The 137914-nt window shown below is 38.6% G+C and overlaps 5 protein-coding genes across 5 annotated transcripts in view; all 5 read left to right on the top strand.

The window, feature by feature from the left end:
* Nucleotides 1–6554: 6554 nt before the first annotated feature.
* LOC134496741 (vomeronasal type-2 receptor 26-like) lies at nucleotides 6555–28016 on the top strand. Its single transcript, XM_063302450.1, has 5 exons — nucleotides 6555–6647; nucleotides 14151–15014; nucleotides 15584–15805; nucleotides 18116–18242; nucleotides 27115–28016. The coding sequence occupies exons 1-5, from the start codon at nucleotides 6555–6557 to the stop codon at nucleotides 28014–28016; spliced, it is 2208 nt and encodes a 735-aa protein (XP_063158520.1).
* Nucleotides 28017–31939: 3923 nt separating this feature from the next.
* On the top strand, nucleotides 31940–44129 carry LOC134496740 (vomeronasal type-2 receptor 26-like). Its single transcript, XM_063302449.1, has 6 exons — nucleotides 31940–32115; nucleotides 32463–32754; nucleotides 34774–35631; nucleotides 39888–40109; nucleotides 41241–41367; nucleotides 43231–44129. Exons 1-6 carry the CDS (start codon nucleotides 31940–31942, stop codon nucleotides 44127–44129), a joined length of 2574 nt encoding a protein of 857 aa, XP_063158519.1.
* A 14174-nt stretch (nucleotides 44130–58303) lies between these two features.
* On the top strand, nucleotides 58304–66963 carry LOC134496739 (vomeronasal type-2 receptor 26-like). The gene is made up of 5 exons (XM_063302448.1): nucleotides 58304–58594; nucleotides 60105–60956; nucleotides 61761–61988; nucleotides 62914–63040; nucleotides 66062–66963. Exons 1-5 carry the CDS (start codon nucleotides 58304–58306, stop codon nucleotides 66961–66963), a joined length of 2400 nt encoding a protein of 799 aa, XP_063158518.1.
* Nucleotides 66964–73384: 6421 nt separating this feature from the next.
* Nucleotides 73385–93982, top strand: LOC134496738 (vomeronasal type-2 receptor 26-like). Its single transcript, XM_063302447.1, has 9 exons — nucleotides 73385–73639; nucleotides 75380–76225; nucleotides 77252–77479; nucleotides 87356–87522; nucleotides 88080–88371; nucleotides 89690–90310; nucleotides 90863–91090; nucleotides 92067–92193; nucleotides 93081–93982. Exons 1-9 carry the CDS (start codon nucleotides 73385–73387, stop codon nucleotides 93980–93982), a joined length of 3666 nt encoding a protein of 1221 aa, XP_063158517.1.
* A 28349-nt stretch (nucleotides 93983–122331) lies between these two features.
* The window catches only part of LOC134496737 (vomeronasal type-2 receptor 26-like), a 15894-nt gene continuing 311 nt past the window's right edge, over nucleotides 122332–137914 (top strand). The window contains exons 1-4 of the mRNA XM_063302445.1: nucleotides 122332–122844; nucleotides 129287–129514; nucleotides 132993–133119; nucleotides 137324–137914. The exon at nucleotides 137324–137914 is cut by the window's right edge and continues 311 nt beyond it. Of these exons, the coding sequence (XP_063158515.1) occupies nucleotides 122332–122844; nucleotides 129287–129514; nucleotides 132993–133119; nucleotides 137324–137914 (1459 nt within the window). The remainder of the gene's footprint in view (nucleotides 122845–129286; nucleotides 129515–132992; nucleotides 133120–137323) is intronic.

The raw sequence follows: 137914 nt of genomic DNA, 5'->3' as shown, positions 1-137914 counted from the left end.
TCAAGCTGCTTAGCTTTCCTCACTAGGTGAGTTTCCATCAAAGTTTTTCGGCAATCTTGTTGATAAGTTTGGTGAGTCTGCTTCCATTTAGGGTCATCCATGCTCAGCTTATCTCAACATATCTCTCAGGGTCAATATCAAGGGATCTGAGAGAACTTAGGTGAAAGCTGGTAGGCTGAAAAATGGCCAGATTCATTTAATTAACCAAGCCCTCTTTCCCCCAGAAAAGAAAAAAGAGAAGAAGAAAAATTAACAAAAAATATAAGGGTTGCTTGAAGAGGACAATAGCAGGTTCCTGGCCTGGGGTCTTGGGGGCCTTTTATGTGTGGGTGGGATTGCTGCTGGTGGTGTGGAGGCAGGCCATGATATAATGGTGATGACAGGCATGGGGACATATGGTGGGAGACTGGGAGTGGACCTTCTTAGGGAAGCTGGGACTGGTGTCTTATACTGGTTCTGCATTTCAGTGCCTTGATCTTAGCCCCAGTACCCTGTCACCAGACCTTCAGTGGCCCTGGCTTCCAGCTGCTTCTTCTAAATGCCAGGACAGTCTGTGATAAGGCCTCCCTCATTAGTGATTTAATCACTGATGATAGTGCCAGCCTGGCATGTTTACCAAGACCTGGCTGGGTCCAGAGTGGTGTTTCCCCTCTTGGAAATGTGGCCAGCTGTGTTTCAGGTGTGGCATCAACCAAGACTCTGGGGGAGGGGTGGGAGTGTGGTGATGGTCATCTGAGAATACCTTATGGCTTTCAGAGGTGCTGCACCACAGGTCACTGGATATGAAACCCTGTTCATGAGTTTGGGTTCTGAGAGTGAGTTGGGATTGTTCTGTTGTACCAGCCTCCCTGCTGCACAGCAACCTCCCTGCCTGAGCTCCTTGACTCCATTTCTGGGTTGGCAGTGGAGTTCCCCAGATTGATGGTTCTGGCTGCCTTCAATCTGCCTTCTTGAGGAGTGGGGTCTGAGGAACCTCAGGAGTTCATAGCCACCATAATGGCCATGGGACTATCCAAAATCATCCAGAGTCCACCAGGGGACAGTGGTCACAGACCAGATCTGGTGTTCCTGTCAAAGCAGTGGCTATGTAATCTGAAATTGGGGGAGCTTTCAGTGTCTCCTGTGTCATGGTCAGATCACACCTTGATTTCCATAGAATTCTCTAAGGCTACTATCTACTGCAGAGAGGCTGGACCCATTTGCTTGGTCTTTCCCCAGCAACTGATAGACCCAAATGGGTTTCAGAGGGAGCTGGGGGCTTGTCCTGCTGGTCTAGTGCACTGTCCATCAGAAGCCTTGGCTCTACTTGCAGTAAGAGGTCAGTTGAGGCTTTGGATCAGATTGCGCCCATGCAACCTCTCCCCTCTTAGGGATCCTGTCACTCCCTATGTTTCATGGAGGAGTGGAGAGTGAGGAAATGAGAGAAGAGAGATCTGGAGAATTGTTGACACTCAACAAATGACAAACTCAACCGAACATGGGTTAGAGCTGCTATTAAAGCCAACATTATTTATTTCTTTATTTATTTGATTTCTATAGCCACATATCTCAACAAGTGACAAGTGATTATGGTGGTAAGGGTGGCAAAGCATCAGTACTTTGCCCATATTATGTCCCAAGATAGCTGCCCCAAAGCCCTGTTTCAGGTGACACGAGCTCTCTTGGGTAACTCTGAGGTTGTTGATGTTTCTCCCAGCAATTTAATTGTACTTTCTATTTATTTTGTTCCAGTATTTAGCATTATAGGGTATGCATATAAATTAACTAAGTTAACTAAATAAGGTGATGAATACCTTAGTGCATTCATTTCCTGATTTAGGAACTACAGTATGTAGTTATTCCATATGTTCTACTGTTTCTTCATGAAGCAAATTTTTCAATAGGCAGATGAGGTTTTAATTGCTACCCCCAATTTGTTGTAGTCTACATAGTAAAAACAAACTTTGCATAATCAGGAAAGGAAAAAATAACTATCTTTGGAGGTTTCTTGCCTATTCCTTTAACCAAAAGATGCTAGCACTGTGGTCTCAAGTACCCACGCCTACACTGAATCCAGCTTGTACATCTGGCAGAGCCTCATTCCATGTATTGTGGAAGGGGGTTCCATAATTTACCGCCAGAAACATGGAAGATTTCAAGGATTTTTCAGAGTCATGTTATGAGCCTGAGCAGACCTTCAAAGAGATTTTTTTAGAGAGTTGTCAACCTATTCTGCAGACTATTTGGGACTTTGGGGAAGGAATTATTTCCAAGCTACAGTATGTCATCTGGCTGAAGATGTTGTGGAGAAAGATGAAGATTTTGACAAGGAGTGAGATTTTTTTACTGACAGCAAGACTGAAGTAGTGCCAAAGACTACATTTTGATACTGAAGTGGTTAAACAGACAGTCTGGCCTGCAGATTACATGGAGAACTGTTTTTCTGTGGGATTGTTATGGGAGAGACCCTGAGTTCTGGTCCCACCTTAGGCACAATGTGAGCTGGGTGACTTGGGCCAGTCACTCTCTCTCAACCCTAGGAAGGAGGCAATGGCAAACCACCAAATCCTTGCCAAGAAAACTGCTAGGACTTGTCCAGGTAGTCTCTGAGAATCAGTGCGGTAGATTTCAGTAATGGTGCTGGTTCTCAGGAAAGAGGGAGCACATTCCAATGAGGAGGACAAAATAAGAGGAGACACAGTCCAGGAAGTGAATGTCAGAAAACTAAGAGAATAGCCCTGCACTAGAGCCTTCCCAGGTTTATTTTCCCATAGGCTAGTTAGAGTTGCTTTAGTCTGGCAAGATTCTGTCTATATGGTGTAAGGAAATAAAGAACTGAAGTTTGGCTGAACTGATTTCTCTGAAGTTCTTGGGCTGGGCCTGACAATCGGTCATGATTGAACAGATTAAACAAACAAATGAACAAATAATAGTTAGAAGATCATAAAAACTTTATTTTTGATATTTGTTCACAACATGCTAGTTGTGCTGATACCTGTCATGTTCGCCATTGCAATGTTTGATTTACATTGTAATGTTTTGCATGCCATGGTGCTGACACGCGTTCCAGTTGGGAGGGAGCTGCTGGGAGACCTTGTACCAGGCTGTCTATCTGTTTTCATGGGGATGGAATGTGTTTGGGTTATCATTTGTGTTCAAGGTCTTTTTACCCGTTGATTAGCAGAACTCGTTAGGGGCACCTGGGATGGGGAATTTGAAACGGTTGTATGGGGGGAGGGCTTACGTTCGCACCGAGGGTTTTTAGTTTGTATTTGGCACACTTCTGCTCATTCTCAGCTTTCTTTGTACTTGCACACTATTCTTAAATAAACCAGATTTGATTCAAGCCCTGCTTGTGAGTCTGAGTGTGTTTTAGGATAGGCAATCATTACAATACCATGGAAAACTTTGGGCTATGCTGGAAAATACCCACAGCACTGGAAGAGGTGATAAACCATCCTTGCTCTCAGTTTATACACTGTGGCTTGCCCTGCTTGTCTTGGTAGGGGTGTTGTTCTGTCTTTGGGAGTTCTTTGATTGGGCTGTTGTTTGCTGCTTGGTTGATTGCCTGAGTTAATAGTTCCTTGATTAGGGTGTATTGTGCTGTTTGATGGTTCATCTGGTGTTAGGATAACACTGCCATACATCAGAAACATCTCAGAAACCATCAACAGACTGTTACAACCACATGGCATCACCATAGCACATAAACAAGCTAAAACTCTTCAAAATATATTAAGCAACCCAAAAGACCCAATAGCCCAAGAAATAAAAAACAGGAGTTATTTACAACATATAATGCAAAGACTGTAACAGCCACTATGTAGGACAGACAGGCAGAAGACATAGTTTCAACTGGGAAACTGTGAGCATCCTAAACCAAGCCAAATCCAAAAAACGCCAGAGAATTCCTGGAAGCCTGGCACTCAAAGCAGCCATCAACAGACACATAGAGGTAAACAACATTTACATACCATTCAAAAGAGACAATAGAAAAGCCAAAAGACCAGTACACTCAGGTGCCAGCAATCAATACCCAGATATGCAAAAATCAACACTAGGATTAACACCAGATGAACCATCAAACAGCACAATACACCCTAATCAAGGAACTATTAACTCAGGCAATCAACCAAGCAGAGAACAACAGCCCAATCAAAGAACAATGAGTGTGATCATCAAAGTGGGTCTACCCACTCTTCTTCTATAATGACAATTCTGTTGCCTCTTTTGGCATGGCTTCCCTCTCACACACTTTTTGTCATAATAAGAGATGAATCATAAACTCATTATTGGAAGCGAATGGTATGAGCAATTGACTGTGGAATTTGACAAGCTTGAAAATTGCCCTCTTTAGGAAATTTTGTGAAAGTTTTCCCAGGGCCGTGCTACAGCATGGGGGCAAACATTCTTGTGGCCATGATCAACACTTCATTATTTCTGTTTCTCAGGGGTTTCAGAGCAAATGGATACTGCTAGAATGGCAGGGACCAAATTTCAGCCAGAAGGTACCACTTGAGGATCACAATTAAAAAATGTTCCAGACTTTAGTTCTAGAATTAAATGGGCTACCACTATATTGGGATAGAGAGGAAGGGGCAAGTGCTGCATACTGAGAAATGTCTGAAAAATGTTCACTACCATGAGAACATTGTATACATGTCTAGAAGAGTTTCCAAGAGCTTAACCCAAGATAATCCAAATCTCACTCCTTTGATCTCCTACAAATATGTTTGAAATCAGAGAATTTGATAAAATGCATTAACTTTAGCTGTAAACCCAAATCTTAATATTGCTGGTTACCTTTCTTTGGCTTGGACCATTCCTAGCACAAAACTGGCTTCTTTCTCAAGAGGATACAATAGAAAAGATTCATTCAGACATGACAAACATGTTTTCTTTAGCAATTATGTAAGGAATTCTAGCTTTGAGGTGGTAACAATTCTATTTTCATATAATTAGCGTGCAATTAGCTGATGTGGAATTGCAGGTTGTCCCCACTTATGAACTCGGTAACAGTCAGTGGATTATGTCACCTGTGAATTACGGCACAATATAACATCTACTGTAGTATCTGAAGGAGGGAGAGGGATAAGAAACAGGCATGTATGTATTAATATGATCCCTACTATTTAGTATTTAGAGATTTAGATTGGTCAGAGGACTGTCTAATCTTCTAAAATGATACTTAAAGGATTGTAATTACCATAGCTAGATAGAGAAAGGAAAATATGCAGAAAGGGATTATTCCTACTTTAGATTTAGGATGCTGGTAATAGTGGTACTGCTGTTAACCCTGTTATCATATATGCCATACCAAGCTCTCACTGTGAAATGCAGTGTCCAGTATCCAGAGCATCCACTTCACAAATATTATCAGGCTGGGGACTTCATCATTGGTGCCATAGCCTCTCATGGGGTTTTCATTTCTTTTGCCAAAGATTTCAGAGAAAAACCTCCACCCACAATGCCTGAAGAGTTTCTGTAAGGAATTCATGCTTGTTTGTTTGTTATCCCAATTATGTTGGTCTTGCAGTGAAGGCTGGTGTTCTGCCTTATGCTATACAAACAATAGTAGTGTAATAATGAAATTAAAGGGACTTTATGCAGGGCTGTAGGCTTGTAGAGGTATACATAGCCTTGATTGCAGAGTTTGCACACTGCAAACACAGTGCTTAATCTTTTCTAAATGTAATTTTAAGAAATATTAGTTTTCAAGCATTTCTTGTCACAAGGCAAAGGAGTCTGCAATCATCTTGGGGCCTCAACTACATGGCTTTGAAAACATATTAAAATAATATTTTACAAACAGTGCTAGTTTTACCAAAGAGAGGATTGGCCAGGATAGATCAGATTTGTGATTTTCTTTCCTACCAACTTTTGTCTAACAGGAACTTCCTTTATGATTCTTCTGCCACTTCTTCTCTTATTCATTTTACTATCAATGTAAGTTACTCTTCCTTCAGGCAGATCTGTTGTTTGCCTACATAGACAAGAGAAAATATTAGATTCAGCCAGTTTACTTTATAATGCAGCCCAGCTCAAAAAAACAATAACTGCAACCAAGAGTTTTTCTTAAAATGAAGAGGGCTTTTTTCCTTCTCTCATTTTTTTCAGCTTAATCCTTATTAAAATGAGTCTTCTGGAAAGCTAATTATCAATGACCATAATCTTCAATAACAGTATAGGTATATGATACTTTGTTAAGCATTATATCTAAGAAAAGTGATGTAGTAAATACTCTAAAGTAAATACTTTACTATGTGACATAGTAAATCATAATCTATATTAAATATTAATCAGTATGATGTGAAATGCATTAAAATGTCCTAAGTGTGAATTATTCCCATGATACACAATACAATATTCATTTCAGGATGATTCCAAAGAATTATCAACACATCCTGGCCTTGGACTTTGCAGTAAAGAAGGTTAATGATAATCCTCAGATACTACCCAATATCACTTTGGGATTCCAAATTTTTGACAATTACTACAGTGCAAAATGGACATACCATTCCACGATGTTGCTTATATATACTTTGGAAAAATTTATTCCAAACTATAGTTGCAGCATGGAGAAGAAGCTGATTGCAGTGATTGGTGGATTGGATTCCCTTACTTCTCTTGATATGAGGATTCTCCTGGATATCTACAAGATTCCCCAGGTAGGAAATGCCACTCAGGATTCCCATTTTTCACTTGTTTTTTTTTTTTTTTTTTCTGTTTTGCTGGATACAACTCTGGAGTCTGAGTAACTGTCCATCAAATTAGGTGAATGTGACATCCAAAATAAGGAAAAGTTCTTTAGCTTCTTACTTGCAGTATATCAACAAATGATTGAGTTACTAAATGCTTTCCTTGCATTTTCATGATCTTAAAATTTATACATTCTTTCTGATAAAAGTTTTCCTATAATTTTTCTCATATATTGTACATATGTTTAGTTCAATCAAAAAGCCACCAAAGAATTTGTGATTGGTGTTCTCATACCTCTTTATTAGTACAGATATTATAAACTTCCAGGGAGGTAAAAAGTAGGGATATATGTTGTGGACACAAGTCTTATAGTTTAGAATCAGCCTGAAGTTAGAGATGACACCCTCACCAAATCTGCAGACTTTGAAAATTGGAATGTGTTGCAGATAAGAAGATTATATTTAGCCTCCTCAAAAGCGGTGAAAGCTTCCCTTTTCTAAAAACTTCAGGGCTATCTATCACTTTGACATAGGCTTGGGAAAAATTAGCCAGGAAATAAAGAGAAATACAGAGAAATATGATATTTTATATTAACTGTTATTCTTTTAATTATGACACGTAACTAATAATTAAGTATGTCCATGAAAAATATCCAAGATCCACATTTGGAAATACTTTTAAGGGATCAGCAAAAATGGCCCAAATTACTGTTTATTTTTTTATATTTTTCAAAGCATTTAATTATTGTTGGTTTTCGAATTTGGTCACTTTATCAATAATTGAAAGCCAGTTTGGTGTAGTGATTAAGGCACCAGGCTAGAAACCAGGTGACTGAGTTCTAGTCCCACCTTAGGCATGAAGCCAGCTGGGTGACCTCAGGCCAGTCACTCTCTCTCAGCCCTAGGAAGGAGGAAGTGGCAAACCACTTCTGAAAAACCTTGTCAAGAAAACTGCAGGGACTTGTCCAGGCAGTCACCAGGAATTAACACTGATTCATATACAATACACACAATCAATAATTTACCAGGAAGTTTTAGTTGCTCATTTTGTAAGTTGCACTATATTTGCTTCTTTTTTGATTTGCACAGATGCCTCATGGACTATATGCACATATATTCATTCATATTTGAGGCAGACGTCTCATAAAAACATAGCATTGAAAGGGATACATGTTATGTATGTATATGTTTTCTTTTCTCTTTATTTTTGTTATTTCTGTTGTTTTACTTCATTATTTTGAAAATGTTGGGGTTGTGGGGAGAAAATCATTCTTGGCCATCATCCCTGCAGCTTCTCTCTGTGTATCTGAACATAGCTATCATGTCTCCCCAACTCTTCTTTTCTCCAGACTGAACATCCCCTTCCCCATAGGACATTTCCTCAAGTCCCTATATCAACTTGGTTGTCATCCGCTGAACCGTCTCTAACCTATCAATATCCTTCTGAAAATGTGGTGCCCAGAATTCTAAGTAGACCTCTGAGTGTGTTCTCACCAAGGCAGAGGGAAAGGAAGTTGGGACATGCATTTGATGTAAAATAATGTAAGGCAGCCCACAACTGCATCAGCCCATCTAGCAGCTGTCTCACACCCCTGGCTGACGTTCACCTTGTTCATAACTGCACTCAAGTCTTCGTAGATGTGGTATTCCCAAACTGCATCTCACATCTGATATGAGTGGCTTGTATTTTTCTCCCTAAATATAATACTTTACACTTCTTTCTGTTAAAGGATATCCTCTTCCATTCAGCCCATTCTTCCAAACTGTCCAAATCAGACTGTAGTAATGTTTTGTTAACCTGGGTGTTAGCCACATCTGTCAATCTGATATGCAGCATCAGTCCCTTTATCCAGGCCATTTATAACAAACATTGAATAATACAGGCACCAAGACAGATTGCCACAGCACTCTTCAATTCAATATAGAGCCTTTAACATTGACTCTCTGCGGGTGGTCAATCAGCTATTTATGGACGTAGCTTGCTATAGTGGCATTCAAACCACAATGTAACTGCTTGTCAATGAGAATGCCATATGGAACCTTGTCAAAATCTTTGCTGTAATCAAGGTAGACCCTATCCACAGCATTCCCCTTATCCATGAGTGACCCTGTCAAAGATGATCAGATTTTTGTCATATGCTTTATTTTAGCAATCACAGCCCTGTGGCCAACAGGCTTACAAATGGCCTGGCATGGCAGGCAGATGTACCTGCGACATGGTCTGGGGGTGTGATCTGGGATGAGTTTGAGCTGGCTACACCCAAGGAAGTGGACTGGGTTCTTTGTGCTGTCAGCTTGGCCCCCTGTTTCCTGGATGTGAGCCCCTTCTAGGTCATAAAACTGACCAGGGAGGTAACCTGCAGTTGGGACCAAGACATGGTGTCAGCCTTGGTAAAGGAGGCAGTGGTGTGCCACATCCTCAAGAGTCCATTCTTGGACCCAATGAATTCCAACCACTACCGACCAGTCTCCAACCTTCCTTTTTTGGATGTTGAGAAGGCCGTTAGTCTACAGCTGATGAGATACCTGGAAGAAATGGATGATCTAGACCTATTTCAGTCAGGTTTCAGGCCAGCATTTAGTACTAAGAGAGTAACTAAGATTTACAACTCCTGCTTCAAGAGCTCATGGCAGCTATGGCCAAGAAGACCTTTGCACAACTTTTGTGCACCAATTGTGCGGTTTCCTAATCAGGGGACCCTTCAGAAAGTCACTCATGTCCTGGTCATCTTGTGGCTTGACAACTACAAACCAATTGTGCACTGAAAAATTGTGCTGATGAAAATTATAACAGACATTTTTCCTGATCTTCCATATAATCGTAATGTAGAAAGAAACAGAAGAATTAGATGAAAAAGTAGAAAAATGGACATAGTGATTAATACTATGGCTATTTTTATATATATATATATATTAGAATTTTTCAAAACAGTGAAAGTATGCAAAACAAAACAAATGACAGAAAGTAAGAAAACGAAAAAAGAAACATTAGAAAAAAAGAAAGAAAAGAAACATTAAAACATAACAGTTATGCCTTTTGCCCTTTTTCTATTGTGTAATTACCATCTTTTTCTTTTCCCCATGCTCATTGGCCCTTTTTAATCTCCAAATCCAGAAATCAATTTGATCGATTCTTCTTTCAACAAAAAGTCCGTATGAGGTTTCCTGTCTTTTGAAAAGTCTTTGTTGTTGTTTTCTCTCACCAGACTGGTCAGCTTTGCCATTTCTGCAAGTTCAGTTAATTTTATAATTTAATATTCCAGTATAAAGATTTCATTGGTTTTCCAACTTTTTGCATACAATAATCTTGCTGCAGTTATTATATAGATATTTAGTTCCCACATTTCTTTTCTAATTCCTTGTCCATAAAACCCACCTTGAATAATTCTGGTTTCATCATGATGGTGGTTTGCAATATCTTTTGCATCATTGTATGGATTGCATCCTTCAGCAAAGGATTGTTACCTTGTCATGGTGCTGGAGCTTGAGCACCTCAATGATGCCATGAGCTAAACCGTGAAGGGCCACCCAAGACAGGAAGGTCATGACAGAGAGGTCAGACTAAATGCGATCCCTGGGGAAGGTAATGGCAACCCACCCCAGTATTCTTGCCGTGAAAACTAAATGGATCAGTACAACCAGAGATATGTCACTATACCATCGGAAGATGAGATCCCCAGGTCGGAGATTGGTCAAAATGCTACTGGGGAGGAACAGAGGATGAGTTCAACTAGCCCCAGACATGATGACGCAGCTAGCTCAAAGCTGAAAGGAAGGCTAGCAGCTGACGGTGCTGGTGGTGAACGGGGAATCCAATGTTCTAAGGATCAACACACCATTGGAACCTGGAATGTAAGATCTATGAGCCAGGGCAAATTGGATGTGGTTATTGGTGAGATGTCCAGATTAAAGATAGACATTTTGGGCATCAGTGAACTGAAATGGATTGGAATGGGCCACTTCACATCAAATGACCACCACATCTACTACTGTGGACAAGAGGATCACAGAAGAAATGGAGTAGCCTTCATAACTAATAGTAAAGTGGCTAAAGCAGTGCTTGGACACAATCCAAAAAATGATAGGATGATCTCAATTCGAATTCAGGGCAAGCCATCTAACATCAAAGTGATCCAAATATATGCCCCAACCACAGATGCTGAAGAAGCTGAAGTATAGCTGTTCTATGAGGATCTGCAGCACCTACTGGACAACACACCTAAAAGAGACTGGAATGCTAAGGTGGGCAATCAAATGACACCTGGAATTACAGGTAAGCATGGGCTGGGAGAACAAAACGAAGCAGGACATAGGCTGATAGAATTTTGCCAAGACAACTCACTCTGCATAACAAACACTCTCTTCCAACAACCTAAGAGATGGCTTTATACATGGACTTCCCCAGATGGACAACACCGAAACCAGATTGACTACATCCTTTGCAGCCAAAGGTGGCGGACATCTATACAGTCGGTAAAAACAAGACCTGCAGCTGACTGTAGTTCAGATCATGAACTTCTTATTGCACAATTTAGGATCAGACTCAAGAGATTAGGGAAGACCCACAAATCAGCTAGATATGAGCTCACTAATATTCCTAAGGAATATGCAGTGGAGGTGAAGAATAGATTTAACGGACTGGACTTAGTAGATAGGGTCCCAGAAGAACTCTGGACAGAAGTTCGCAACATTGTTCAGGAGGCAGCAACAAAATACATCCCAAAGAAAGAGAAAACCAAGAAGGCAAAATGGCTGTCTGCTGAGACACTAGAAGTAGCCCAAGAAAGAAGGAAAGCAAAAGGCAACAGCAATAGGGGGAGATATGTCCAATTAAATGCACAATTCCAGAGGTTAGATAGAAGAGATAAGGAATTATTTTTAAACAAGCAATGTGTGGAAGTGGAAGAAGACAATAGTATAGGAAGGACAAGAGACCTCTTCCAGAAAATTAGAAACATTGGAGGTAAATTCCAGGCCAAAATGGGTATGATCAAAAACAAAGATGGCAAGGACCTAACAGAAGAAGAAGAGATCAAGAAAAGGTGGCAAGAATATACAGAAGACCTGTAGAGGAAGGATAACAATATCGGGGATAGATTTGACGGTGTGGTCAGTGAGCTAGAGCCAGACATCCTGAAGAGTGAGGTTGAATAGGCCTTAAGAAGCATTGCTAATAACAAGGCAGCAGGAGATGATGGCATCCCAGCTGAACTGTTCAAAATCTTGCAAGATGATGCTGTCAAGGTAATGCATGCTATATGCCAGCAAATTTGGAAAACACAGGAATGGCCATCAGATTGGAAAAAATCAACTTATATCCCCATACCAAAAAAGGGGAACACTAAAGAATGTTCAAAATATCAAACAGTGGCACTCATTTCACATGCCAGTAAGGTAATGCTCAAGATCCTGCAAGGTAGACTTCAGCAACTCATGGAGCGAGAATTGCCAGATGTACAAGCTGGGTTTAGAAAAGGCAGAGGAACTAGGGACCAAATTGCCAATATCCGCTGGCTAATGGAAAAAGCCAGGGAGTGTCAGAAAAACATCTATTTCTGTTTTATTGACTATTCTAAAGCCTTTGACTGTGTGGACCATAACAAATTGTGGCAAGTTCTTAGCGGTATGGGGATACCAAGTCATCTTGTATGCCTCCTGAAGAAACATTAACAATCTCAGATATGCAGATGATACCACTTTGATGGCTGAAAGGGAAGAGGAACTGAGGAGCCTTATGATGAAGGTGAAAGAAGAAAATGCAAAAGCTGGCTTGCAGCTAAACCTCAAAAAAACCAAGATGATGGCAACCAGCTTGATCGATAACTGGCAAATAGAGGGAGAAAATGTAGAAGCAGTGAAAGACTTTGTATTTCTAGGTGCAAAGATTACTGCAGATGCTGACTGCAGTCAGGAAATCAGAAGACGCTTAATCCTTGGGAGAAGAGCAATGACAAATCTCGATAAAATAGTTAAGAGCAGAGACATCACACTGACAACAAAGGTCTGCATAGTTAAAGCAATGGTGTTCCCCGTAGTAACATATGGCTGCGAGAGCTGGACCATAAGGAAGGCTGAGAGTAGGAAGAATGATGCTTTTGAACTGTGGTGTTGGAGGAAAATTCTGAGAGTGCCTTGGACTGCAAGAAGATCAAGCCAGTCCATCCTCCAGGAAATAAAGCCAGACTGCTCACTTGAGGGAACGATATTAAAGGCAAAACTGAAATACTTTTGCCACATAATGAGAAGACTGGACACCCTGGAGAAGATGCTGATGCTAGGGAGAGTGGAAGGCAAAAGGAAGAGGGGCCGACCAAGGGCAAGATGGATGGATGATATTCTAGAGGTGACGGACTTGTCCTTGGGGGAGCTGGGGGTGTTGACGACCGTCAGGAAGCTCTGGCGTGGGCTGGTCCATGAAGTCAGAAGAGTTGGAAGCAATTAAACGAATAAACAATGGATTGCATCAAAATTTTATTTCCCTTTTGACTAGTCCACCATGAGTGAAAAGAAGTCCCCTCTTCCTTTTCATAATTCCAACACTGATTTGATGTTCCTTTGTACATTTTAAACAATTTAGCCAGTGTCATATGCCATCAGTACCTCATTTTATAAAAGTTATCTTTTAAATTATGACCCAATGTGAATTTAATACAAGTTGGCCACATTTTTTCTCATATCCCCATATTTATATTTTAACCAAACTTGCAGCCAGTTTTACCATATAGTCTTTAACCTGTTCATCCTCTGTTTCAAACCTTAGTAACAATTTGTACATTTTTAGCTCTTATGTGATCTTCATTTGTACATAACTCTATTTCAAATTCAATTTTCTTCTTTTCATTTCCAATTGTCCTTTTGTCCATATCAAACCCTTCTTTCATCTGATGATAAGAAAACTATTGAAAAGAATGTCTATTTGCTCATTGTTCTTTTGTCTTCATCTTAACTTCTTCCTTATCTTGTATTAACAAGTCCGTCTATGGGAACCATTGTTCTTTTTCTGCTGTTTCTCTTCTATAAAAAGCTTCTTGTGAGGATGTCAGTAATGATATCTTTGGAAACAGTCTGGGTTTATAGTTATTCCATATTCTTAATAACATGTTTCTCATGTAATGATTCTTAAAACCTACATTTATTTTCACCTTGTCATATCATAAGAAACAAGGCCCCCCAAACTTCAGATCGTGATCTTCCAGCTCTGCCATTCTCTTATTTCTTCACAATATCCATTACTTCATCCATACAAAACATGCAGCAAACTACAATTTCAGATTATGTGCCCCTAATCTTCCTCTTTCTTTTGCATCCTGTAAAATCTTTATTTCACTCTTGTTTATTTTGCCCTGCCATGTAAACCTTGATAAAACTTTGTACCATTGTTGAAAACATATCTCATTTTTCAATATTAGTATAGTCTGGAATAAAAATAAGGGGTTATTCTCTAATGTATCTCTTCTTCCTGGATCTCTTTAGCTCACCTATAGTCCCACTCCAGTGATGAAGGACAGATCTCCCAGTCTTCCCTTCTACCAGATGGTTCCTAAGGAAGAGCTTCAATATGAAGGGATTCTGTCTCTACTTCTGCACTTCAGATGGATATGGATTGGGTTGTTGGTTATGGATAATGACAGTGGAGAACGATTTGTGCAAACCGTGTTTCCCATGATTTCTCAGAAGGGCGTCTGTCTTGCATTCATACAAAAAATCCCCATCATTACTTTTATTACTGATGTGTTTGAGATGCTACATAAAGGGGAGAAGATTTATGATGCTTTGATCAGCAGTAAGGTTACAGTGATACTTGCCTATGGTGAATCTTATTCCATGGGAGTGTTTAGATTTGTATCTTATCTATCAGATGAAGATGTAGGCAGTAAGCCTAGGAAACCCACAGGAAATTTGTGGATCATCACAGCCCAAGTGGAGATTGCTTCATTTGGATTTCAAAGGTATTGGGATTTAGAAATTCTCTGTGGAGCTTTAGGCTTCACATTTCATTCCAACGATGTGTCTGGATTTCAGCAGTTTATTACGAGTCGAAACCCTTCCACTACAAAAGGAGATGGTTTTTTCAAAGGCTTTTGGGAGGAGGCCTTCAATTGCCGATTTTTAGGTACATTTCTAAATGAAGGAGAGGAGAACATTTGCACCGGGCAGGAGAAACTGGAGACACTCCCTGCCACCTTTTTTGAAATGTCCATGTCTGGCCACAGCTACAGTATCTACAATGCTGTCTATGCCATAGCCCATGCTTTACATGCCATGGTTACATCTGGCCTCAAACACAGAGCAATGATGGATGGTGGGCTGCAGCTTCATAATCAGCCATTTTGGCAGGTAATGTACTAAATATGCCCTTGAGTCTTAACAGTATAACATGAAAAAGTTTTCCTTTTCTTTTCGGTCTCATGAAATAATTTCAATTTACTGCAGGCTTGCAATTTCCACTCTGGTCTCTGTGTTTCCTCTTTGTTCCTAATCCAGAACTGGTAGCTTTTGGTGTTAGTGACCCTTTAACAATTAAGGACTATTACGTTTTGATTTACAAAAGGAGCCCATCACTGCATCATTCTGCTTCAGTCTGACAATATGACATTGCCAACAGAGTTGATTATTTTCTTTAATCATTCCTGTATCCCTTGAATAGTGTTTCTCCTGCATGATGACAGAACTCAGTGCAATATCAGGATATCCTTTAAAATTAAATGGTAGTTGTTGCTTGGACAATAATAATTGTATGAAAAAATTGGGAAACTATGAAATTAATTCAAGTAATAAATATGCCATGAATGAATGATTAAGGGCATGTAATTTAGATGAAATGAAAATAGCCCTTGAACATTTGATTTGCAGAAGCCTTTTCATCTGCAGCTTTTAATTATATTTTCCTTTTCATTACAATTAAGCTTCCCAATTTCTTGAGGCACGTCATATTTAATAACAGTATTGGGGACAAGATGGCCTTTGACCAAGATGGGAATTTGGTAGCTGGATTTGATGTCATCAATTTTATTTTTTCTGAAAACCAGACAGTAGTGAAAATAGGAAGGATAGATCCACAGTCTCCTCCAGACAAAATGTTAGTCATCAAAGAAGATGCGATAACATGGAATAGCTGGTTTAACCAGGTAGGTTGCAGGAACTGGAGATTTGGGAAGTCTCTGTTCCTTCTGTGACCACTGAATCTTAGCCCTTATTTAATAATCCTCTAGAATTGTGAATGTGATACTAGTTGACTGGATCTTTTGTCTTATCCATATGATAGCATTTCTAGGAACTGTTCTCTAGTAGATGTATTAAATTCAATATTAAGTAGAGTGATATACTGTAGTTAAAAATCACAATTAGCTAAAAGTCACATTTAGCTAAACACTTAGCTAAAACTGCAGATATGGGCAAACTAGGTATTACTCAAAATGATAGCCAACAATATATAATTCTTTTCTTCACACTGTCTGATTGAATGTACTCCTACATACAACCAGGAATGATGATTAATAATGCCAGGGATGAGTGATATCAAAAATATGGAAAGACTCACTATGATTTGTTAAGAATCTAGAGCAGTTTAGTCACTCCAATTTATCCTAAAAAACAAGCAAGCAAACTAAAACTAAAACTTTATTTTAATCATTAGTTTCAAAATGTACATAGAAATCAGTACAGATAATAAACTGTATTATTATTATGAATCCAGTATTGGACCTGAGGAAGTGGACAGGATCCTCCTGATTGTGAATGCCACCACCTGTCATTTAGATCCATGTCCCTCCTGGCTGGTGAAGGCAGCCAGGGATGTGACATGTGGTTGGGTCCAAGCGATGGTTAATACATCTTTGGGAGACAGGGTGTTTCTGGCTGCCTTTAAGGAGGCGCTGGTGCATCCTCTCCTCAAGAAGCCATCACTGGACCCAACTGTGCTGGACAATTTTTGTCCAGTCTCCCATCTCCCCTTTTTAGGGAAGCTGGTTGAGAAGGTGGTGGTGTTGCAACTCCAGAGGATTCTGGATAAAACGGATTATTTGGACCCCTTTCAGTCAGGTTTCAGGCCCGGTTGGAACACCTTGCCCCCAGAGGTGAGGAAGGCACCTTCACTTCCAACCTTCAGGAGGGCTGGTTCTGCTATCTCACATGGGGAGGGAAGGTGGGCAACCATTCATGGGGTTGGCTCGAACCTTAGAGCCACTCCCACCTCATAAGAATTTTTAACCTCTTCAATTTTATACTTATATTGTATTTTATATTTGTAAATTGTTTTTATAAGATCTTAATTGTTTATTATTATAGTCTTAATTTTATTGTAAACCGCCCAGAATCCTTCTTTTGGGGGAGAGGGGTGGTAGCAAAATTTGAATAATAAATAAATAAATAAACTGTATTAGAAGTGGGAGGAATCTTGAAGATCCCCAGTTTTGCACTCTCTATTCCAGTGTTTCTCAATCTTGGTAAGTTTAAGACATGTGGACTTCATTTCCCAGAACGTTGAAATCCACACATCTTAAAATTGCCAAGGTTGAGAAACATTGCTCTATTCCATGCATGGTTACCCCTAAAGCATTCCCTTAGAGATGGCCATGTTAATATTGGTGACAGTCTACTGCATCAGAAGGCAGCACTTCCTGTTAAGAAATTTTGCCAAAATACAATTCTCAACCCTGGGTTCCAGTTTTTCCCATGTGGCGGGGGACAGACAAGGAAGAAGCAATCCACCATCTTTATAAGAGCCAGCTATTATGGCTCTTTCTGTAGCCTCCTCTCTGGGTGAATCCTTCTTCATAGACTTGCTTTCCAGACTTCTCACCAGTTTGTTTTTTTCATTTTCCTCTGGCCATTTGTTAATGTCCTTCTTAAACTGTCATTATCAGAGATGGTCACAGGATATAGTCAAATCAGAATACAAGAGAAGTATTGTTTTTGTATTATCTGGATGTTGATTGTGTCTTAGTGTAGGTAAGAGAGGATTAGTAACTTCATTCTTTCTTTATGCAGACACAATTGTCCTGCTGACTCAGGTTCCACTTGTGAATACTGTAACAGTTTTCCTATAACATGTCCTTAAAAGGAAATGTTTCTTAAACATATTCACATATATTACTGATATTAGGATACCTTTTTTTTTACCTATTATCATTCCTGAAAATTGAAACTGATCTTGCATCAATCTTATATGAAAGAGTTTGTTGAGGACAGGAAAAAAAAAATACTGCATTATGTAACATTATAAAAAGAGTTGGAAATCTAATCCATGAAATTTAAGAGGCAGTTCAATGTTTCAAGAAGAAGTTGTCATTATTGGTCTATTTAAAGTATGCCCTGAAGCCATGGATGGATGGTAGTCATACTACACAGAATGAAATGCCTCCCAGAAAAGCAATGTTTCTAAGGCATTATTTTTAAGAGTATAACTTACGTTGTTGGTTTGTTTCTTTACAAGCTAGACACGGCCCGTTTCTCTCTGCACCCCAAGCTGTTATCCAGGTTCTACTAAACAAGTCCTAGAGGGGAAGCCATTTTGCTGCTACTCTTGTAACCCATGTCCAGAAGGGAAAATTGCAGAAAAGGAGGGTAAGGATAGAATATTACGATCATTCTGTTGCTTCCAGAAAGTTATATTAATTATATATATTATTTATGTATGAGCATGTATATATAAATCTACATCCCCCTATCTCTCTTTTATCTATTTGTTGATCTGCAAAGCCAGTGTGGTGTAGTGATTAAGGTGCTGGACTAGGAGTTAGTTCTCTCTTAGGCACAAAACTGGCTGGATGATTTGGGGCCAGTCCCTCTCCCTCAGTCGAGATTAGGGTGTGAGAAACATCTGTCTACCATCCTGTCCTGGACAGCATGATAGGTTATAAGCCATAACCTTCAGTGAAGAGGTTATCAGCCTCAGAATGATTTAGGCTGATAACAGCAGCAGCAGCAGCAACAACACAGATAAATAGAAATGTTAAATAGATATGGAAAAAATATATAGGTATGTGAAATATGGCTGCAGGACATTCCTCCTCCTCCTCCTCCCCCCTCCCCCTCCTCCTCCAAACAAATTGTGCACTGATTGTGTGTAGATTAGAGGTACAGTATACCATCTACCTTTCTCTAGTTAAATAGCTGCACCAGAAAAAAAAGTTCCTAAATGTTATGCAGAAATAAAGATAATTGTGGAGTTTCATAAACTTTATTTATTTGTTTATTCATAAGTTTTATAAATAAGAGGCTCCGCCCAGTGTACACGATCAAAATATAATACAGAGTAGAAATACAAAAAAAACAATAACAAACAATAAATGCACAGATATCTCCGATTTCTTTGTCTTCCAAGATCTTCTAGAAAAACTATACCATAACTATTCTCTGGAGTGCTGTAAGAAAGGGAGTTATTCTTGCCTCACAGATGATCAGAAGGATGTAAACAAGATTGAATGCTGCCAAAAGGACAAGAATGGTAACACTCCAATTATCTATGCCTTGCAACTCATTAGTAAGAGCAAACAATGTAACTTCTGTCCTATACTCTGGCATGTCTTCTGACTGCCAAGAATCTAGATTATTCAGTTCTTCCAGAGCCCAAGATAGTTGTTGCCTCTCCACTTTTTTTCACAACATTCTGTAAGAATCCTGCTGGATTTTGGCCCTATGAGAAAATTAAGTTTAAGAAGTCTAGTTTGGGGAGAACTTCTCATGCCTAATGTCAAGGGGCTATAATTGTGTGCAGCAACAATGCGGTCAAAGTGGAAAATAAGTGGAGGAAGGCAAGGTGGGGACAGTATAAAAGAATAATACCTACAGGAGAATGGATGCTGGAAGTGAGGAACAAAATGAGCAGCTTTGTAGGTGAGGCAATCTTCTTCATTACCACTGTGACTATTGCAGGGTTTGTCCAGATCATAAACTCTTCCACATCAACCCATCTATCGCCATCAAATTTTATTACAGATGGAAGCAAACTGACATATATAATCAGTGTAAAAAAAATAATAATAATAAAAGGCATAAACTCAAGTTTCTTAGAACAATTATATAACTAGCTGCTTTATAGAAAGTTCTAAACAAACGATTTGTTTAAATGGGAAGGTATAAAAATAAATAGCAGTAATGTTTTTTGTAGAAATGAAAATGTGTAGAAATGTATTTCATAGTTCAACCTCCAGTTTCTTTTCAATTAAAAAAAAATCACCCCATTGAACGGACATTTGGGAAGGACATTCATCCAGGTGGTATTCCTAGGCTCAGGATTAACTTTCACCGGTATGCTTGGGGTCTCATTCTAAAAAGTAGTTGGTGGTTGAAGAACAGATATGACCTTTTTTACACTGAATTTTTTTCTCAAATTCAGCATACATATATGTGAATATGCATAATCTCTAGTAATATTTTCTGTACTTTACCAGTCGAAGAGACCGGGCCGCAACTAGGGTCTGTGTCACCCGGGGCAAACATGGATTGAGCGTCCAGTTTGGCACCCCCCAGCACTCATTTTGGTGCCCCCCAGTGCTCATTTTGGCACTCCACCAGTGCTCATTTTGGCGCCCCACCAGCACGGCGCCCGGGGCACATATCCCACTTGCCCCCCCTAGTTGTGGCCCTGCAAGGAAAATATTTGTAGCTCAGGGTTGAACTATTAACTGTCAATCAATCAAGCAGCAAACTACAGCCTAATCAAGGAACTACAAAGGAGAGAACAACACCCCCACCAACACAAGCAGGGCAAGCCACTGTATGTAAACAGAGAGCAAACCCCACTCCCTTCTTGTACTGAAGATGTTGCCTAGTCTGGCAATGAAATGTCTGCAAGAAAACAAGAAGGCTCAGAGAGCACCAAGGACTCCACAATTCGGAACTTTCTCCCATCACATTGGAAAATAAGAATTTGATAGCCGTTTTGGGAAATTCCTTGGGATCACATTCAAGTCTGAAGACTATATGTGATGGTAGGGCCATTGGCTGTGTAAGACGCATGGTATTTTTTTGTTATTTGAACACAGCTTTGGAATATATCTGCCTTCCGGGTCACTGTATGCACTGCTGCCAAACAATCTGATTCTCTTGAAGTTAAGCAAATAAGATCATATGTCATTATAATATTACTAATTCTATCTATCCTCTAGTTAGGTTTGTTAAAAAAAAAATGGAACTATCAACACCAGGGACCAAAGATTTGGCATTGGTAATGTTTTGGGGTCAAGGAAGAGGGACCAGTCTAGAGAAAGCCAGTTGATATAAATAAAAATTCTGGGCTTCCAATGTGAGTCATGGCTAACTGAAAACATCTTCACAAACAAGCAGGGACAACAACCTCTGTGAAGTATGAAAGACCAGCAAGTAGACCAGGCCTTTAAATCTCTCCAGAGAAGGAGAGACTGGAAGATTGTTCATGAGTACTCTGAATGGCAGCACCTCATAAGGAGATGGTAAAACAATGGTTTCCCATGGGTTTGAGCACCAGGAGCCTAGGGAGATGACAACTTTGCTCTCAGCAGTGGCGGAGCCTTTCATAAGGACACTAAGCTAGCCAAACTCACTTTCTAATCACATTTGAAATGTTCAGTTTAACCCCTTTATGGATATCAGAGACCTTCAAAACAATGAGCTTAATTTGTCACCTGGTGAGTTTTACCTTCTTTGGATTTAAGAAAATTTTAATCATTTAAAATAATATACAATTGGCAAAAAAGCAGTATGTATGTATTTATGTATGTATATTTAAGAGAGTTTTAAATAGATTGGGAGACGAGAGAAATTAGGAATATTGGTTATTTTTGCTGTAAGATTTGAAAAACAAGTATATAATTAAATAATGTATTCATGGGAAACAACTGAAACAGAACTAAACCCATATTAGGAACTGAGGCTTGATGAAGGCTGCAAATGAACACTAGAGGGAACTAAAGGCAGAAAAGAGTTAATTGGCTAAGCTAGCTATAACTTTTTCTTAAAGCATTTTTTGAAACATGGACTGAGATATTAATAACTAATATCTCAGAAAGGATACAGATTTCAATGAATAAACTTTTAGAAGATGATGAGAAAATTTTTATTTTTTATTTTTTTGTTATGTGACATAGACATTATAGGGTTTGAAGGCAAGGAAGATAACAAAATTGAGATTAAGAAAATGGGAATACAAAAGACAAATCAAGAAAAGGATCTGGACATGAAACAGCTGCAACAAGAAATTCTGGATATTGCCTCTTTATGGGATTTACAAAGTAGTCTGATGAAAGCTTTGAAGACTCTTTTTAAATGCCAAAGAGTGATGAAAGGTCAAATCCTGCAATGCCACAGTAATGATTTAAAGGTTAAGACTGTGCAGAGCAAAAAGAAGGAATATAAAGTTGGACTATTTGACCAGGGACAAACTATTTGATATTTCTGGCCTATTGGATATTTTGCTGAACTAGGACTGAACTTCAGCAAAGGATCGTTACCTTGTTGTGGTGCTGGAGCTTGAGCACCTCAATGATGCCATGAGTTAAACCGTGAAGGGCCACCCAAGACGGGAAAGTCATGACAGAGAGGTCAGACTAAATGCGATCCCTGGGGAAGGTAATGGCAACCCACCCCAGTATTCTTGCCGTGAAAACTAAATGGATCAGTACAACCAGAGATATGTCGGTATACCATCGGAAGATGAGACCCCCAGGTCGGAAGATGGTCAAAATGCTACTGGGGAGGAACAGAGGATGAGTTCAACTAGCCCCAGACGTGATGACGCAGCTAGCTCAAAGCCGAAAGGACGGTTAGCGGCCGATGGTGCTGGTGGTGAACGGCGAATCCAATGTTCTAAGGATCAACACGCCATTGGAACCTGGAATGTAAGATCTATGAGCCAGGGCAAATTGGATGTGGTTATTGGTGAGATGTCAAGATTAAAGATAGACATTTTGGGTGTCAGCGAACTGAAATGGACTAGAATGGGCCACTTCACATCAAATGACCACCAAATCTACTAATGTGGACAAGAGGACCACAGAAGAAATGGAGTAGCCTTCATAACTAATAGTAAAGTGGCTAAAGCAGTGCTTGGATACAATCCAAAAAACGATAGAATGATCTCAATTCGAATTCAGGGCAAGCCATCTAACATCACAGTGATCCAAATATACGCCCCAACCACAGATGCTGAAGAAGCTGAAGTAGAGCAGTTCTATGAGGATCTGCAGCACCTACTGGACAACACGCCTAAAAGAGATGTTATTTTCATCACAGGAGACTGGAATGCTAAGGTGGGCAGTCAAATGACACCTGGAATTACAGGTAAGCATGGCCTGGGAGAACAAAATGGAGCAGGACATAGGCTGATAGAATTTTGCCAAGACAACTCACTCTGCATAACGAACACTCTCTTCCAACAACCTAAGAGATGGCTTTATACATGGACTTCACCAGATGGACAACACCGAAATCAGATTGACTACATCCTTTGCAGCCAAAGGTGGTGGTCATCTATACAGTCGGTAAAAACAAGACCTGGAACTGACTGTAGTTCTGATCACGAACTTCTTCTTGCACAATTTAGGATCAGACTAAAGAGATTAGGGAAGACCCACAGATCAGCTATATATGAGATCGCTAATATCCCTCAGGAATATGCAGTGGAAGTGAAGATTCGATTTCAGGGACTGGACTTAAAAGATAGGGTCCCGGAAGAACTCTGGACAGAAGTTCGCAACAATGTTCAGGAGGCGGCAACAAAATACATCCCAAAGAAAGAGAAAATCAAGAAGGTAAAGTGGCTGTCTGCTGAGACACTAGAAGTAGCCCAAGAAAGAAGGAAAGCAAAAGGCAACAGTGATAGGGGGAGATATGCCCAATTAAATGCAAAATTCCAGAGGTTAGCCAGAAGAGATAAGGAATTATTTTTAAACAAGCAATGGACGGAAGTGGAAGAAGACAATAGAATAGGAAGGACAAGAGACCTCTTCCAGAAAATTAGAAACATTGGAGGTAAATTCCAGGCAAAAATGGGTATGATCAAAAACAAAGATGGCAAGGACCTAACAGAAGAAGAAGAGATCAAGAAAAGGTGGCAAGAATATACGGAAGATCTGTATAGGAAGGATATCAATATCGGGGATAGCTTTGACGGTGTGGTCAGTGAGCTAGAGCCGGACATCCTGAAGAGTGAGGTTGAATGGGCCTTAAGAAGCAGTGCTAATAACAAGGCAGCAGGAGACGATGGCATCCCAGATGAACTGTTCAAAATCTTGCGAGATGATGCTGTCAAGGTAATGCATGCTATATGCCAGCAAATTTGGAAAACACAGGAATGGCCATCAGATTGGAAAAAATCAACTTACATCCCCATACCGAAAAAGGGAAACACTAAACAATGTTCAAACTATCGAACAGTGGCACTCATTTCACATGCCAGTAAGGTAATGCTCAAAGTCCTGCAAGGTAGACTTCAGCAATTCATGGAGCGAGAATTGCCAGATGCACAAGCTGGGTTTAGAAAAGGCAGAGGAACTAGGGACCAAATTGCCAATATCCGATGGATAATGGAAAAAGCCAGGGAGTTTCAGAAAAACATCTATTTCTGTTTTATTGACTATTCTAAAGCCTTTGACTGTGTGGACCATAACAAATTGTGGCAAGTTCTTAGCGGTATGGGGATATCAAGTCATCTTGTCTGCCTCCTGAAGAATCTGTATAATGACCAAGTAGCAACAGTAAGAACAGACCACGGAACAACGGACTGGTTTAAGATTGGGAAAGGAGTATGGCAGGGCTGTATACTCTCACCCTACCTATTCAACTTGTACACAGAACACATCATGCGACATGCTGGGCTTGAGGAATCCAAGGCTGGAGTTAAAATCGCTGGAAGAAACATTAACAATCTCAGATATGCAGATGATACCACTTTGATGGCTGAAAGCGAAGAGGAACTGAGGAGCCTTATGATGAAGGTGAAAGAAGAAAGTGCAAAAGCTGGCTTGCAACTAAACCTCAAAAAAACCAAGATGATGGCAACCAGCTTGATCGATAACTGGCAAATAGAGGGAGAAAATGTAGAAGCAGTGAATGACTTTGTATTTCTAGGTGCGAAGATTACTGCAGATGCTGACTGCAGTCAGGAAATCACAAGACGCTTAATCCTTGGGAGAAGAGCAATGACAAATCTCGATAAAATAGTTAAGAGCAGAGACATCACACTGACAACAAAGGTCCGCATTGTTAAAGCAATGGTGTTCCCTGTAGTAACATATGGCTGCAAGAGCTGGACCATAAGGAAGGCTGAGAGAAGGAAGATCAATGCTTTTGAACTGTGGTGTTGGAGGAAAATTCTGAGAGTGCCTTGGACTGCCAGAAGATCAAACCAGTCCATCCTCCAGGAAATAGAGCCAGACTGCTCACTTGAGGGAATGATATTCAAGGCAAAAGTGAAATACTTTGGCCACACAATGAGAAGACAGGACACCCTGGAGAAGATGCTGATGCTAGGAAGAGTGGAGGGGGAAAGGAAGAGGGGCCGACCAAGGGCAAGGTGGATGGATGATATTCTAGAGGTGACGGACTCGTCCCTGGGGGAGCTGGGGTGTTGACGACCGACAGGAAGCTCTGGCGTGGGCTGGTCCATGAAGTCACAAAGAGTCGGAAGTGACTGAATGAATAAACAACAACAGGAGTGAAAAGATGATGATTAATGACTTGTGTATAAATAGAAGTTAGGCTATAGGGAGAAGACCATTTTTTTTATTTGTAACTTTAAAAGAGAGTGAAAAGTTACTATATTAGCTTCTGCTTGGTGTGACAAAAGTTGGAAGCCACTTCTTTATTATTGATTTTGTTGCCTTTTTCTTTTTTTCTTTTTTCTTTCCTACTTTTTCTTTTTCTTTTGCACCTTTTCTGTTTTACTTTTTTTTGCACCTTCTGAACTTTTCTTTTTATTTTTTCTTCTAGTTTAGTCTGTATAATTTTTACTGAGTTTATTAAAAACGTCAATTAAAAAAATGATCATCTTAAAACTAAAATCTACAAATTATTGTTAACATTGGAAATGGAAGTGCTAGTAAAAGACTGTATGGTAAAATGGGCAAAAAAAAAAAATCAATAAAACAACCAATTTGAACAATGGGAAAATATGTGGTTAAAGGGTCTTAAATTTAAAGTATGTTATAATCTTAAGAAAGTTTCTACTCTATAAGATGCTGTGTAGATGGTATTTGACACCAGATAAACTTTCTAAGTTTTATAAAGGAGTACCAAACATCTGTTGGAAATGTAAAAGACATGAAGGAAACTGTTTCCACCTTTGGTGGTCTGGTAAAAAAGTTAAAGAATACTGTATGGACATATATACAACTATTCGGAGGATTTTAAAAATGGACATTCAACTGAGACCAGAAAGTTTCTTATTGGGGATGATGGACACATGCCTAGAAAAAGCCATGGTACTTTAATTCTCTATATGACAATGGCTGCAAGACTACTTTTGGCCCAACATTGGAAAGACCAGGGACTACCCACAGTAGAGGAGTGGTTAGTTAAGCTTTCAGAATTAGCGGGAATGGCAAAAATGATGGCTATTATAAAAGAAAAAAAAAATGATAAAATTTAAGAAAAATTGGAAGCCTTTCATTGACTTTTTATTTATTTATTTATTTATTTATTTATTTATTTATTTATTTTCAGATTTCTATCACCGCCCATCTCTCCCGAAAAGGAGGCCCTGGGCGGTTATTTTTGCTTGAAACTGAACGTAGTCCAATAGTGACATATGGTTTCAATGACTAGTTATAATTATAGATTATCGGGAAAAGTAGAAGCAATAATATAAAGTTAAATAAGGGTTGTATGAAAGGTTTTTTGTATATATACTTTGCAAAGGAAGTTGGAAGTGACTTTGTTAAATGTCTATATATGTTTGCATTTTCTTTTGTTTCTGTTCTGTACTTTCTATTTCTTACTATTGTTGTAATTTCCCTTTTTATTTTTTAATTTACACATTACAAAATAAAAGAATATCTCAGAACTACACACACACACACACACACACACACACACATACACACACACACACACACACACACATATATATGAATGATTCCAACAAGGACTCCATATCTAGACTGGAAAAAAAAAAAATCTTGAGGCCTGTGCATGACATAGAAAAAGAGTTTTCTGAATGTCTTTGCTACAGCCTAGTTCTCCATATTGTTGCAACCCTTCTATAATAACCCTGATTCTACTCCCCCATGTTAATTATATAAGAAACGATCAACATTTTTGCATGGTGCTTTAAAATAGGGATTTATAGCAGATGTTATTGTTCATATAACATATGAACATGCTGATTTAATAGACCTGGTCATAACTATGACATTTATTTCTTACTTGGAGTAAAGAGTAATGTAAATTTTAAACTTAAAGTTATAAAAGTTACAAAGACTTATGAGTCCATATCAGTTTGACATTCTTTCCATTTCAGATCTGAATGACTGTTATGCTTGCACAGATGAAAATTATCCCAACAAAAACCAGGATTCATGTATTCCCAAGGATATAAGTTTCTTGTCCTATAAAGAACCTTTGGGGATCGGTTTAGCCTGTTTTTCTCTTTTCTGTTCCACAATCACAATTCTGGTACTAAGGACATTCCTGATGCATCACAACACTCCCATCGTCAAAGCCAGCAGCCGGGATCTCACCTACATCCTCCTGGTCACCCTCCTGCTCTGCTTCCTCTGTGCATTACTTTTCATCGGTCAGCCAAATAAGGTGACATGCCTTCTCCGACAAACTGCTTTCAGCATCATCTTCTCTGTGGCTGTTTCCTGTGTGCTGGCCAAGACTGTGACTGTGGTCCTTGCTTTCATGGCAATCAAGCCAGGAAACGCAATGAAGAAGTGGGTGGGGAAAAGACTGGGCTATTCTTTTGTTTTATCTGGCTTCTTAATTCAGGTTGGGATTTGCACGATATGGCTGGCTACCTCTCCTCCTGTCCCAGATGCTGACCTGCATGCAGAGACTGGAAAAATTATTCTTAATTGTAAGGAAGGGTCCATGAATATGTTTTACTCTGCAAGGTGCTATATGGGCTTCTTGGCCATGATCAGTTTCGTGGTTGCTTTCCTTGCCAGGAAGTTACCTGACAGTTTCAATGAAGCCAAGTTCATTGCTTTCAGCATGTTGATCTTCTGCAGTGTTTGGCTCTCCTTTGTTCCAACCTACTTGAGCACCAAGGGGAAATACATGGTGGCTGTGGAGATCTTCTCAATGTTAAGCTCGAGTGCTGGGCTACTGATCTGCATCTTTTTCCCCAAATGTTACGTTATTGTGTTGAGGCCTGAGCTGAACAAGAAGGAACTAAGAATAAAAAGAAATTGCTGAATGTATTCAAGGATTTTGTTGTTATATGTGCAGCAGAAATACCACAGAATATTGGACTAGCATTTATATTGAAAAAGTAGACAGTAAAGCAATCATCTCCATTGTTTATACATTTATTCTTGTTGTTTAGCAAAATTCAAGTGTAGGAGCTATTAATTATTCACATGCCCACTTTTGTAATTTCTTATTGATTCAGTGTTCCAGGGTTTGACACATGGTGTATTTTTTCTTTAGGAAGATACTTCTTGTCTTAAAATTTATTTGACTAATTTTCTCATCTTTTTCCATGGTTCAGGAAGAAAAAAATCCAGGAAGAAGCATGTGGCAACATACATAATTCCAGCTTCCATTCCTGTGTATTTTCAGGATATAAAATTTACGCTGAAACTGACACAAAATAGCTATCACTATATTTTATTTCAGGATTTAAAATAAATTTTAAAAAGAGGTAAAAAAGAGGAAAAAGACATTTATTTCTTTCATTCTTCATCTGTCCTAGGTGAACTTCTCAAGACGTACACTTCAAAAGAGGGAACAAGATTCTTTTTGGGCATGGTATGGCACATGAACCCCCAGATATTCTAATTTTAATAGAATACTGATAGATAAACAAATTAACACATAAATAAAGACTCCCTAAAAAGTGTGATAATTTTAAATAGTTGAATTATTTAAAGGTAAGTTATACTCAACTTTCCAAAATGAAGTATATGATAATGCAAAGATTACTTTAGGATCATTCTGTATTTGTTTGCTGGTTTGTCTTGTTTTTACAGTTTGTATGCTTCTGTTGTCTATTATAAATGAACAATATAATACAAGAATATTATTTTCTGTCTTTGTGGAAAGATGGTGTTAATGGATATAAGGCAGAATACCTATTACATGTATTTAACTGTGAACTCCAGTTAATCCTTGACCTAGACCATTCATTCAGCAACCATTCAAAGGTATAACAGCACTGAACAAATGGTGGTTATGAGTGGTCCTTGTAGCAGCCATCCCAGCAACCCTGCGGTCATGTGATTGTGTTCCGGGCATGTAGAAATAGGTTTGCATTTACAAACATTTTCAGTGCCCTGTGATCATGTGATCATCATCCCCCACCTCATCCCAGGTGATCAACTGTGACCACTTCGCTGGGTGCCGGTTTCTTAGGCTCTTCCCCATCGGCAGATTCCTCTGCATTAGAATTAGAACTCGATTCATCCCTTGACAGGTCTTGGGATTCTGAAGGCTCTGGGGTGAGACTCAGTTATCCGCTCTTGACCATTGACTCAGGCATCACGCTAGCCGTCTCCTCGAGTACCCCGGTCGTGGATTGCAACTCAGCCATCATTAACTATTTTCCCTCACAAGAGACTGATCTTGGTAGGAGCTAATGGTATAATGTTGGGTTTCTCAGCTTTATGTAATGATTGCCTATTCTAAAACAGTATCAGACTCACAGGCAAGATTCAAGGATATCTGATTTATTAAAGAACAGTAAGCAGGATCACAAAGAAAGCTGAGAATGATAAAAGCGCGCCAAATTCAAACTAAAAATCCTCAGTGCAAATGAAATCCCTCCCCCCTTAGAATCTTCTCAAGTTCACAATCACAGGTGCTCCTAACAGTCTCTGATGGTCTGCGAGAAAAGTCCTTGAACAGAGAACATAACCCAAACACATTCCATTGTAATGAACACAGATACAGAGCTTGGTACAAGGTCTCACAGCAGCTCCCTCCTAAAGAGAAACACGCATCAGTGCCAGGGCATGTGAAACGTTACGATGTATAAACTACATTGGATCAGTGAACATGACACATTTTCAGTGCCCTGTGATCATGTGATTGCCATTTGCAACCATCTCTCCAGCTTCCCTAGAAAGTCAAAGGGGAAGTCAGCAGGGAAGGTTGCAAATCACTGGGGTAAGTCTCCCCCACTGGTGCACTCTCTTCCCACCCCTCTGTGCTCATACCACAAGCAGCCACTTGTGCACTCCTGTGTACTCTCCCCCATCCATGCTGCACCCCTGTGCACCTTCCCCAATCCATGCCATGCCTCTTATGCACTTTCCCCAACCTGTGCTGCACCCTTCACACACACCCTCACAACCCACACCCCCTCCCTGACCCATGCCATGATTCTTGCACAACCTTTGCACCCTCACACAACCTTTGTACTCTTTGTCATGGGGGTTCAGAGTCCGAGTTGGAGGACAAGGAAGAACTTTGGAGGGCATGCAGGCAGCGAAGGGGATGATGGACGAAGGTCCATCTGGGCAGGCAGAGGAGGCAGGGCTAGCCAATGAGCAACAGGGTCAGGTGTTGATGCTCAGTGGGGATGAGGATGCAAGGTTGCCACCCCTTCCCAGTCTGGGAAATTTTGACAAATAGCTACAGCACTGGAAGAGTTGATAGACCATCTGATTTCTCCTCATTCACCAGAGATAGGATGTGTATTTGCAATCCTGTGGCCACAATGAGCCGATATTTCAGTGTCCTGACTTTCAGTGCTGAAGTATTTATGAATTTTATACTGCGCCAACTATTTGTCTATGACAGTCAAAATCACAATCTAAGAGTTTTCCTAATTTCTTGAGGTTATAAGAGATAAATTCCTATTTACTTTGTCTACATTGGTTTCATTAGAAAGATCTTCACAGAAAAAATGTCAGTAGATATCTGTAATATAGAATAAAATAATATGTTCTTGTATGTGGAGCACCATTGTAGTGGAATGGCTGAGCCGTTGTAGTGGAATGGCTGAGCCTATGATATGCTTATAGAATATCTACTTTCCCAATAGTCCTCTAGATCTTCATATCCTGACTCCACCACTGGCCTAGAACACACTAACCTTTGACTGCACTATGAAGCATTCCCATTTTGAAGGGAATGACCAGTGATATCAAGACAAAACTGAAGAGGGTAGGAAGAAAATTGCACCAGAAAAATTATTTTGGGCAAAACTTTAATTGTTTTGGCCTTGCAGTAGAAGCAGCATTTACAAAAATGCTTATGGTTGTGGAGGATCTTGGAGAATTTGGGTTGGTGATGGAGAAGATACCAAGGAAAATGTTGCTATTTATATCAATATCTTCATCTGGAAAGAAGATATTCTAAAAATATAGGCTCTTAAGGCACAAGTGTTCACTGGAAATGAGCTAGCACTACACCAGGATACCAGAGGAATGAAAACCTACATAACATAAATCCCTCTGTGCCTGCAGCACAAGAAAATACCTAGTCTCTTTTTAATTAAACTATACAGATATGAATCCCTCTTAGAGTTTCTAAGGACTAACCTATTCCAGGCATTGAAATATCAGTCCTTCGGTCTCTGTAAAGCATGCTGAAAAGTAGGCTAGTCATATGATAACAAGCATCAGTTGTGAACCAAAGTCTTAATATTTGGGGTTACCTCTCCTTCTACTACTCAGTAAAAAACTGAATTTCTTATTGAAGAAGACAGAAAAAACTTCCCTTCAGTTATGATAAATACATTTATTTTAGATATTCTACATGGATTTCCAGTTCTGAATATGAACCAATTCCCATCCCTTCAATTATCGTAACATCTATAATTAAATTAGCTGATGTAAAATTGCAACTTGTTGCCAAAGATCAACCCTTGAACACAGTCAATGAAATATTGGATAAATACAACCTCTAACAATTGAGGTAGGGATAGGGATATGTCTGTGTTAGTATGATCCCCAGTATTTAATATCCGGAGCTTTAGATTGGTCAGGAGACTGTCTACTCATTTAAACTGGGTATCATAATAACAATAATAATTCATTCTACTTGTATACTGCTGAATTAGTAGAGACCCCAATCACCTCTTTGTAGATAGAAGAATCTGCAAAGAGGAGATTTTTCCACTTGACTTCAGGATGTTTGTAGTAGTGGTGCTCCTGTTAGCTCCACTTCCATACATGGCATATCAAGAATGCACAGTCAAATGTAATGTCCGGTATCCAGAACACCCAATTCACAGATATCATCAGTCTGGAGATCCCATCATTGGTGGCATTGCATCTCATGGGATCTTCCTCTCATATGCCAAAGATTTCATAAAAGAACCTCCACCGGCCATGCCTGAGGAACTTACGTAAGGAATTCATTTTTGGTTGTGGGTGCATTTATGTTCATTAGGGTGCCAGATGATGTAGAAAACTGAAGGAACTTTAGATACTAGGCAGTCATTTTCCACTGTGCAGAAGGAAAGTGTTTAATTTTCCTAGACATTATTTTGGTTGATGATTAGAACTATCATGTAAAATAAAAGTATAAGAATTTGAGTGCAAGGAACGCTATATTATGTTAAATATTATGTCCTCCAAAGAAGTATATATATATATATTCTATAATAAACAGTAATAAATATGATAAGAAATGTTGCAAAAAAATTCAGAATTGTAAAATATTACCTGATACAGATTGCAACACTCATTCTAGAATACTTCCGAAGAATTACCAACACATCCTGGCCTTGGCCTATGCAGTACAGCAGATTAATGAAAATCCTTGGATTTTACCAAATATCACCTTGGGATTTCTTATTTATGATAATTATTACAATGCAAAGTGGACATTTCATTCCACAATGCTACTTACATATACACTAGAAAGATTTTTCCCAAATTACAACTGTAACATGAAGAATAAGCTCCTTGCAGTGATTGGTGGACTGGATTCTGTTACTTCTCTTGATATGGCAATTATCCTGGATATCTACAAGATTCCCCAGGTAAGGTGTGCAAATGAAGTTTAACACTTTTTTTACCATTTCTTTGATTTGCTGGATACACTTTTGTACTTTCAGTATCTTGGAATCAACTTACATAATTAAGATAAGGTAAGTGGAAAAATGCTTTCAACCTGGATTATATTCAAGAAAGTTTGGTTCATGAATGATTTGTCTTACATGTGGAAAAAAGTTATATTAAAATTCATATAATTAAGGTAAAAAGACATTTCCCCCGCAAACTATAATTACACAATACATATATTTGGTCTATTGAGAATGGCATCACAGTATTTCACTTCTCAAACCTCTTCATAAGACCAGATATTCACTGGGAATTCATGGAAGTTCTGGGGATCGATTGCTATTACCCTTGATGCGAGTGCAACTGCCCCTGAAGGTCATCTGATGGGAGCCTTTTGGACTTCCTTATGCAGTTGGTTGGCCAGGGTCTTATGTTCTTGTGGGAAGAAAAAGATAATTTCAAAATTTGGGAATATGTTGTAAATGCAACCTTTATAATTTAGGATCACCCTGGCTTCACCTCTAGGAAAGCTGGACACAGAAGGAATGGTTGTTTGTTGCAAGGAGCACATTAAGTTTAACACTGACAGCAATGAATGGCAGCTTCTTATGTCTAAATACACAAAGACCACAATTAATTTTAATTTTAATTTGTGAAAAAGTAACCAATAGAGACAGCAAGTGCAGTGAACCCTGAAATGCTATGTTAAGATATTGAGCCAATGTTTTATAACAGCTCTTGCATAACTTATTCAAGGCTATATCCAGATAGATAGACAGACAGACAGATGGTAGATAGCATGGGTATGTTAAATGTCAAAATCATGAAGCGAGGCAACTGCCCAGAGTCCCCTTTTGGGAGAAATGGGTGGTGATAGAAATTTGAAGAATGAATGAATGAATGAATGAATAAATAAATAAATAAATAAATAAATCTTGAGGTTGTTGGAGCAGAAAGATCAGGACTGAACACTGACATTCTGGAAATCAATAAAATGGATGAGAATGGATCACTTAAGGTCAGAAGTGCATAGAAGAATTGAAGTACTAACCATCAGTAAGAAGAGAAAGTAAAGATCTAATCTCAAAATCAAGTCCAGGGCAAGCCAAGGAATATTACAATGAGTACAATCTAAGCTCCACCACATTGGAGAAAAAGAGGAAGCTGAAAATTCTACAGCACCTCCCAAGAATTTTTCAGCTGAATACCATAATAATAATAATGATGATAATGATAATAATAATAATAATAATAATAGCAGCAGCAGTAATTGAAGTAGCAACTTCAATCAAAGTTGAAAGATTATGGCAAAAACTGGTCATGGTGGTCCCTGTGGTTATTGGTCCACTGGGTGTCATACCAAAAAACTTCGGACAACATTTAGAAAATCTGTGCATCAACAAAATTTCCATCTGTCAATTACAAAAGGCCACACTGCTTGGATCCGCACATATACTACGCTGATACATTACAACATCCTATGTTCTTGGGAAGAACTCAAGGTGAATGAAGGTCAACACCAGCTAAAGAACTGGCAGCTGTGATTTCACACTGTTGTACATATATAACAGTAGTAGCAGTGTCATGAAAATTAAATATTTAGAACAAATGTTCTTCCAACAACTTTAAAAAATATCTGCAGACAATACTGTTTTAAGGATATTCCTCAAATTATTCTGATTAAGCCACAGCTAAGTATCATAATTATTTCATATTTTAATGGCTATTAACCTGATTTTATCTAATTTTAAATTTTATTTATTAAATTTATTTATTAAATTCTATTTACTGTGTTATTGCATATATGATCTGATATGTTATAACTTACCAATTGGAAAAATACATTCAATTTATTCTTACTATACATTATTATAAGCAGCTCCTTCCTAGAAAATATTAATTATTGAAAACAATAATCCTTACGCACCAATGCGTAGCAATGAAACTTAATATTGGATACTGTAATTGTTCTCTTTCTTATTCCTGGATCTCTTTAGCTCACCTATAGTCCCACTCCAGTGATGAAGGACAAATCTCCCGGTCTTCCCTTCTACCAGATGGTTCCTAAGGAAGACCTTCAATATGAGGGCATTCTGTCTCTGCTCCTGCACTTCAGATGGATATGGATTGGGGTGGTGGTCATGGATACTGACAGTGGAGAAAGATTTGTGCGAACAGTGATACCCATGTTTTCCCAGAAGGGTGTCTGTTTTGCATTCATACAGAAAATCCCTGTTATAACTTTTATTACTAATGTGTTTGAGATATTAAATAAAGGAGAGAAGATTTATGATACATTGTCAGGCAGTAAGGCTACAGTGATACTTGCCTATGGTGAATCTAATTCCTTTGGATTTTTTAGATTTCTCTCTTATCAATCAGTTCTAGACAGTAAGGACAGGAAACCCCTAGGGAAACTATGGATCACCACAGCCCAAATGGAGATTGCTTCATTTGTATTTCAAAGGGATTGGGATTTAGACATTTTCCGTGGAGCTGTAGCCTTCATGTTTCACTCCAGGGATGTACCTGGATTTCAGCAGTTTATAGAGAGACGAAACCCTTCCAGTACAAGAGGAGACGGTTTTGTCAAAAACTTCTGGGAGCAGGCTTTTGGCTGTGTATTTCCAGGTACACATGTGGATGAAATGGAGGAAAATCATTGCACTGGAGACGAACAACTAGAGAGCCTCTCTTACCCCAATTTTGAAATGAGCATGTCTGGCCACAGCTACAGTGTCTACAATGCTGTCTTTGCTATAGCCCATGCTTTACATGATATGTCCAGATCCGGATTCAAACATGGGGCAAAGATGGAGGGTGGACTGAAGCTTCATAACCAGCCATTTTGGCAGGTAATGTGCTCATTATATTCTAGAGTCCTGATTCCAGGTTCTCTAGCACAGTAATACAGTTTCCCTTCCACCACACAGTATAATCTGAATTTAATTCAGTTTTGCAAGTTCTGTTCCACAATTTATAGTTCCTGAAGACTAATCATGTCTTCAACAACTTCCAACACACTCCAAAATGATCTATGTCATTTTGTGATATATTTTTAGAACATATTTTAAAGATAACAAGCAATCTATTAACTTTAGCTCATCCTTGTTTTTTAATGTGATAACTGACTGCAGAAGAAATATTGTGGACTCCAAAGTTTCTGTTGGTCTGTGTATAAGATTGCAGGGAGAACTTTGCTGCAGGTCAGAATCAGCTCCTGATCTGTTAAATTGTGCATCAGTGATTTGGAGGGTTCTTTCTAGTTGTGTGCCAATTTATTTGAATTGTGAGCCAAAATCTTTTCCCCCCCCTCTCCAGTGCTGCAGTTCTGCAAAACTGATGGACAATATGTTTTTCTATTTGCAGGACAATTCAACTCCCCTTAGGATCGCTAACCTCACGTCATCCCTTCTCTCTCTCTGCTTTCACTCCCACCAAACCCCTCAGTGTCCTGTTCCTATTGCCTCTTTGGAGATAGTTTTAGAAGGTGCCTCATTTCTCTCCCACTCCAACCATTATAAAACCATCTGAAACCACACTTTCAGTTATCAGTACCTCATTGCAAAATGAATTATAGACCAGAATACTTTTTGGAATGCAGGAAGAATGTAGATACTGCAGTTTAGCTCTAAGCACATATTGGAGTGTTGGTTCCTCCTCTTTAAAGATCTGCTATGCGGCCATACCATTTCAGCTTCAGGTGTATTGAAATGTTTGTCATCTATATTCTATTGTTGTTTATTCATTTAGTCACTTCCGACTCTTCGTGATTTCATGGACCAGCCCACACCAGAGCTTCCTGTCGGTCGTCAACACCCCCGGCTCTCCCAGGGACGAGTCCGTCACCTCTAGAATATCATCCATCCATCTTGCCCTTGGTCGGCCCCTCTTCCTTTTGCCTTCTACTCTCCCTAGCATCAGCATCTTCTCCAGGTATCCTCCCTTCTCATTATGTGGCCAAAGTATTTCAGTTTTGCCTTTAATATCATTCCCTCAAGTGAGCAGTCTGGCTTTATTTCCTGGAGGATGGACTGGTTTGATCTTCTGGCAGTCCAAGGCACTCTCAGAATTTTCCTCCAACACCACAGTTCCAAAGCATCGATCTTCCTTCTCTCAGTCATCCTTATGGTCCAGCTCTCGCAGCCATATGTTACTACTGGGAACACCATTGCTTTAACTATGCGGACCTTTGTTGTCAGTGTGATGTCTCTGCTCTTAACTATTTTATCAAGATTTCTCATTGCTCTTCTGCCAAGGATTAAATGTCTTCTGATTTCCTGCCTGCAGTCAGCATCTGCAGTAATCTTTGCACCTAGAAATACAAAGTCTTTCACTGCCTCTACGTTTTCTCCCTCTATTTGCCAGTTATCAATCAAGCTGGTTGCCATAATCTTGGTTTTTTTGAGGTTTAGCTGCAAGCCAGCTTTTGCACTTTCTCCTTTCACCTTCGTCATAAGGCTCCTCAGTTCCTCTTCGCTTTCAGCCATCAAAGTGGTACCATCTGCATATCTGAGATTGTTAATGTTTCTTCCAGCAATTTTAACTCCAGCCTTGGATTCCTCAAGCCCAGCATGTTGCATGATGTGTTCTGCGTACAAGTTGAAAAGGTAGGGTGAGAGTATACAGCCCTGCCGTACTCCGTTCCCAATCTTAAACAAGTCTGTTGTTGAAGTCTACCTTGCAGGATCTTGAGCATTGCCTTACTGGCATGTGAAATGAGTGCCACTGTTTGATAGTTTGAACAATCTTTAGTGTTTCCCTTTTTTGGTATGGGGATATAAGTTGATTTTTTCCAAATTTGCTGGCATATAGCATGCATTACCTTGACAGCATCATCTTGCAAGATTTTGAACACTTCAGCTGGGATGCCATCGTCTCCTGCTGCCTTGTTATTAGCAATGCTTCTTAAGGCCCATTCAACCTCACTCTTCAGGATGTCTGGCTCTAGCTCACTGACCACACTGTCAAAGCTATCCCCGATATGGTTATCCTTCCTCTACAGGTCTTCTGTATATTCTTGCCACCTTTTCTTGATCTCTTCTTCTTCTGTTAGGTCCTTGCCATCTTTGTTTTTGATCATACCCATTTTTGCCTGGAATTTACCTCCAATGTTTCTAATTTTCTGGAAGAGGTCTCTTGACCTTCTATTTTATTGTCTTCTTCCACTTCCACGCATTGCTTGTTTAAAAATAACTCCTTATCTCTTCTGGCTAACCTCTGGAATTGTGCATTTAATTGGGCATATCTCTGCCTATCACTGTTGCCTTTTGTTTTCCTTCTTTCTTGTGCTACTTCTAGTGTCTCAGCAGACAGCCATTTTGCCTGCTTGGTTTTCTCTTTCTTTGGGATGTATTTTGTTGCCGCCTCCTGAACAATGTTACGAACTTCTGTCCATAGTTCTTCCGGGACCCTATCTTTTAAGTCCAGTCCCTGAAATCGAATCTTCACTTCCACTGCATATTCCTTAGGAATATTAGTGAGCTTATATCTAGCTGATCTGTGGGTCTTCCCTAATCTCTTTAGTCTGATCCTAAATTGTGCAAGAAGAAGTTTGTGAGCTGAACTACAGTCAGCTCCAGGTCTTGTTTTTACCGACTGTATAGATGTCCGCCACCTTTGGCTGCAAAGGATGTAGTCAATCTGGTTTCGGTGTTGTCCATCTGCTGAAGTCCATGTATAAAGCTCTTAGGTTGTTGGAAGAGAGTGTTTGTTATGCAGAGTGAGTTGTCTTGGCAAAATTCTATCAGCCTATGTCCTGCTTCATTTTGTTCTCCCAGGCCATGCTTACCTGTAATTCCAGGTGTCATTTGACTGCCCACCTTAGCATTCCAGTCTCCTGTGATGAAAATAACATCTCTTTTAGTCGTGTTGTCCAGTAGGTGCTGCAGATCCTCATAGAACTGCTCTACTTCAGCTTCTTCAGCATCTGTGGTTGGGGCATATATTTGGATCACTGTGATGTTAGATGGCTTGGCCTGAATTCGAATTTTGATAATTCTATGATAATTCTATCATTTTTTGGATTGTATCCAAGCGCTGCTTTACCACTTTACTATTAATTATGAATGCTACTCCATTTCTTCTGTGGTCCTCTTGTCCACAGTAGTAGATCTGGTGGTCATTTGATGTGAAGTGACCCATTCCAGTCCATTTCAGTTCACTGACACCCAAAATGTCTATCTTTAATCTTGGCATCTCACCAATAACCACATCCAATTTGCCCTGGCTCATAGATCTTACATTCCAGGTTCCAATGGTGTGTTGATCCTTAGAACATCGGATTCGCCATTCACCACCAGCACCATCGGCCTAGTTGAACTTATCCTCTGTTCCTCCCCAGTAGCATTTTGACCATCTTCCGACCTGGTGGTCTCATCTTCCGATGGTATACCGACATATCTCTGGTTGTACTGATCCATTTAGTTTTCATGGCAAGAATACTGGGGTGGGTTGCCATTACCTTCCCCAGGGATTGCATTTAGTCTGACCTCTCTGTCATGACCTTCCCGTCTTGGGTGGCCCTTCACGGTTTAGCTCATGGCATCATTGAGGTGCTCAAGCTCCAGCACCACGACAAGGTAATGATCCTTTGCTGATGTCTATATTCTATAGGTCTAGTATTAAACATTATCGGCTTTTAGTGGTTTTCTATGTAATTAAACCTGAAATGCAAGGAAACCAGGATTAGTTCTCAGTGATCCCAGAAGTTGAGTGGAGTAACAAGAAAAATGAATGAGCATTTCAAGCATACATTTCCCCCTACTGATTTATGAGGAGGGATATTTTTCCTGCCACTAATGATAGTTGATACAATCTGTTTGCTTTTGAAAAGAGCAGAATTATTTTGCAAGATTCTAACAAACTGGTACTGTCAAGTGGGATGAATTAAGACAATTAACAAGCATTAACAGAAAAATTAAAGTGAAGACTGACTGAAAGGAAAGATAAATCCTTCAGTTAATGAAAGGATGAAAATAAATGTAGCATCAATAAATAATTAAAGGTTTAAGTGAATGAAAAGCCCTGGAAGATTTTATTTGCACATGTATTTTGATCCACAGCTTTTTCTACATTAATGGTCCTTTTTTATTTTTCTTTTTAAATTTAGCTCCATCACTTTTTGAGACATGTTACATTTAATAACAGTGTTGGGGACAAGATAACCTTTGACCAAGATGGAAAGTTAGTGGATGGATTTGATATCATCAATTTTATTATTTCTGAAAACCAGTCAAAAGTGAAAATTGGAAGGGTAGACCCTCAGTCTCCTGCATATCCAATGTTCATCATTGAAGAAGATGCCATAACATGGCACAGCTGGTTTAACCAGGTAGGTTGCAGAAACAGACAATCTGGGAAAGTTCTAATCTCTACATGAGGACTGAAACTGATTGTTAAGTGGGAAGATAAAATCACTATTAGCCATGGCATTTTCATACCTTAATTTTTCAACCTGAACATCTTGATTTTCTGTTTTTATTTTTGAACATTGGAAATAATGTTTGGTCTATTATATAATCTATTTTGCTTAGCACACAAGTTACATGGTTACTACAGTATATTTTGGAATAATATAAAGGATTTGGAAGGATAATTAATGACACTGATTAAGCAGCTCATTAGTTGACAAACAAAAGCTTGTTATTTTGGTATAGGCTTTCACAACCAGTATCTGTTGGGCAGTGTTGGGTATCAGTGTTTATTTATCATGGTCTAGAGAACAGATTTCCTGATGTTTCACTGGAAACTGTGGCTGGCATTTGCAAAAGCAAAGTGGTTTTCTACACAGACCACAGGCAACTGAGTAGGGATTGACTGGGCTCTTGGCATTATAGCCAGGTATCCTGACTTCTGATTGGCTTTTAGCCAAGCTGGTTTCCAATTGGGCAGGTTGGTGAGGGCTTGCCACTGATTGGTTCTTTCTTTGTACCTGATTCTGATTGGTTATTTTGGTGGTGTTTGTTCCTGATTGGTCCTTTGTTCAGGCAGGCTCCTGAATCTCCAGTTTTGGAGTGCTGATTCCTAATAGATCCTTGGTTTGTGCTGGGTTAGTCTGAGAAGCTGAGTCCTGATTGGCATCTTGTACAGAGAAGTTTCTGATTTACCCATTTTTGGGAGCTGATTCCTGGTTGGTCTTGCTTTAGGGCTGGATCCTGATGTTGCACAGGACAGGTAACTAGGCTTTATTAACCTTCAGACTTTCTCCTTTCTTGTTGAAGCTGTTGGAAGGCTGTTGACCATTATGCCACAGTTGCTGACAAAACATCAGGAAATCTGTTCTCTAGACTATGGTCACTAAACTCTGAAGCCCAACACTGCCCAAACACTTGTCACTGTGTTCAATCTGAGTATGGCAGCATGCTGGAAAACCATAGATTCATGGTAACCATGCCAAAGAGAACAAACACAGTATTGAAAAATGATTTCTTTCTTTCTTTTTTTATTTTGGTTCATGAATTAGACTGTTCCCATTTCCATATGTACACCAAGCTGTAATCCAGGTTCTTGGAAGCAAGTCATGGAAGGGAAGCCATTTTGTTGTTACTCTTGCATCTCATGTCCAGAAGGGAAGATTGCAGAAAAGGAGGGTAAGGATAGACTGTTGTTCAGTTGTTTAGTTATTTCCATCGCTTCAGAAGCTGATGAACATCATTTTGCAAAAACTGCCTGTATATAACTGGTTCTTTGATTTTTTTTTCAACTTGTGATAATATTTGGTTACATTTTCTTCTGTGGCCCACTTTTGGATTACCATCCATTTTTCCAATCAAGGCCTTCTTCAATGATTCTTGCCTTCCTATTTTGTGTCCATATATTATACCTTTAGCTTCGTTCTGATTGCTTCTAGTGAGCAGTCAGGTTTTACTTTTCTGGTACTGAATATGCTCTTGCAGTTCAAAGTTTTCTCAACATTTTAATCCAGCACTACAATTCAAAGTCAAAGAAGCAGAGCTAACATGGTGACAGAGAAGCAGATTCCCTGCTGAGCTCCTTATGATATTTTATTTGTTCTATCCCTTTTTATAAACAGCATAGTTACATGTCTTACTTTTTATCTAGCTTTATTTCATAAACACATTCTCTGCAAGAGATATTCTAAAACTGAACACCAAGTTCTTAAAACATCATACAGGCTTTGGTTATGATAGATCAATACTGAAGCAATAGAGAAGAACAAGAAATGCAACAGGACAAGCTCAGGCTTTCAGACTATCCAAATCAACAAAGCAGCTAAAATTGATGACTACATGATGGACTATTCAAAACCATACATTTCTGATGGTCCACATTTCAAAGAAGTTTTTGGGGCTCAGGATTATACTTGGTCTTTGAGTAGTCCTCCATTTTTTTAATGTTTTCAATGGAACCAGGATAAAAAATTCATTATATTTACAATAAGCATTCTACTTAAGATTCAGTCACTCATGTATGTTATAATTTCTCCTTCACTTTAAATATATAAGCAAATAAATAAATGAATAAATAAGAATTTTTAGTAATTTTCAAAATTTTTGGAGGCTGCAATCAAGGCTTTTGATGGCCACATGTGGTCCTGATGTTGTAGACTTCTGAGAAAACCCAATGGGGCTGATTTTTGTTTGTTTACAAAACACATATTTGGATTATACCAGCTTCCTGTTCAATATATGCAATGTGTTCAATGTGGCTTAGGGCCAGGAACATACTGTATATAAAGAAGTCAGCAACCCCAAACTGGTTGGTATGGCTTGGCAATCAAATTCTAACCCCTTTTTAAATGTATGCAGTTCATGCCTTAACCAGGCAGTCACAACTGCCGTTTTGATGTTGATCCATCACCCCCCTCACCTTCCTGCATAACTGTGCTTAGGACACTATTCTTAGGAAGTTAAAGAAATTTAAATCAGAAGTCATCCTGGCAACTTCTATCTATTCTGTAGCTGGCTTTTGCAAATTGAGAAGCATCTATCAGCATCAGGGTTCAAGAACTGAATGATTTGGAGTCAAGGTAGATGGACCAATCTAGAGAAATCCAATTGATATCCACCACAACTCATTAGCTAAAGGCTACTATATCTAGAATTCAGGTATCATGAACGTCACTGTATAACAAACAGTAAGAGTTTCTCTTACCCATTGCCACCATCAAGTGGCCATTCACATTTTTTCAACCCAGATATAAAAGCTAAAATTCCATGACTTACTATAAAGTAACTTATATAGGAAATCATCAATATTTTTAATATGTTCCTTAAAGTAGTGATAGACTGTGCACTTTACTGTTCATATGCTAGGACTGCTGCATATTATCTGCATTTATAGATATAGTTTATATGCAATTTATATAGTGTTTACTTCATTGCTGAGTGTGGACGAAAGAGCTATAAGATATTCAGCAATCTAAGAAATTGTAAAGGCTACAAAGATTGATGGATAAATTTCAGGCTCAGACCATATACTTTCCATTTCAGATCTGAGTGACTGTTACGCTTGTACAGATGAAAATTATCCCAACAAAAACCAGGATTCATGTATTCCCAAGGATATAAGTTTCTTGTCCTATAAAGAACCTTTGGGGATTGGTTTAGCCTGTTTTTCTCTTTTCTGTTCCACAGTCACAGTTCTGGTACTAAGGACATTTCTGATGCATCACAACACTCCCATTGTCAAAGCCAGCAACCGGGATCTCACCTACATCCTCCTGGTCACCCTCCTGCTCTGCTTCCTCTGTGCATTACTATTCATCGGTCAGCCAAATAAGGTGACATGCCTTCTCCGACAAACTGCTTTCAGCATCATCTTCTCTGTGGCTGTTTCCTGTGTGCTGGCCAAAACTGTGACTGTGGTCCTGGCTTTCATGGCAACCAAGCCAGGAAGCATGATGAAGAAGTGGGTGGGGAAAAGACTGGGCTATTCTTTTGTTTTATCTGGCTTCTTAATTCAAGTTGGGATTTGCACAATATGGCTGTCCATCTCTCCTCCTGTCCCAGATGCTGACCTGCACTCAGAGACTGGAAAAATTGTCCTACAGTGTAAGGAAGGGTCTATTATTATGTTTTACTTTGCAAGGTGTTACATGGGCTCCTTAGCCATGATCAGTTTTGTAGTTGCTTTCCTTGCCAGGAAGTTACCTGACAGTTTCAATGAAGCCAAGTTCATCACTTTCAGCATGTTGGTGTTCTGCAGTGTTTGGCTCTCCTTTGTTCCAACTTACCTGAGCACCAAGGGGAAATACATGGTGGCTGTGGAGATCTTCTCAATGTTAGCATCAAGTGCTGGGTTGCTGATCTGCATCTTTTTCCACAAATGCTTCATTATTGTTTTCAGACCTGAGCTGAACAACAAGCAACTAAGTAGAAAAGGTTTCTAAATGTCTTTAGTTATTTGGTATAATGTTCAGTGCAGAGTGATTTGTGTGTTTATTTGCATTTGTGAAGCAAAATACTCCATAATATTTTCCCAATAATGCATTTGCCTTAAAATTCTCTTTTCTTGCCTACACATTGCTTAAGAATGTGTTTAGAAGTTATGTTTATAGTTTAACTATCATGTACCTGTATATGCCTACTTTCTTTTTTCTTCTTTCAAGTCACTTAACTCTATTTTTAAAAAAATAATATAAGGTTCAATAATAATAATATTTAGAACTTTAAAAATATTCTGCTATTTCATATAAATTCATTGTTTTATGTGGACTAATTGGTAGCTGTAAGCTTTAGCCTATAAGTTTATATGGAAGTATTTTTCAAAAACATTAAGCAAATTAAAAAAAATGGTGTAAAGAAGTATTTTTGTCCAACCTCTTCCTAGAATCAGGAGCAACATTCTTCTGGGGAATAATTTATGAACTCTGGGGATGCTATGAGTTAGAAAGGATAGCGATGAATTAGGAAGGATGCACTCAGCACCTAAAAATCAAGTTTGAATGGAAATGGGAGACCTCTGTGTCTTTTAGAGCTCTTACACTCAACAGTTCAACACTGATGTACTGAAATCATAGATTACATGAGTTTTTTAAAAAAATATTTATCCACCTTTATTAATTTTGTAAATAACTCAAGGTGGCAATCATACCTAATACTCCTTCCTCCTATTTTTCCCACAATAACAACCGGGTGAGGTGGGTTGGGCTGAGAGAGAGTGACTGGCCCAAAGTCACCTAGCTGAGGTTCATTCCTTCCTCAGCCATAAATAATGTTTTTACACTTTTACTTCTAGAAATCAAATATCCAGGGTGAGAATTTTTTTAACCAAAGATGTACAACATTTTTTCTGCATGCAGAACATATTTCTCCTTTCTTACTGAAGAACATGTGATATGGTTGACATGGGAGGGCTGAAATTTTCATTTCTACTATTTTGTATTTAATAAAATTTAATAAAAACTACACAGATTTAAGGAAAAAAGTAAAGTAAAATGGTAAGTAAATAAGAAATAAAAGAAAAGAAACAGAAAAGAAAGAAAGAAAAAAAAGGAAAGGCAAAAAGGATATAACAAAGCAGCTTCTGATCTTCATTATAGTAGTTACAAATGCATTTCTATTTTTTCTTCTCTCTCTAAGGTTACATAGTGGCTCTCTTCTTTCCATTTTCTACCCTTTCTAATCATCAAACCCATAAATCATAATTATTTTTTTCAGTTTTCAGCAAAAAGTCCATAAAGGTTTTCCAATCACTAACAAAGGTAGTTATTGTCTTTTCTATAATCAGGTCGATTTTGCCATCTCTGCAAGTTCTGTCATTCACCAACCATTCCTCCACTGTGGTAATAAGTGCTCTGGTAATAAGAGTTAAGGAGCAAAGTGAAAAAAATGGGTTAAATTAAATACAAAGAAGACCAAATTAATGACAACAGGTAGAACAGCCTTAGAATTGTCAGTGAAGATATTCAAGAGGAGGATAGCTTCTGCCTTTTGGGATCAACCATCAACAGTAAAGGAACAAGCAGTCAAGAAATACTCCATAGACTAGCACTTATGAGAGCAGAAGATGAAGGCCTTGGAAAAGATGTTCAAATGCCATGATGTGTCTATACCTACAAAGATCAGAACTGTGCAAGGAATGATATTTCCTGTGGCACTCTATGGAAGGGAAAGTTGGACTTTGAAGAAGTGGGATAGGAAGAGTATTGACACTTTGGACTTTGGTGTTGGAGAAAACCTGAGAATACTGTGGACAGCCAAGAAAACAAACAAATGGATCATCAAAGAAATCAATCCAGAGTTCTCACTTGAGGCACAAATGACCAGGCTCAAATTATCCTACTTTGGATAGATTATATGAAGATGAAGACCTATCTCTCTGGAAAAGGCTCTAATGCTGGGAAGGGTGGAAGGAAAGAGAAGAGAACAGCAAGCAGCAAGGTGGATGGACTCTGTTAAAGTGGCAATGAGTGCACCGCTGGAAGACCTGAAAGGTTACATACAGATTGTCAAGGAGAACATCTATCAGTATGGTTACTAGGAGTCCAAAACAAACTGATGGCACACAATCAATCAATCCTGAATATTCTTACCCTTCTTACCCTTTTCTCATGAAAAAGAGAATGTAGCCCATGTCTTGTTTCATTCATTAATTTCTATAGGGATTTATGACCCATTTTAATCACATTGCTTTTGAAAGAGTTACTAGGCAGAATAAATAAGTGTGCATCATGCTTCTTTCAAACTCCAAGATCAAATTTTGCAACTACGAAGAGTACACATTCAGTTTCTATCTGGCACAGCAAAGTATCTGCTGAATATTTAAAGTTGTTCTGATTGTTGAGGACCCAGATGTGAAAACTCAAACAGCCCAAATTATTCTCTTTCATGTTTTGCATGCTATTTAACAGGTTAACCTAAGTTTCTTCTTTACTTTTTGTGATCCAGCTATCTTCTTTTTGATTTCCCAGTTATTTTTAATTTTCTTTGTTGTTTTTGTTGCATTGCATATACCATTTTCTAACTGTTAAATGATTGTAAATAAAAATACTTCTACCTCAAAGAAAGATTTTAATGAAAATTGTGGGGTAGGAAATCTGTAGCCCTCCACAAGAATAAGCAAACTGAAACAGAATTCAGGGAAGAAGCAAACATTTCTGGCTCTCCTATTAATAAAGCCACTATTTGGGGGCTGGAAAAGTTCAGATATGCAGTCTGAAGGAGAATTCTTGGGGAATCAGGCTTTGTTCCTACAGGACAGGTTACCTTTGAAATGCTCTCTCCTGTCTAAACAAAGATGGTTTATTGTCAATATATGATCATTTGTTTCTCTCTTCTCTTTTGCTGGTAAAGTATTTTTTGTCTGACTTAGGTTTCTGGGTGCAATTCAAGGTGCTGGTCATCACCTATAAAGCCCTCCATGGCATAGGTACAGGCTACTTGTAGGACCACCTTTCTCCCATTGTTTCTACCTGTCCCACCAGATATAGGAGACAGGCCATGCCCCAGGTCCCTTCTATTAATGTCAACTTGTTGGACCCTGCAGTCATGCCTTCTCAGTGGCAGCACCTATCCTATGGAACAGCATCCCCCCAGAGATTCAGATGGCCTCAACCCTGTCAGCCTTTGACAAGACAGTGAAGACCCAGCTGTTCCACAAGGCATGTGGGTCAGGGGACGGATGAGCTCTGCTTCTGTTGGTAGTGAGTGGGGTCAATGGTTTCCTTGGACACTGGGGGCTGATTGGTGGGGTTGTTCTTTTTCATCTTGTAAGTTGCCTAGTGTGTGAGATGTGCAGCCATATAAATATAAATATGAATATCCTTTTTCCTTCTGTATTTTAGATTTTTATATTAGAGTTTAATGTATTTTTCCCTTTTGTGTTTTAGCTTTTTATATTAGATTTTAATGTATCTTCTATGCTTTTAACTGACTGTACCCCACCCACATTATCCTGGTATTTGGTCATAATAAAGATTTGTTTGTTTGTTTTTGTTTGTTTGCCTGTTATGTCCTGGGTAATGCAAAAAAGGTAATCAAATGACAAGTAGCCTGATGGAAGGAAAATTGAAAAGTGCATTGAGACTGTCAGACCTTTAGATCATAGGAGACAGCTGCTAGGTTGGATCCAAATAGACCAAGAAGAAAAACAAAAACAAAAACGACAACCAGGAGTTGTCTACAACAGACAGTTCAAGAACTGTAACAGCCACTATGTAGGACAGACAGGCAGAAGACTAGCAGAGCACATCCATAAACATCAACTGGCAGTCAGAAGACACAATAAAAACTCTTTAATCTCGCAACATATGGACAGACACAACCACACTTTCAACTGGGAAACTGTGAGCATCCTAGACCAAGCCAAATCCAAAAACGGCAGAGAATTCCTGGAAGCCTGGCACTCAGACAAAGCAGCCGTCAACAGGCACATAAACAACATTTACATACCATTCAAAAGAGACAATAGAAAAGCCAAAAGACCAAAATACCTCCTTGCCAGCAATCAACACCCAGATATGCAAAGATTAAAACTAGGGTTAACACCAGATGAACAATCAAACAGCACAATATACCCTAATCAAGGAACTATTAATGCAGTCAATCAACCAAGCAGCAAACAACAGCCCAATCAAGGAACTCCCTGAAGCCAATTCAGTGGCCTGCTAGAACCACTGAAATGGAGCAGAGCTTATAAAACACAGAAAAATAAAATTATTTTTGATAGCTTCAGTGAGCATGCCAGAGAAACACAGGTTATTGCTCTTACACATTCAGCCCTCCCAAGCATAAAGAATCACACACTCAGATATATTAGGTTAAGAAGTAAAAAGAAGCTTACTGACTTTATTCTTTGTTGGTTCTGTTACATCCATCTTGGTGGAAAAGATGAAGTTCCTTTGTTCTTCTTTCCTTTCTAAATACTTAGTTTTGCCCTAAACTCTCAGCCCTATAGCTGCCAAGAGGTGTGTGAAAGAAAGGGGCAGAATCCCTCATCAAGGCCCAAGCACAGGGCCCTGATGAACAGAGCAGCATCCACGCTGCCTCTCCCTGGGTGGAGAAGGGAAAAAAAAGGGAAAAACAGGAAGTGGGAGTGGCAACAAACAGCTTCCTCAGAATTGCCTTGTGGGACAACTTAATTCACATGCAAAATGAGGCATGCTGGATTTGCCAGAACCTCCAATGCTCCCAAGGAAAGAACAACACCCCTACCAACACAAGCTGGACAAATCAAGGTATATAAACAGAAAGCAAGGCCCACTCGCTTTTTGCACTGAAGATGTTGCCTAGTCTGGCAATGAAACGTCTGCAAGAAAACAACTCAGAGAGCACCAAGGACTCCACAAATATATTACAATCATGTGCAAACTCAGTGGGTTAGAGATCTAATATTACATATAATGCATTAATAGGCTGGATTGCTATTTTGCTTTTATTGTATAAACAGAATGTATGCTTTATCCTCAGTAGTTACTTAGCCTAGAAGAATAAAGGGTGGCATGTCCAGAAGATGAATATTGATATTGTTTGAGTCTTTGACCTATCTCTCCATGAAGTTAGCTTGCAAATGTGTTCTTTCTCCTTCTGAAAGAGTAGATGTGATATATTTTATAACTTCCTGTCTTATTTATTAACACATGTAATAGCTTTCATGTTATTAGAGTTCCTCTTATTGTACTATTTTAGTTATAAGAATTATTTAATATTTTAAGGAACTTTGTCAATTGCCTGAAAACTAACTTTGCTTATCATTTTTGTTAAAATAAAGAAATGTCTTAGAAACACTTTACTAAAACAGAACTTTGTTTATAGTATTGTGCCGAAGTATTACCAGCATATTGTGGCCTTGACTTTTGCAATAAAGAAAATTAATGCAAACCATCAGATTTTACCCAGTTTCACCTTGGGCTTCCACATCTATGACAGTTATTTCAGTGCAAAGTGGAGTTACCATGCTGTGATACAACTCCTATACTCACTGGAGAGCTTGCCATTGTGTCTTTCCTAGAGCTGAGAGAGAGGGACTGACCCAAAGTCCCTCAGCTAGCTTTGTGCCCAAGGGAGGACTAGAACGCATGGTCTCCTGTTCTCTAGCCCAGTGTCATAACCACTACACTAAACTGGCTCTCCTTCTTTAAAGGACCTTCTTTTGTTAAAGTGCTGGCCATGTAATGGCTTCTTTTGCCAGTTTTGTCATCACATCATCAGCTGCTCATTCTTATGTACTGTACATCCTTGATTTCATTGCTTTTCAATACATTTAATGGTATATCTTCTTGGCTACAGTTTGACAGTAACACTTGGAGTTCTCTATATTTGAGACCTTTGCTTGCATAGCTTTACTTTAGCCTATGGAAACAGTGGACATCACTAAGAGCTACATATTTATTTATTTGAATAATTCTCTTCTGTAGTAATATCAGCCACTCTGTGATGTATTTTTTTTTTTAATGTGAGGAAATATGTTTCCTCCTGTTAGTATCATTCTACTGTTATTCTTTCTTCTCCATATTTCAGGTTCATTACCAGGTTCATTCATAATTATCACAGTATTTCATTTTTAAAAATCAATCTTTATGATGGTCAGAGACCAGCATTAGAGGATGAGATACAGACATTATAAAGTATATCTTTATTCTACATTTAGTGGGTTTTTTTCATAAATCAATATCACTTAGGACATATCTTTTATCTCTATTTAGAAAGTACTAAATAGAAATTCTGCTTGGCATGTCTAAGGCAAGGCATTTTTCACACAAAAGAGAAAAAAGGAGGCCTTTCTCCTTTACAGAACTCCTGTTATTTCTAGCATTCTGCTTAATAGTCATCTATATCTATATATCTATATCTATATCTATATATCTATATCTATATCTATCTATATCTAACTCCCATTGCCAATATTTTTCTTGAGGAGGAATCTCAAAAGTACATGTGAATTTGTCTCAGAGTTAGGTTACATTTCCAGTTCAATATTTTTTTGTGAATTCAATCATAATTTTTGTAACCCATACAAGAACAACAAAAACCAAACAAAACTATGGATAGATTACAAATGAAAATAAACTTATATAAATGACAGAAAATCAACAATAAGAAATTAGTGTACCCCCAGATGGACACAATAAAAGTTGTCTGGGGTTAAAAGAAAATAACTTCTTCCATTTTTTTTTCTCAGTTAAAGAGGCATTTGATGAAATTCATATTTTCCTTCTATTTGCTTCATACTGATAGGATTTATTTATTTATTTAGCAAATTTATATGGCCACCCAACTCACAGTGGCTCTGGGCGGCTTACAAAATTAAAATCCACGTTATAAAAACCTGTCAATCCCCCCCCCCCCCAATGGCTATAACTCAATCAAATCAACCACTTGATTGGCTCCATCTCAGTCTGGGGTCCCCAGACCCACTGACAGAACCACATCTTCAGGGCCTTTGAGAAAAGCATCAAGGTGGGGGCCAATATAATCTCTGGGGGAATGATGTTCCACAGGGAGGGAGCCACCACACAGAAGGCCCTTTTTGGTGTCCCACTAGATGAACTTCCCTCATAGAAGGGACTTGTAACGTGCGCTGCCTCACTGCTTTTGTGGGCTGGGTAGATGTGATTGGGAAGAGGTGGTCCTTCAAATAACCAGTTTATAGTTATATAGTAGTTTCTTTTTCAGTTTTATAAATCTGTTGCTCTCTATTATATCCTCAGTTAAGTTAAAGAAGTTCTAGGATAGGACTAGAAATAACTTGCAAATAACATAAATATATATTGATTATTATTATGTACCAAGTGTCTATTCTGTCACAGATAATGGCACTTTGACAGCTATCTTGTTACTGGTGATCACTCCACATTCAAGACAATGTCAACATTTTGTACTGACTTTTAAAATCCTGCTCTTAACATAGCTATTAAGAGTTACACTAATCTGGCTTAGCCTTGTTAAATAGCATCACATGGCCAACTTTGATTGATCTTGCATAGCTAAGCAGTGTTCAATCTGGTTTTTTTGGGATGGAAATTTCAATATCCATAAATTGGGAAACTGAAAGCCAAAATGAAACAAAATACCTTGAAGAAGGCAGTGCAAAAACATTTCCACATTGTTGCCAAGTGATCTATGTTCACGAACACACAGGAGTCAGGTTCAGCTAGAAGGGGACTTTTCTTTTTATCGGTATTTGTTTGTTGCTCTAGTTACTCCTAAAATGGTTCTTATTCAGTGGTTTAGAGTCTTTAGTGCACTATGTTCATGTCCTATCTTTTTTAAAGATAACTAGCAAGTCTGGAAAGGGGCAGCATTCCATTAATACAATTAGCGTTCATCTATTTACCACACTCATTCAGAGAATTTTTTTTTAACCTTTGAAGTTTTTCACAGCTGAGAGTTTGACTATCTGCCCATTACAATTCACAGAATGTTAAGGCCTTCATCAGAGGGTCATCTATGTGACCACCTTTTATTTGAGTGAGGTAGAACCTTCCAAGAGATGGTATCTTTTTGATGTTATGCTCTCACCTGAGGTCAAAATGGTCATCCCTCTTTATAGATGTTGTCATTGAAATAGTTGACATTATTCATATTATTACTTTGTTTTATGGCATTATTATTTGGGATACAAATACAAAGTATGCTTGATGACTGGCATACAAATGCCTACAGTAAACAAGCATGTTAATATGACTTTTATCAAAGAACTATTTGTTCTGATACTGGAACCTCAGTATGAATTTTGCCTGCTTCTTTTTTGTCCTGAGTGTGGGGATTACAAAGTATTTCTCCCACTGCTAACTGTAGTGAGAAGATGGGATTTGGGAGAAGGGGAAATGTGACTACCTGTGTTAGAGGAGGATCTGCTAGGTGATGCATGGCTGTGGTTTTTCTGAAAGATGTTATAACATATATAATGTGCAGTCTGAGTGACTGTGTAATCCTTAACCCAGAACTGAGCATATGAAACACTTCCAATCTGCTCCTGAAAAATGGTTCTCTTCTGGAATTAGAAAACTTGCAGATTTTCAGACACTGGATTTTTCTCTCTCATTAATTCCTCATCCTCAACCCTTGAACTGTAAGGAGCTGTTTACACTCAGTGATGATAAGGGAAAACAATAGCCCAAGAGCAACCATTCTGCGCCCATAGCAAGTACTCAACATTCTTTGTATGCCTACCAGCCGAAAGCAATGTTAGGACCGCCAAGTAGGGGAAATAAATGGATTTTTGAAAAAGAGGAATTTGGAGACAAAATGCAGTTGCTTGAATTCCCTCCTTGGCTTTAGCTTAACCTCATATTGTCTATACCTCTGCTGTCTGCCTCACTGATCCCACTAGTAATATGGTATGAGGTATGATTAAAGCCATGAACATCTTAACTCTTCTCTGACACTAATCTTGCTCCTTCTAAAAAGTTCATTTCACCCCGGTTTTAGGTCACACATCTTGTTGCTACTTCAGATTGAAAATCATTACAATCTGGACTGTTTCTTGTTGTTTTTGTTTATTCATTTAGTTGCTTCCGACACTTCGTGACTTCATGGACCAGCCCACACCAGAGCTTCCTGTGAGTCGTCAACACCCCCTGCTCCCCCAGGGACGAGTCCGTCACCTCTAGAATATCATCCATCCATCTTGCCCTTGGTCGGCCCCTCTTCCTTTTGCCTTCCACTCTCCCCAGCATCAGCATCTTCTCTAGGGTGTCCTGTCTTCTCATTATGTGGCCAAAGTATTTCAGTTTTGCCTTTAATATCGTTCCCTCAAGTGAGCAGTCTGGCTTTATTTCCTGGAGGATGGACTGGTTTGATCTTCTGGCAGTCTAAGGCACTCTCAGAATTTTCCTCCAACACCACAGTTCAAAACCTTCTACGTTCCTTCTCTCAGCCTTCCTTATGGTCCAGCTCTTGCAGCCATATGTTACTACTGGGAATACCATTGCTTTACCTATGTGGACCTTTGTTGTCAGTGTGATATCTCTGCTCTTAACTATTTTATCGACATTTGTCATTGCTTTTCTCCCAAGGATTAAGTGTCTTCTGATTTCCTGACTGCAGTCAGCATCTGCAGTAATCTTTGCACCTAGAAATACAAAGTCTTTCACTGCTTCTACATTTTCTCCCTCTATTTGCCAGTTATCAATCAAGCTGGTTGCCATAATCTTGGTTTTTTTGAGGTTTAGCTGCAAGCCAGCTTTTGCATTTTCTTCTTTCACCTTCATCATAAGGCTCCTCAGTTCCTGTTCGCTTTCAGCCATCAAAGTGGTACCATCTGCATATCTGAGATTGTTAATGTTTCTTCCAGCGATTTTAACTCCAGCCTTGGATTCCTCAAGCCCATCTTGTCGCATGATGTGTTCTGTGTACAAGTTGAATAGGTAGGGTGAGAGTATACAGCCCTGCCATACTCCTTTCCCAATCTTAAACCAGTCCGTTGTTCCATGGTCTGTTCTTACTGTTGCTACTTGGTCGTTATACAGATTCTTCAGGAGGCAGACAAGATGACTTGGTATTTCCATACCACTAAGAACTTGCTACAATTTGTTATGGTGCACACAGTCAAAGGCTTTAGAATAGTCAATAAAACAGAAATAGATGTTTTTCTGAAACTCCCTGGCTTTTTCCATTATCCAGTGGATATTGGCAATTTGGTCCCTAGTTCCTCTGCCTTTTCTAAACCCAGCTTGTACATCTGGCAGTTCTCGCTCCATGAATTGCTGAAGTCTAACTTGCAGGATCTTGAGCATTACCTTACTGGCACGTGAAATGAGTGCCACTGTTCGATAGTTTGAACATTCTTTAGTGTTCCCCTTTTTTGGTATGGGGATATAAGTTGATTTTTTCCAATCTGATGGCCATTCTTGTGTTTTCCAAATTTGCTGGCATATAGCATGCATTACCTTGACAGCATCATCTTGCAAGATTTTGAACACTTCAGCTGGGATGCCGTCGTCTCCTGCTGCCTTGTTATTAGCAATGCTTCTTAAGGCCCATTCAACCTCACTCTTCAGGATGTCTGGCTCTAGCTCACTGACCACACCATCAAAGCTATCCCCAATATTGTTATCCTTCCTCTACAGGTCTTCTGTATATTCTTGCCACCCTTTCTTGATCTCTTCTTCTTCTGTTAGGTCCTTGCCATCTTTGTTTTTGATCATACCCATTTTGGCCTGGAATTTACCTCCGATGTTTCTAATTTTCTGGAAGAGGTCTCTTGTCCTTCCTATTCTATTGTCTTCTTCCACTTCCATGCATTGCTTGTTTAAAAATAACTCCTTATCTCTTCTGGCTAACCTCTGGAATTTTGCATTTAATTGGGCATATCTCCCCCTATCGCTGTTGCCTTTTGCTTTCCTTCTTTCTTGGGCTACTTCTAGTGTCTCAGCAGACAGCCATTTTGCCTGCTTGGTTTTCTCTTTCTTTGGGATGTATTTTGTTGCCGCCTCCTGAACAATGTTGCAAACTTCTGTCCAGAGTTCTTCCAGGACCCTATCTACTAAGTCCAGTCCCTTAAATCGATTCTTCACCTCCACTGCAGATTCCTTAGGAATATTAGTGAGCTCATATCTAGCTGATCTGTGGGTCTTCCCTAATCTCTTTAGTCTGATCCTAAATTGTGCAATATGAAGTTCATGATCTGAACTACACTCAGCTCCAGTCTTGCTTTTACCAACTCTATAGATGTCTGCCACCTTTGGCTGCAAAGGATGTAGTCAATCTGATTTCGGTGTTGTCCATCTGGGGAAGTCCATGTATAAAGCCGTCTCTTAGGTTGTTGGAAGAGAGTGTTTGTTATGCAGAGTGAGTTGTCTTGGCAAAATTCTATCAGCCTATGTCCTGCTTCATTTTGTTCTCCCAGGCCATGCTTACCTGTAATTCCAGGTGTCATTTGACTGCCCACCTTAGCATTCCAGTCTCCTGTGATGAAAATAACATCTCTTTGAGGCGTGTTGTCCAGTAGGTGCTGCAGATCCTCATAGAACTGCTCTACTTCAGCTTCTTCAGCATCTGTACAGGGGTGTATATTTGGATCACTGTGATGTTAGATGGCTTGCCCTGAATTCAAATTGAGATCATTCTATCGTTTTTTGGATTGTATCCAAGCACTGCTTTAGCCGCTTTACTATTAATTATGAAGGCTACTCCATTTCTTCTGTGGTCCTCTTGTCCACAGTAGTAGATCTGGTGGTCATTTGATGTGAAGTGGCCCATTCCAGTCCATTTCAGTTTGCTGTCGCCCACAATGTCTATCTTTAATCTTGACATCTCACCAATAACCACATCCAATTTGCCCTGGCTCATAGATCTTACATTCCAGGTTCCAATGGTGTGTTGATCCTTAGAACATCGGATTCGCCGTTCACCACCAGCACCGTCAGCCGCTAGCCGTCCTTTCGGCTTTGAGCTAGCTGCGTCATCATGTCTGGGGCTAGTTGAACTCATCGTCTGTTCCTCCCCAGTAGCATTTTGGCCATCTTCCGACCTGGGGGTCTCATCTTCCGATGGTATACTGACATAACTCTGGTTGTACTGATCCATTTAGTTTTCATGGCAAGAATACTGGGGTGGGTTGCCATTACCTTCCCCAGGGATCGCATTTAGTCTGACCTCTCTGTCATGACTTTCCCGTTTTGGGTGGCCCTTCACGGTTTAGCTCATGGCATCATTGAGGTGCTCAAGCTCCAGCACCACGACAAGGTAACGATCCTTTGCTGAAGGTTTCTTGTTGTAGAAGAAGTAAAAGCATGATGCTCCACTAAATATGTCCATAATATGTTGACGTTTTATATAAAGCATGATGCTCCACTAAATATGTTGACATTTTATATAAAATATTTTGCTTCTGTAAAGCAAAAGACCTGTTTTCATCTTCAGTTCCATGAGAATTCACAACATGACCTCCCTCTCCTGTAATTACAGCCTTGCTTTGACTACTGTATGTTCCTTCTTGAAATCCCTACAGATTTCTGGAGACAACATCAGCTTTAGAAAATCTATGATGATACTTATTCTTGGAAGAAAGGGGAGAAGTCAAGCTATGGGAATCACAGACAGTGTTTTCCAAAAGCAGGGCATTTGATCCTTTTCTTTAACATGTGTGGATTGCTAGCTCCACTGTTGCAAATACTGCTTGCCCAAAGAGTGAGTGTGACTCACACTAAGATCTGCAGGGACAAGGAGCCACATTCTCCACTTCATGAGTATCATCAATTGGGAGATGGCATTGTTGGTTTCATTACATCTCAGGCATACATAATTGATGATGCAATAATCTTTAATGTAGAACCTCCGCCAGCAATTTTGGATGAAATTATGTATGAAATTTGCATTCTACTTTTGTTTCCTAATTTCCATGACTTTCTTTAGCAGCTACAAACTTAACCTATGTCTTGGGAAATGCAAAATGCAAAATGCTAATCAATCAATCAATCAATCAAATAAATAAATAGACAGACTGGTGGATTAGAAATTGAATCTCTTTTTTCTTTATAGGGGATGGAATTTAGTGTGATAGGAAAAAGAGTTGAAGGTTTGAGTTTTGCACAATTCTTTGCAAAGCAAAGCAATTTAAAAGAAAGTAAGAATATTAGAATCAAGAATACCGAAAAATGAGTACAGATATAAGCTTGTATTTCCAAAATTCAGTCTGATTCTACCACCTTACATTGACTCTGCTTTCAAAGCTCAACTTATGTTTTGGGAATTACTGTGTTGAGACACTATCTTTTGAGATTTTTTTTTTTTCTGGTCTGAGAAGGACAATATCTTTTGTGGGATCTGGTTCCTGCAGTCATACAGCTGGGGGGAACAATAATTTTCTCTGATGATTAGGTACAATCTAAAAGCAAGAACACTCAAGATTGATTGATGTTGAAGTTAGGCTCATGGTAACATTGGCTATGGATTTTGAAGAGATTTAAGATGATCAGATGATCTTAAGTAAAGGAGACATGTGTGTTTATGCATTATGTATTGTATCATCTGAGCTCATAGGTTGAATCGAAAAGCAGTAGCACGTCCACATAAAAGACAGAGGAGCATATTGGTAAAAAAAAAAGCATCTATAAGCAGCACACCTTTAGGAACATTCTTGAAAATCAGTCTTACAAAAAGTATATTGAGAGACTCATGACTATTAAATCATAGCACTGAATTGCCAGATCACAGCCAAATATATTACAATCCTAGAAAACTCAAACTCAGTGAAATAAAGATCTAACATAGCTTGCATACCAGCTATTAGGTAGAATTATAATTTTCTTTTTTTGCATAAACATATTATATGCTTTATTCTTAATAATTACTTGGTGTATAAGAACAAAGGATAGCATATCCAGAAGGTAAGATATCACTTGAGGTTTTCCCTTTTTCCTTTTTTTCCATGAAGTTAGGCTGTGAAATGGCTATTTTTTCCTTTTTTTTTTTGAACTAGTTTGCTATGATTTGTAGCAATTTATAGCATTCTTATTATTAGGGTTTATCTTATTATACTTTCTTTAGTTTTAAGAAATATTTAATATTTTTAGGAGCTTCATCATCAGCCCTTAACTTTTGTTTATGCACTAGCTTGGAATAAGAAACACAGACATTTCTTAGAAATACTCTACTAAAATAGAACTTCCTTTATAGTATGCTCCCTAAGAATTACCAGCATATTCTGGCCCTGACATTTGCAGTAAAGGAAATTAATGAAAACCATCAGATTTTATCCAATTTTACCTTGGGCTTCCACATCTATGACAGTTATTTCAGTGCAAAGTGGAGTTACCATGCTGTCATACAACTACTATCCTCAGTGGAGAACTTTGTCCCCAATTTCAAATGTGGCACCCTGAATAATCTCATGGCAGTCATTGGAGGACTGGATCCAGATGTCTCCCTTTATATAGCCACTGTCTTGGAAATCTACAAAATTCCACAGGTAAAACATCCTTCTTTCTGTAAAGGTGTAAAACAAGTATTTATCTCCTTTCCTTTTCTCAAACTATATGCAGTTTTGCTAGTTTATTAAATTACACAGAACTTCAGAGTTATACAGAACATTTGTCTGAAAGTGAAATGAAGCTCAACAGCAAAGAACTCCACACTTTAAAGGATAGCGCTGCGTCCATCTCTGCAATACTGGACCTGAGACAGAGGCACATGCACATAGATATCCAAGGATGTCCTGGTTTAATCAGGGAGATTTATATGCAGCCAAACTTCCATTGTTGAAACAATTTGAAAATAGGAAGAAAAAAAAATAGTAATTGTATGCTCTACTGATTTTTGCAGCCTGTCTCACTGATTCCTTAACCACTCAACCATAGGGCTGCAGAATGTAGAAAAGGAAAAATAATAATAAAGAAGCTTGATTACTGTACATGTAGAATGTAGGCAAATATGATGTATTAAGGTAGAGGTATGTATTATTAAGTGTGTAGAGCAATGCTGATTGAACAGATAGATTAATGAGGCCTTTTCCAAGAAGAACACTATAATTCCACTGTATGCTTCTTGCCAATGTCCATTCATTCCCAAACTCCTTTCCTGTTAAGTTTTTCCCTCTCTCCATCCTCCAGTGCTGCAATATGTGGTCACAAGGTGCAGGAAAAAAAAATCTCCATCCATACTACCACCAAGACCATTATATTTAAAGATCAAGCTAGAAATGGTAGCTCCATCCATGAGTGATTACATGTAGAATGTAGACAGATATGATGCATTAAGGTAGAGTTGTGTATTACCAAGTGTGTAGAGCAATCCTGATTGAACAGATAGATTAATGAGATCTCTCCCTAAGAAGAATGGTTTAATTCCAGTTATGCCTCCTGCCAAAGTTCATTCATTCAAAACTCCTTTCCTGTTAAGCCTCTTCCCCGCTCCACTGTCCAGGGCTGCAATAAGTGATGGCAAGCTGCAGGAAAAAGAATTCCCCAACCATCCTTACTATATACAATGTGTGGTTGAGTGTGTGTTTATATGTATGTGTGTGTACACACACACACACACACACACACACAACATATTTAAAGATGCAGATACAAATGGTAGCTACATTCAGGAGTCCAGAGGGTTTCCTCAACTTTGGAAACAGTACTTGTTTCATTGTTGGTAATTTCTAAGGATTTCTTTCTTTTTCTTTCTTTCTTTCTTTCTTTCTTTCTTTCTTTCTTTCTTTCTTTCTTTCTTTCTTTCATTCATTCATCCATTTCACTGATTTCCAATTTGTAAGGATTTAAGAATAGGAAGAAAGTGGATTATCAGGTTGAGTTAGAGAAAAAAAAATGAACAGGCCTCTCTGATTTCTTTTATCACCTTCACTTGCACACCTTCAACTATGATAGTATTCTTCAAATTATTGTTGGTTACAGTATGTACAAATTAAATACTTTAAATTGCAACATGCATGTCATTATCACTGGACTCTTCTCCTTTCCCTGTCTGTTTAGCTCATATATGGCTCTCCTCCAGTGATGGAGGATAAAACCCCAGGTCTGCCTTTCTATCAGATGGTGCCTCGAGAATCCATCCAATATGCAGGGATTCTCTCTTTGCTTCTGCATTTCAGATGGTTGTGGATTGGCATCATTGCTATGGATAATGATAACGGAGAAAGATTTCTACAAAGAGTTGTTCCCTTGTTTTCCCAGAGTGGTGTCTGTGTTGCCTTTATAGAAAAAGTTTCTAGACCATCTTTTGATATTGATGGAATAGGATATATATATAAGGGGGCAAAACTACGTGACACAGTCATGCTCAGTGAAGCCAATGTATCAGTGGCCAATGGAGATTCTTATTCCATGGCTTTTTTTAGATGGTTTCCATATCTATCAGTACTAGAACATCCAAAAGGTAAGGTGTGGATACTAACAGCCCAAGTGGAACTCACTTCATTTCTTTTTCAAAGGGACTGGGATGTAGAATTTTTCAGTGGAGCTTTGTCCTTTGTAATACACTCCAGTGATCTACCAGATTTTGAGCTATTTCTTAAAAATCAAAACCCATCTGTCCATAACAGAGATGGTTTTATCATGGACTTCTGGCAACAGGCCTTTGGCTGTGTGTTCCCAAATCCAAGCCTGGGCAAACTGGAAGGAGAGATTTGCACAGGGGAAGAGGACCTGGAGAGCCTTCCGGCAACTTTCTTTGAAGTGCAGATGACCGGTCATAGCTACAATGTCTACAATGCTGTTTATGCAGTGGCCCATGCTTTAAATGACATGTTTTCAGCTACAGGACTCAAACATAAGGGAAAAGGAACTGCTAATGAAGTGGAAGTTAAGGATCACCGCTTGTGGCAGGTAATTTTTGAAATAACTTTAGTTAGAATAACCCCATGACTACAGGTTTAACATAAAACTTCAGCAAATGTAGTAAATGCCCCTGGCAAATTCTCAGCATCCTTCCTTGTTTATTTTCTTCCCCCAACTAGAAAGATTCTCCATTCTGACCACGGAGAGTTAATGAGGACATCCTTTGCTTTGAGTCAGGGTTCCTCTTCTTTCCTCATTCAACCAGCTTGAGAGAGTTTTCTTACTGCAATATTATTTTGGACCTGAACCAGGCTAATGGTAGATGAGGTGGCTTCTTCTACTGCATGTCCCAGGACTCATTTCCCTTTGTGCTGAAGAGTAGAAAGCGGTATACACTCTGAGGGGCAATTCATATTTCCAATGTTATTGGTACTGTATAAAAACATACACATTTGTTTTCCCAAACCAATGTTGAGTTGTATAGTTTGTCCTTGTGCTCAATATTAAAACCCTTCTGATGCTGTGAAGCTCAAAAACAAAAACAAGCTGGTGATAAAGTCAAGAGCTAGAAAGGAAATGAGTTTATTTTAAAAGTACAAGATGAACATGATTTAATTTGGCATTAATATTTAATAGAAATCTCCACTAGAATTTTAAAAAGCATATTCAAGGGTAGATTGATTTTGGCCTTCAGTCTGATAGTTACAGTATATGTGAATTTCTGAAAAAAAATCAAATTTAGGAGTGCCATCCAATAGAGGTATTTTGTCAAGTTGTTACACATAATTGTATCTTTTCATTCTTCTTGACCTAATATTTTTCTTTATTTTTGCCTCTTCCCTTTCTCTCCAGAATCATCAATTTCTCAGAGCCATCTTGTTCAACAACAGTGCAGGAGAAACTATTTTTTTTAACCAGGATGGAGAGTTGGTAGCTGGGTTTGATGTGATCAACTGGATTGTTTCCTCCAACCAGTCCTTTCAACGGGTGAAAGTTGGGAGGGTGGACCCCCAGGCCCCTCCAGGCAAAGTTTTCACAATCAGTGAGGATGCTATAACATGGCACAGTTGGTTTAACCAGGTGGAAGCTTTTCTAGTTTGGAAAGAGAAACATCTCAGAACTAATTGCATGTAAAATGAAAGTCAGAGATTGCCTTAGGTTACCAAGTAGCTCAGAAGGTGATATATAACAAATGAAGCTCAAGCAGCTTCTCTACTTTTTTGTCTGCTACTGATTGAATTGAAATCATTTCAGGAAGCTAGAACAAATAGACATTTTATTCCATTAGATTTATATCACTTTGAATATTTTAATATTGGTTTTAAATATTTTTACCCTTATTTTTATATTTATTTATTAAGATATATTGTATGTATATTGTATGGTTGTCATTTTAATCAATCATTTTATTGTATACTGCCCAGAGTCCCAGATGGGAGGAGATGGGTGGGGACCAATTAAATAAATAAATAAAATTAAATTAAAAAGTAATTTTTTTTCTCAATTTGGTTGCATGGAGAAATTTAGTACATATATTAAAGAAAAAAAAATTGAGCAGACTTAGTCCTGTGTAATGTGCTGAAGATGATAATAACTTATATTCTTTTAAATTATATAAATCTTACTCTATGTTTCTTTAAGAAGAAATGCAACTAATGAAAGAACATGCCTTTCTACATCATCACTTCTCTTCTACAGTTCTTACTACTATTACTGCTCATTAGATCTGATAAAAATATTTAAAATGAAGCTGAAATATTAATCATGAATTAATATTTATAATTCGCATAGCATTGGAGCCATATTCTGATAGGAATATATGAAAAGAATATATATTTGCCTTTCCCCCTGCCCATTCCATTTAGGGAAAGCTGGGAAATACAAGGAAGATTTCCTTCAATCACTGATCGCAATATTGGAAAAGATATGTCATGAGGAATTTCCTGGATGAAAAAAATTGCAGGTCTAATTATTCTCACAAATATTCTTCATTTTGGTGGATTAGGCACAACCTGTCTCTCTGTGCAGTGAGAGTTGCATGCCAGGTTCCAGGAAGAAAATGAGGGAAGGGCAGCCATTTTGTTGCTATGATTGCATCCCATGTCCTCAAGGGAAGATTTCAAGTAAGAAGGGTAAGCGTCTTACTGCATCATTTTATTATTCACCTAGATTCAATGTAGAATGGGATTTTTCTGGTTTGGGTAGGATTCTTTGGGCATAATGTCTTCTTGCTTCTATGGACTGAGATGTTCATGGCTGAGGAATCAAGGGACACCTATGATGATATTGCTTTGTGATCACAGCTGATTACCACATCTTGATGTTGAAAGTTTAACCAACCAACCTTATCACACCATTCTTTCCAGCTAAGGCAGGTTTGGCAAATGGTTGTTGTATCTTGTCCAGAAAAGCAATGCAGAACATAAGATCCTCTTGGATCTTATACCCAAGTCTCAGGAGACTTCTAAATTTTGTTATCATATTGGAAGTTGTAATACAAGAGGAAAGCGAAAGTATTTGTGTGTGTATGTATGTATGCATGTATGTATGTATTTATCAAATTTATACACTGCCCATCTCATTATGGATTTAACTCTGCGGGGCTTACAATACATTATTGTAGTACAATCATATTACTTAGATTTATTTTTAATAAACAGGTAAGGGATTATTTCTGAGGAATATACAAACTCTCAATCTCATTCTATATATGTTTTCTTAAAATAAATTTCACCCAATTCAATAATACCAATCCAAGTGGTGGATAGGATTTTCCCACTATTTTTCTTTAGTTAAATTGAGATAGATAGATAGATAGATAGGTAGGTAGATAGATGATAGATAGATAGATAGATAGATAGATAGATAGATAGATAGATAGATAGATAGATATTTCTGAGGACTATTTATCAAATGGCCCACCCTGGCACTCCAGAGACACTGAAAGGTACATGGCCAGCTCTAAACTGATCTTGATTTATACATGCAATCTTCATATCCTAGGGGGCAAAGAGAGTTGCTTTATATATCCCTTTATCTTCCTTGCTGGGAATACAAACAGTGTCTTGGATTACATACTGTATGTATCACAAGAGACAAAACTGACTTATTCTCAGGCATTCAAATTTATGTGAGGGAGGACAGTGACCATCAACTGATTGCAGTTAACTTTTATGGCAGTTGAGATTTAAGACTACCCATAACACACAACAAGAAGCTACTCACTATCCTAGAAGTGAGGCAAGCTAGCAGGCTTAAATGGTCCAAGGTAGACACCAAGGCAATTGCCAACTTTATGAACTCTGAGAAGGTCCAGTCCTGGGTGAAAATAGTTGTTATATCTACTCAAGACCCAAATGGAACATTTACCGGGTATGCCAATTTGTGTTACACATTAAGAAACTTTTTAATAGAAAAATTGTCAGCTAGGAACCAACAGCCAACAAGATCTAATTGGTTTGACCTTGATTGCTCTCACTCAAGGAAGACCCTAAAAGCAGCTATGCATTTGGTCCAAAGAAACCCCACACCAAACAATCATACCAAGATATTAAAGCATAGATTCAATTACAAGAAACTAATAGCTACCAAGAAGGTTCAACAAAAAGCTACAGTTTGGTCGGAGCCAGAAAAGTCAGCAAAAAGGTCCAACTCAGTCATATTTTGGAACATTATATATTGGAATATATCTCAGTCATGTTTTGGAACATTAGTTCCTGGCATGCTGAAGGAGTATAAGCTTTTACTCACTATCCCTATCCCAGCTACAGTTTGGGAGGGTTTTTATACCAACTTATTTGACAGCACTAAGCAGGAACATCCAGAAATGATGACTACTGCGTTTTTGACCCTTGATAATTGCCCTCCTTGGCCACCAGTGTCAGTGGCAGAAATTAAACACATTATTCAGTCACTGATAGTGAGAGAGAATATGAGATAAAATAACACAAGTTTTGGGAAAGTGCCAACATGATCCCCTTCATCCAGGTCATTGCATCTGAAAATCAGATTGGATAAGCCCATTCTGTTCCACTGATTTGTTGAACATTGTAGTTTCATTATTGGATTTATTTCAGACCTTAATGGTCTGAGAATGTTATTGTTGTTATTATTATATCATCATCATCATCATCACCATCACCATCACCATCATCATTATCATCATCATCATCATCATCTGTTATATTGTTATTTTGTAATTTTTTGTAGCTCTTAAAAAATTATGCAATTGTTCTGAACTGCCAAAGCTTTATTATACTGATGAAGTATTGCGAAGTTTTGCATTGCCCTAATAAAATGAAATACAGTTCCAATTAATCAGAATTACATGTCATTTGAACTAAATTAATTTAAAAAAAAACATTATATACCCCACATATGTATACATGACAAAAGAATAGAAGCAAAAACTAGAAAGAAAATAAAAAGGATGTCCATCTCTGTTTTTGTCTTTATACCTATCCCATTTACACACACACACACACAGAAACACATTTTTATTGCCTTTCTAGTCTGGAGATATACATACAGGTAGTCCTCATTTAACAATGGTAATTGGGACTGGAATTTCCATTGCTAAGCAATGTGGTTGTAAAGCATGACATCATGTGACCATGCTACTTAGTGTTGGAAAATCCAGCACTTCAGTTGCCATTGTTAAATGAGTCACCATTGGTAATTAAGTGAGGACATTACATGGTCACCATTTAAAACCTCCTTCTGGCTTCCCTATTGACTTTGTAGGAACCCTGCAGTGAAGGTCGCAAATGGTGATCATGTGGCCATGGGGATGCTGCAGCCAATGTAAGTATGAGAATCAGTCATAACTACCACTTGTTCAGCACTATCATAATTTGAACAGTCATTGAACAAAGGTCATTAAGCTAGGACCACCTACTCTGTGTGTGTGTGCGTGTGTGTGTGTGTGTGTACACACACACACACACACATATACACACACTACATATGTGTGTGTGTGTGTATAGTGAATACATATGTGTATACATTACATATATATAATCTTGTTGAATCAAGGAATATTTTTCAGAATCATGGCCATTCCCTAAGTAAGTGTAGACACATTAAGCAATCTGCATTCACTCTGGCATGTTTACAAGTTTTATATCAGAAAGTGAATAAACATTTTTCCCCAGATATGAATGACTGTGATAATTGTGCAACTGAAAACTATCCCAGCAAGACACAAGATTTCTGCATTCCCAAAACTGCAACCTTCCTGTCTTTTGAAGAACCTTTGGGACTTTGTTTAGGATTATCTGCTGTTTCCATTGCTTTGATTACAGCCTCCATACTTGGAATCTTTCTGAAGCACCACAACACTCCCATTGTCATAGCCAACAACCGGGACCTTACCTACACTCTCCTCATCTCTCTCCTGCTCTGTTTTCTATCTTCTTTGCTTTTTATTGGCCGTCCTGGGAAGATCTTGTGTTTCCTCTGCCAAACTGCCTTTAGTATAATCTTCACAGTGGCTGTTTCTTGTGTGCTGGCAAAAACCATCATAGTTGTTCTGGCTTTCTTGGCCACGAAGCCAGGATCTATGTTCAATAAATGTGTGGGAAAAAGACTCGCCAATTCCATTGTTCTTTCCTGTTCTCTTACTCAATCAGGCATATGCATCATATGGCTGTCAACCTCTCCCCCCTTCCCAGATGTTGATATGCACTCAGTGGAAGATCAGATTGTTCTGGAATGTAATCAAGGTTCTGTGACCATGTTTTATTGTGTGCTGAGCTATCTGGGCTTTTTGGCCATGGTGAGTTTCACTGTGGCCTTTTTTGCCAGGAAGTTACCAGATGCTTTTAATGAAGCCAAGTTTATCACATTCAGTATGTTGGTTTTCTGCAGTGCTTGGTTATCCTTTGTTCCAACCTACCTGAGCACCAAAGGAAAATATACGGTTGCTGTGGAGATTTTCTCCATCTTAGCCTCCAGTGCTGGACTGCTAGGGTGCATTTTTGTCCCCAAGTGTTTCATTATTTTGTGGAGGCCTGAGCTGAACCACAGGGATCAGCTGATAAAAAGAAAGAAATGAATAAATTATAAGTCTGTGTTTTGGAAATCACCTGCAATCTGATTGTGTCTTTTACTTCCCTTTTTTCCTATCTATAATTTCTGCCTCCCTTCCTTTTCATCTAAATATTATGCATGGCTAAATGGAAAAAAAAAAAACTTTTAAATCATAATTACATTTTATTTTTGTAAGGAATTATCTATAAAGGTCCAACTGAGCTCCAAAGAGGAGTTGAACATGCACCTTAGCCTAGAAACCTTTAAGCACTGAAATTACAAATTGGGCTCTTTTGAAGAAATGGAAAAGTTGTAGAGCTAAGGCTATGTTTGTGCAATTAGAATACTATAGTCATCATTGGCTTTATAGTTACAAGAGGTGTAGAAAACAACAGCTAAGCACTTGAATATCTTAACTTGTTCTATCAGGTGCTTTTTAGTCACTACAGCTGTAACTTTAGACTTTCAGCAAACGCCATGACCTTGGTTTTGGAGTATTTGATCTTGAGCATTTCTTCTTAATAGTAACTCAGGAAACGTATGATGTGACTGCTTCAGATGAATCCACACTTGTGCCAGCAGTAAAGCATCATCTGTAAAATTGAGAATGGATATGTGTCTATATTCCAATGCTGAAAGATAGAATCCAGATAGCTGGATTGTTCAATCTGGCTATAAGAGGATTGATAAATAGACTGAAAAGAAGGGTTGCCAAAAATGCACCCTTGTGCAACCACTCTTGATTGTGCCTTAGTTGAGCTCAGAGTGTAACCTGGCTAAGGAATCAGGCTAGAAACCAGAACTTCTAGTCCCACCTTAGGCATAAAGCCAGTTGGATAAATTTGGGCAGTCACTTTCTCTCAGCCCTAGGAAGGAGGCAGTGGCAAACCATTTCTGAAAAACCTTGCCAAGAAAACTTCACGGACTTGTCCAGGCAGTCTCTGAGAATTGGACACGGTTGAATGGATTAAAAAAAAATGGGGGGATTTAAATGATACATAGAGTATTACATAGAGTAGCTCTATCTCCATTCAATGGTCTTCTGATGCTCCTGGGAGCTCCTTTTCTGAAATCCAGCCAGTGCAGGTTTTGTAGCATATCTTTTTAACTATGGATTTTTCCCCTTTTCTACATTCATTCCCTAGCCTGACTAAAAGGACTTGTTCTCCAATTGTGTTGGGAGGAAGTTAACTTTTGGACAATTTGTATCTTTAACGTGGTATCTTTAACATGGTTAGCTGTGTAATTCAGTCATTAGTGAAGGGTAAACAGGTTCAGTTCTCACATTCCACTGCAAAGCCATGGTGTAGTTCAGCCTCACAGTGTCCTTATTTGAGGTTATATATAAAACCACATTCTAGCCTCCTTCACTTGGATGTATTGCCAAAACAAGACAACATGGTGTGCTCTCCAGCTCCTATTAGCTTTCCTCACTAGGTGAGTTTCAGTCAAAGCTCTTCTGCAATCTTGGTTATATGTTTGGTGAGTCTGCTTCATCCATGTTCATCCATTCTCAGCTTATCTCAAAGTATCTCCCAATGCCAATATCAAGATAGATGAGAGAATTTAGGTGAAATGGGGAAGCAAGAAAATTGAGCAATGACACTTAGTGGGCTTTGTAATGATTGGTAAGATCCATGTATATGGATCAGGAGAAATAGTGAAATAAGTTCAGGATTCACTATGAGAAACATTGGGTAGTTTCCCCATCTCTTCAGAAATATTTGACCAAACACAGGGATTGATTGGACATCACCACTGAAGAGGAAAGTCACTTTTTTGCATCCCACACTTCAGTCTAGGAGAATGGTGATTTATATTATGTAATACTGCTTTTGGGCTTTGTTTTGTTTTGTTGTGTTGTGTTTTCTGCTCATTTTTTTATTATTTCTTAAAGTTGGGCCTATATTCAATTAATTAAACAAAACAAAAAAGTAAAACAGTACAGAAAAAAAAAGAAAAACAACAAACATCTATATCTATAGTTAATAATTTATACAATATTTCCAATAAAAGATTTTCATTATCATAAAAACCTACTCTGTTTCTTTATGTAACTCATTGATAAGTTATAATGAATGTCTGTTACACTAATGCTGGCCATTCCTTCTTAAAATATAATTTAAAATTAGATTTAGCTCACGTAGCTCTTTCCTATTTCGGGCTATAAATAATTCCAATCTTGATTTTTTTCTTTTTGTAAAACTAGCAAAAATATTATACTCCACTAAACATGTTGATTCTGAAAACATAAAACATGTTTTCAACTTCACTTCCATGAGAATTCCCAACATTATTTTCTTCTCCTATGATTGCAGGCTTGGTTTGACTATGTTCCTTCTTTAAATCCCTACAGATTTCTAGAGACTATGTCAACTTTAGAAAATACATGGTGACATTTATTCATGGAACTCCCATGACATTTATACATAGAAGTCAAGTATGGTAATCACAGAGAGTGCTTTCCAGGAAAATAAGGACATATGATTCTTTTCGTTAATATGAATGGATTGCTAGCTCCACTGCTGCAAATACTGCTTGCTCAAATAGTGTGCACGATTCACACTAAGATTTTCAGAGACAAGAAGCCACATGCCCCACTTCATGAGGACCATCAAATGGGAGATTTTATTGTTGGTTTCATTACATCTCAGGCCTTCCAAGTTGATGATTCACCAACTTTTACTGTGGAACCTCCAGTAACACTCTTGGATGAAATCCTGTAAGAAATTAACATTTTCCATTTTTTTCCTATTTCCTGAGGATTTCTCCTAGCAGTTTCAGCCTTAATTTATGGCTTAGCCTGGGAAAGAACAAGAAAGTTCAAAAGTCAGGCCAGATGTTTAAACCATGATTACTGCAGTTCATCTGATACCAAAACCAGTATTGCCTCTCCTTTCAATCTACATCTTCATGTTGGTAATTACTTTCTTCTGTAGACAAGATCAGAATCTACTTCCCTTTGCCTTTGGTGGCTTGCTTCCCTTTAATCACTAAAATGAGGGAGAACCACAACTTTCCTTGCCCCTGGTTAGAATGAGACATTGGCTTTTTATTTTAGTCCCCATCTTCAACTTGGAATGGGGTGGGCCTGCAGACTCCCTGTCTCCCTTTCTATACCAAGCCGTGGCATTTGAAGAATTGTAAACCCATCTTAATCCAGTCTGAATCCAGAAATCCATCAACATTCATTCATTCATTCATTCATTCATTCATTCATTCATTCATTCATTCATTCATTCATGATTCAAATTTTATTAATCACTGTAAACCGAGCTCTGAAAATTATTGTTGCTTGAAGAGCAATGGAATGGCAGAAACCAAGTACACGGCATTATTGAGCAGCACACTTGCAGCAACCTTCTTGAAAGTCAGCCCTTTAAAGAGCACTATAATGTTCAGTGCCACAAAGCATTGGAGACAGAAGCCTGTTCTAATCCAAATAGACTGCACTCATGCACATCCTTACCTGATAATTAGATTCACTGAACTTAGTGGACTGTAGGCCTAACTTATTCTACTGCATTGCAGAAATGTCATTTTCATCCCTCAAAGTTTATATGCTTTATCCTCAATCATTATTTTGCCTTATTTTTAGAATAAGGGATAGTATATACAAAAGATGAACACTGATCATGTTTATTCTTTTATTTTTTCTCTCCATGAAGTTAGGATATGTATTAACCTACTCGTCTTCATCCTCTTATATGCAGAAATACTGAAAGTTATGTATTTGTTCCTCTCCTAAAGATTAATTGCACAATATAACATACATGTTGTCAATCTTTTTTGGGGGGAGTGGGGGGAATACTCTTTTTTTAAGCTTTAAAAAACATTCATTAGCTGCCCAAAGTAGTCTTGCTATAAGATATATTAGGAAAAACAAAGAAACAAAGAAATAATAATAATTAGAAATAACCCACTAATATGGAACACAATATCCTTTATAGTGCACTGCCTAAGAATTACCAGCACATCATGGCCTTGAAATTCGCAGTTAAGGAAATTAATGAAAAGCATCAGATTTCACCCAATTTCACCTTGGGCTTTCAGATCTATGACAGTTATTTCACTGCAAAATGGAGTTATCATGCCGTGATACAGCTCACTTCCTCATTGAAGAACTTTATCCCCAATTTTAAATGTGACCCTAAGAATAACCTGATAGCAGTCATTGGGGGACTGGACTCACATGTTTCCCTTTATCTGGCAACTGTCTTGGATATTTACAAAATCCCACAGGTGAGAGTCTTTTTTATCCCAGTAAATGTGATGAGAGGATGCTTCTTAAGCTTCCTTTATGAGCTATATGGCTTTTTTCTTATGAACTATATGCTTCCCTCCCTCCCTCCCTCTTTCTTTTCTTTTCTTTCATATAGGCTTCAAAGTTAAGGCCAAGATAGAACCAATTTACCACATTATCTTTATGCAGATAACCATTTGCTGATATGCTGTATTGGGATCAAATATGCATTTCAGGGTATACTATATCATTCTGAATGAATAGGGTAAAAGTTTAGGCTTCTGATCTGTTCCCTAATAAGAGCCAAATTGAAGAATAATTTCTGGAGTCACAATTATCCCCACTGCCACTATTTCTTCACTCCAAATGATGTTTTCCCTTCATATGTTCTGACTAATCCTATAATGAACAATTGCAACAAAGAACAGAACACATTGGATAAGTCCACTAAGCCCACACATCTTGCTCATTAATCAATGGGGATAGAATTCTTAAAACCTATTTGCATAGAAGATAGAGCCAAAAAGCTCCCTTACTTCCCTCTGACTGACTCAAAGTTCACACTGACACAGAAAAGAGTTTGTATGTATATAATGTTTTATAACTTTAATTGTTCCAAATGTTGTAACTTTCTTAAAATTATTGTTGATCTAAAGTATGTGCCCAACAACATAAAACCCTAGAGGAAAATGTTCTCTGTGATGGCTGAAGGGAGTATATTTAAATGGGTTTTAGGGAAAGAAATCCTAAACTTGGGGAAAATAATGGAAGGCAAATAATTGGGAAAACATATGGCAAAACTGAGGCAAGAACAGATCCTCTGTTCCCGAGACAACAGATTCTGGCATTCAGTAGCAGAAAGACATTGGAAAAGGGCTTCTTCTATTTCTTTCTTCTGTAGACTAACTGACAGTGCTATGCAATCCAGTTCAAGTTATACCGAAAATGAATGCCCACCTATTTATATGTATATGTATAGACCTGCTCAGTATGTTACTTATTCACCATCCATTTATATGATTTCCTGCCACAGACTAAGAATAGTGCTTTAACTTTAGAACATTTTGCAACTGAGATAGGTAAACATGGTCATCAGTAAAGCCATAAAAAGGTATCAGCCACTTATGGGCACAAAGTTGCTAAGGAGGCCCTTAGAATGAAAGTTATATTTGCCCTTCAAAACACCCTAATATCCTGGATTTGTCAAAAGTTTATCCATCTGCAATCTCTCTAATCCTATGATTAAAAGCTGATGGAGACCCAAAATAAGTGATAGCATCAGACATTTCACATGAGGAAAAGCAAAATTTCAGCAAGCATTTTCTTGTCTACCAAGGCTCTGCTCACTGCCTAAAAGAAACTGGTTGGAATATATATATTTAAACCCTCAAGAACTCTGAATACTTCTATATCCCATTGTCTTACTTCTCTGGTATTTTAACAGAAAGTGGTGTTTCAGCAAGTTCCACAATGGCTATTCCTTTAGTGATGAAGTTGTCCTCTTCACACTATGCACCAGACAGGTTCTCAATTAATATTCTTTATTGAATAACTATTTACAACAATTAAGTTCTTGATAAATGAAAACCTGGTGAAAACAAGCCCAATTGGGCCACATCAGGGCAGGGAACAGGATCTTTCGCTGGAAAGGTTGACTGGATTCAACTGGAATGAAAGGCTGGAGGCAACAGTTCCTGAACTGGAACAGTACTGGTCGGTACTGGCACTGAACCACTGGTTCATTGGACCTGGAAGCAGAAGTATGAGCAGCAGACAGGAATGAGCTGAAGGCTTGGAACAGGACTCGAACTTGGAACAAGGTTAGACCCAGCTGAGGGTTCTGAGCTAGGCTGGTTAATCTGAACCAAAGGCTTGGAGGCAAGCCTTGAAACTTGAACAAGGTTGGATTCGACTGGAAGCCCCTGACTAGGCTGGCTTCTCAAGACTGGAGACTTGGAACAAGGCTGGGAACTGGAAACTAGGCTGGACTCGGCTGGAAGCCCCAGACTGGGCTGGATTCTCTGGAAGGAAGGCTCAAAGCAAGGCTTGGGACTTGGAACACAGCTGGACTTGGCTGAAAGCCCCGGACTGGACTGGATTCTCAAGACTGGAGACTTGGAACAAGACTTGGAACTTGGAACAAGACTGGACTTGGCTGAAAGCCCCAAAGTAGCCAGAAACCCAGATCCTGAACAAGATAGTCATGAAATTCCAAAACACAGCTGAATCTGTGAAGCATGGTCGCACAGAACTGCAGACAAATGGTGGCACAGGAATCTCTCGGCTTGGCTACGCTGCTGAGGAGATCACGAAGTTGCAAGACTGGAGGCAAAGTGAAGGCTGCTGGGTGTGGCTGACACTGATTCCTCGCTGGCAGTGGGTTCAGGATTCAATTCCCCTTCAAAGTGGAGCAAAGGCGCTGGTTCCTCTTTGGCCATATATGCTGTCTCCAATACCGGTAAGGACTCTTCTCCTGAAGCTGCAGGCTTAGAGGATCAGTTGTCTCCGGCAGCTCGCTCTTTGCGTGGCTGCTTTTTATTCCATTCTTTGGCACACTTGGAGTCTCCTGTAGCCAATCGGGCTGCTTTCTCCTGCACGCACTTTTCAGCTCGTCGTTGGCGCGCACTGATTGGTGTATTCAAATCCTCCTCCGAACCTTGCCCAATCAGCGCCACGGATTCTTCCTGCACTGCTAGTTCAGCTTGAGGTTTTGTTTTCCCGATTTCAGACTGATAAGTTTCCAATTCCTCCTCTGACTCTGAGAAAGTTTCACTTTCCGAGTCAGAGGCAGGCTTGGTTCTGACAGAAGGAAGGGTTTTATACTTCATTAGTATTTATGAGTGACACTGTATTTTACAAAATTAATTTTAATACAACTTTTGTGGTGGGGGGCGGATTGTGTTGTGGAAAAGCAATTTAGGAGACATCCTGAAAAATCAAATGATTGGGCATATCAACTTCCTTGTTCTAGTTTTAACATGGATAATGGATTCTGTACATGATATCATGGATGTCCAAGCTGTTCTGAGAAAAGAAGAAAGGATGGGACTACATCTTTATATCACTTTCAGCTTAAATTGCTTTCCCTGCTAGGAAACAACCTGTGCTGTTGTGTACATGTGCATTTTATTTTATTTATTTTTACTATTAAGCCAAGAAGGGCAGAATACAGGTTTCCAGCCATTAAATAATAATTTAAAAAAAAAAGATGGACAATCATCATCAACCTGATCTTCTTGTTTCTGATCTAGCCAATGTGTTTCAGGGCAATTTAAATGAGGATGAGTGACACTTGAAAACCAAGACATGTGTAACCCCTGAATTTGTTTTCCCCAAAAAAGAAAAGTATAGCAATAGATAAATATGTGCTGACCTCAGATAACACCCACCCAACTCAATCCACAGCCAGTAATGGGAAGGTCTCCAATATGGAGACATGTTATAAGCATAATATAATGCTGTGCTCCGTGGCAATGATTTCCTGACACTGTATAATGTAAGGAAGGCTAATAGAAACATCCCTTTAAATTGGCTAGAGCAGGAAAAACAAAGCCAGGGAGCTTTAAAGTTTTATTCATCTGGTAAATATCCTATTATTTCAAGAAGCATGGATCCAACAAGGATGATATAAAACACATAAGCATTCCTTTCTTTGGTATTTCCAAGGGCTAATACCAAACCTGATCTCCCACAAACTCCTCTTGTAAGGACCATCCCATTGATGATCTCTGCCAAGGCAGGCAGAGATGTGAGAAGTAAGAAGGGCAAAGGAAGAAAAATGGAGGCAGAAAAACAAAACAAACAAACAAAAAATCCCTGTGTATGAAATGCACCTATTTCTTTCAAGGACACTCACAGTTGGGATGAGACAGACCTTGCTTGTCTTAAAATATAAAATCAAAAGAAAAATATGCATGCTAGCACACTTGTGTCCAAGCCCTTCTGTCAAACAAAGTAATTGTTTGTGTGGGTTGCATAACAATATCATTTTTGGAGGCTTCCCTGTAGATTAGCTGTCCCCAACTTCTCCAGGCCTTAGCAAAGCAGCCTAACATTTTTCCTTGACACTTGTCCTATGGATCTCCTTTTTCTTTTCTTCTACATTTGTTTTGTTTTGCTGTTATCATTATTCTTTTTGAATTTATTATCACTCTTGCATTCTTATTTATTTATGTATTTATTTATTATCTCTCCCTAGCTCATATATGGCTCTCCTCCAGTGATGAATGACAAGACCCCAGGTCTTTCTTTCTACCAAATGGTACCTAAAGACACTTTCCAGTATGAAGGGATTCTCTCTTTGCTTCTGCATTTCAGATGGTTGTGGATTGGAATGATTGCTATGGATAATGATACTGGAGAAAGATTTATACGAACAGTTTTTCCCTTGTTTTTCCAGAGTGGTGTCTGTGTTGCCTTCATAGAAAGGATTCCTAGACCAGGATTTGGCAGTGATATAAAGAAGAGTCTGGAAGGGGGGGCGAAGATACATGATATAATCATGCTCAGTGAAGCCAATGTATTAGTGGTCAATGGAGACTCTTATTCCATGGCTTTTTTTAGGTGGTTTCCATATCTATCATACCAAGCTGAAATAATGAAGAAACCCATAGGTAAAGTGTGGATAGTGACAGCCCAGGTGGAACTCACATCATTTGTCTTCCAAAGAGATTGGGATTTAAGTTTTTTCCATGGAGCCTTGTCCTTTGTGATACATTCCAGTGACCAACAAGACTTTGAACTATTCCTGAGAAACCAAACCCCCTCAGTCTACAGCAGTGATGATTTTATCGTGGACTTCTGGCAACAGGCCTTTGGCTGCATGTTCCCAAATCCACATCTGGGCAAAGTGGAAGGAGATACTTGTACTGGGAAAGAGAACCTGGAGAGCCTTCCTGCAACTTTCTTTGAAACCCAAATGACTGGTCATAGCTACAACATCTATAATATTGCTTATGCAGTAGCCCATGCTTTACATGCCATGTTTTCAGGTGGAGTACTTAAAGATACTAGAATACGAAATAAGGATCTACTTTGGTGGCAGGTAATTGCTGAAATACCCTCACTGAACAGAAAAACGGTTTAACATTAAGGTTCAGCAAGTATAGTAAATCACCCCTCCAAGATTTCAGCATGCTTCCTTCTTTGTTAACTTTCCCCAATTAAAAAGATCCTCCATTCTGAGCACAAAGAGTTAAGGAAGGCATATTTTGTTTTGAGTCTAGAGTTAACTTCTTTCCCCATTCAACCAGCTTGAGAGAGGTTTCTCATTGTAATGCTTTGGACCTGAACCAGGCTATTGGCAGCAGAAGTGGCTTCTACTGCATGTCCCAGGACTCATTTATTTTTGTGTTGAAGAGTAGAAATGGGTATACACTTCCAGAGTTTTTGACAGAAATATCACATTCCCAATGTCATTTGTATTATATAATAAACATATAACTTGATTTTCCAAATACAATGTTGAGTTGTATAGTTTGATCCCTATACCCAGCATTAAAAAAAAAAATCATGCTGTGAAACTCAGGGACAAGGACATTGGAGCTGGTGAGAAAGTCAAACGAGAGAATGAAAGTGAGCACAGACCATGCAAAGAATGTTGCTCATTTCTCTTGGTTAAAAAAAAAGAAAAAAGCCTATCTCTTGTACTTATATTTAGTAGTGACTGAGGAAAGACCAAAAATAATTATATAAGATTTTTATATGTCATAAAAATAATTATATCTTCATTATATATGAACACTTACTACAAGGCAGATGCATGTATGTTAAATGGACAATATAAATTAAAAACATCCCAATAAATAAAATAAATATTAAAATAAATTAAATTTGATTTTGCATGCCACAGCTATTGACAGAAATGTCCATAGGAATTGAAGAAGAATATTAAAGTGAGAATTGAAGAATTCAGAATTGAATCCATTAGTTACAATATATTTGAATCACATGAAAAATCAAATCTAAAGGAACCATCCATTTGAAGTATTTCTGCATGTTGCTCTGCATGACCCTAACTACCCATTTTTGTTTACCTTATATTTTTCTTCCCTTTTCCCTTTCAATCCAGCTCCACCAATTTCTGAGAGCTGTCTCCTTCAACAACAGTGCTGGGGAAACCATTTCTTTTAACCAGGATGGAGAATTGGTAGCTGGGTTTGACGTGATCAATTGGATTATTTCTTCCAACCAGTCCTTTCAAAGGGTGAAAGTTGGGAGGGTGGACCCCCAGGCCCCTCCAGGCAAAGTGTTTACCATCAATGAAGATGCTATAACGTGGCACATTTGGTTTAACCAGGTAGGACTTCTCCTAGTTTGGAAAGGCAGACCCCCTCAGAAGAAAGCCATATTTCACTAGTAAAATGATGTTTCAACGTCAACTAATGCTTTAGATTACAAAGTAGATCAGCATGTGGTAGTACAAATGAAGCTCAACAAGCTTCTGTTTTGTTTTGTCTGCTGATGAATTAATTGAAATAGTGATAAGAGACTACAACAAAACTTACAGATCTTAAGATTGCTTTCAGTTTCAATATTATTAAAATTGCAATTTGTTTTTTGTTTAAATGGTTGCCCTGAGAAATTTAGTACTTAAAATAAAGGAAAAAAAAATTGTTTTTTTATAAAGAATTTTATTAAGTTTGAAACAAAGATAAAAATTATAAAAAAGGAAAAAATTACAAAAAGGAAAAAAAAGGAAGAACTAAAAAAGTGTGAAACACAAGAAAAAAAGAGCTTTGAAGATTACATAAAGAAGTGACTTCTGACTTTCAAGAACAAGAATATACAGCAATTTCCATAAACAGTCCCTTACTCTATATCAAACCAAGATCACATTATTTCTAAAAAATCTTCCATTAGCACATATACAGATCACTAATGTTATTGCTTCTTCCCCATAAACACACACACACACACACACACATCTACTGTATATACACACACAGTATACAGTATATACATATACATACACATATACATATCAACTTCCCTACCCTCAAAAACAATATTTATTTAATTATTTCCTTCCTACCACTATTCTATATATTTCTGTCTACTATAATAAAAATCAAATTATAAAAACATAAATTGTCTACTTTCATAATTAATAATACTACAACAATCTTAACCCTAGTAAACCTAAAAACCAAGCATTTTATTATTATACCTTATAGATGCCTTATAAATCTTACAAATCCAACAAACCTTAAAAGAAGTCTAGTAAATCTTAATCCAAATCATTAAAGAGAAATGAAATCATAATAACCTCATTATCAATCCAATTACACTTCCTTAATTTTGCTGTGTTGCTTTCTTGGACACAGATTGGCCTGAAGCGGGCACTCTATGCTTGCTGAGCACTGCTGATGAGAATGTCTGGAAATAAAAACCAAGGTTATGGTTTTTGCCAACCACCCTAAGGCACATGTCTGGCAGCTAAACAATCATTTAATAGAGCCAGTAAAGACCTTTAAATACCTGGGGATTGTTTTTCATGCAACTGCAAATTCCGTGCCAACTATGTCAGCCTGAATGCACAATGTCAGCACTACAATCTTTCTATTTCTCCAAAGGAGCTCAACATATACCAGCAGTGATTAAAGTTTTCTCAACTAAGATCTGAGCTCAGCTCCTTTTTGGAGCTCAGTTGGGCCCCTATCTTTCAAGTACCTTGCTGCGTCCCCAATGTGGTGCTTTGCCGCAAAGCTGGCCTACTAAAAATAGAAACTTCTGCCTGGATTTATACTTTTCCATACTGGCTTAAGCTTTCTTTCTTCCCAGTTGGCTTGGCCCCTTTGATTATGACTGATAGCTTTCAATCTTCTTGGTGCCAGGCAGTACATGTCAAACTACATTTATATGGCTTTTCAGGGGCAACCATCATCTTGTTGGGCTATGAACATGCACTAGCTGATCTCAAACAATGGGCCACTGATTTAGAGCTGCAATCAGATTTATCAGTTTTACCTAAAAACAATTTTTGGGGCCATTTTGCACATCTCCAACCAGCCAGATATCTTAGCTGCATAATGATTCCAAAATTTAGAAGGGCCTTATCTTTGGCTAGATTCAATTCCCTTCCAACAGCTGTTATTGAAGGGAGATATCAAAATATCCTTTCGATCAAAGACTGTGCCCATGTGGGGGAGGAGTAATTGAAACGATGGATAAATATAAATATAAAATGAATTGTCCTCTCTATGCAGATGCTTGCCAGGAATTATTATCTCAAGTTTTTACTCATCATCCAGGTCATTCAGATTCTTTTTATCTCAAGCTGTTTTTATCAGACCAATCTGATTTTACTTCATCAACCACAGATAAATATTGCTCTATAATTTGTACAGCATGCTTCAATATCTTTTCTAATTTTTCTTAGATATTTTTTTAGAATTTTAAGTGTTTTTCTTTTATTCTATTCAGATGTGAATCTTCTGATTTATTTGATAGTCTATGACCAAATAAAAATTGATTTGATTTGATAATATAAGATAGCATAGCTTTACATTTTTGTAGTGTTTTACAAATTCTAGTACTACTTATGCCCTTTTATAGTGATTTGCCCTAGTTATTTATAGTATTTAGATTATTCATTGTAAAATTAATTGTAGTTTTATAGGATTCTTTTGCTTTTTAATACCTGTACTCTGTAATTTTACCTTAATAATTTCACCTTTACCTTATTTTATGCTATCGATATGACTTTTTATTTGTATTTCTATTTTAGCGTAATTGTTATGTTACTAGCTGTATGCTGGTCTATGACCAAAATAAAATTGATTGATTGATTGATTGATTCCTAATTTTTTACACCATTTCAAAGTATAACAAGGCATTTAATTATCTCCCTATTACACATAAGGCATTTTCCTTACAAAAACCAAATAGCCCAACTGCCCCCTTTAAAAACTCAGACTTGTCAGCAAAGAAACTCCCACAAAACAAGTTCTCTTCTCTCTCATAACATTCCCTCAGAAAGCCATATCATTCCCCCAGAAAAAAAACTCTCTTTGTAATCTGCAGCTCAGACTGTCGCTTTAACCCCTTCAGCACCAAAATGTAGTCTTTGCCTGGCATTACTTCAATCTCACTGTCAGTAATTTCCAGCTTTGCCAAAATCTTCATCTTTCTCCATAACATCTTCAACCAGATGACACACCTTAAAAATAATATCTTCCCCAATGTCCTGAATATTCTGCAGAATAGCTTGAAGCACTCTGAAAAGATCTCTTTGAAGGTCTGCTTACACTCACAATGGAACTTTGAAAAATCCTTTTTGAAATCTTCCATGTTTCAGGCAGTAGATTATGGTGCCCCCTAGATACTTGACTCAAATCCAGAAGTAACGATAAGCAGCAAGAGAGTCCTCTTCTTATTGTAGAAACCCTCTCTTAGGGTATGAAAACTTTTTTAAAAATATACAAATTGGGTGATTTATAAATGGGGCAGCTTGATCTTATGTCTAAGGCTTGATCTTACATCTAAGGCTACAGCATGGGTTGGAAATGGTGACGTCCCCACCCCCCATTGTTTCTTAACAGATCGTCACAAACACTCTTTGCAATTCTCTGGCTACAAGACAGCATTTTGGGGACCAGATGGGATGATTCCAAGCTTTTTCTTTATTCATGAAAAAGCTCTGGGCTTCAGGCAAAAATTTGCCTGAGCCCAAAAAAGCACCGTGTTGTCAGTTCTGTCTGCAGAGCTTGCAGACACAGCTGTTCAGTCAGCCATGTTCCCCACTGGAAGCCGGAAAAAATAATTTGTTTTAAGTCTAGGATTATAACCAGACTTAGTCATGTCTAAGTTATTGAAGCTGATAATGAACAAATGAAATATTTTAAATTACAAAAATCTTACTCTATATTTTTTTAAGAAGAAATGCAACTAACAGTAAGAACATATTTTTATTTTATCTACATCATGTTTTTTTTTCTACAGCTCTTCCTACTGTTACATCCTAACAACATGATTATATATCTCATTAAAATTAAGGAGATATATTAATCATAACTTAATGTAGAATATTCACTTAGTCCTGGAGGCTTATTCTAATGGGAATATTTGAAATAGATATTCTTGTCCTTTTTCCCCTCCCATTACATTTACTAGCAGGACTTTTCCCTCCATTTCCTTTTGCATGATTGGAAAAAAAAAATTCTTGTGGGGAACTTCCTAGAGAAAGATTTTCATTTTAAGGTTTAATTACTCTGATGCATATTCTCCTTTTTTGTAGCTGGATGAGGTACAACCTGTCTCTTTATGCAGTGACAGTTGCATTCAAGGTTCCAGGATGAAAATGAGGGAGGGGCAGCCATTTTATTGCTATGATTGCATCCCATGTCCTCAAGGGAAAATTTCAAGCAAGAACAGTTAGCATCGTCGGACATCATTTTTTCATTGATATAGATGTAATTTAGAGTAAGGTTTTGGTTTGTATTATAAAGAAATCATCATATAAGAATTGCAATGTGTTTCAGGGATCATATTGGTGGGCTTTTCATAGTTAATTATTACAATAAGTGATGGGTGGTATCATTTCTCAACAGTGGGTTTGTTTCTTCCATTGACTCAGATGTTCATGGTTCAGTGTTCAAGAGATATGGTACGTGTAACAATAGCACGACTTCATTGGATGATGATGATGATGATGATGATAGAAACAAACCAACTGATGTATAGCACAGCTGCAGTTATAACTGAAGATCTTGGATGCAAAATCCAAGAATAAAACAAGAATAAAAGCCAAACATCACATCACCAAAATGGAAGATCAGGTTGGAAAATAAGATCAGCATGACAAGATCAAATGCAAGCAAGCTAGAACAGAAGAAAGAAAAGAAGTTGAAGAACAAAAAGACCAAAGTTTACCTGGATCAAGAAATATCACCTAGAGACAAGGATGATCAAGGAAGCACTGGAAATAATAAAGCAGCAAATAACAGCCATAGCCAAGAAAATCAGCAGGCATGAAGCTTGAATTGCCCAATTTCAGTTGAATCAGAAATGTTTCTACCAAGCCTTTCAATGGAGAGACTGCAATGAACTAGCCAACACCTGACAAAGAAGAAATGGTGTGGTTTTGGTGCAGCTATGGGACCACCCAAAGAAATACAAGCATGCAGCTTGGATAAAGGAGGTGGGGAAGGAAAAAAAGAAGAAGCTGAAATGAAAGAACTTGTAATAACAGCAGAAAAGGATGGAGAAAAGTGCAAGGAAGATGAAAAATTGGTCAGTACCAGGTGAAGATGAACTGCATGGTTTTTGGTTGAAACATCTGACAGGTCTGTGCCCACTCATTGCCAAGCAGTTTAACAACATACTTCAGGGAGGTGAAATTGAAGATGCGTTAACTTCTGGCAAAACCTACCAGATAATGAAAGATCCAACAAAAGGGGCAACACCAGGCAACTACAGGCTTTTTTGAACATTCACTTTTCTGCTTCTACTTACCCTGGGGAATTGTCTGCTAATCTGACTCTCGCTTAAGTAAACACATTCCTAATTCTGGCTGCGTAAGACCAAGCCTTAAGAACAAATGCATATAAAGACAGAATTGAGAAGACAGCAACAGACAGCAAATGCTGCCTCTGCAAAGAAGCTGAAGAAACAGGTGACCACCTCGTTAGCTACAGCGAGAAGATTGCACGGACTGATTACAAACAACAGCATGACAAAGGAGCAACAACGGTGCATTGGAACAGTTGCAAGAAATGCCACTTACCTGCAAGCAAGAACTGGTGGGACCACAAAATAGACAAAGTAATAGAAAATGAAGAAGCTAAAGTGCTCTGGGACTTAAGAATTCAAACAGACAAGCACCTGCCACACAACACCCCAGACTCAACAATTGTTGATAAGAAAGACAAAGTAGCCTGGATAGTGGACGTTGCAATACCTGGAGACAGCAGAAGAGAAGACAAAGAACTGGAGAAAATCACAAAATGCAAAGACCTGCAAATAGAAGAAAGCAAAGGTAGTGCCAATAGTAATAGGTGCCTTGGGTGCAATCCCAAAACACTTGAAGCATCACTTGAACACCGTCAGCTTTGACAAAATCACCATCAGTCAATTGCAAAAGGCAGTTTTACCTGGAACAGCTTCCATCCTGCGATGGTACCTTTAACATCATCAATCAACAATATCTGCTATCCCAGGTCCTTGGGAAGGACTCAATAGGTGGATAAAAATGCCAAAACCAGTCTAAACATCTGGCTGACTGTGCAGCCAACCATCATCATAATAAATATCATAGAAAATAGTTAAAATATATGAATGAAATTCAAAAGGCAACCACAGCAGGAAAAATTGTCAAGAAAACAAACATTACATTTCCTTACAATATGAGCAAACACTTTTATATTTTAAGGAAGCTAGATGTATTATTGTGGCATATTGATATGGTTTTAAATGAAAAAGAACATTTATGAGTCCCTTTTTCCCCCAGATATGAATGACTGCTATAAATGTGCAAATGAAAACTATCCAAGCAAGACCCAGGATTTCTGCATTCCCAAAACTGTAACCTTCCTGTCTTTTGAAGAACCTTTGGGACTCTGTTTAGGGTTGTCTGCTGTTTCCTTTGCTCTGATTACAGCCTCCATGCCTGGAATCTTTCTGAAGCACCACAGCACTCCCATTGTCATAGCCAACAACCTGGACCTTATCTACACTGTCGTCTTCTCCTTCCTGCTTTGCTTTCTATCAGTCTTGCTTTTTATTGACTGTTTGGGGAAGGTCTTGTGTCTCCTCCGCCAAAATGCTTTTAGTATAATCTTCACAGGGGCTGTTTTTTGTGTGCTGACAAAAAACATAATAGTCATTCCGGCTTTCTTGGCCACCAAGCCAGGATCCATGTTGAGAAAATGGGTGAGGAGAAGATTCACTAATTCCATTGTTCTTTCCTGTTCTCTTATTCAATCAGACATACACATCATATGGCTGTCAACCTTTCCCCCCTTCCCAGATGTTGACATGCATTCAGTGGAGGACCAAATTGTTCTTGAATGTAATCAAGGTTCTGTGACAATGTTTTATTGTGTGTGGCCTTTGGCCATGGTGAGTTTCACTTTGGCTTTTTTTGCCAGGAAGTTACCAGATACTTTTAATGAAGCCAAGTTTATTACATTCAGTATGTTGGTTTTCTGCAGTGTTTGGTTATCCTTTGTTCCTACCTACCTGAGCACCAAAGGAAAGTATATCGTAGCTGTGAAGATCTTCTCCATCTTTGCTTCTAGTGCTGGACTGCTACGGTGCATTTTAATCCCCAAGTATTTCATTATTTTGTTGAGGTCTCAGTTGAAAAACAGGGAACAGTTGAGAAACAGAAGAAACTGAATAGTTTATACATATGTCTATGTTGCTGCTATCTGTAATCTAAATATGTGTGCATTTTTTTCAGTGATATGTGTATATATATAATTTATTTATTTTCTATCCTGCCTTTATTATTTTTATAAATAACTCAAGGTGGTGAACATCCCTAATTTTCCTTCCTCCTCCTATTTTCCCAACAACAATGCTGTGAGGTAAGTTGGGCTATCTATCTATCTATCTATCTATGAGAGAGGGAGAGGGAGAGGGAGAGAAATGTTTTTGGCAATGTACTCTTTGTTAACCAGCTTTTTAATTATTATTTTATGCACTGTGCCAAGGACAAACATGTCTCTTGATTTTAATTTAATCATACAATTATTTGCCATTATATTCTCTTCTCTAGTTTTGCAGGAGAATTTAACTAGAGAATTTAATCCATGCAAATAACAATTTACAAGGAAAATGTTGTGTTAGAAATCTAAAGAAGGGTCTTATTAAAAAATCATAATTTGAAGTATCCATTCAAATAGATGACCTTCTACTTTAAGGAAGATATGAAATATTATAAATGTTATTCTGTGTTCTTATATAACCAATAAATGTTATCAATCTTATTAATAAAATAAATAATTGTGTCAAAATTAGGTTAAATGTTATTCATTATTCTCAGCCCCACTTGGTAGACCAGGACTAGAAATCAACTCCACAGGAAGGTTAAGGTTACTTTTACTGAAAGTGGCTATAATTACAGAATCTTGCATCTTTGATTATACTGGACTTCCTCTCCTTCTTATACTCATGTGAATTAGGATGGTGCCTGTCTGAGCCACTTTCTGCTTGTTTTGGACAAGCCATGTTTTCTTTCTTGTCACTTTGGGAACAGATCTGGCCTGTCTGTGTCAAGGTCATCTTCCTTACTCTCTACGGTTATTCATCTTTTCCGTTTTTTTTTTTTTTGGTGGGGGGGGGGAGAATAGAAGGGAACTCTTGTCATCCTTATCATTATCATTACCCAAAGCAATTTCTAATCCTGATAACAAATCCTAATTTCCTAATGTTCTGCAACGAGAAATTCATTGATAAAAGCAAGGACTATATTTCTCATCCTGGATCCATATACAGTAGTACATTACAAAAAAAGAAAAAAAAAAGTTCTCCCAATTTCTTCAAAAATATTTAACCAAAGATAGGGATGGGTTGGAAATGACTACCAAATACATACATGCATACCAAATCTCAGTCTAGGAATGTGGCAATTTATATTATGCAATCACCTTCATGGCCAAGGGGTTATGCTCAGTTCTTGATTACTTTTTAAAATGTTTTAAACAATATACATACATACAGGAAAAGAAAGAAAAAGAAAAAGAAAGAACCCAACAACAACAACAATAACAAATTATAAGTGGCTTTCTCATACAGGCATGCAGATATGTATATTTATATGGATATGTAAATGTTTATCCATATGCTGTTGTGACCAAAACCTGGCTCATCTAAAGCAGTGTTTTTCAAACTTGGCAACTTAAGATGTGTGGACTTCAACTCCCACAATTCCCCAGCCAGCAGAAGTCCACACATCTTAAAGTTGCCAAGTTTGAGAAACACTGATGTAAAGCTACCAAATCACTTTGAAATACACCATAATTTTACTAGCATGCAGACAATACAGTATACACTGAGCTCCCAGCAGAGCATTGGCAGCTTGTTGAGCTGCCCTGAACAAAGAAACATAGCTTATACAGTATATCTTTGGCCTACTATATTTCAAAGACAAGACAAAGAAAAAAGCAGACACAGTGTAAATTATGACATGATGTTGGAATGTTTTTGATAAATCGAGGTGAGTTTCTTACTATTTATTGCTTCCTTCCAGGTCTACAAGGCAGCTATACTGCATTGAGATATAGCCAGTGATGTCAACAATTTGGTTTACTGAGCCACTGATTCTTGTCTGGTTCTTCCTCTTGTTGCTACTCAAGGTCAATTCAGATGAGTGTGAATGTTTTATTAGAAGGGCACTTTAAGGAGTTCACATGTACCAAGTATGTGCAGGGACCCAATTCTTGGTTAATTTAGTGGGGATCTACAGTGTTCATTCTAATGTTGAAGGACTAGTTGCATACCAATCAGAATTTCTATTGCTCAGTCATTAATTCTTGTTGATTTGCTGAAATAGTTTTGTACTAAGTACAAACGATGTTTAGGAAAAAAAGGGGGAGTAAGCAAAGTAGGAAAAGATTGTGGCAACTTGGAAACCTTTAAAAAAAATATAAAGTTTTTCCAAAGTATTTTTTTCCCCCTTATAGATAAATTTGCTGAGGAATTTTATTTGTTGTTCAAGGCACTTGTTTGGATTCAGGGACAATTAGAGAAATATGGGGATTCAGGGAAAAAGGGAGCCAATTCATTAGTCAAGTTGAAGAAGTTCTAGGTATATGGTTTAAATAGCATCTGCATTTGTTTATTATCCCTGCCTTTCAATGAACATTTTTTCTGCAATGTTCATTTTCTGAAGTGAGTTTGGAAAACTTTATTTAATATAATTACTATAATTAATGTTATTTGTCAAACTGTCTATGGAATTGCAGCTGCTGTGACCAAACTAATAACGGCCTGTGTAGCATGGTATAAATGTGCCCACTAATAGTCAAGCATACAGACAAGGCAAGATCAGGCTCTTTATATGTTGTGTCCTAAGGCTCAAGTGAAGCATTCAGATTAGGCCAGTGTAATTCTAGATTTGGCATTTTCATGAGGGTGCTATAGATGGACAAACTAAGGAGAAACCTATCCACTTAGGATGACAATATTAGCACTCTTGCTGCTAGTGTCGCTTCCTCATATGACATGCCAGCCACCCACTGTGCGATGCAGCATCCATCATCCGTATAACCCACTCCACAAGTATCATCAGGCAGGAGACCTCTTGATTGGTGCCATTGTGTCTCAGACTTTTGTTTTCTTTGACAATGAAATAGAGTTTATAGAATACCCTCTACCAGCATCAGTTGGTGATTTCAAGTAAGGAGCTATTTTTAATAAAGTTGACAGAAGGGAGGGAGGGAGGGAGGGAGGGAGGAAGAAAGGATTTTCAGTTCCACAAGAGAAACCTTGTTTGGGATGTGGTGATAGTTTTAAGTGATGTGATTTTTCCCAGTGTAAACTGTCAAGTTTACAAGTCAGGATGATGAACTTTAAGTCCCCACCCATAATCTTAAAACCATTACTTTACTGCTCTAAATGAATAGGTTCCCCGTGTCCTATTTAGTAATAACTGATTAGCAGTAGAGCCCATTTAAAGAATGAATATGTATGTTATAGTATAACACTAACTTATGAATGGAAAAGTATTTTGCCTCACATTGTCCAGCTAATCAATCATCCTCTAATTAAGAATATTCACTTCAAAATACATATAGTACTGTGAAGAGGAACTTTAATATTGTTAGTTGTTTAAACTTTTTTCTTTGTAGGCTACTTTATGCTAAAGTTTCCATTAAAAGGAGATAGATAATTTAATGAACAGTGACAATCATTTTTAAAGTGAATTCGTATATGAGATGCAACTCTTCTCCTAGTGTAGTGCTTAAGAATTACCAGCATATCCTGGCCTTGGCATTTGCAGTAAAGGAGATCAATGAAACCCCTCAGATCTTACCCAATCTCACCGTGGGTTTCCGTATTTATGACAGCTATTTCAATGCACAGTGGACCTATCATGCTACAATGCTTCTTATATCATCCTCTGAGAGATTTCTCCCCAACTATTCATGTGACACTCAGAATAATGTTATAACAGTCATTGGTGGTCTTGATACCCAAACCTCCCTTCATGTTGCAACTCTTCTAGATATTTACAAGATTCCACAGGTAGGGTTTATGTTGATAATCTCTGTATATGCTCAGTATGTTTCTGTCTTTGGCATGTGTGTTTGTATGTCTAGATTTCATTTTGTGGATTACAGACTGAAATTTATGCACTTAAAATTAGAGCCAAATTAAATTATGATATCTAGAGATCAGTGGTTTCACTTTTTTCCATAAGCAAAGATCTGGTCTTATGCCTAGGTTTTATGTACATTGCTCATATTTAAATACCCCTCCAGAGTCATCTTAGTAGTAGTAGTAGTAGTAGTAGTAGTAGTAGTATATTATGCATTATTTGCTCCTGGAGATTAAAATGGCACACAAATTCATAGCTTAGCTTTATTATGGTTGTAAACCAGCCTTAATACATACATTTCCCCACCATTCATTAAAACAACAATACAGAGGAAAAGGAAAGAAAACAAAATTAGAGATGGCAATAGTGCAGTTCTGTTAAACAACATTTGCTGCCTTATGTTCGTAGCAGCCAGATAGAATTTGGCTACATTGTGAGTAACAGTGCTGTTATAGTCTGACAGAATAAAGAAGGTATACCAATTAACAGGCCTTCCTGGATGTTCCTTTATGGAAGGCCTAAATAGTGGCATATAAAGTGTACCCTCTTGCAAATTTTCCTCACAGAAACAATCCTGAGAAGTAGTTTTGAAAATAAAATGCAACAAAGCATCATATTAATCAGATACTGGGAGGGGAGACAAGATACCATCTTAAGTTTTTGAAAATGGACATTCTAGTTCCAGAAAAAGTACCAGCTAAAAGATCCATACAGGATGAAAACATATTTAGAATCAAATAAATGACAGGGAGGACATAAATGAAATGCAAGAAAGCAGTAGGCACATCTCTTATGGGAGTCAGTGTTAAAATTATAACATTGTGGTAGCCATCTATCTAACATCTGCAGGAGAAGATGTAATGTTCTCTCACGTTCCAGTCTCAACCAAGAGCATAAGAACAGTCATGGTAATTGCTTAATAGTTTTGTCCAGGATGTTGGTGTAATACACTTGAAGTGTTTTGAATATTTGAAAGCAGTTTGCAGTGTTATTATTCCACTCTCTTGTTATTCAGCTAATTTATAGTCCTGCTTCTCAAAGAAATAATAGAGATTAAGGACTTTCTTTTTACCAGATGATTCCCCGGGAAGACCTTCAGTATGAGGGGATTCTCGCTTTGCTTCTACATTTCAGATGGATGTGGGCTGGAGTCATTGTGATGAATAATGACAATGGAGAAAGATTTATACAAACAATTGTTCCACTGTATTCCCAAAGTGGTGTTTGTTTTGGCCTCATTGAAAGAATCCCCACACACTAACATATGTTACTGCATTTGATAAAATGATGGCGCAGGGAGAAAAAATATGCCATAAACTAACACACACAAAAGCAAATGCCATTGTGGCCTATGGAGAATCTTATTCTATGGCCTATTTTAGATGGCTTACAATTTTAATGGAGAACCAAACACTACAAGGAAAAATATGGATAATGACAGTTCAGGTGGAACAAATTTCATTCATCTATCAAAAGGACTGGAATGCAGAATTGTTCCATGGTTCCTTAGCATTCACAATTCATGTCAATTACATACCAGGATTTCATCAATTTCTTGAGAGCCAAAGTCCTTCTCATGTACCTGAAGATGATTTTATAAAGAGCTTCTGGGAAGTTGCCTTCGATTGTAGGCTCCCAGATACAGCTGAAGGCAATGAGGTGAAGAATATTTGTTCAGGGAAGGAAAAGCTGGAGAGCCTTCCTGCCTCATTGTTTGAAATGAGCATGACTGGCCATAGCTACAGCATCTACAATGCTGTCTATGCAATAGCTCATGCTCTTCAAGACATGTCCTTGTTCAGACCCAAAGACAAAACAATGGTGGTCAAAGGAGAATGGAAGGGACAACTTCGAGAATTTTGGCAGGTAACTGATCAAATATGACCCTCTTCTTTGTATGAATAGACCTTAATCTGCAACATGCTCTGTCTTTAAAAAATTATTTCTGCATTGTTATATTTCATTGTTATATTTTATCAGATTTTAATGTAAGCATTACATGTGCACTTTTCCATTTTATGCTCTTTTTGGGGAGAGGGGTATGCGTACACATGCTACATAATAATGCAAATTTCTATATTATTATTATTATTACTATTATTATTATTATTATTATTAACAACAGGGATTTACATTATAGTATGTCTCGATCAATGTATAACTTCAAAAAATGGAATTGGATAAGTTTCTAGAAAAATATAAACTCATTTTCCACCCAAAGCCCTAAAACTTGGTTATGGTCTTCTGATTCATCCAGTGTTCCAATCTCTGGTTCATAAATTGAAAACATTGTTTCCAACGGATTTCCCCCATCACAAAACCACCATGCCTTCGTTCCATTTCTGCCATTAGAAATTTTATTCTCAAATACACAATTACAACTTTTTCTAAGTTCATGATTTTTCTTCTTTGATCTAGCTTCACTATTACCTGAGAATGGTCTCCTTTAACAATAGTGCTGGGGATAAGATTTTTTTCAATCAGAATGGAGAATCTGTGTCTGGATTTGATGTGATGAACTGGATTGTTTCTTTCAACCAGTCCTTTCAACGTGTCAAAGTTGGGAGAGTGGACCCCCAGGCCACCCTAGGCAAAGTGTTCATCATCAATGAAGATGCTATAACTTGGAACAATTGGTTTAATCAGGTTAAACTTTTTGCAGTATGGAAAGGCATACATTTTGGATAGATCGATTATGTGTCATCAAGTAGGTTTTGACTCCTAGTGACCACATAGATTTTCTCCATGATAACCTATCCCTAACCTGGTCTTTCAGTACTTCCAACAGTGTACATTTGGGAAGAAAGCTGAATTTCTGCAGTACCATGTAAAATGAATGTTGTTTTACTGATGGGACAGTATCTTTTACTACATTAGAACATGAAGCAACAGACACATAATGAAACAACTGTGGCTCAGCAAGTATCTTTCCTGGTTCCTCTATCCTTCGTAATAGCAGAAGCAGGAGATTAGAAGAAAAATAAATTGTATCTTATCAGATTCCTATTCATTACAATATCTTTAAAATCATAGCAGATTTTTCTCAGGTAGATTGCACTGAGTAAATCAGTAATTTCAATAAAGAAAAAATGAATATATTATAGTTGCAGGGTTGCAACTAGACTTAGTCATGTCAGTAGAACTTAAACTGTTAAGGAGTAAATGAAATCCTATTAATTTCAAAGTGTATGCTCTAATAATATTGAAGAATACAACCAACAACAGAATAAATACTTTTCAGATTGTCTACCTTACCATTCTCTTCCTCGACTATTAGAAATGTCTTTCCTGCTTTCTAGATATAGATTAGAACGATTATTATACACACACAAACACACAATCAATGTGAAATGTTAATAATTAATAATTTGTTATAGATTAAATAATTATATATTATTACTTAGGATCTATTCTTATGGAAATACTTGGAACAGAGATATTATTGCCCCTTTTCCTCCCATTTCATTTACAAAATACTGGGAAACACGCATGGTGTTCTCCTTCATCACCTGTTGCAATATTGGAAAATTTAGTTCCTAAGAAATTTCCAGAGAATTCCGTACTGAACATTTCATTATTCTCATTGTTCTCTGTCTCTCTCCCTCCCTCCTTGTTGGATTAGGCACAACCTGTCTCTCTGTGCAGTGAGAGTTGTGTTCCAGGTTCCAGGAAGAAAATGAGGGAGGGGCAGCCATTTTGTTGCTATGATTGCATCCCATGTCCTCCAGGGAAGATCTCAGGCAAGAAGGGTAAGCATGATAATACACCATTTTATCAGTCAAGTATGATGCAATGTAGAATGGGATGTTTTACATTTTAATCATTGTGTTTAAACTGTAAAAGAAAGGATGAAGGATCAAATGGCAGGCACTTTATAATTAATTATTGCAATATTTTATGGGTCAGATTACTTTTGAACAATACTTCATTGATTGAGGTGTCCATGGTTCACTGCTCAAGAACTATGATAGTAGACTTTTATCATCACAGGTGACTTACAAACTTACAAAGTTTTAAAATGCCTACAGGGTGATTGCATTATTTTTTGGCATCTGGCAGCCAGGCCATCAGGAGCCAGGTTTGGCAAAAGGCCCAAGTGATTATGTACATACTCAGTTCCTATAATGCCATTCCATTTTACTCCTCTTTGAGGCTTTACTGATATCAGAATTTCTTATAGTGAAAAAATACCATTACTGACAAGTGCAGGAGAATGAGTTACAGTTGGTAAATCTTGTATTCCTTTCCCAAGGACTGTAACTGTAGTTGCATCTTAGTGAAACAGTGCATACCCTGAGACCTCAGGGCCATGTACAGTATACAGTAGCATCTATATGGGTACAGGTTCTGGAATCTTAAAGTTTGTTACTGCTTTAGAAGTTGTGAGAGAAAGGGAATTCTATTAATACATGACTGAAGTTTATCATATGAAGTATATTTAATTTCAATTAGCATTTAAGGAATTATTTCCTGGCCCCATCCATTAATTTTGCAGGATGTCTCCTAGCATATCATTCAAGTGCCATAGGTGACTCTTACATCAGGAAAAAAAAAATGTAGATCATAATTTCATATTATAGTGGCATATTGATAAAGTTTTATATAAGAAAGTGAGCTTACAAAGTATTTTTTTCAGATATGAATGACTGTTATAAATGTGCAGATGAAAACTATCCCAGCAAGACCCAGGATTTCTGCATTCCCAAAACTGTAACCTTCCTTTCTTATGAAGAACCTTTGGGACTCTGTTTAGGGTTGTCTGCTGTTTCCTTTGCTCTGATTACAGCCTCCGTGCTTGGCATCTTTCTGAAGCACCACAACACTCCCATTGTCATAGCCAACAACAGGGACCTCACCTATGCTCTTCTCATCTCTCTCCTGCTCTGTTTTCTATCTGCTTTGCTTTTCATCGGCCGTCCTGGGAAGATCTTGTGTTTCCTCTGCCAAACTGCTTTTAGCTTTATCTTCACAGTGGCTATTTCTTGTGTACTGGCAAAAACCATCATAGTCATTCTGGCTTTTCTGGCCACCAAACCAGGATCCATATTGAGAAAATGGGTGGGGAAAAGGCTCACCAATTCCATTGTTCTTTTCTGTTCCCTTTTTCAAATGAGCATTTGCGCTGTGTGGCTGTCAACCTCTCCCCCTTTCCCAAATGTTGACATGCATTCAGTGGAGGATCAGATTGTTCTGGAATGTAATCAAGGTTCTGTGACCATGTTTTATTGTGTGCTGAGCTATCTGGGCTTTTTGGCCATGGTGAGTTTCACCGTGGCCTTTGTTGCCAGGAAGTTACCAGATGCTTTTAATGAAGCCAAGCTTATCACATTCAGTATGCTGGTTTTCTGCAGTGTTTGGATATCCTTTGTTCCAACCTACCTGAGCATCAAAGGAAAGTATATGGTGGCTGTGGAGAACTTCTCCATTTTAGCCTCCAGTGCTGGACTGCTAGGGTGCATTTTTGTCCCCAAGTGTTTCATTATTTTGTTGAGGCCTGAGCTGAACCACAGGGAACAGATAAGGAAAAGAAAGACCTGAAGAAATTACATGTTTATTTGGTTGTCATTTGGAATCTAAATGGATATTTTTGCTTTTGCTTTTTTTTTCTTTTTATTTGAGGGTCAGTAAGTGAACCAACATCTATTGTGATTTCTTTACAGTGGAAGAACAATGTCTCTTGATATTTATTTTTAATAATGTATTCTCTTTTTCTTTATTTTTATAAAATAAACTAGAATATATATCAATAAATATTTTTCAAAAATATCATTTACAACCATGAGAAACATTCTTGCTTTGAAACCAGTTGTTTTTCTAATATTTATTTATCAATTTTTTCACTGCCCATCTCCTCCCACCAGAGGGACTCAGCACGGTTCACAACAAAATAATCAGAAAGACAATAAACATATAATACAATTACAATATATAAAAATACAGTTATTTATTTATCAAATTAAAACCCAACAATTAAAACAATAACACATGGTTCCCTGGATAAATGACATCTTCCAAAAAGCACATCAACACCAGGGCTAGACTCACCTCCTGGTCCAAATTATATAGACATATTGTATTTAAAATAGAAATGTAACATTCTCAACATTATTTAGTGCTTTGTACAAAACAATGTATGTACAAACAAAACTATTTTAAATAATTAGTATTATTAATACAAGAAATTATATAGCTCATCATTTTTTTTTTTGGTATTCTTTCTTTTTTTCATTCACCAAAATAATGCTTCTGAGCTTAGGGACACTCATGTAGCAGCTTTCTCAACTCTTTAAAGCAGTTGTGTCTTTTTCTGGGATGGTATGGCTGCCCTCTGCAGCCACTATGCAATTCCACAGAAAATATATTTTTCATTTAAGAGTTGCACAGAAATGCTACATGTGAACCTATATGTGCACTGAATCACCTGTTTGCCCTCACATCTGAACTCCTGCAGTACTGTAATATAGAAGTACTTTACTTGGCAATTCAGAAAAGTCTGTGGTGATGCTGGAGATGTAATGCCTCATTGTTGTATTTTCCTGGGTATGGGGATCAGAAAGCATCTTTTCCAATGCTAACTCCAACAAGGAAGTAGGAAGCTGAAAAGGGTGAAATGGGATTACCCCCTCCTAGCTGTCTTTCTGAAGATGCTAAAGACCAAATCAACTTTAGAAAATGCATGGTAACATTACTTCATGAAAGCAAGGATTGTCAGACCTCCAGCAGCCTACTGAAATACTGGAATGTATTGGTACATTTTGAAACAACTCACCTTTTCCATGATGTTATTATATTAGTAAATTAATTTGAAGGATACAGCAATATTTAAATTCATAAAACTAGACAAGTCCTAAGAATCCCAACCATAGTATTAACACACTTTTATATATTGGACGGGAGAGTAACACAACACAGTTCTATTGGAATCATTCAATAAGTTAATGAACAGGATTATGTATTCCAGAAGTCCAAAAATGAAACTATAATAAATAACCAGTCAAACAATTTAGTTTTTGAGATATAAAGGCAATCAAATAATAATAAAAAAATGACAATGGGGGAGGCAGTAGAGCACAAATAATACTTAAAGCTAAGCATACCTTTCAATCAAATAAGAAGCGGTAATAATTTATGAAAGATAAATTATTCTTTAATTCAGAGAGAGAAAGGCAAGAAGTTTAGAGAGTAGCATTTTTGCTTCAGTGAGAGAAAAGCAAAATATCTAAAGTGTAAAAAAGGTTTCAATGGGTAAAAAGACTGAAATAAAGTTCTGAAGTTCACAGACCTCTAGGGGAAATAGGGGTAGTATAAAACTTCACCATATACAATTTTAACTATAAGAGAAGGGAAAAAGAAAAATAGAGGTTCTTGTTGCAATGAATAATATATTTTTATATCCATCAAATCCTTTGGTATTACATTTAAATCCCCCTTCAAATTAATTTAATAGATATCCATAGCAACATAAATGCAAAATGAAAAAAAAAATAGTCCAAAAAAGTGGTTTAGATATAAAGCTTGGTTGAGTTTAATGTCCATATGCTGTTTAATGCTGTTTCAGAGTATAAACTTGATGTAATCCCAACTCCCAGCCACTCCACTCATAAACTGACCATAAAACAGCAGTTTCCAAGATCTGAGAAGACAGCTATTCATGAGAAGTAGCTGCCTGGAATCATATGGATGATCTCTCAATCATATGGATGATCTTTCCTTTGTTCTAGAGAGATTACCCCAGCCCAGATCCAAAATCCACCCACAATTTCCCTCCTTTTTTGGTATAATTTTAATTCCTGTCGCTACTGGAATTGCTGAATGCAAGGTTTCATTGAAGGGAGTAGGGAGGGCACCTCACTTTTCTACATACTGTGTTCCCAACTAAGCATGCCTGCCACATTTCATCTAGTACAGGAGGATCTAATTTCTGACTGGAAAAGGCAGTTGTTCCCTAAAAAGGGGTTTGGACATCTTGACTTGACTCGACCATAGTGTTACCTTTGCATAAAACCTGAACCAGATTGGAAGTAGTTTAGAGGGAATGGGAGAAAATCATGTATTATTTACCTATTTGTTAGACAGCAGCCCTTCTCAATGTTCCAATAATTTTCACCCTGGTTAAACAAGCAAGAAAAGAAGGGGAAACCAGTCCTTACTATAACTGTATCCCACATCCAAAAGAGAAAATTTTGAATTGGAAAATTAAGAATTTTAAGGTTCACAATCTGATAAGTGCAGTCAATGATTTCAAACTGCTGTCCTGAAGTCTGCCTTGCAATTGATCCAACAACAATGAAAATGAAAAAGGCTCCTGGTTTCCTACTCATTCTTACAGTGAGTGTACTTATCTTAAACATAAAGATAGAGGGGACTGCTGTCATTCTAAGATGCTCCATCATTGTTAATATCTACTCTCTCCTATGCCTGGTGCTTTGTATTCTTTGTTTTAAAAAAAACTGTTTTATATTTATAAGAATGATTGTTTTTATATATTTATTGCATTATTTAACTGTTGTATGCCTCCCAGAGTCACTTCTTCTGAGCCGGGAGGCCATATAAATTTGATAAATAAATGGATGGATGGACAGATAGACAGACAGACATCTTAGAGGTAGCAGAATGTGCTACAGATGCTGCTGTCATCTTCTGCTACTTATGTTTCCACCACTCTAAAGGCTCCCTAGCTGCTCACACTTCCAAGGTAAAAAAGACTGATCGAAGGAGTTGCTTCATTGGAATCTTATTAAGTGTGGGAAGCCAGGAGAATCTGAAGACCATTGGACATTATTATAACATATGAAGGGAAGAATAGTCCTGCTGGGTTAGGCCAAGGCTCTGTCATAGTCCAACATTCCCTTTCAGTGGCCTATCAGATCCTTCTAGCTTGTTCACAAGCAGGAGGTAGTGTCATATTGCTTTTCTACTATTGTACATCTATAACAGGTACTTGAAAACAGTACTCCTATGATAGTTTGACTGTATTTCCTTTTTTCGTCAAAATCAAATCTTCCTTCTTCATATCCTCAGAAGCAAACCTTCCTTTCATTGAATGACAGCAATGAAGAAAAGCTGCTAGATAAATTTTCAGTATAATGCTATAAGTAAACTTACACTATTCCTTTATATCCAGACAATATACTGTTATTCCCTACATTCTCCTGAATGGGGTAAAATCTCTTTTAGGTATAAGCATGCATGATAGGCCTCTTAGAGACCTGTATCATATTCTCTGTTCCTGATTTTCAGAGTATGAGTGGCCCATGTGGTGCTATCTTTCAGGAGAATATATAAGGCCTGAGGAAACTTAGGGATTAAATGAGAATAAGTGAACACAATGTTCAGTGAGAAATCAACATATTCAGAGTCCACAGAATACAGTCCTGTTATAAGGAAGAAAGATATCTCAATGGGAAGCTGTAATGCCAGGAATACTGAACAGTTATCATGAACACGTAACAGCAATATTCCATCAGCTATCTAGAGTGACATTTTGCTGCAGAAAAAGAATAGCTAACTCTGCCAGTATTGGTTTCTGTTACTTTCTAATTTTTCTGAATTTCTGTATTCAGTATAGGTTGGTACAGTTGCTGTACCTTAAAAACATTCCAAAATGGTACACACAATTGGAAAGAAAAAAAAAATTAAATATAAAAATTCAACTTTTAATATAAAGCATAAAATCAAATATCTATTGCAAAGGTGAAAGGTTGAGAGAAAGAGTTGGGTCTTCAAGAGGGATGTAAAAAATAAACTAGTAGATGCCTCCCATATATCAGAGGCCAGAGCATTTCAAAAGGGAATGTGCTCATTTAATCAAAGTAATGCTGATAACTATGCCAACAATATATTTCTAAGTACTAACAAGCTCTTAGATTGTGAAATTCACTTCTGTCAAATCCCAATCAATTTGCAGGATTATTGCAACTGATTTTATTTCAAAAGAAACTTTCCTTGGGATCCTTCCCCAACAAATTCCCCAATGAATAGGATACAACACTCCGAATTATAGACTCACAATTCCAGAAGTTAAAGTTTGAAAACATTTGGAGAATGCCGAATTGGGAAGATTTTTATGCATGGACATTTCTTCTGTAGCCCCAAATTATTCTCCTGTAATTTCTGTGTCTGTTTCTTGAGACAAGTCTTTTCAGACCCAACTGTCCCTTGTTAGGCCTGGAAAGATTAAATTCAGATGTGATAAACAAATGGAGCACGAGGATTTCTCAGGTGTAAAGTGATGATTATCAGTAAACCACTAATTAATCCTGCTGTTTGTCAAATTCTGCTGTGGAGTTTCATTATACCTTAACAAAAGGACCATGAAATATATTTTAACAGAACTAAGGATCTGAGACTCACAAAATTATCATTGTGTGGTCTCAGATTCCCTACATTATACATTCCAGTGTGATAGCCTGAAAATATTTCGGTGCCTATGCAGCCAAATTATTTTAATCATGGCAGTTATAATTAAACTGCTGTAGACGAAAAAGACATCTGATTTAGCATGATGATACTACTGATTCTATTACTTTCTCAAATAGCTTGCCACACTTACATTCTCAGATGTCATGTCCATGACCCACAGCCCCCTAGTCACAAGTATTATCAGCCTGGAGATCTCATCATTTGTGGTGGTGTTTCTCTGACTTTTATTATTTCTGATCCTCTGGCTTTTGATATAGAACCTCTTCCAGTGGTATACCAAGATCTTAGGTAAGGAATTTCCCCTTGTTTTCTTCTTAAACCTACAGCCTAAGAAGGGTATTTTCAATACTCCACTACCTGAGTACCAAGACGTAAGCTGCTTCTGAGTAGATATATAAAGAATTGGGCTGACAGTAGATTAGTTACTTGATTTTAAATGCCTTTATGTTTTCCCCCAGGAATTTTTCTCTCCTTCTACTCCCTCTTCTCTTCTACACTGACTTATTCTATCTTCCTTGTCATAAAATCACAGGCATACCTTTTCAAGAATAATTGATTTGATTGCTTACACCACCAAACTTTGCAGATTTTGATTGTACATGATCAGAAGTAGAGATTTTTCCGAGTCTTCCGGTCATTTTGTGATTAGAATCAGCTGATTCCAGGATCTCTTAAAAACAAAGCATCAACTTGTAGCACTAATTATGATCTCTCCTTATCTAGATCTTATCACTCTGATTTTCCACCCATGGTCAATTCAGATCAGCACTTTAACCTTATGGGGAGTGGGGCTTCCTTTGAAATGAACACATAGGTACAACTTTAGGTCTTATGATGCTTCCTTTTTAAAAGGTAACACATATGATTTCACTTTTTGGCAAAATGTGATAATGCAGCCTTGCTGTATTTGGGGACCCTGCTTTGCATTTCTACAGAATGGACTCAGCACTTCTGTGCCCACTATCTTGACCTGATACCACTGCTGCATAGGAATGTGATTCTCAATATGGATTTGAAATGGATAATTAAAATATTTTATACAACAGACTAAGAAGAAAAAAAGAGTTACTGAGAACTGATAGGAAGTACCCTACTTATGAAATTAATAACTAACATTGATAGAGCTTGGATTTTATCTTTATGTAACTTCCAGATTAAGATTAATTTTAATAATAATAATAATAATAATAATAATAAATATAAAATATATAGAAATGAATGGGTTTTAAACTCTAATGTACCCTGCTGATGCAGAATGCAACTCTTATTCTAGCATCCTGACTAAACATTACAAGCACATTGTGGCTTTGGCATTTGCGGTAAAGGAAATCAATGAAAATTCCCAGTTGCTACCTAATTTCACCCCGGGCTTCCACATCTATGACAGCTATTTCAATGCACAGAGGACATGCCCTGCCACAATGCAGCTAATACCTACATCAGATAAATTCATCCCCAATTATAAATGTGGCAAGCAAAATAACTTAATAGCAGTCATTGGGGGACTTGATGCCCGGACTTCCCTTCATATGGCAAATATTTTGGATATCTATAAAATTACTCAGGTAAGATAATTATTTTTCTCTTACACTAAAGTAGTGGAAGTAGGATGAATTCCATTTATTTATTTATTTATTTAACCCCTAGTGGCACAATACAATTTTCCCTGGCTGTCCCTCTTAATCATGGCCCCAGTTCTGAAAACCAACAAACTAGAACCGGAGTCCTATACCATTATTCCTAGCTAGAGCATTCGGGCAACTGGCCTGCTCTGAACACTCTAATTTTTTCAAAGTAAATTGGTTTCCTGGAAGCTGCCAGGTGGGTCATGAGAATAACGCCGCCGGATCGCTTACCTGGCAGGGGAGATACCTTGATCAAGAAGGAGGTTCCAGGGTGAGACTCATCCATTGCATCTATCTATCTATCATCTATCTATCTATCTATCTATCTATCTATCTATCTATCTATCTATCTATCTATCTATTATATTTATTAAGAATTTTCCATAGAATAAAAGACAAATAAAAAAAAAAAGGAAGGAAGGAAAGAAGGAAGGAAGGAAGGGCAAGAAACAAAAAGAGAGAGAAGAAAATAACTAATGTTAAGAAATATAATGACGTTTGACTTTATTTTCAACAGATAATTGCAACCTTATAGTCCCTCGTCCCTCTTAGATATTATACAAGTCCCTTCAGCTCCTCCTAGGCTTCATTTCATTCTTATACTTCCTTATTGGATTTTACTATTCAAGAGCTGAAATAAGTGGATCAGGAGTAACATGGCAGATCTTAAATTTTGTGCAGATGAGAAAGGCTAGGGTAGGATTATTTATTTATTTATAACTAAACATTTAAAATACAACTATTTAAAGAACTATTCTAGTTTTTAGATACATTGGCTGGAGGAAATTAATATGAGACAGAAAGTATTTAATCCTCTGGATATCCACAAGGACTGCTCAGACTGAATTACTAGAAAATGGTAAAATCCCTTCCAGGCCAAGCTCAACTCCTAGTCACTTTATGAATTTACCTGTGTAATTTTTGTGGAACTGAAAATATAGAAATTGTTTGTTTGGCCTTTCTCTAATTGCCTCTCATTTCTCAATTATAGCCTACAACCCTGGGAATCCTGATGGAATCTCATTCCTGTATTAACCAAATTAATCCCTGGTTATGTTTTAGAGAGCACTAAACTTTGATTAGGTGCTCCACCCTAGCTGGGCAATTGAGCTAATATCCAGTTGCCTATTCTGACATGGCAGAATAACTAAGATTCTATACTGCCAAAACTCTGCCAAACTTCTATTGCAACTCATCCATGGAAAAAATGAAAAATGGAGAAGAATGAAATGTGAATCATGTGCTCTTCTGAAAATGTTCCAAAAAAGGCAATGAAACAATATAATAGGCTCATTTATTTTCCTTTTCATTTGAATCAACAGAAAGAGAAAAATCTCCATCATCTTTCCCTCTAGAAATATTCCTGTTTAGGCTATAGCATAACTCACCTTCTCAGAGGACCCTTTTACATTTTACCCTGTTAACACCTAAATTTCTGTCCATAATTCTTTACTGTGACCATGGCTGTTGAAATGCTGGTGCAATTATTATGTTATGTTGTGATATGAACGTGTAGATTATATGACTGGAAAGTATGTTAACAGAAATGTTTTATACAGTACATGTATTTGCAACCATAGGTTTTGGCAGAAATTCATATAAAATTACAACAATCCGTATCATTTCAATTCATCCGCACTACAATTAAAATCACTATTTGTGAACATCTGTATTTGTATCTTCTTTGTGGCCATTGCAAACAATGTAACTTGTTTTGTTACATGTTCATCTACATCCTTCAGTAGGAAATAGAGTTTTTCTTCTATGAATCTGTTCAGTTAACAAAGGCATAATAAATCTAGCTCTGGGTTCCTGGTATAATTTGCAATGTAATAAATAATCAATCATATCTTCCACCTATGAATTATCACAAATGCAAAAAAGTGTGTAACTGGTAATCCTTTGTATATTCCATCCAAATAGGCTATTAGCATTATCTGAAAATGAAGTTCTGTGAGTTAGTCTTGTGGCTGGGATGTGAGAGCCTGCAAATAAGATAACATTACTTTTCCATATTAAAGAAGATTGGGAGTGTTGCTGCTGTACTAGCCTCCTTGCTGCGTGGCAACCTCCCTGCCTGAGCTGCTATATGGAGTTCCTTATGCTTATGGTTTTGGGGGACTTCAATCTGCTATCCCTGGGGCATGCCTCAGAGGTGGCTCAGGAGTTCATGGCTACCATGGCAGCCATGGGCCTGTCCCAGATTATTTGGGACCCAACTCAAGAGAGTGGCCTCACTCTGAACTTGGTTTTCTTGTCAGAGCAATGGCAATGTGATCTGAGGGGATACTTAGATCTGTCCCCATTGTCATGGTCAGACCACACCCTGGTGGCCTTGAGATTCTCTTGTGCTACCCCACTCTGCAGGGAGGTTGGACCCATTCAATTGATCCACCCCTGGCGACTGATAGACCTAGTAGGATTTCAAAAGGAGCTGGGGGTTATACCCGGGGATCTTCTACATGGTCCAGCAGAGGTCCTGGCCACAGCCTGGAATAGGGAGGTGGCCAGGGCCTTGAACAGGATCACACCTGTGTGGCCTCTCTTGCCCCACTCTACCCAACACTCCCTGTGTTTTATGGAGGAGTTGTGGGTTTTGAAGAGGGATAAGAGACACCTAGAGTGCCGCTGGAGGAAGACAAAGGCTGAATATAACAAAACACAAGCTAGAGCCGCTATTAGGGCCTACCTTGTGGCGATAAGGATGGTGAAACGTCAATATTTCTCCACCCTTATTGGATCCGCAGAATGCCGCCCAACGGCCCTGTTTAAAATTACTCGATCTCTTTTAGGTAAGTGGGGCTCACTCACTCACCTACAGGGCCATGCAGAGGAGTTTTCTGAGTACCTGTAGGATAAAATCACTCAGATTCATTCCAAGTTGGATTCTAAGCATGGGGCACAGACTGGGGAGATGCCAAGGGAATGTACTTACCCTGTTATCTGGGAACAGTTTGATCCTGTTGGGCCTGAGGAATTGGACAGGATCCTCCAGACGGTAAATACCACCACATGTCATCTAGACCCATGTCCCTCCTGGCTGGTCCCACCTTCTTGGGGAAGGTGGTTGAGAAAGTGGTGGCATTACAACTCCAGAGGATTCTGGATGAAATGGATTATCTAGACCCTAGCACTGATGGTGAGCAGGAGGGAGCATGCGTAGTACTGAGGAATTAAGCAGCCATTCAAAGAGACACAGATCAGACCTGCCTTAACTTTTGGGGTTTATCTGTCTGGATTTTCCCATGCTTCTTCAGTTTGTTAGGATTTTCTGTCTTATGTAGCAGTAATAAACACTAGAGACCTACTCCTCATCTCAGCGTGATTCCTGACTGTTAGGACACCCCTTTCAGTCAGGTTTGAGGCCAGGATATGGGACAGAGACTGCATTGGTCATGCTTATGGATGATCTCTGGCAAGAGAGGGATGGAGGGAGTGCATCTATCCTGGCTCTTCTTGACCTCTCAGCAGCTTTAGATACCATCAACCATGGTATCCTTTTCGGTCGGCTCAGGGAGTTGGGGGTTGGTGGTGTGGTTTTGCACCTCCTTCCTCCAGGGCCTGTCCCAATCAGTGGTGATAGATGAGAGATCCAACCCTCAACCTCTTCCATGTGGGGTACCGCAGGGTTCGGTTCTCTCTCCTCTCCTACATGAAACCACTGGGTGAGATCATCCATCACCATGGGAAGAGGTATCATCAATATGCTGATGATACTCAGTTATATATCTCCATCCTGGGTGAAGTGAGTGATGCAGTGAGTGCCCTTTCTCAGTGCCTGGGGGCTGTGGGGGTCTGGATGGGAAACAACAGGCTTCAGCTGAACCCTGGTAAGACAGAGTGGCTGTAGGTTGATAGTGCCTCAGCATCTGGGAAGTTATCATGTTTATTTCTGGATGGGGTTCTGAATGGTTCTGCCCCATTTAGAACCAGTGCGGAACCTGGGGTTCCTCCAGGACTCATGACTCCTGCTCAAAGAGCAGGTGGCAGTCATGGCCAGGAGGGCCTTTGTGCAACTTCATGTTGTGTGCCAGTTACCCCCTTTCTTGGATTGAGATACTCTCTGGACAGTCACTCATGTCCTGGTCATCTCCCACATAGACTTGCAATGTGCTGTATATGGGACTACCCCTGAAGAGTATCCAGAAGCTTCAGCTGGTCCAGAATGCAGCCATATGGGCAGTTATGAGTGCCCCAAGATCAGCACTTGTGACACCATTGCTGTGCGAGCTGCACTGGGTGCCAGTTTGCTTCTGGGTCCAATTCAAGGTGTTGATTATGAGGCTTAAAGCTCTACATGGCATGGGGCCAGGCTACCTGAGGGCCTGTCTCATCCCCATAACATCAACCCATCCCACCCGATTATGCAGAGAGGGCATGCTACAGATCCCATCGGCAAGAGAGTTCCACTTGCCAGGGTCCAGGAGGCAAGCCTTCTCTGCAGTGGTGCCTGTCCCTTGAAACATTCTGCCCCCAGAGGTGAGGCAAGCCCCTTCACTCCCGACCTTCCAAAAGGGTTTGAAGACCTGGTTCTGCCACCTCGCCTGAGATAGAAAGGGCAATAGCCCTTCCTGGAGGTGGCTGGTGACATAGAGTCCTCCTGACTGAATGTAATCTCCCCCACTTGGATTTTATATTTATATTTATTATTTTAGTATCTCGGTTGTTTACTTTGTAATTTTATATGGTGATGCTTTTAAAAGGCTAATTTTATTGTAAACCACCCAGAGTCCCCCTATTTGGGGGGAGATGGGCAGTGATAGAAATTAGAAAGAAAGAAAGAAAGAAAGAAAGAAAGAAAGAAAGAAAGAAAGAAAGAAAGAAAGAATAGCTTCATAATAGCTTTGCTCCTATAATTGCCACAAGAACTCCTGATTTCACCCAAATACCGCTGACCTGGATCTGCTCTGGCTTTCTTGTAGACTAACCCTATTTACCTTTCTAGTTCTGGCTGGCTGTTGGTATATCCAAGCATTCCTTTGTGATTTCACCTTCTTGTGTTCCCTTGTTAAATACTGGCATGTCTGTAGGTTGGCTGGAGGAGACTTAGCCAGAGACTGTAGTATATTGGCTGGGTTTGGTGGAGCTAGTTGCCTGCTCTGTCTTCTTACTGGGGACAAAACTTTCTTCTTGTAGTCTTCCTAATCCAAAGAATGCTTGTAAGACTGGCTCATGACACCCAAACACACACAGACATAGACGGTGCATGTGTGCACACACATACTCAAATACACACTCACAGTACAATTGCTTGCAACTCTTGACTCTCATTCCTTTTTCAATGTCCCTGCATCTGTTCATGTGTGATGGTATAATGTACCTATTTTATATAAATCTGCACACCTGGTAAAGCCATCATTTTACCACTTTATCCCAAGCAATTGATAGGTGTTTTTTTTAAAAAGAACGAAACTGCAAAGGCTGGCCAGAAAAAAACATCATCTGCCAGAGTTAAAAATAATAAAGTATTTGAACGACTACATAGATATCTTGTTCATTGTGCAAAAGTGTATGCAGCACATCAACAAATTTGACAGAGAAAAAATATATTGGAGGTCAGTGAAAATCTTTTGCAAACATTAAAATGCTTTTGAGTTCATGTACTTGTTCATCTTTCAGTAGCAATCAGATGATAAGTAATAGGTCCCACCTACATGGTAGCATTTTGACAAAGGAATGTGAACTCTTTAACAGCTTATTCTTCTGCAGCCTTAATAACATAAGGAAATGGAGAAGAACCCACAGGATTCTGAACCTGCCATTATTCTCAGTTACTCTCTTCTCACATTTCTAAGTAGGTCCAGCCAACTTCCATATGTACTGAGCACTGCCAGCCTGATACTAGCAAGAAAGTGAGGGGAGGGGAGCCATTTTGTTGCTATGACTGCAACCCATGTTCAGGTGGAAAGATTTCAGAGAAGGAGGGTAAGAATTATGATAAATAGATTAGCTGTTATACACAGAAAATTATATGTAGAAGATGTTGGACTTGGACCAGCCTAACCATGTGTCAAGTCCCTATTCCATCATGGAGATTACTAAGTGACTTTTGGCTACTCTGTCTCAAGCAGACCCAACCATCAGGGTTGTCGTGGAGGTAAAATGAGTGATGTATGTCATCTTCAGCTGTCAAAGGAAAGGTAGGATGTAAATGCAATAATAAAACAATACTTTTGTGTCTCTGTCAGAACTGAAAAAAATCAGAGGGAAGTGTTGAATAGAAAGGGAATGCTTAGGAAAGGGTAAATGTTACATATGTTAATGTTCCCCTTTGAAATGAATAATAAGAAGAAAAGGATGGGAGGGAAAGGGGAAAAAGACAACTTCACAGATTCTTAAAGCAAATGTCATCATCACTGTCATTATCATTATCATCATCACTGTCGTCGTCATCATCATCATCATCATCATCATCTCATGAGAAGGAAATTCAGGTAGCCGATTTTTCAATATTAGTAACTGAATGGTTCTGTAATCAGGATTAACTGCAGCAGGAGTCTCTTACCACTTTTTGAAATAAACATATATAATAACATTGCATTTCAAGGACCCCCTCTGAGACTAAAAGTTGATTGAAAATGACCTAATTGGATCATTGATTGGAGCCAAGAAGATTTCCAGAAGGCTCCTACAAACTATGTTTTATGGGATGAATATGGTACATAGGTTTGATACAAGAACTGAAACCAAGTATTTTTCTTTTTCAGATTTGCAGGATTGTTATAAGCGTAGAGATAACTTCTATCCAAATAAAAACAAGAATTTCTGTCTGCCCCGATATGTAAGTTTCTTATCTTATGGAGAACCTCTTGGGATGATTTTTTCTTTCTCTGCTCTTTTCTTCTTCTTGATCACAGCACTGGTACTGGGAATATTCCTAAAGTATCACAACAGCCCAATTGTTACAGCCAATAATCGAAACCTCACTTACACTCTTCTGGACTCCCTCCTGCTCTGCTTCTTCTGTGTGTTTTTGTTAATTGGCCATCTTCAGCAGGTGACCTGTCTTATCTGACAAACTGCGTTTGGCATCATCTTCTCGGTAGCAGTTTCTTGTGTGCTGGCAAAAACCATCATGGTGGTTCTGGCATTCTTAGCCACCAAACCTGGATCCAAGAGTCAGAGATGGGTGGGGAAAAGACTGGCTAACTCAATACTTCTTTTCTGCTCCCTGACTGAGGCATGCATTTGCATTTCATGGATGTGGACCTCTCCTCCTTTTCTAGAGGTTGACGTTCATTCAGTCAATGAAGAAATCATACTAGAGTGCAACAAGGGGTCAGTGATTCCATTTTACTGTGTCCTGGGCTACCTGGGCTTCCTGACCATCATTGGCTTCTCTGTGGCTTTTCTTGCCCAGATGTTACCTGACACTTTCAATGAAGCCAAATTCATCACTTTCAGTATGTTGGTGTTTTGCAGTGTGTGGTTGTCTTTTGTTCCAACCTATCCGAGCATCAAAGGAAAGTACATGGTTGCCATGGAAATCTTCTCCATCTTTGCTTCCAGTGTTGGTTTGCTGGGATTTATTTTTTTCCCCAGAAGTTATTTTATTCTGTTGAGGCCAGAGCTGAACAAGAGAGAACAAATGATAAGAAAGAAGGGCTAAGAAGAGCAAAGGCCTCTTTTCCTCTAATATACAAACTAGGGGTGAGACGTATGTTCAGTCTGTCCTATATAATGATATTACAGTGCTATGGTCAGCCCACTACCTATCCACATCTGACCTCCATTAGACTGTTTGTATCCCCTTGAGACTTTACCCCCTACCCCCCCCCCCCATAAAAAGGAGGAAAATGCTGGAATTGGGTAGCTTGAATCTTTCTTTCTTTCTTTCTTTCTTTCTTTCTTTCTTTCTTTCTTTCTTTCTTTCTTTCTTTCTTTCTTTCTTTCTTTCTTTCTTTCTTTCTTTCCTAGAAAAGCAAAGTATAAAGTTAAGCAAATAGACATATAGCCTTTCCTTCAATGAATAAATAAGTGAAGTTCTATTTGAACTGCCTCAGAGTGTTGCAGTCCCTCATCTCTAAGTGGTGGAGAAAAGCACACAGTGTAGGTAGAACTATGTACTGTATCAGCCCATCCTTCCAGACTACCCTTGCCTTGATACTTTACAAAGGCAGCAAACTGGCTTCTGTGTGGTGCTTTGCTCATTGGATTGGAATGTTCCCATCATCAATGTGCATCAACTATGATCTGCTCTGGTAAATCAAGTCCCCATTCAGCTTAATATACCTCCTTTACTCAACTCTTTAAATACTCGGAAAGCCCCCCAAAAGCCTAACATTTGTGGATGAGTGATCTGCAGTCACAGCACAGGTAGGTGAATTCTGTGCAGCAGCTTTAAAGATTCATCAAAAACTGGTGAATAACTAATCATAAACATTTTTAAATAATCTAATGTACCCAAACCTCAGATATTATCATTTATTGTATTTAAGTAGTTAATAATTAATAATTATAGGATGTCTTAATCAAATAATCAAATAAGTATTAATATACCGTAACATAAGCTGCTCCTTTGATTTTAGGTATAAATGATAGCAAGCTTGCTAAATTACAACTATGATATGGATTGTATTTTTTAACATGTCTGAGAATTTTACTGGACACTTTTGAGTACTTTTAATTGTACTGGACTATAACTGTAATAAAAAATGATGATTTTTTTTTTTTGAGAAGTGAACTCTCTTGGTGCCTATCATTATTTCTGGATTAATTTTTTAAAAAATCTTTTTAAGTTTTGGCTTGTTTTCCCATTTAAACACTAGGGAGGACTGAGAATAAATAATTGCCTCCCTGCTATTATTTTTGTATGGAATTTGAAGGATTTAATATTTTCCTACACATTGAATCTGCTGTTTTGAGTCTTCAGCTTTCTGTTGCCACTTTCCTTGGGAGCTGCTTGTTAGCATACTTTCTCTTTTGTCAATCTCTTTTGGAAATTTTCTATTAACTCATTAACTCCTACTTTTGCTAGTCAAGTATCGGTGGGGGGGAATAGTCTATTGCCTGTAACATGGAGGATTTCAAGCAGACATTCTCAGAGTTCCGTTCTGACCTTAAGCATATTCTCTCTGATTCCTTTCAAGTCATTTTGCAAGATATTCAGCACATTGTGGAAAATATCAGCTTTAAAATGTGTCATCTGGCTGAGGATGTTGTGGAAAAAGAAGTTGAAGATTTTTTTTTAAAAGATAGAGATGTTTCTACTGACAGTGACATTGAAGTTTTTGTTGAAATTCCAGGTGAAGATTATATTCTGGTGCTGAAGGCCTTAAAGAGACTGTCTGAGCTGCAAATTCCAAATGGAGTTGTTTTTCTGAGGGAATGTTATGGGAGTGAAGAAGCTCTGTTCTGTTCTTTTTCCTGAGAAGTCTGAGTTTTTAAGGTGGGCAGTCGGGCTGTTTAATTTCTGTATGAAAAATGCCCAGTGTGTAATTTGGAGATATGTAAATATTTTGGTATATTTTGAAGTGGGGTAAAGATTTAAAAATGTTTAATTGAAATGATATTGAGGCTTGTATAATTTCATTTTTTCTTTAATCATTTGGATTAAGATTTACTAGGTTGTTTTTAAGGTTTGTTTGATTTTTAAGATTTATAAGGTATAATAATAATTGCTTGGTTTCAGGTTTAATAGGGTTAAGATTGTTATAGTATTATTAATTATAAAAGTTTTGTTGTTTATTCGTTTAGTTGCTTCCGACTCTTCGTGACTTCATGGACCAGCCCATGCCAGAGCTTCCTGTCGGTCGTCACCACCCCCAGCTCCCCCAGGGATGAGTCTGGCACCTCTAGAATATCATCCATCCACCTTGCCCTTGGTTGGCTCCTCTTCCTTTTGCCCTCCACTCTCCCTAGCATCAGCATCTCCTCCAGGGTGTCCTGTCTTCTCCTTATGTGGCCAAAGTATTTCAGTTTTGCCTTTAATATCATTCCCTCAAGTGAGCAGTCTGGCTTTATTTCCTGGAGGATGGACTGGTTTGATCTTCTTGCAGTCCAAGGCACTCTCAGAATTATCCTCCAACACCACAGTTCAAAAGCATCAATCTTCCTTCGCTCAGCCTTCCTTATGGTTCAGCTCTCGCAGCCATATGTTACTATGGGGAACACCATTGCTTTAACTATGCGGGCCTTTGTTGTCAGTGTGATGTCTCTGCTCTTAACTATTTTATCGAGATTTGTCATTGCTCTTCTCCCAAGGATTAAGCGTCTTCTGATTTCCTGACTGCGGTCAGCATCTGCAGTAATCTTTGCACCTAGGAATACAAAGTCTTTCACTGCTTCTACATTTTCTCCCTCTATTTGCCAGTTATCAATCAAGCTGGTTGCCATCATCTTGGTTTTTTTGAGGTTTAGCTGCAAGCCAGCTTTTGCACTTTCTTCTTTCACCTTCATCATAAGGCTCCTCAGTTCCTCTTCACTTTCAGCCATCAAAGTGGTATCATCTGCATATCTGAGATTGTTAATGTTTCTTCCAGAGATTTTAACTCCAGCCTTGGATTCCTCAAGCCCAGCTTGTCGCATTATGTGTTCTGCATACAAGTTGAATAGGTAGGGTGAGAGTATACAGCCCTGCCGTACTCTTTTCCCAATCATAAACCAGTCCGTTGTTCCGTGGTCTGTTCTTACTGTTGCTACTTGGTCGTTATACAGATTCTTCAGGAGGCAGACAAGATGACTTGGTATCCCCATTCCACTAAGAACTTGCCACAATTTGTTATGGTCCACACAGTCAAAGGCTTTAGAATAGTCAATAAAACAGAAATAGATGTTTTTTTGAAACTCCCTTGCTTTTTCCATTATCCAGCGGATATTGGCAATTTGGTCTCTACTTCCTAGAGATTTTATATGTTTTTATTATCTGATTTTTATTATAGTGGACAGAAATATATAGAATAATGGTAGGAAGGAAAAAATTAAATTGTTTTTTGTGGGGGGGGAGTTGATTTGGAGGTTTATATATTTCTTTTTCTTTTAATATAAGGGGAAGGAGCAATTGTATTTAGTGATTTTTATAAAGTGCTAATGGAATGATATATTTATTTATTTTATTTATTTATCATATTTTTATCACCGCCAATCTCACTCATATGGGGGACTCTGGGCGGTTCACCATAAAACTGTATATATAGCAATAATGTGATCTTGGTTTGATATAGAGTAAGGGATTGATTATGGAAATTGCTGTTTATTCTTGTTATTTAAAGTTAGAAGTCACCTCTATGAAATCTTCAATTTGTGTGTGTGTGTGTTTCACACTCTTTTGGATTTTTTTGGGTAGGTTTTTTTTTTGCCTTTTTGTAGTTTTTATCTTTGTCTTAAACTTAATAAAATTCTTATTAAAAAAGAGTGCTAATTAATCATAAACCTGACCTTCTAATACCAATCAAAGAATGAGCAGCAAGGAAAGGGATCCACAAGAAAAGGTTGCAAAATAGCTCAAACAGATGGGAAAAAAGTCAGCCATCAATACAGTTTGGTCCCAAATAATGCCTAAGTGTATTCAAGAGAATGTTTTTTAAAAGGCCAAACTCAAACAAGAAATTCCCCAACCCACTCATGAAATTGATTAGGGCAAGTTTAGCAGAGCTGCTACTTATACATCTGTCTCTTGAGCCAAATCATAAACTATGTTATATATGTGTCATTTGCCCCTCCCCCCAAGACCGGTTCAATTTTAATAAATGCACCATTTATACCTTCTTTACCTCAGATTTCTAAATAACATTTTCCCCCTCCAAAACCCATGTTTCAGTGTGTAGATTCTTTAGCTTTGCAATATCAAATCCACAAGAATATTGTCCTGTCTTTCATAGAAATACATGAAAAGGCCCAAAGAAAGGTTTAGTACAAGTGTGTAAATAGGTGTGTTCCCTTCAGTGTTTTGTTTTGCCTAGTGATGACAATGCAATCCACCAAAATTAATGAAGCACTGTGGGCACCATTGTTTTGAAGCAGAGGGAAGTTCTTAACCATTTTTGGACTGTGTACTTTGCTTAGTTAAGCAAAATGCCCCTTCAGAACTCAGCAGACCCCTAGTATTTTGCAATGGTTTGGGTTTTGTCTGTTCCAGCCATTTTCTGGACTGAAAAACTGTACATGAGCCATGATGTTAGATTACAAAAGGAAGGCACACATTTTTTTATTTACTTAACAAATATATATAGCTGCCTATGTCACAAAACCTGACTCTGGGTGGTGTACGATACATAAAAACAATAAATATCATAAAACACTAAGGAGAAATAGAAATGTAGAAAAAAAAATAAAAACTCAAGATAGCAGGAGAAACAACCAGCACAACATCATACCACCATCTTGCCAGCTCACCATAAGACCCCCCAAGTTTGATGGAAAAAACATGTCTTGAGGGCTTTCCAGAAGGCAAATAGGGATAGGGTCACTGTCACCTCAGGGGTAATAATGTCCCATAGGGTAGGGGCCACAACACCACTTGGGTCCCACCAGATGTAACTCCTTAGTAGACGGGACCCACTGCATACCCCTTTTCTTTGCCCTAATGGGATACATGTAACCAGGAAGAAGCAGTCCCTCAAATAACCTGGTCCCAGGGAATGTAGGGATTTAAAGGTCAAAACCAGCATCTTGAACTGCACCCAGAAGCAAACTGGCAACCAATGCAGCTCATGGAACAGAGACATAATGTTATATGTGTCTCCTATGGGCGCATATAACTGCCCATCTGTTTTTCCCCATCCAGACCACTACAGCCTCCAGGCATTGGAACAGGACATCAACAGTATCACTCAATTCACCCAGGGCTGATATATAACTGGCAATATAGTGACGATACCTCACCCCATGGTGACAGATGATCTCATCCAATAGCTTCATGTAGATTTTAAATGGGAATGGAGAGTACCCTGTGGAAACCCTGTGGAACTCCACATATTAGGGGCCAAGGGAGGGATCTCTCTCTCCCAATCAACACTGACTGGCACTGGCCATGAAGAAAGGAAGCGAACCAGCATAATACTGTGCTACCCACTCCCAACCCTTGGAGCCAATCCAGAATGATGCTATGATTGATGGTATTGAAAGCTGCCAAGAGATCAAGAACAGCAAGGAGAGATGGATAACCCCTGTTCCTTTCCTGCCAGAGATCACCCAAAAATGTGACCAATGTCATTTCTGCCCCATACCCAGGCCTGAATCCCAACTGAAAGGGGTCCAGATAATCTACTCCATCAAGGGCCCACTGAAGCTGCTGAACAACCAACTTCTCCACAAACTTCCCCCCAAAAGGTTAGATACCAGATGAAAATTGTCCAGCACAGTCTGATCCAGCAATGGCATCTTGAGGAGGGGGTGAACCACCATCTCCTTAAGAAGCAGTGGAATAACTCCCTCTCTCAAATAAGAGTTTACCATCACTAGGATCCAGCCACATGACACTCTCTGCACAGCCTTAACTATCCAGGAGGAACATGGATATAAGGAGAAGGTGGCTGAACTCACAGTCCATAGGACTCTGTTCACTTCCTCAGGTCCAACAGGATCAAACTGTTCCCAGATAACAGGGCAAGACTGTACCCAAGGCATATCTACTGGTCCTTTACTGAAGCTGGAGTTGAGCTTGGAGTGAATCTGAGTGATTTTGTCCATCAGATGCTCTGCAAATTCATCTGCATGGCCTTGCAAGTAAACCACTGAAGGCCTTGGCTTTCAGCTACTGCTGCTAAATGTAAGGCAGTCTGTAACAAGGGCTTCCTCATCTGTGATTTAATCACAGATGAGAGGGTTGACTTGGCATGTATTACAAAGACCTGGCTGGGTCTGGAGGGGGAGTTCCCCACTCAGAAATCTGCCCAGCTGAGTTTCAGGTTTGGCACCAGCCAAGACTCCATTGTAGGGGCAAGAGTCTGGGAATCAAGCCTGCCTCTGACTCAGAAATCAAAACTCCTTCTGAGTCAAAGGAGGAAGTAGAAACTTACTGGGCTGAAACCAGGAAAGTGAAACTTGAAGATGAGTCAGCAGCATGGGATGAGCCTAAGGCGCTGACTGGCCAAGATTCGGTGGAGGATTTGAATCCTCCAGAAGACTTCTCACCAGCCTCTATGTCCCAGCCTCCAACAATAGCTTCTGGCATCACGACATTTTCCGCCTGACCAAAAACAGCTATGCACTGGTCCCGCAATCCTCCTCATCCATCAGAATGGCTCTGAAAAATCTCCCACCGCCAATGTAAGTCTATGGGAGCAGTGTACATGTGCTCCTCTTCTCTCCCACAGCACACAGCCCCAAAAGCTGTACAAGTCATGCAGTCCAGCTGATCCAGCCTGGGAGCCGGTGTGGGTTCACCAATCGAAAAACCGGTCAAAAAACAGGTAGGTAAAGGGCAAGTGAGTGTGGAAACTCACCAATTAGCATAATACAAACAGAGCCTGGAACGCACATCCACCACTCTTGCCACCATCTTGCCTCCCTTAAGAAATCTCCCATCTTTTCACTGTGGGGTTTGCATTAAAATGATGATGACAATGATGGTGATGGTGATGGTGATGATGAATTAGATCTGAGAAGGATGAAATGGGGCAAGCTGCCACCCCAAAGTAGACTGTGCTAATACATATTATATCTGCAGTTATTAGGTATTTTAGATCTTAAAGAACTACTGCTCTGAATTTTTGCATAATTTCTAAGTGCCTACATCTTTTCTATTTGTCTCCAGGAAGACTAAAAACAAAAAACGAAACAGTTCTTTGGAATTGTGCATGATGATGGAAATTAAGTGTGCCACAAAAAAAAGTTTTATTTGCAAAATTGCATCAGTGTTAATCAAGTTTCAAAGGAAGATAACAAATCCAATTTTCAGTAATGCTAGGGAGGATTCACCAATTTTAGATAATTACCAAAGAGCTATAATTATTTTTGCTGCTTTCCAGTCTCTGTGCTGTCTAATATCAAACTTGTTTACAAGAATAAGAGTGTAGACGTGTGTGGTTGTATGTGTGTGCATCTCTGTGTGTGTATGTATTGTGCGTATATACAGTCAGGTCTAAAAAATAGCAACAGATAGATTTCAGTCAGATTTATTTCAAGGGCACACTCTTCGTAGCCGATTCATCAGATTTCAACTTTCATTCAAATCTAGCCATTGTTATCATAGAGGTTCTAATGCCTGTGATATAGATGCATTTGTGTCTTAGTTTACAGGGTCAGTTTCTGTTTAGGATGTTGATAGTAGCAGTGTTACTTTTTCTACTACTGCCTCACATGGCACACCAGAAAAATGTTAAATGTCAAATTGTGGATCACCATCACATTTTTCACAGGTACCTTCAGCCAGGAGATCTACTCTTTGGTGGCCTTGTTGGTCACACCTTCTTTGTCAGCAGTCCAAAAAATTTTGTTGAATCACCACCTCCAACATACTCTGAAACATATCAGTAAGGAATTTGTTTTGCTTTTAGTATATTTATGGGCAGATTATATATAGCAGACCAATTTTATGGGGATAATTTACTGCAAGAAGGAATGAATAAATTTTATTGCTAGAAAATTTTTGTTTTAAGGAGATCAAAATCTTATGGGCTTTGCTATATAAGGGCCAGCTATCACTTTGCATAAAAGGGCAAATACATGTACAGTTTACTTTCAATTAGGCAATGCATTTTCAATCACTTAGATGAAGTATCTTCTAATTTGTCTCTTTAAATTAGAATGATTTCAGTCTTGTTCATGAATAATTACTGTATTGATTCAAAAATGATACATGATTATTCAGTTCATAATGCCACAGTCTCCTGTTTGTACATTTTCACTGATTTTTTAATTTGTTCTCCCAGGACGTATTTGATTGTGTGCCATCTAGTTAGTGTTGACTCATAGGAAAAGCATACTGTGACTTTCCCCAGGATGATCTGTCTCCAAGTTGGCCATTCAGGGCTCCCAGTGGTGTACCGACCAACACTGTAATTGAGTCCATCCACTTTGCTGCTTGTCTTTCCTATCACCTTTCCCAGCATTATGGATTTCTTAAGGGATCTCGTTCTTCACATAAGGTGTCCAAAATATGATAATTTGGTCAGTTGTGCCTTGAGTGAGAACTCTGGATTGATTTCTTTTGTGATCGATTTGTTTTCTTGCCTATCCTTGGTATTCTCAAGAGTCTGCTCCAATACCAGAATTCAAAAGTATCAATAATCTTTCTATCCTGCTACTCCAGAATCCAACTTCCACTTCCATAGACTATCACAAGGAAAAATATTGCTGGCACAATTCTGATCTTCGTAGTTATAAACACAGCACAGCACGTGAAGATCTTTTGGATTGCCTTCATTGCTAACTTATCAAATGCTAGTCCATGGCTTTTGCCTTGACTGCTGGTTTCTGTAGAGTTGTTGCTGGATACAAAACACAGAAGCTATCCAGCACTGCAGTATTTCCAATGTCACCTTTAAGGCTAGTTTCTGTACCTATTGTCATTAGTTTGGACTTTTTAATATTTAATTGTACTCTTGCTTTTTCACTATGCTCCTTGATATTCATTATTGGAGTTTACAGATCATATCCATTTCCCACCATTCGAGTAGTGCTATCAGCGTGACACAGGCTATTGTTATTTCTTTCTCGGTTTTAAACTCATTATTACCTTCTTCAGTTTCCTTAAATTAATACCCAGAGTATTTGTTGAATAAATTAGTATTTGTTGAATAAATAGTCTTGTCTCATTCCTTTGCTGACTTGGAGTCAGCTTGTTTTTCCATGTTCCATCCATTCTGTGGCTTCATGGCCTTTGCATAGGTTTCACGTGTGGGCAATGAAATGTTCTGGGATTCCCATTTTGCAAAGCTTGACATAGTTCATATAATCAATGATCTTTGTATAGCCAATGGAGCACATATTGACTTATTTTTAGTATTCTTTAGCTTTCTCAATTATCCAGCATGCATCAACAATAATGTCTCTTTTTCTTCTGCTTTTTCTAAACCTCCTTAAACATCGGGAATTGCCTTTTCCATTCAGGGCTCTAATCTGCATTGAATGATCCCATGCATTATTTTCCTAGCATTTGGAATTAAGAATATTGTGTGATATTTTGCATACTGTGTTAGGTCTCCTTTCTTTGGTACTGATATATAGACTGACCTCTTCCATTCTGTTGGCTATTATGTCCCCTTCTGTTGTCACTTTTTGTAGATATTCCATCAATTCCTGTAAGCTTCCAATTTCTTTTGCATCAGTGGTTAGAATATAAATTTGGACAACAGTTTTATTAAACAATTTATTATTTATTTAATAGTTCTTTAATGAATACTTGTTAAATTGGACTGTGCACAACGTATAATAGACATTATTTTGTCATTGACTGTATTGTACCCAAGTACTGCCTTTGTTAATTTCAAATTGAATTTGACCATAAAACTCATTAAATATCAAATTAAAGGGTTGTAAATGAAATTTACAACCCTTTAATTTAGGGGACGCGGTGGCGCTGCGGGTTAAACCGCTGAGCTGTTGATCGGAAGGTCGGCAGTTCGAAACCGCGTGGCGGGGTGAGCTCCCGTTGTTAATCCCAGCTCCTGCTCACCTAGCAGTTCGAAAACATGCAAATGTGAGTAGATCAATAGGTACCGCTTCGGCGGGAAGGTAACGGCGTTCCGAGTCGTCATGCTGGCCACATGACCCGGAAGTGTCTATGACAACGCCGGCTCCAAGGCTTAGAAACGGAGATGAGCACCGCCCCCTAGAGTTGGATTCGACTGGACTTTACGTCAAGGGAAACCTTTACCTTTACTTAAATGAAATTTAATTGGTGTTATCCAGTTACGGAGTGATTCTACCCAAGTACTGCCTTTGCTTATCCTTCCTGATTTGAAGCAACACTGTTCCTTCCTTCTTTTTCTTGTCCTGAGTGGAAGACCTTACATTCTTCTGACTGAAAATGTCCAATTCCAGTTCATTTCAATTTACTGATGCCTAAGATGTCAATGTGTAGCCAGTTCATTTCATCTTTCACTATTTTGAGCTTTCCTACATTCCTGCTACAAATGTTTCATCTTCCTACTCTAATTCTGCCTTTGAAGCTTCAGATTTTCTTTTGCTACATGACAATATCAAGCATTAGACATCCAAAAGGCTTTAATCTAGCCATGTCATAAATGTCAACTGTACTCATAATGATCCTCAATATGCCCTCAGCAGCATTTATGTATTTATGTATTTATGTATAAATTTATTCACCACCCATCTCTCCCCACCAGGGGGACTCTGGGTGGCTTACAATAAAGCATATTGAGCATGTTGAGTGCCATGTGATTTGAAGGGCATACCATCTGCCACTGTAACATCAAACACTTAATCTTAACTATCCCATGCGGTTTCTTGTTAAAATTCAGGAGTATTTATTATTGCTTTCCCCAGCATAGTAGGAAGTGATGCTTTTACCATTGTCACAGAAGTGATCGTAAGACTCCAGCATCTTCCTGTATCACTATTGCCCAATATAGGTACCTGTTTCCTCCAGCTGGGTAGCTGGGATGACCTTCACATCTTAGATGACCCTGCTGGGAATATATTTTCTTGACAATAGTATGCAAGTGGCCTGCCCCTGCTTTCTTCAAACCTCCAGGCCTGAGCTTCCCTAGTAAAAGCCCTTTTGGAGGATTGGCCAGGATTGGCTAAGTAAGTTGATGCCAACCTGATGGCACATAATTAATCAATATAAACAGATGTATTTATGAATTCTAAATGAATTGAGTATGATAGGAGAAAGCTTGTGCATTGGGAAATTATAAACTTTCGCCTTATGTGCAAGCACACCTTTAATTTTAAAACAGCCTGTTCCAAATATTATCCTAGTGAGTTACATCCTTCAGTTTGCTTTAACTCTGTATACTGATATAAGTTTGTTGTCTCTGTACCAAGCATGCTTCATAAACCATGTAATATAATTATTAGGCTGAATTAGTGTGATACAAAATGGAAATCCCACTGTAGGGTTATAACTCAGAACTACCAGCATATCCTGGCCTTGGTCTTTGCAATAAGGGAAATCAATGAAGATCCCCAGATCTTACCAAACATCACTCTTGGATTCCATATCTATGATAATCACATATGTGCCAGGTGGACCTTTCGTTCTGCATTGCAACTTATTTCACCAAAGAAGCAATTTCTCCCCAATTACCATTGTGATACTCAAGACAATCTTCTTGCAGTCATTGAAGGACTTGACATTGATTCCTCCCATCAGATACCAAATATTTTTAGCATCTATAAGATTCCTCAGGTAAGATGCATGTGAGATTATAAAAAAAATGTCCTTTTTCTTCCTGAAATGTTTTGTGTTGTGTAGATAGAGGTATTTTCTATAATCATATAGAGTTTATTGGTGTGGCAATGTAGCTAATCTGAGAAGCATCAGCCAAGAATATTCTAGCCTTAAAGAGTTTTTCACTACTGCTAGTGAGGCTGACATTTCAAAAGGTAAAAGAAAAAGAAAATCTCTAACCTCACCTCATAAAATATAAAAGCAAATGAATATAAATGAATATATAGTGGATATAAAGAGTCTACACACCCCTGTTAAAATGCCAGGTTTTTGAGTTGTAAAAAAATCAGACCAAGATAAATCACTTCAGAATTGTTTCCACCCTTAATATAATGTACAAGCTGTACAATTCAACTGAAAAACAAACTGAAACCTTTTAGGGGGAAAAAAAAAACGTAGAATAATGTGGTTGTATAAGTGTGCACACCCTTAAATTAATACTTTGTTGAAGCACCTTTTGATTGTATGGCAGCATTCAGTCTTTTGGGGTTGGAGTCTCTCAGCATGGCACATCTTGCCTTGGGCATCTTTGCCCACTCTTCCTTGCAGAAGCTCTCCAAATCTGTCAGATTGCGAGGGCATCTCCTGTGCACAGCCTTCTTCAGGTCACCCCACAGATTTCAATTGGATTCAGGTCCAGGCTCTGGCTGGGCCATTCCAAAACTTTGGTCTTCTTTTGGTGAAGCCATTCTTTTGTTGACGTGGAGGTATGCTTTGGGTTGTTGTCATGTTGAAAGGTAAAATTCTGTTCATCTTCAGCATTTTAGCAGAGGCCTGAAGGTTTTGTGCCAAAATTGACTGATCCTTGGAACTGTTCATAATTCCCTCCACCTTGACTACAGCCCCAGTTCCAGCTGAAGAAAAGCAGCCCCAAAGCATAATGCTGCCACCACCTTGCTTCACTGTGGGTATGGAGTACTTTTGGCGATGCACAGTATTGTTTCTGCGCCAAACATACTTTTTGGAATTATGGCCAAAAAGTTCAGTCTTGGTCTCATCAGACCATAACACATTCCACATGCTTTTGTCAAACTTGATGTAGGTTTTTGCAAAATGTAGCTGAGCTTGGATGTTTTTCTTTGTAAGAAAAGGCTTCCGTTTTGACACCCTACCCCACAGCCCAGACATATGAAGAATATGGGAGGTTGTTGTCGCATGTAATACACAACCAGTACTTGCCAGAAATTCCTGCAGCTCCTTTAATGTTTCCATAGGCCTCTTGGAAGCCTCACAGACCAGTTTTCTTGTTTTTTCTTCACTTTTGGAGGGACATCTAATTCTCAGTAATGTCACTATTGTGCCATATTTTCTCCACTTGTTAATGACTGTCTTCACAGTACATCCAATGACATGGAAATTTTTTTGTACCCTTCTCCTGACTGATACCTTCCAACACTGATATCCCTCTGATGCTTTTTAAGCTCTTTGCAGACCATGGCTTTTGCTAGAAGAGGCGACTGAGTAAATGTCAGAAAAATCCTACTAGAACAGCCAAGCTTTATATATGCTTGATCAGAGTCACTTTAATTGATAGCAGGTGTGTACTGACTACTATTTAACATCAGTTTGAAAGTGGTTGGTTAATTCTGAACACAGCCACATCTCTACTTATAAGAGGGTGTGTACATTTATGCAACCACATTATTCTAGTTTTTTTTTCCCACCCTAAAAGATTTCAGTTTGTTTTTCAATTGAATCGTACAGCTTATATGTTATATTAAGGGTGGAAAAAAATCTGCAGTGATTTATCTTGGTCTGTTTTTTTTACTTCTCAAAACCCTGGCATTTTAACAGGGGTGTGTAGACTTTTTATATCCATAAATATAAAAATGATTATTGTATGCCACCCAGAGTCACCTTCTTTGAGATAGGTGTCAATATAAATTCAATCAATCAATAAAATAAATAAATACCTTACCCACTGTTATCAAAGCCTTCAATCTTCCTGGGAAGGATGAATTCTTGCCACATTTTGTTTCAGAAAGTATTGGTTCTACAATGAATCAATCTACTGAAATGTGATCCCAGCAGCTCCATGGTGAAGTAATAATAATAATAAGCAGATTATTATTATTATTATTATTATTATTGTTATTATTATTATTATTATTATTATTATTATTATTATTAATCTTGTTTCATTCCTTTTCATTCTTTGTCTCTTCCCCAATGACCAATCTGTTTAGCTCTCCTATGGCTCTGCTCCAGTGACGATGGATCACACCCAAGCCCCTTACTTCTACCAAATGGTCCCAAATGAATCCCATCAGTATAGAGAGATTCTTGAATTACTTCTCTATTTCGGGTGGACCTGGGTTGGATTTTTCATTGCAACTGGAATTAATTCAGAATGGATATTTCAAATCATGGTTCCAGAATTTGCTGCTCATGGAATTTGTTTTGCTTTTATAGATAAAGTCTACAAAGTAGGCCTGGAAAATGAACATGGGGGCATACGGAAATGGACATTTAACCTATGGAATAGAATCTTGACCAGCACAGCTAATATATATCTCATCTTTGGTGATCTTGACACTCTAATGGTTATCGGCTGGTTGCTAAATATGCAGGTAGACAGTGAAGCAACAGGCAAGATAAATGGTAAAGTGTGGATTTTGACTGTTCAACTAGAGCTTAAGCATTATGGCAGTGAAGAAAATCTGAGAGTTGCTAAGCAGGTCTACAGTGGAGCTTTATCCTTGGCTGTCCATTCCAATGGGCTACCAGGATTTCAGCAATTCGTTCAGGAGAGAAAGCCTTCCAATGAAGAAGAAGATTTCTTATTAAGGGACTTTTGGTCTCATGCTTTTGGCTGCACCTTCCCCAACTGGGTTCTGAACCATACCAATAGTCATCTCTGCACTGGACTGGAGAGGCTGGATAGCCTTCCTGAAAACCGTTTAGAGAAAACCATTACTGGGCAGAGCTACAGTATCTATAATGCTGTCTTTGCTGTGGCTCATGCTTTGCATGCCATGTATTCATCCAGACTCAAGCACAAAAGAATGGCAGAGAGGGAGAGGCAGACACTTCTGACTCGTCGGCCGTGGGAGGTAATGTGTCCACTTGTGCTTTATTCTCAGTGTTGGGGCCATTGCTCCCATAGAAATTCTTCTGTAGCATATTAATAATGTTTTAAAGAAAATCTTGTGCAGAAAGTGCTAGTAGGAATGTGGGAATTAGCATAATCTATTTTACTATCTATGGAATCCATCTTTTTTTTTAAAAATGGAGAGTTTTTTAAAAGAGAAACTATAGAAGAAAATTCCATCCATTTTAATTTGCATGTTTCAGTAAGATGTTGTCCTAACAGTCAGGAACCACACTGAGACAAGGAATAGATCTCTGGTGTTTTATTACTGCTACATTAGACAGAAAATCCTAACAAACTGAAGAAGCGTGGGAAAAACCCAGACAGATAAACCCCAAAAGTTAAGGTGGGTCTGATCTGTGTCTCTTTGAATGGCTGCTTAACTCCTCAGTACTACGCATGTGTTTTTCCCCCTGGATAGGGGCCCCCTCCTGCTCACCATCAGTACTCATGACATCACCCTCCCCAGCAGATTCACATTCCATTTCAGCCCCCTCCCTTCCAGAGGTCTGATAAGAGTCCAACTCCCCCTCCAAGCTCCCATGGGAACTGGGCAACGATGGAAATTCTTCAAAGGAAAACTCCAAGGACGAATCAGTGCTGCTCTCCAGGTCTGATAATGCTTCTGGCCCAGGTGGCTGCTGCTGGAAAATAGCTAGATAATTAGAAGATTCTTCCTCCCTCCCCCTTTGGAAATTCAAGCTGGAGGTGGAGGGCTGTGGCTCCCCCTCCTCCTCTTGCTCTGGCCTCAGAGCCTCTGCTGGGGGTGGAGGTTGCCATCTTACAAACTGCTCTGCTTGGAATTCCTCTCCTTGCTCAGTCAAATGAGGAACCTCTGGTAGAGTGTGAGGCTTGGGTTTGTGAGGGAAAAGCTGATGGAATCAATGAACCAGCACTGGTGCATGCACATCTCTGGCATTTTCCAGTGTGCGCTCTTCTTCAGGGTACCCTTTCCAGTGTATTAAACATTGGATGCCCCTTCCCCTCCTCCCTGAGTCCAGAATTTCCTTGACTTCATATTCCTCCTCCCCATCCACAATTACTGGAGGTGGGGGGGGGCATTTGCAATCGTAAGGCACTTGGGGGAGGGCCTTTGGCTAGCAAGACTCTGTGAAACACTGGATGGACTTTCATGGATGCTGGCAGCTTTAAGTGATAAGCTACTGGATTTATCTGCTGTACCACAGTGAAAGGGCCCACAAACTTAGAGTCCAACTTCTTGGAGGTCCTGGTAGAGGTCAAAAACTTGGTAGAGAGCAACACTTTGTCTCCTACCACAATCGCTGGCCCCTCTTGTCTGTGAGCATCTGCAGCTCTCTTGTAAGCACTCTTTGCCCTGTTCAGCTGCTTCTTTAACAACTCCTGTGAGGCTTGTTGCTCTTTAAGAAAATCAGCTGTGGCTGGAACAGTTCCCTGTTGGGAGGACCTGGGCAACACCCAAGGGTTAACCCCATAGACTGCTTGGAAGGGAGACATCTTGGTAGAGGATTGCAGAGTTGTTATAAGTATATTCTGCCATGGGGAGCCAGGTGGCCAATTGTCTTGCCGATAAGTGGTGTAACACCTGAGATACTGCTGTAACCATTGGTTAATTTTCTCAGCTTGCCTGTTACTAGCAGGATGATGTGATGATGATAGGTGGATCTGGACCCCTAATGACTGGAAAAGGGTCCTCCAGAACCTGGAAGTGAACTGAGGGCTTCTGTCACTCACCAAGTGATTTATCATGCCACTATACCTAAAAACATGGTCCATAAACAACTGCGCTGTGGCTTGCGCAGATGGGAGGCCCTTGCAAGGAATAAAATGCACCATTTTAGTGAAAAGGTCCTCCACCACTAGTATGGAAGTCAGCCCCTGGACCAGGGGTAAATCAGTGATGAAATCCATGGAGATCTTATCCCAAGGCTGGCTGGGGGTGGGTTTGGCTTGCAAGAGTCCTGTGGGCTTCCCTGGGAGAGACTTGGCTCATCTACAGGTATGACAAGAAACAACGTAACAGTTTATGTCTACAGTCATCTTAGGCCACTAGTAGTCTCTCAGAGCTCTATGGAGAGTTTTGAAACACCTCCGTGGCCTGCCATTTGATGGTCATGGCAAAGTCTCAGTACTTCTTCCCTCAATGAGGGGGGAATGTATTATCACCCACTATGCCAGAGGATTCCTGCCTCCACATTAAATGGGGAGGCAGTGTCTTGCGGGCCCCTCTGGAGGTCATCCATCCTGGCCCTGGCATACGAGTCCTGCTGCTGCTGAGCTCTGACTCTTGTAAATAGGTCCTCTGCTTGTCTGCCTGCTGCTAAAATCTGTCTGGTTCCCCCTCATAGACTGCTGAAAGTTGTGAGGTTGTAATATAGTAGCCTGTACCTCCTGGTGAGTAGCGGGAGTTGCCTGAATGGATTGAGACAAGGCATCTACCAAATGGTTCTGCACCCCGGGAACATGAGAAATAACAAAATTGAAACGAGAGAAAAACTGGCTCCATCTGATTTGGCATGGGGTGAGGGATCTGGTGTTTTGTAGAAGCTGTAAATTCTTGTGATTGGTGCAAACTTTCACAGGAAAGGTTCTGCCTTCTAGCCAGTGCCTCCATTCTTGAAATGCTGCTTTAATTGGTAGGAACTCCTTGTTAAAAACATCATAGTTTCTCTCTTCTGGTGAGACCGTGTGGGAGAAAAATGCACAAGGTAGCAATGTATTCTCTGTTTTGTTTGTATATTGGAATAAAACAGCAGGAATAGCAAAATCTGAAGCATCTGAATGCATTATGAATTGCTTCGTGGGATCAGGGTGCATTAAAAGTGGCTGGGATGCAAAGAGTTGCTTAAATTCTTGGAAGGCTGCTTGCTCTCTCTCCCCCCAAGTGAATTTTGAACCTTTCTTCAAAAGCTGTGTGAGGGATTTAGCCCTGACACTAAATTTATTTATGAATCTCCTGTAAAAATTGCAGAACCCTAGAAATTTTTGAACCTCTTTCACATCTCGGGTGGGTTGCCATGACAGAATTGCCTGGACCTTAGAAGGATCCATGGATATGCCTTTGGTTGATATTTTATAGCCCAGGAAATGTAGTTCAGTTAAATCAAAGGCACACTTCTCTAGCATGGCGAACAGCTTGTTCTCTCTCAGTCTTTGTAAGACATTACGTACATGGGTTACATGAGTTGTAGCATCCTCAGAGAATATTAATATGTCATCTAGATAAATGACCAGATACTTATCTAGTAAATCAGAGAAAATTTGATTCATAAATTGGGAAAATATGGCTCCTGCATTAGACAAGCCAAAGGGCAAAACAAGGTACTCAAATTTACCAAGCCTGGTATCAAAGGCAGTCAGATATTAATTCCCCTCTTTCATCCAGATCAGATTGTATGCATTCCTGAGGTCCAACCTAGTAAAAATGTGTGCTTTCTGTAAGTGATCCAGCAGATCAGATTTTAGGGGGGGGGGTAATTTTCCTTGACCGTGACTTTATTGAGGGAACTGAAATCATGCACCACTCTCATGGGTGTCTCCTGGTTTGCCGGTGCCAACAGGTCGGGCTTCTTCTGTACGAAGAAGGTAGGAGCAGACGCTGGGGAAGGAGATGGTCAGATGAAACCCTTTTAGAGATTAGAATCCAAGTAATCCTTTAAAGTGGCTAGTTCCTTGGGGGACATGGGATATTGTTCCCTTGTTGGAATCTTGGCTCCTGGTATCAACTCAATGGTGCAATCACAGTCCCTATGGTGGGGTAATGCTGTGGCCTCTTGTTCGCTGAAAATGTCTGTGAAATCTGCATACTTGGCTGGCAACTGGACCCCCCCTGCTTCCGTGACTGTGTTGGTTGCTGGAGAGAGAAGAGTGGCTTGAATCTTGTGGTGCTGGCATTCCTTAGCTGGGAAGGAGATTGCTCCCATAGTCCAGTTCAACAATGGGTTGTGGATCTTCAGCCAAGGTGTGCCCAGGACTATAGGCACATTAAGTGATGCAGTAACATAAAGTTGGATCCACTCAGTGTGGTCTCCTGTTGTTAGTTGCAAAGGTTCTGTAAACTTCTTATCGGCCCTGCCTTGAGGGGCTGGCCATCAATGGTCTCAACTTCTGTGAGATGTGGCAATTCTATTGTCGGGATGTTCATGCCTTGTACAGTCTGTACATCAATAAAATTGGTGGAAGCTCTGGAATCTACAAGGGCTTCTAGCTTGACCTGGTGCTCTGTGTTTACATGCATTATGAATGGTAAGTAGTAAAAGGATTGCCTGGAATCCTCAGTATGAGCCCTTCTTAATTGATTGATGGTCTCCCTGCTGAGCTCTGTGGAGGGGAGACTGACAGAGTTTCCCTGGTTGGAAGTAGAGGTGGAGGTGGCTCTTGGTTCTGCTGCTTCCCCTGGGGCTCTTATGGAATTTGCTTGGCTTCTTGCTGGGCAAGCTCTCACCATGTGCCTCTGGACTCCACAGTAGAAACAGAGGGCTCTCTCTTTCCTTCTCTCTCAGCCTCGGAAGTAAGCCTCCTGCTCGCCCCGATCTGCATCAGCTCCTCTGGTCCTGAGTAAGGAGATGCTGTGGAGAGAGCTGGAAATCCTGGAAGCGTCCTGAGGCTCCTGCCTCTCCCCGGCTACATCTGTCTGAGCTCTTCTAGCCTGGCATCTATGACCACAGACAACTGATATAAGGCTTCTAGGGTAGCTGGTGTTCCCTGGCGCACTAATTCATTCTTAATTTCTTCATCCAGCCCCTGTTTGAATTGGTCTTTCAAGGCACTCTCATTCCAGTCCAGATCTCCTGCTAACAGCTTGAAATCAGCAATGTAGATTCCCACTCTCTTTTTGCCTTGCTTGAGCTTCCCAATTTCCTGGCTGGCAGTGACCTCTCTGATCGGGTCATCAAAGTGTGCTCGGAACCCTGCCAGAAAATTCTGGTAGTCGTTGAGAATTGGGTCGTTGTTCTCCACCATGGGAATAGCCCATTTGGCTGCTGGTCCCTTTAGCAGACTTAGAATGAAGGTGACTCTGGTTCTGTCTGTGGGAAACTCTGCTGGTCTGCTGTCGAAAAACATTGTGCACTGTGTGAGAAAGGTTCTCAACTGTCCTGCTTCTCTTCCAAACTTCTCTGGTAGACTGCCCTGGGATCTCAAGACTACTGGCAGAGCTGCTGCTGCTGCTGCTGCTGGCACTGGTTGTGGGTTAATCAGAGCTGGTTGTTGTAACTGCTGTAGCATGGCTGCTTGTAATGTGTTGATCTGGAGATCTACTTGCTGTTGATGTTGTTGCAGGGCTGCTGCCAGTTGTTGGATGGCTTGCCGAATTTCCTGGTTTTCCGAAGACATTTTTCCAAATGTCTCTTCCTTTTTTTTTTGTTCCTCCCTGTTTCAGTGGGAATAGGGAGTTTGTTAGAATTGATGTCCTAACAGTCAGGAACCATGCTGAGACAAGGAATAGATCTCTAGTGTTTTATTACTGCTACATTAGACAGAAAATCCTAACAAACTGAAGAAGCGTGAGGAAAACCCATACAGATAAACCCCAAAAGTCAAGGTGGGTCTGATCTGTGTCTCTTTGAATGGCTGCTTAACTCCTCAGTACTACGCATGGATAGGGGCCCCCTCCTGCTCACCATCAGTACTCATGACAGATGTAAAGTTTTTGTACACGTAACGTATCATTTAACATAAATTCCTTGAGAAAAGTATATAAAGAAAGCAATATGTGATTTCTGTTATTTCAAGGGTTGTTTTTTTCCCCTTTAATTAAGTGGATGGGGGGGAGGGTTCACTCCCCCCTTCATGCTGTATTTCAGCCTAACCCTAAATAGGTTTATTACTCCCTGAATTCAATAGAGCTTATTCCCAGGGAAATGCTAAGAACTATAGCTATTAGCTACTTAATTAATTTGTCAGTTAAAATTACTGTAACTCAGACAATTATTCACTGGTGTTCAATAAATACATTCACATCTACTTTCACCTTATAGATGTATATTTCACTTACAATAAATCTTCAATCTATACTTTATGAATGTTCTCGAACACAAAATTCTCAAGCTCCAACTCTCTAATGCTAACCTTTGAGAACCATGTAACTAAATTCTGAACTAGATGAGTGATGCACGGCCAGATGCCATTGGACTGGAGTGATCAGCTCTCATCACTGGCCATGCTGTCTAAGGCTCATGCTTATCACTGCTCATTGAGACAAACTAATATTAAAATGTAGCTGAATTATTTCAAAAGTGACAGAATTCTATCCTATGTGAGATGTCTGGAGATGGCTCATATACTGTATATGAGTTTTTTTTTTAATGAAAAAAACAACAACTTAAAGTACATATATGTTTTTGGGTTTCTGGATATATTTAACAAATATTCCGTTCCTTGTTGTTGGAACCTTTTCTTAAAAATTTCTTTCCTTTTCCATCTAGCTCCTCCATTTTCTGAAGCAAGTGTCTTTTAACAATACCATAGGGGACAAGGTGTCCTTTGACCTGAATGGGGTGTTTCTAACAGATTTTGATGTCATAAACTGGGTTTTGTTTCCAAACCTGTCTTTTACTAGAGTACGTGTTGGAATGATCAACTCTCAGGCTACAGGAGACCAAAAGGTTATTATGAATGAAAATCCCATTGCATGGCACTATCGATTTAACCAGGTAGGGTATCAGTGCTAAACTTTGGGAAGTCGCCATACAGTATTATTGATAAGGATGTGAGAAATTGTCCTCAGAAGTGACTCAGGATATGTATTTTCACCAAGGATGAATTAATCTCCTTTAAAAAACAAAAACAAAAAAACTCAGTTTCTTTTCTCCAAATCATCTCACAACTTGGCTTCTCAACACAATAAAATATTCTCAGCCAGACATTAGGCCAAGGCAATATTCAAACAGAGAGTTCTGGATATTAATGCCCAAACCAATATTGGGACACTTGGAAACATCACGTCATTGAAATGGCTGGCCAAAAATAAAATGTGCTTCCAAACAGAATAATACTTGACAATGGGTTTGATTCCATACTATAGAATAGTTCTTATGAGAGCAAGATTCAATCAGTTAGATTCTAACGTCAAATACAGACAATTCCACCAAGTGCCATATTTTAAGAGAACGTGTGTTTGTGGAACATCAGAAATAGAAGCCATTTCACATGTCCTATTTAACTGTCAATTATGTGCTTCGGCAAGAACTCAGCACTTACAGACACGACTTGACAGAACCATATATTGGGATGCGAACAAAAGATTATCTTATTTCCTTCAGTGCACAACATATATGTAGTCACTACAAACATAAATGTAGTCACAAGAACTGAAATTTATAGTCAGGGCTGTCCAACAGAGAACATGCTTTATAGAACACATTGGGGTTTCATACAAAGTGATGAATTCACTTAAACACATACTGTTTTTGAATTTTAATATTTATCTGATTATACACCTCTGCACTCTATTTTATCTTATATTATTTTATCTTACTCTTTATCCTATATTTTATCTATTTTTTCTCACCGAAGTCTACTTTATCTCATTTTAGTGCATCTTACTGTGGCTGATGCCCATGCTTTGATAGCCTGTTACTCTTACTGTTTCCTTTTTCAAATGTTAAGTTCAATCTGTATCACTTCTGAATAAGGTGGTGATTTTAATGTTTAACCAAAAACGAATTTTCATCTCTATATCTTCAAACATACAGATTGCATGTGCATTTCTGCATTGTTTCAGACCCAGTTTAATGTAATGATTAAGCAGCTGTTAGAAAACAGGAGATCCTGTGCTGTAGTCCTCCCTTCAGCATGATAGCCAGCTGGGTGGCTTTGGGCCGGTCACACTGTCTCAGCCCATCCCACCTCAAAGAGTTGTTATTGTGGGGAAAATAGGAGGCAGGAGCATTAGGTAAGCCCCCTTGAGCTGGACAAAATAAAGGTGGGATATAAATCTAATCATAAACAAATAAAAATAAATAAGTTGACATCCTTGTCTAGTACCATTGTAGAATAACAGAGGAAATGAAGAAAGGCCTTTGACCTTCACTTTCCATTTGGGGGTCTCATAAAGAATCTAGAACAACTTTATAAATGCTTTAGGAAACCCAGATTTGGTTAAGGAAACTTACATATGATATCCATATTTTTTTTATCACAAACTATTGCCCATCAAGTGATAAAATTACAGCTTTGTCTTCTCTGCTTTGATTGAAATTGGTCAAATCTGCTACCAGCCAAACATATTGTGACACATGTCTACCTTTAATAAAGCCCACTTAATCATTCTTCACCACTGGAGAAACTACCAAATAAAGTCTATTAGCTAAAACAGCAGTTTAATTTGTAATATTAACGCAGACACACACTATAGAAAGAAGTTAGCAGCAAATATATCAATGAATATTTTATACAAATCTATGGTAAATTCATCCAATCCTGGTGCTTTTTGTTGTTGTTGTTTATTCATTCAGTCACTTCCGACTCTTCGTGACTTCATGGACCAGCCCACGCCAGAGCTTCCTGTCGGTCGTCAACACCCCCAGCTCCCCCAGGGACGAGTTCGTCACCTCTAGAATATCATCTATCCATCTTGCCCTTCGTCAGCCCCTCTTCCTTTTGCCCTCCACTGTTCCTAGCATCAGCATCTTCTCCAGGGTGTCCTGTCTTCTCATTGTGTGGCCAAAGTATTTCAGTTTTGCCTTGAATATCATTCCCTCAAGTGAGCAGTCTGGCTTTATTTCCTGGAGGATGGACTGGTTTGATCTTCTTGCAGTCCAAGGCACTCTCAGAATTTTCCTCCAACACCACAGTTCAAAAGCATCGATCTTCCTTCTCTCAGCCTTCCTTATGGTCCAGCTCTTGCAGCCATATGTTACTACGGGGAACACCATTGCTTTAACAATGCGGACCTTTGTTGTCAGTGTGATGTCTCTGCTCTTAACTATTTGATCGAGATTTGTCATTGCTCTTCTCCCAAGGATTAAGCGTCTTCTGATTTCCTGACTGCAGTCAACATCTGCAGTAATCTTCGCACCTAGAAATACAAAGTCTTTCACTGCTTCTACATTTTCTCCCTCTATTTGCCAGTTGCCTGGTGCTTTACAATTACTCATATTCAAAATGGTATTTTTGATCTCATCCATAGTCAAAGGAAAGAGTAGTTATAGTTATTTTAAAGAATCTGGGTTTGTAATATCAGTTTCATTTTTAAAAAAGCATCTAGATCTTGATAAGATTAGATCTCAGGTTTAGTATATAAGTCAGCATTCATTTTTTGCTGCTGTTGTTGTTAAATGAAAACTTATATTTTTAAGAGAACTATATATCTTTTTGATCAGACATGTAGCTTTATAAGTCTCTCATTCAACGATTAAGTTCTTTTTGTATTATGTTCAGAATATAGCAATGTGTCAAAAATCATCTGCCTTACAAATTCATTGCCATTCAGTAAAGAGTCATTGATATTCCAGATTCCAGATGGCTTAATAGGATGTTGAGAGTATAAAGATGAATTGGATATGAGCTAATACATAAGGGACACCAAAAGGGATGGTTTGCTTGCAAATCACAGAGAACTTCCAGCCATCGGGGTTTTTATCATATTTATTTTATTGTGTATTATAGTGTTTTACAGTTTTATATTTTTATTTATGTTTTATTGTAAACTGCCCAGAGTCCCTTTTGGGAGATGGGCAGTGATAAATTTGATCAATCAATCAATCAAATAAATGGTTTGCATCTCATGAAATAATGTTGAAGCAGCCTAAAGTAATGAAGTTGCTTTTTAAAATTATTTTTATTATTTTTATTATTTTCCCCTCTTTTTATTTTTATGCTTTTAAAATTATTTTTATTCTTTTGCTCTTTTATTTTTTTTCTTTGTTCTTTTTTTAAATAAAGGAAGCTTATAGGAAAAAGAAGAAAAAAACCCTTTAATCCTATCATTCAGAAAGCTCAGTTATGCTGCACATTCTGAAAGGAAATTAGTAGAACAGAATAATTTGGGATCAGGACATTTTCACCTAAATAACTTCTCCGGTAATAGGTAATTGCATGTCATGATCTCCTCTGGACTGTAAGGATTCTAAACTTATCCTTGTGAAGGTTTATGTTGGTTTATAGTTTCCCCTCTCATTGGTGAATTAGGTGCAACCTCTCTCGGTCTGTAATGACAAGTGCCAGCCTGGTTACAGGAAACAAAAGAGAGAAGGGGAGCCCTTCTGCTGCTATGACTGCATTCCCTGTCCAGAAGGCAAGATTTCTGAGTGGGAAGGTAAGAGGGGCAGTGCAATTTTTTTAGAGCACATTAGTTGCCAATGCAGTGACATTTCATGGGATTCCTGTCATCTTCTCCCTGCAGATCCCTATATTCTCTATCTGGGTAGCTCAGGAAAGAGCTAATAAATGCATGTGGAGTTCTTCCGGTTTGAATAAACTGGGCCTAATTCTTAGTGAACAAATGCTCAGGGTAAAGAGGTTCCCCACAATAATACTCTGAATTAATGTACTCCTTCAGTACTTCCTTTTTTCCCCCAAAAAAGTTTTTTATTATATTTAAAGCAAGCATAAAAAACTACAAGAAAATAATAATAAAAAAACTACAAACAAAAAAAAACTAAAAGTGTGAAACGCAAGAAAAAATCTTTTAAAGGATTACATATACAGGTGACTTCCAACTTTCAACAGCAAGAATATACAGCAATTCCCGTAATCAAACCCTTTCTCCATATAAACCAAAATCACGTTATTTCTATAAATCCTTCCATTAACACATGTACAAATCTCTAATACAATTGCTCCTTCCCCTTACATAAAGAAGAATATATATATATATATATATATATATATATATATATATATGTATGTATGTATGTATGTATATATATTTCTAATTCAACTTCCCTCTCCCATAAAACACAATCCATTTAATTATTTCCTTCCTACTACTATTCTATATGTTTCTGTTTCCATAATAAGCATCAATTTATAAAAAACAAATAAGTTGTCTGCCTTTATAATTAATAAAACTATAACAATCTTAACCCTATTAAACCTGAAGAACAATATAAAATATTATTATATCTCATCAATGCCTTTTAAATCTTACAAATCAAAAATCCTGTAAAACTTAATCCAAATCGCTAAAAAAAACGAAATCGTAATAACCTCATTCTCAGTCCAGTCACATATTCTTAATTTTTTTACCCCTCCTCAAAATATACCAAGGCATTTACATATTTCCCCATTACACATAAGGCTTTTTTTTTTTTTGTAAAAATCCAATAGGCCAACCGCCCTCAAAATTGCAGGTTTCTCAGCCAAAGAAAAAAGTAACTCCCACATAACATGCTTTTCTTTCCCATAACACTGATCCAAATAGTCATAATATTTCTCCAGCATAACAATTCCTTGTGCAGTCTTAAACTCACACAGTTGTTTTAACCTTCAGCTGGCAATACTTTGATCTCCCTAACAGCAAGAAAATCCCCATCTTTACTAGAATCTTCATTTCGCATTATAATATTTTCATGCAGGTGACACATTCTAGCAACCATCTCTTGTCCAAAATCCCAAACACTCTGCAAAATAGCTTGACAGCAGTCTGAAAAAATCTCTTTATGCTCATGACAGAATTCTGTGAAGTCTTCTTTAAAATCTTCCATGGTTCAGGCAGTAGATTATGGCTCCCCCTAGATAGTTCACTCACGGAGATAGAAGTTAATGGATTAATGAAAAACTTCCATCTGAAATTGACAAAAGAAAGTATACTAGCAAACAGGTCCACAAGAAAGTGAACAGAAAGCCAAAAATTTTAAAAAACAAATCCAACGTGTAAGAGAACAATCCATCCTTCAAATTCAGCACCAAAAACAGCAATGGAAAGGCAACCATGCACTCTCAATCCTCGCTACATGCCAAATGGGAAAACAAGCCAAAACCATTTAAAGAAATTAATAATATAGTCCAAAAAAATAACAATATTCACCAAGAGATTCTACTTCTTCTTACCGTAAAAAACTTCTCTTAAAATACAAAACTTAAAAATAAATTGGGTGCTTTATAAATGAGAAGGCAGGACTTACTTCCCCTTTAGGAGGCTGCAAACGTGGCTCAGAAAAAGATGAAATCCCAGCCTCCTGGTGAAGCCTTACCGTTTGATCGTGCATGCTGTCCATGATCTCCTGGCTACAGCTCATCATCTGGAGGAAAAATGGGTCAATTCTCAGCATTTTCCTTACTCCAGAAACATGCTTTGGGCTATAGGGAAAGTCTGCCTGTGCCCGAAAACTGCCACGACGCCAACTCTACCCACCAGCTCATGGGCAAGGTTGCTTAGTCCACCATTTCCCACTGGAAGTGTCACTCCTGAATCACTTCCAATGGATGGATGGGGAAAGGAGAATGAGAGAAGTCAATAGACTCAGCATAGAGTTGAATGCATTTCTCTGTGATCCACATACGGCATCTCATATTGGGCTCCTGTAGCAATGGTTGATTTTTCTTTTTCTTTTTTTTTTAAAGAATTTTATTAAGCTTCAAGAGAAGGATAAAAGCTACAAAAAAACAAAACAAAACAAAACAAAACAAAAAACTACAAAAAAGAAGGAAAAAGAACTAAAAAGGTGTGAACACACTACAGATCTTTTTTTTCCAAAATTACAGAAAGATCTGACTTCTGACTTTTAACAGCAAGGATATACAACAATTTCCATAATCAATTTCTTACTCTATATTAAACCAAAACCACATTATTTCTATAAGTTATTTCACTTTAGCTCATTATAAAAATCACTAAGTACATTTACTCCCCCCTTATATTAAAATAAAGGGAAAAAAATCATATAGACCCCCTAAACAACGTTTTTCCCCAGAAAAATAACACATATGTAATTATTCCCTTCCTACTACTATTCTATACATTTCTGTCTACTGTAATAAGAATCAGACTAAAAAGCACATACATTGTCTGCCATTATACTTAATAGTACAACATTTTTAATAATCTTAATCTTGATAAACCCTAGAAACAAAAACAATTCAAAACAGTGGCCTTAAATCAAATCCTTAAAACCATCCAAATAAAAATTTCTTTTATAACCTAATAATCTTAATACAAATCCTTAAAAGCAGATAAGATCAGTCAAACCCTTAAAGCAATGCAGATAAACATTCTTTAACCCTTACCCCACTTCAAAATAAACAAGAACGTTTACATATTACAACAATGTGCACAAAGCTTTTCTCCTGAAAAAAATCAAGCTGCTCAACTGCTGCCCTCAATAATTCCAGCTTCTCTTCAAAAAATCTCCCACACATAATGACCCCTTCTTTTTTGTGGCATTTCACCAGAAAGTCAGTTTCACTTATTGCTTGCAGATCTCTCTCTCCATTAAATTTCTCCAAGTCCACTATCTGACCTTCATCCAGCATTTCCATAGGAATACCAATCTCCCTTTTTGAAGAAACATTTCTATCACTGTTGAATTCCTTAATTTCATCCACCACATCCCCAACTAGATGGCACATTTTAGACTTCATATTTTCTGAGATGTCCTGAATAGCTTGCATAAAAGCTTGGTAGAAGTCAGAAAAAAAAAAATCTGTTTAAAATCTTTCATGTCTCACACAGTAGATTATGGTGCCCCCTAGGAGCTTAACCAGTGAAAGCTGAAGATATGGAAAAGTTCTGGAATGTATTTACACAAGCAAGGGTGAGATAGGCAGATGGTTCCCAAGCGAAAGACAAAACAGAAAGCTGAAGGTTCAAATCAGCCGATGTAATGTGTAGGAAAATGCTAATATCTTCAAATTTAGTACAAAAATAATAACAGGAAGACAATTGTTTACTCTCAATCTTTCTTTCTATTTGGAAGGAAAACAAAGTCCAACAATGAAAAAAAAAAATATTTTTTAAAAAAAAGTAATCCCAAAAATAACAATAAGCACCAAGAGAGCCAACTTCTCCTCACTGCACTGTAGAAAGCCTCTCTTAGGTTACACACACTTAAAAAAAACCCCATAAATTTAGTGATTTAGAAATGGGGTGGCCAGTCTTAGTGTCCCTTTAAGGCTACAGCATGGCTTGGAAAATGATGACAGCCCTGCCTCCCAGCTAGCTCTTACCAGTCAAATGTGAAATGCTGTTTGTGATTTTCTGGATGCAAACAGCCATCGAGAGGACAGATGGGATGATTCCAGGTGTTCTCCTTTATCCAGAGAACATTTCTGGGATTCAGGAAAGCCTGCCTGAGCCCCTCCAAAATTTCTGTGTTGTCAGTTCCACCAGCTAAGCTTGCAGGCACAGCTGCTCAGTCCACCATGGTCCCCACCGGAAGTCAGCAATGGTTGATTTTTCAAGGAAAGAAGGTTTCTTGCAGAATATTGCAGTTCCTCAGTAGCAGACTCTTGATTATCATTCATCTGAACAACTTCAGTATCAACTTTTGTGTAACTGAGGCTCAACTTCTATTTTCCAGATATGCCTGCCTGTGTGGAGTGCAAAGAAGATCATTATCCAAACAAGTTTCAGAATATTTGCATCCCCAAAACTGTAACTTTTTTATCCTATAATGAACCTATGGGAATGGGTTTAGCCACTGGGGCTCTTTTCCTTTCCTTCATCACTGTTGTCTTGTTAAGAACATTGATAGTACACCACAACACTCCCATTGTCAAGGCCAATAACCAGAACCTCAGCTACATTCTTCTTCTCTCCCTCCTGCTCTGCTTCCTTTCTACATTGCTTTTTATTGGGCAACCTCAAAAGGTGATGTGTGTCTTGCAGCAATCAGTTTTTGGCATTGTCTTCTCAGTGGCTGTTTCCTCTGTATTGGGCAAAACCATCACTGTGGTTCTGGCATTCAAGGCCACCCAACCAGGAAAAAAGGGGACTGGGTGGATGGGGAAAGGGCTGGCCAGTTCCATTGTCATTTCGTGTACTCTTATTCAAGTAGGCATCTGTGCCGTGTGGCTGGCAACCTGCCCCCCATTCCCAGATGCTGATATGCACTCAGGAAGGGGTGAAATTACCCTGGAATGTAATGTGGCATCCCCCATCATGTTTTACA

This window comes from Candoia aspera, chromosome 4, assembly GCF_035149785.1.
Source record: "Candoia aspera isolate rCanAsp1 chromosome 4, rCanAsp1.hap2, whole genome shotgun sequence".
Taxonomy (NCBI): Eukaryota; Metazoa; Chordata; class Lepidosauria; order Squamata; family Boidae; genus Candoia; species Candoia aspera.
Note: the sequence above shows the minus strand (reverse complement) of the source record. Positions and strands in the feature narration are given on the sequence as shown.

Excerpts from the sequence above, each read along its gene's own strand:
- LOC134496741 (XM_063302450.1), top strand. The coding sequence starts at position 6,555 with ATGGAGAAGAAGCTGATTGCAGTGATTGGTGGATTGGATTCCCTTACT. Across the intron at positions 15,015-15,583 it reads ATAATCAGCCATTTTGGCAG|CTTCCCAATTTCTTGAGGCA; the intron begins GTAATGTACTAA and ends ATTACAATTAAG. Across the intron at positions 15,806-18,115 it reads GGAATAGCTGGTTTAACCAG|ACACGGCCCGTTTCTCTCTG; the intron begins GTAGGTTGCAGG and ends TTTACAAGCTAG.
- LOC134496740 (XM_063302449.1), top strand. The coding sequence starts at position 31,940 with ATGGCATATCAAGAATGCACAGTCAAATGTAATGTCCGGTATCCAGAA. Across the intron at positions 32,755-34,773 it reads ATATCTACAAGATTCCCCAG|CTCACCTATAGTCCCACTCC; the intron begins GTAAGGTGTGCA and ends GGATCTCTTTAG. Across the intron at positions 35,632-39,887 it reads ATAACCAGCCATTTTGGCAG|CTCCATCACTTTTTGAGACA; the intron begins GTAATGTGCTCA and ends TTTTAAATTTAG.
- LOC134496739 (XM_063302448.1), top strand. The coding sequence starts at position 58,304 with ATGCTCCCTAAGAATTACCAGCATATTCTGGCCCTGACATTTGCAGTA. Across the intron at positions 60,957-61,760 it reads AGGATCACCGCTTGTGGCAG|AATCATCAATTTCTCAGAGC; the intron begins GTAATTTTTGAA and ends CTTTCTCTCCAG. Across the intron at positions 61,989-62,913 it reads GGCACAGTTGGTTTAACCAG|GCACAACCTGTCTCTCTGTG; the intron begins GTGGAAGCTTTT and ends TTGGTGGATTAG.
- LOC134496738 (XM_063302447.1), top strand. The coding sequence starts at position 73,385 with ATGAAATTCCAAAACACAGCTGAATCTGTGAAGCATGGTCGCACAGAA. Across the intron at positions 73,640-75,379 it reads ATATGCTGTCTCCAATACCG|CTCATATATGGCTCTCCTCC; the intron begins GTAAGGACTCTT and ends ATCTCTCCCTAG. Across the intron at positions 92,194-93,080 it reads GAAGATCTCAGGCAAGAAGG|ATATGAATGACTGTTATAAA; the intron begins GTAAGCATGATA and ends TATTTTTTTCAG.